Source organism: Labrus bergylta, chromosome 4, assembly GCF_963930695.1.
Source record: "Labrus bergylta chromosome 4, fLabBer1.1, whole genome shotgun sequence".
NCBI classification, from domain to species: Eukaryota; Metazoa; Chordata; class Actinopteri; order Labriformes; family Labridae; genus Labrus; species Labrus bergylta.
Window position 1 is genome coordinate 18,747,794 of NC_089198.1, and position 138,022 is coordinate 18,885,815.

The 138,022-nt window shown below is 40.6% G+C and overlaps 10 protein-coding genes across 15 annotated transcripts in view; 3 read left to right on the forward strand and 7 right to left on the reverse strand.

The window, feature by feature from the left end:
- The first annotated feature begins 6,585 nt into the window (after positions 1 to 6,585).
- LOC109984051 (elongation factor 2b) lies at positions 6,586 to 13,643 on the forward strand. Its single transcript, XM_020634053.3, has 14 exons — positions 6,586 to 6,743; positions 8,098 to 8,312; positions 9,286 to 9,467; positions 9,540 to 9,751; positions 9,867 to 10,042; positions 10,249 to 10,354; positions 10,656 to 10,908; positions 11,059 to 11,254; positions 11,403 to 11,526; positions 11,639 to 11,881; positions 11,969 to 12,322; positions 12,433 to 12,615; positions 12,830 to 12,962; positions 13,058 to 13,643. The coding sequence occupies exons 1-14, from the start codon at positions 6,741 to 6,743 to the stop codon at positions 13,249 to 13,251; spliced, it is 2,574 nt and encodes an 857-aa protein (XP_020489709.2). The 5' UTR covers positions 6,586 to 6,740; the 3' UTR covers positions 13,252 to 13,643.
- Positions 13,644 to 14,295: 652 nt separating this feature from the next.
- LOC109984103 (BTB/POZ domain-containing protein 2-like) lies at positions 14,296 to 20,999 on the reverse strand. The gene is made up of 9 exons (XM_029277394.2): positions 20,435 to 20,999; positions 20,198 to 20,317; positions 19,778 to 19,934; positions 19,065 to 19,170; positions 18,771 to 18,968; positions 18,460 to 18,652; positions 17,134 to 17,221; positions 16,113 to 16,259; positions 14,296 to 15,379 (listed from the first exon to the last, which is right to left on the reverse strand). The coding sequence occupies exons 1-9, from the start codon at positions 20,989 to 20,991 to the stop codon at positions 15,218 to 15,220; spliced, it is 1,728 nt and encodes a 575-aa protein (XP_029133227.2). The 5' UTR covers positions 20,992 to 20,999; the 3' UTR covers positions 14,296 to 15,217.
- Positions 21,000 to 22,712: 1,713 nt separating this feature from the next.
- On the forward strand, positions 22,713 to 55,335 carry LOC109984025 (protein unc-13 homolog A). The gene is made up of 42 exons (XM_020634004.3): positions 22,713 to 23,036; positions 27,233 to 27,262; positions 27,513 to 27,612; positions 29,850 to 29,967; positions 30,118 to 30,241; positions 30,883 to 30,953; positions 31,150 to 31,192; positions 31,634 to 31,663; positions 33,285 to 33,498; positions 35,290 to 36,408; positions 36,554 to 36,656; positions 37,919 to 37,962; positions 38,503 to 38,581; positions 39,064 to 39,069; positions 39,174 to 39,248; positions 39,337 to 39,556; positions 40,225 to 40,452; positions 40,640 to 40,781; positions 40,877 to 41,046; positions 41,222 to 41,337; positions 42,244 to 42,407; positions 42,620 to 42,773; positions 43,080 to 43,148; positions 43,381 to 43,470; positions 43,845 to 43,979; positions 44,098 to 44,225; positions 44,840 to 44,925; positions 45,088 to 45,214; positions 45,307 to 45,403; positions 46,789 to 46,932; positions 47,019 to 47,096; positions 47,572 to 47,649; positions 47,741 to 47,829; positions 47,923 to 48,066; positions 48,381 to 48,504; positions 49,136 to 49,192; positions 49,310 to 49,390; positions 50,063 to 50,210; positions 50,591 to 50,647; positions 51,476 to 51,562; positions 51,650 to 51,806; positions 52,350 to 55,335. Exons 1-42 carry the CDS (start codon positions 23,015 to 23,017, stop codon positions 52,636 to 52,638), a joined length of 5,637 nt encoding a protein of 1,878 aa, XP_020489660.1. The 5' UTR covers positions 22,713 to 23,014; the 3' UTR covers positions 52,639 to 55,335.
- Positions 55,336 to 55,928: 593 nt separating this feature from the next.
- LOC109984049 (RNA-binding protein MEX3B) lies at positions 55,929 to 65,526 on the reverse strand. Its single transcript, XM_020634050.3, has 4 exons — positions 64,495 to 65,526; positions 63,376 to 63,954; positions 61,471 to 61,718; positions 55,929 to 61,370 (listed from the first exon to the last, which is right to left on the reverse strand). Exons 2-4 carry the CDS (start codon positions 63,884 to 63,886, stop codon positions 60,141 to 60,143), a joined length of 1,989 nt encoding a protein of 662 aa, XP_020489706.1. The 5' UTR covers positions 63,887 to 63,954; positions 64,495 to 65,526; the 3' UTR covers positions 55,929 to 60,140.
- Positions 65,527 to 66,119: 593 nt separating this feature from the next.
- On the reverse strand, positions 66,120 to 70,345 carry mbd3a (methyl-CpG binding domain protein 3a). Its single transcript, XM_020634068.3, has 6 exons — positions 70,182 to 70,345; positions 69,297 to 69,462; positions 68,305 to 68,442; positions 67,938 to 68,028; positions 67,659 to 67,836; positions 66,120 to 67,161 (listed from the first exon to the last, which is right to left on the reverse strand). The coding sequence occupies exons 1-6, from the start codon at positions 70,193 to 70,195 to the stop codon at positions 67,011 to 67,013; spliced, it is 738 nt and encodes a 245-aa protein (XP_020489724.1). The 5' UTR covers positions 70,196 to 70,345; the 3' UTR covers positions 66,120 to 67,010.
- A 1,005-nt stretch (positions 70,346 to 71,350) lies between these two features.
- Positions 71,351 to 73,838, reverse strand: uqcr11 (ubiquinol-cytochrome c reductase, complex III subunit XI). Of its 2 annotated transcripts, none has more exons than XM_020634070.3 (3): positions 73,702 to 73,838; positions 73,062 to 73,225; positions 71,351 to 71,756 (listed from the first exon to the last, which is right to left on the reverse strand). In XM_020634070.3, the coding sequence occupies exons 1-2, from the start codon at positions 73,749 to 73,751 to the stop codon at positions 73,105 to 73,107; spliced, it is 171 nt and encodes a 56-aa protein (XP_020489726.1). In that variant the 5' UTR covers positions 73,752 to 73,838; the 3' UTR covers positions 71,351 to 71,756; positions 73,062 to 73,104. The 2 variants fall into 2 exon arrangements, with proteins under 2 accessions (XP_020489726.1, XP_020489727.1); XM_020634071.3 differs by having other exon boundaries at positions 73,095 to 73,225; positions 73,702 to 73,831.
- Positions 73,839 to 74,389: 551 nt separating this feature from the next.
- On the reverse strand, positions 74,390 to 100,285 carry tcf3a (transcription factor 3a). Of its 2 annotated transcripts, none has more exons than XM_020634051.3 (20): positions 99,718 to 100,285; positions 96,736 to 96,832; positions 96,247 to 96,319; positions 89,425 to 89,498; positions 87,909 to 87,984; positions 87,186 to 87,226; positions 86,837 to 86,972; positions 85,321 to 85,370; positions 83,826 to 83,925; positions 83,285 to 83,421; positions 83,001 to 83,148; positions 82,819 to 82,877; positions 82,616 to 82,688; positions 81,003 to 81,079; positions 80,688 to 80,861; positions 80,431 to 80,542; positions 80,144 to 80,276; positions 77,556 to 77,791; positions 77,041 to 77,169; positions 74,390 to 76,929 (listed from the first exon to the last, which is right to left on the reverse strand). In XM_020634051.3, exons 2-19 carry the CDS (start codon positions 96,787 to 96,789, stop codon positions 77,048 to 77,050), a joined length of 1,875 nt encoding a protein of 624 aa, XP_020489707.1. In that variant the 5' UTR covers positions 96,790 to 96,832; positions 99,718 to 100,285; the 3' UTR covers positions 74,390 to 76,929; positions 77,041 to 77,047. The 2 variants fall into 2 exon arrangements, with proteins under 2 accessions (XP_020489707.1, XP_020489708.1); XM_020634052.3 differs by lacking the exon at positions 77,556 to 77,791 and adding an exon at positions 79,267 to 79,505 and having other exon boundaries at positions 99,718 to 100,268.
- A 3,556-nt stretch (positions 100,286 to 103,841) lies between these two features.
- On the reverse strand, positions 103,842 to 110,573 carry map2k2b (mitogen-activated protein kinase kinase 2b). The gene is made up of 11 exons (XM_020634074.3): positions 109,471 to 110,573; positions 109,145 to 109,355; positions 108,847 to 108,993; positions 107,532 to 107,609; positions 106,531 to 106,582; positions 106,183 to 106,307; positions 105,777 to 105,990; positions 105,572 to 105,624; positions 105,043 to 105,104; positions 104,861 to 104,906; positions 103,842 to 104,728 (listed from the first exon to the last, which is right to left on the reverse strand). The coding sequence occupies exons 1-11, from the start codon at positions 109,557 to 109,559 to the stop codon at positions 104,621 to 104,623; spliced, it is 1,185 nt and encodes a 394-aa protein (XP_020489730.1). The 5' UTR covers positions 109,560 to 110,573; the 3' UTR covers positions 103,842 to 104,620.
- A 220-nt stretch (positions 110,574 to 110,793) lies between these two features.
- Positions 110,794 to 118,674, reverse strand: LOC109984062 (organic cation/carnitine transporter 2-like). 2 transcript variants are annotated; one of them, XM_020634072.3, is made up of 10 exons: positions 117,176 to 118,674; positions 116,666 to 116,769; positions 115,647 to 115,801; positions 115,250 to 115,421; positions 113,706 to 113,847; positions 113,480 to 113,574; positions 112,666 to 112,880; positions 112,226 to 112,408; positions 111,468 to 111,603; positions 110,794 to 111,133 (listed from the first exon to the last, which is right to left on the reverse strand). In XM_020634072.3, the coding sequence occupies exons 1-10, from the start codon at positions 117,524 to 117,526 to the stop codon at positions 111,118 to 111,120; spliced, it is 1,569 nt and encodes a 522-aa protein (XP_020489728.2). In that variant the 5' UTR covers positions 117,527 to 118,674; the 3' UTR covers positions 110,794 to 111,117. The 2 variants fall into 2 exon arrangements, 1 of the variants encoding a protein (XP_020489728.2); XR_010666328.1 differs by lacking the exon at positions 110,794 to 111,133 and having other exon boundaries at positions 112,226 to 112,388.
- A 14,293-nt stretch (positions 118,675 to 132,967) lies between these two features.
- onecut3b (one cut homeobox 3b) overlaps positions 132,968 to 138,022 on the forward strand; it is a 15,867-nt gene continuing 10,812 nt past the window's right edge. For all 3 annotated transcript variants that reach the window (XM_020634115.3, XM_065953950.1, XM_065953951.1), the window contains exon 1: positions 132,968 to 134,615. In XM_020634115.3, coding sequence (XP_020489771.1) covers positions 133,535 to 134,615 — 1,081 coding nt within the window. In that variant the 5' untranslated portion in view covers positions 132,968 to 133,534. The remainder of the gene's footprint in view (positions 134,616 to 138,022) is intronic.

Consider the following 138,022-nt stretch of genomic DNA (forward strand, 5'->3'; position numbering starts at 1 on the left):
ACAGACATGTTTATCACCAGAGGATGATCCACCGGCTTTTTCCTTTGCACACCAATATAGGTTGACGTTTGTGTTTTCAAGTGAACAGGTTTTGGATAGTTTGTGTATTTGATATTGCATGAATGTACAGCTCCCTCAGAGTGAACTGGAGATCCATCTTCTTCCATTCCAAATTTTGTGATCCATTAAAATCCAATCTCTGCCTCCCAGTAGCAGCTGTTTGGGGCTGATGTTTAAAAAGAAGAACCTGAAAATATCTAATTTGAATTTGGTGGCATGGTTTCATGCTCAACTAAGGAGGTAAACACGATCAAAAATATACAGAATAAGGGTCAGCTTTGTTGGTAATGCTTTTAAAAGAGTTAGCATTCAGCTCAACAAAATGCAGTGCCGAAGTAGCTCTCACATGCTAGCATGGTTGGAGCTATTCTTTTTTGTTTTGTTTTTTGCAAAAATTGTGTTGTCTTTAACACTCTACATCTATTCACTGTTAATTTTTAAAGGCTTTCTGAATTGCTCAAAGGCCACTGTTGTTGTTTTTCTTTTTTTTTTAATCACAATCTTAGGACCATATCACTGTCAGAGCATAATAAGGAGGGCTGGAAGACCAAAGAGCCATTTGGTACACCATTTTTTGAGGATGTGTGGTTGACCCTTCGAAAATTATATAATCTAAAGATTGTAGTTCAAAAGCAGAGTGAGGAGGCTCATCCTAGGTTGTCTAGTTTGTCCACTATATGAGGACGCTGAAGCAAATGAAATGGGTTAGGTTTGGTAATTGGTGGCTGTTCAGATCACTTTGGATGATGATCTTGATGTGAGATATTAAAAGCCTTTCAAATAATTTCATCATTTACAAAAAGTCCTAAAACCTGATTTCCTTGAAATTGGTCAAATCAGCCTTTTTTAAGTGCAACTCTTTCTCATATTCTTTGTGTTTATCAATGTTTGGCTTAGTGTCCAGCTACAGCTGTCCAAAAACAACAAGCTGTGCTTTCTATAAGAGAATAAATAATTGTTATCTTATTCTTTCTTATCTTTATTGCCATAATTAGGAGCATCAGTATCATGCTATTTCTAAGCATCATAAAAAAAGAAATTACATAATATGTCCTCTAAGCAATTGCACAAGAAAAACATGCACTTGCAAAGATATGTCTTACTTTTATTAAAGTGGGGAAGAGATTATTTTGCTAGCAGAGCAATTATATTCCTCTTTAGGCAAGCAAAGTCGACTTAAACGTCTGTCCTCATGTTTCCAGAACTAAAAATACTTCCATCACTGCCTCGATTTAAAATATTTTATATCTATGAGGAAAGAGCCTCATGTGGATCTTCAGGTTAAAATATTTTAAAGTAATTTTCTGTTCTCTACAAATGAATTCCTTTGACATTTTCTTACTTTCAACAGACAGTCCAGCGTAGACAGAGACATGATACATTTTCTTTTGAAGGAAGGTGTTGCAGTTAACCATGATTTAAAAAGATATAAAGGAGGGGCATGACACTGTAGAAAGAAACACAAGGTGGCTTTGCCTTCCAAAAATGTTTCATGTCAGAGTCAGACCTTAATCAAGAATTTAACACTATCTATATGCAGCTTTTTTTAGAGACCCTTTCTTTCTCAGAGTCTCTTATCTTCAAAAATATGAACATGTCAGGAAAAGGGTCAAAGTTTTTTAATGCATTCATGGTTTTCACTGATCACAAAGGAGCAAGCCTGCATGAATTCATTTCTATTTTATAAAAGCAAAATAATTTACACAGCCGGGTCCCTTAACATCCATGTCTGATCACCATCTCTCAGTCTTTCTATCAGATATCTTAGGTCTGTTTGTGGCATTAAAGTGCACTTTACCTTAGACAGAGAGCCTCATTTTATCAGTGCAGTAGTAATACGCCTTAATACATGGCAGCAGAGCTCCGTTATCTTTATCACTCTTTCTTCAGATTAAAAAGTTTAAAGGTACATATTATCTAACCAGGACATTTTTAGACACATCTCTGGATTCCAAGAATAGCTGAACAGCTTGCAGCTCAGTACAGATAAATGCTGTGTTATTTCGTATGATAGCATACTGTACTTGCATATACATTTTTCAAGTCAATTTCAATGCACATTACAGAGGGTCAAGAGTCACATCTCTAATAGTGTACAAGTAGGATCAAGTGAAGATATATATGTATTCCAATTTCCTAGAGGGGATTCAAATAACATTGTAGCATCACAGCCACTGCTTCTCCAGTGACTTCATTAGACCTGAACGTGTGAGATTGTGTTTTTCTTGGATTTAGCGTCACTTGAACAATTTCCAAGTGAAGCTAAATCCAAGAAAAACACAATCTCACACTTCTTACAGTCTTGTATCGTTGAGGAGGAGGTGTGAAAGTGAAAAGACACGTGTTAAAAAATGTACCAGGTTGAGCTGTTCTCATATCAGACATGATGAGTAAAGAAGGGTTCAAGCTGTTTTTCACATCCATACAGGTGAGGAGCAGAGAGCGTGCTGTAAGCATGCAGTGTTATCGCGTCACCACCCGTGACATGTTGTGCTCTTATCTATAGCTCAGTGATAACACCAAAGTGCATGAAATCATTTAATACCTACAGCCAATGGGAAATTCCCACAGTTTCACAAGCAGGAGAAATGAATCCAACTGTTAGATGTGTCAGGGGGAGTTGGTTGCTTTGGTTTGCAGCAGTCTTAGTTTTTATGGAAGTAACAGTCCAATGTTTTAGTTTCCCATCAGTCTGTATCTTCATAAACATGAGATAACAGCCTCCAATAGTACAGAAGCCTCTCTATCATAATAACTACAAGGGTCACATTAGCAGTTTCTAGACTGCAGAACTTGAACAGAATGTTAAAATATGTCTGTGAGCTTTTCAGTCCCTGGGTTTATGGTCAGCTCTTTTTCTGAAAGAGCTTGACATTTCCCCACTCTCCTTCTGATCTTAAGTTTAAATTCAGGACAGTTTCTGCATTGTTTTCCATGCAGGTCAGAGGTGCAAATCATCTCCCTGTCAGGAAAGAAACCAACATTCGATGTGCAATGTATCTAGTTTAAGAAGTATATCATATCAACATTTTCAGAGTTAAACTTTTCTCTGCTTTCTCCTTGTTGTTTTCAGTTAGGATACATTGCCACAGTCATCTTGGAAGCTTTACAGAAGACACCAGCTGTACAAATAAGAATTAATGTCTGCCAACATTACATTGCATTATTACTTCAGCCTTTTGGGGTATTTTAGCACTCGCACACTTGAATATCCTTCCTCCCTTGTGTCCATATAGATTGTAGACATGAAGAAACCTTTGACAGCCTTTCCATTTTTATCTTTAAATCTTTATTAAGTTTGTGTGTTTAAGCAGAGATGTGGACAGAGCAAAGACAGCAACACTTGGGGCTTGTCATTGTGAGAAAATATTAGTTGTTTTGTTTTTTACATCATTGACAATATCTGTGAATATCCTCTTAGTTTTATTCATTCTTTTTAATACTCTTTATTAGTTTTATTCATTCTTAATGTTTATTCTCGTGTTCTCTTCTCATCAACTAAGACACCCCTCCCAGCTCTTTTTTTTTTCAATTCCAGCAGTCTCAAAAGCAACAGCCAAGAAAACCTTAATGTTTAAAGCTCCCTCAGATTGGATTAGTTTACCAGTTAATATGCCTTGTCTTCTTATTTCAGAACCATTTGCAACTGTCCATGATAACACTGCCTCATCATCAAAATTGTATTATTAAGCTTGTGTTTATAGTTCACTGTCTTTGTTTATGACCTGTGAGTGGATAATCCACTCCATTTTATGTTCTGCCTTAAGTAGGTTTCTCGGATTATGTATGCCTTATCATCGTTTGACATTAATAGTTTTTTTTTGCACTCTCCTGGCTCAACTCAACAAGACAGTAAAAGGGCTCAAATCATACCTCTCTGACAGATACCAGTTCATCAGCATAAACCACTGCAAATCCCCCACTGCTCCTCTCTCCCAAGGTCTTCCCCAAGGTTCAGTACTAGGTCCCCTCCTCTTCATCATGTACATGCTCCCCCTTGGTCACAACATCCACCGCCATGGACTCCAGTTTCATTGCTTTGCAGACGACATCAAGCTCCACATTGCCACCAAAGCCATCACTCCTGCCACTCACTCAATCCTCATCACAGACATAAAATCCTGGCTTCAAACTCAACTGCGACAAATCAGAAGTCGTCATCGTCGGCCCCAAATCCATTATCAAATCCACCAACAACTTCTCCCTCACCATCGATGGCCCCACAGCGCTCCCTTCCCCCCACATTTGTCACCTTGGTGTCATCTTTGACCAAACCCTCTCCTTTAACAAACACATCAAACAAATCGCCAAAACAGCCTTTTTCCACCTCAGAAACATCGCTAGACTACTGCAACAGTCTCCTCTACGGTTCACCAAAACACTTTTTGAAATTTCAATACATCCAGAACTCCGCTGCTCGACTTCTCACACACTCCCTGCACCCGATACCACATCACTCCCGTCCTTCATAACCTCCACTGGCTCCCCATCCCCCCAGCGTATCCAGTTCAAACTCCTCATCCTCACCTGATATACCCTACATAATCTGGCTCCCACTACCTACCTGAGCCCCTCCACCAGCACACTCCCACCCACAGGAGATCTGCCGATGCAAACCTCCTGTCCCCCCCTTAGAGTACATTTCTGAATTGACATTTCTGTACTCTAAGACCCCCTTGAAAACAATATGACACATCTCAAGGAGTTATTCCTTATAAAGAATTTCAAATGAAAAGCACTGTCCACTGCTATCATCACAGATTATGCCTCCAGAGGGCCCATTATTGTTTGAGGCTTTTGTAATAGATCCATGAAAAATGCATGACTTATCTATTTTTCAGTGTATTTCTCCTCTGTGTGTAGAATTGAGTCCACGGTGGAAACATGGAACATCCTATTACCCTCACCATACACAAGTGTACTTGTGCAAGTGCACAATCATAAAAGCACAGACTGTAACACCTGAAGTACTCCGATTCTACTCTTTTCAAATCCCATTTCAGATTCTCCTACCCCTTGAAGTGTTTTGTGCCACTCTGCACTCTGCTGGTGGAGGACTGCTACAAGAGTTCAGTGTCTGCATTGTATTAAATTATAGAACAAACACAGCTGGAATAAGTACACTTATTGGTAGGCCGGTATCCTTTTCACAAGGAATATAAAGTGGCAAATACAAACAATTGACATCAAAAGTGTGTGCATTAGCAAAATTAAGATTTCTACTATTAAGAAAAGTACATCAATCTATTTTATAAAAATGCAATTTTATGAATATCTCCAAATTAAAGGATAACTAAAAAAACATAACTCTCAATTAGAGAGTAAATACTTACATTTTTTCTTTCTTTTGAAGGTTCTTCCTTCCTCCTGTAATATTATTTTTTATGTCTAATACCATTACCAAGAGCTTCGGGTTGTGAGGGGTGTGAGGGCAGAAAGGAAAGAGGAGAAGGCAGGAGAAAGGCTGGGGGAGGAAAGAGAGGTATAAGGCAGGAAGGTGCCAGGGAGCGAGGCTGGTTCCTTGATGCTGAGGAGGACGAGCCTCTGGGTGCCTTGCTGGTTTGGAGTCGGGATGAGGACTGATGTCCAAGTGTAGCATCGATCCATCTAAAGGTGGAAAATAACAGCCTCAGATCCCTACTCCACATCATGTTAACACTGTTATACTGAATTTATTATTAAAAGTGATTGTGTCACATATTCAATTTAGAGTTATATTACTTCTGTGAAGGAAAGTATTAATATTATGCTCGCAAAACAAGAAGAACGTGCTTTAAAAAACAGAACTGTCATAGGTCAATATTTCTCCCACAGTATAAATGCTCTGTGTTGCAATCACACATAGACATTGTAAGATATTTTCACTTTAAACTACAGCAATCCCATGAGCAGAGTCAACACACAAAGCTGAAGGGTTCAAAATGTCTTACAAAGTAACTTATCTTACTGCCCCTTATGCTAAACTCGGAAAAATGTTTCTATTGTTTTTATGTATTGATTCGAGTGGAAGCAGCTGAATGTCTGACAGTACTTTGAGTCCAAGACGAATTTCCCAAAGGGGACAATAAAGTATAAACTACAGCTTGAAACCGGATACGTACACTCATCAAAACGTATCCCTTGTGAAAAAACAACACTTGATAAATTGGTTCCCAAACTTTTCAGATTACGACCCCCAGGGGGGTCAGAGACTGGGAGACTGGGAGACTGAGACCCCCCCTCACCGTCCCTGGAGGTGCTTAAGGCTCATGACGTAGCGCATAGCCACGCACACGCACTAGAAGGCTTATTCAAACACTGACAACACAAAAGAAAATACATAAAAATCAGTGATAGTAAAGAACAACAGGCGGTCTTTATTCAGCGACCTAGCACGTGTGCAATGCCACAGGGGAAATTTTTTTCCCCCTCAACATACCTCCTAGAAGTTAAAGCATTGTTGTCATCTCAGTGTGTTTACAGTATTGGCTCACATCCACAGAAATGTGGCGTGACCTGACGCCTGGTTTTGGAGAGACAGAGCCCTCTGCTGGCTCCGCTTCTGTACTGCACCGCTACACAACAACAGCCGCAGCAGCAGCAGCAGCGTCTGTCTAGTTACCACCGGGACTGCCAGTCCTCAAAGGCAGTGTTTACAGCAATAAACTGTCACATACTAAGAGCGACAACCTGCTGACAAAATGGTGAGTCTGGCGATGCAAGTCCGGGTGTAATTGTGTTTTATCCATTTAGAGCAGGTACATAGTGATCTGTCACTCGCTCTACCTAATAACCTTTTATGTAAAACTGTATCGATGTAGGTGCAACAAGCTGCCATGGAGCCTGACAGGTGAGAGAAACAGGTTTCTTGGCGATGCTAGACGGATTTATATTTTCAGATAAAGACTCGGTATGTCATCAGCTTGATCATACGCAGCAGCATAAAGCTGAAGGGCTGTGGCCTTTACTGCGCGGTGCGCTCTACATCACTGTGACGTTCATAGCAAAACCTCTGATATGAACCTATTGCTGCCGCATGATTACAGAAGTATCAAGTTATTATACGGTGTTTAAGAGCCTGGCATGTTTCATACACATGCTGTGACGCAGCGCATTTGCAAACTGCGTCATAACCGTATTTTACGGTCGATAAAAAAAAAATATACTACCAGATATAAGCCTAACATTAAATCAATACGTCATTGACATAAAGTGCTGCTGTGAATTTTACCGGAATGATGACTTTTAGTTCATGCTGAAAATTGTTTTTTTTTTCTTTTCAAGTAATAGTTAGTCGCCCTACGCACCTACCTTTATGAGAACACCTCCTTAAAAAAAAAGTTCATTCTGACTTAAAATGACTAACGATTGTTTCTTTAGTCTTTTATTATTAGTCATTTAGTGGATGTCTCGACTTCCTTATTGTGTTATTTTACTTGTATATATTGTGAGCTGAATTAATTCAACATGCTAGTGCTTATAGTAAAGAATAAAACGTCCTTGTTTTTCTCCATGTTAACAACTTAATTTATCATGCAAAAGCCCACACCGGTCACAAGTAAGAATGACTAAATGTCTCTGTCAGACAGTAACACAAACTGCTCTAAAAGATGCCTTTTTATTTATTTATTTTGTGCTTATATGCCTTTTTAACACATAATTGTAGACTCTTTGTGTATTATATGGTCCTGGAGGATTTTTCCTACTTTACCCATGTACATTTGACCTTCATATTAATATTTTAGGATACATTTAGGGTATGAAATCAGTACATATTCTTAACATGGTATTGTGAAATGGTAAAGCATGGCTCACATTGCTGCAGTATGAGTTGTGACTCAGTACTTCCTGATCTGTTGCTTACTTAGACACCAGAAGGTAAAGTCTTAATGTGTTGACCTCACTCTTCCTGACAGATTCAGTTACCAACAAGTCTTTCTTTTTATAACGCTGCTTGGAATAAGATCTGGTAGTGGACATAAATAAATGTCCACAAATGATGAATAAAATGTGCCTCTCTGCTGGTTGTAAATTCATCTATGTGACCTCTCACCTCAGGTTAACTTCACTGTGGATCAGATCCGTGCCATCATGGACAAGAAGTCCAATATCAGGAACATGTCTGTGATTGCCCACGTGGATCATGGGAAATCCACACTGACGGACTCGCTGGTGTCCAAGGCAGGGATCATTGCTTCATCCAGGGCTGGAGAGACGCGTTTCACAGACACACGCAAAGACGAGCAGGAGCGCTGCATCACCATCAAGTCAACGTACGTTGTGTAGAGAAGTGGGTTTAGAAACAGCTCTGTCTGTTATGAGCAACCTGATAAAGGCGGCAGTTTGAAATCTTAAGTATTTCTCTGTTAAAAATAATGTTCAAGAGTAAAATAAGCAAAAAATAATAATAATTAGATGAAGACAGATTATATTCTATAAGGTTTAAAACCCAAACAATTCTGCCTCATTGGTACTGTGTGAGTGTTATTTGATTAGATTGATCAATAACACAAGATGATCATCCCCATCAGTGTGTGAATGGGTAGGTGTGACATGTGGTGTAAAAGAGCTTTGAGTAGTCAGAAGACCAGAAAAGCGCTATACAAGCTCAGTTCCATTTACCTTCTTTTATCAACACTGATTGGTGCTGTAGAATGACATCACAATTTTCCTTATGGAGCCCCGCCTACTTCCAACAAGTGAAAAGAAAACAGAAAACCGCGCAGACAAAAATAAATGAAAGTTGTCACTAAGGCAAAAATAAAAGTGTATATGTTGGAATAAACCATTCATAGTGAGATGCTGATTGGAAAAAAAGGTTTTCTGTGCCTTTAAATAACAATGGCCGACTTGTTCAGGATCCCTTAACTGAGTTTTCTCTGGAGAAAACTTCAGCAATAAATTATAAATGTTGGTTTTGGTTACAGTTACGCCATGGTCTGAGACCACAAGACACTGTTAGGTTCACATGAAGATGGTAAAAAATTGCATCAGTTAAAGCACTGGCACTGAAATTGATTTGAATCCTTAGTTATTTGCTGATACCGCTCCGGATGAGCCAGCATTTGAACAGGGACATCTCTCAGAAATTCCGCTCCATTTAAGAAGCATCTGACTCATCAGAGACCAGTATCATGATGACTCAGTTTAGGAATTCATTTGGTTGAACTTCATTTTACATATTCTTGACATGTTAATTTCATTAAAATGCACCTGTCCCCTTCCTGTCCCCTTTCTCTTATTCAGGGCCATCTCTCTGTACTATGAGCTTGAAGAGAGCGACTTGGCGTTTATCAAGCAGTGCAAAGACGGAAACGGCTTCCTTATCAACCTCATTGATTCTCCAGGTCATGTCGACTTCTCCTCTGAAGTCACTGCTGCCCTCAGGGTGACTGACGGAGCCCTGGTGGTGGTGGACTGTGTCTCAGGTAACTATTTAATGACCCCCTCCCCTTCCTTTTACTTTTCACAGTGACTCACCTATTTGTGTCCTCCGACAGGTGTGTGTGTGCAGACTGAGACGGTACTGCGGCAGGCCATCACTGAGCGCATCAAGCCGGTTCTGATGATGAATAAAATGGATCGGGCGCTTCTTGAGCTGCAGCTGGAGCCAGACTCGCTCTTCCAGACGTTTCAGCGAATTGTGGAGAATGTCAACGTCATTATCTCTACCTATGGAGAGGACGAAGGGGGACCCATGGGGAACATCATGGTGAGGCAGATGCATAAACACCACTCAAAGAAACAAACAAATGTTGTAGTACGTTTATTTCAAAGCATACCGAATAGAACTTGGGTGAAGCATACTTTACCATTTCCCCCCTCAGATCGACCCTGTTATTGGTACTGTTGGGTTTGGCTCTGGCCTCCATGGATGGGCTTTCACTTTGAAGCAGTTTGCTGAGATGTACGTGGCCAAGTTCACAAAAGGGGAATCGAAGCTTGGTTCAGCAGAGAGGTGTAAGAAGGTGGAGGACATGATGAAGAAACTGTGGGGAGAAAGGTAAACATTGCAGAAGTAAACTTTTATATCACTGTAGCTTAAACCAGAGGACAATAGAAAAAACAAGTTTTGTTTTTAGATTTTCTCACAAACATCTAAAAGTTTGCATCATTGTTTTACTTCAATCTTTCGCACAATTACACCACGATTTGAAGTTCAATGTCGACAAATTGATTGTCATGATCTTGTACTATATTCATACGCAGATACTTTGATCCAAATGCTGGCAAATTCAGTAAGTCTGCCACCGGTCCTGATGGCCAGAAACTTCCTCGCACCTTCTGCCAGCTTGTTTTGGACCCCATCTTTAAGGTAAATGGAGTATAAAAAAAAAGACATAAACCCAAAATACACGAGTCAGGACTTCATATTTCTAATTACCTGGGACATATTGCAATAAAAAAATGCTCCTCAATAGATTACAATTTCCTGGAAGACGCTAAGATTTGACTTCGGCCAGTATTGTTGAACTTCTCTACAAAAAAAAGGAAGCTACCAGAATAATACAAAAAGATCACACAGATTTGCACATAGAGGCTTTAAAAAGGTTGACTTAAAAAAAGAAAATAAATCAAACTCTTTTCACCGTGGTGTTTTCTTATTGCCCTCTTAGGTGTTTGATGCCATCATGAATTTCAAGAAGGACGAGACGGCAAAACTCATTGAAAAGCTGGATGTCAAACTGGACACGGAGGACAAGGAGAAAGAGGGGAAGCCCCTGCTGAAGGCCGTAATGCGTCGCTGGCTGCCTGCCGGAGAGGCTCTGCTCCAGATGATCACCATCCACCTGCCGTCCCCCGTCACTGCACAGAAATACCGCTGTGAGCTGCTTTATGAAGGGCCAGGAGACGACGAGGCCGCCATGGGTCAGTGGAACATTTTCACACAATCAACTTCTCCCACTGGAGAAAAAAATATGTAAAAAAAGGGTTTTTAAATTAAATAATCACAGCAACTTGTAAGATTTAATTTGTATATTTAATACCCAGGACTTACTGTGTCTGCTGTCTTCTCAGGTATCAAAAACTGCGATCCTAAAGCACCTTTGATGATGTACATTTCAAAGATGGTCCCAACTACTGACAAGGGACGTTTCTACGCTTTTGGCCGAGTATTCTCCGGCTGCGTGTCCACCGGCCTGAAGGTGCGCATCATGGGGCCAAACTACACCCCCGGAAAGAAGGAGGATCTTTACGTCAAACCCATCCAGAGGTGAGCAGGTTTCTGTTTAAAGCCACCAACAGAGAATTGAGAGGAAAGAAAAAGGAGTAGTCATTTCATGCATTTCTTGTGATCCTTTTGTTAAAATAAAAATGTCTGTAACTTCCTCATATACATGTCCTTCTTTTCCTCCATCCAGGACCATTCTGATGATGGGTCGGTATGTGGAGCCCATTGAAGATGTCCCATGTGGCAACATTGTTGGTCTTGTTGGAGTAGACCAGTACCTGATTAAGACAGGAACCATCACCACCTATGAACAAGTAGTGTATTGATTTTTTTACTCATGTATGGTTATTGATCAAATGCCTATTGATTGGTAGAAGCAAAAACACTAAAAGAAAAAGTCCTTTAGCTGGCTCTCTGTGTCCACAGGCCCACAACATGAGGGTGATGAAGTTCAGTGTGAGTCCTGTGGTCCGAGTCGCTGTGGAGGCCAAGAACCCTGCTGACCTACCCAAGCTGGTAGAGGGTCTGAAGCGTCTGGCCAAGTCTGACCCCATGGTGCAGTGCATCATCGAGGAGTCTGGGGAGCACATCGTCGCTGGAGCGGGAGAGCTCCACCTAGAGATCTGCCTCAAAGACCTGGAAGAGGACCACGCCTGCATTCCACTGAAGGTGAGACATGTAAAACATAGATTTTTTTTCATCTATAGGTGACATATAGTGTTTTTTATTCTGACCCTGACCTTCATCGCTTTCCAGAAATCAGACCCAGTCGTGTCTTACAGAGAGACAGTGATGGAAGAATCAGACCAGATGTGTCTTTCCAAGTCTCCCAACAAGCACAATCGTCTCTTCATGAAGTCCCGCCCTTTCCCCGACGGCCTGGCTGAAGACATTGAGAAGGGGGAAGTCACCGCTCGGCAGGAGCTAAAGGCCCGCGCTCGTTACCTTGCCGACAAATATGAGTGGGAGGTGACAGAAGCCAGGAAGATTTGGTGCTTTGGTCCAGACGGGTCAGGGGCTAACCTGCTGATTGACATGACGAAGGGGGTTCAGTACCTCAACGAGATCAAGGACAGTGTGGTTGCTGGTTTCCAGTGGGCGACCAAGGAGGTGGGTGGCAGTTAAAAATTGACAGAAAGTGCTGAGTTTTAATTAATTGTTGAAATGATACTTGTATTCTCCTGAGAATATTCTTATCAGTTCCTGTCTTCATCCTGCAGGGGGCTCTATGTGAGGAGAATTTGCGCGCCGTTCGCTTTGACATTCATGATGTTACACTGCACGCCGACGCCATCCACCGTGGTGGAGGACAGATCATCCCAACAGCCCGTAGAGTCCTGTACGCCTGCCAGCTCACTGCTCAACCTCGACTCATGGAGCCTGTTTACCTGGTGGAAATACAGGTGTGTAAGGAGGCCTTTGACCTCCAAAACAAAGTGTTAAATCTAAAGTGAAGCTATCTACAAAGGTTTTGGGGATTGACGTGAGAAAGTTCAGACTATCAAATTGACTGTTCTGTTTGAGGACTGAGAGCTACTTTACGCCTCGTCTACGTTATGTATGAAAGGTCTGATACCTCTTCATAATACATGTCTGTTGTGCCTCTTGTCGGCGCAGTGCCCAGAGCAGGTGGTCGGCGGGATCTATGGCGTGCTGAACAGGAAACGGGGTCACGTGTTTGAGGAGTCCCAAGTCATAGGCACTCCCATGTTTGTGGTGAAAGCCTACCTCCCTGTCAACGAGTCCTTTGGTGAGTTTGAGTTCTTTACATTTCCTCTGATTAAGAAAAGGAACAGGGTCAAACAGGTGTAGACATTAACTTATTTTATCTTTCCTTGCCTCTAGGGTTCACAGCTGACCTGCGTAGTAACACTGGAGGCCAGGCCTTCCCCCAGTGTGTGTTTGATCATTGGCAGATCCTCCCGGGAGACCCCAGCGACCCCACCAGCAGACCTTTCAGCGTTGTTGCTGAAATTAGGAAACGTAAAGGTCTGAAAGAGGGCATTCCTGCCCTTGACAACTATTTGGACAAACTCTAAAAACTGACCGGGGTTATTAAATACCAAATGAATCTCCAAACCCTACCCCATGGGCACTTTAATAAAGATACATTGCACAAATTGTTTTGACTTTGAGTCAGGAGCAGAAACAAAGCTGAACCCTTTGTTGTTAGCTAGTGGAAGCAACAATGCTTTTTCATTTCACAGCTACAGAACACCAAGTGCCTAGGGTGAGGGTTTTGGGGAGCAATTAAATCAAAAGTTTTCCTTGTTTCTTCTATTCCTCCACATCATCCCCCTCCCCTCCCACTCATCTACAAGGATGGGCCTGTTCAGTGCACTGTGATACTGCTGCTGCTGCAATAATGCATATGTAAAGGGATCATGGGCAGATTAAACCATGGAAATCACAATAAAGGTGTTAAGTCAAACTCCCTGGATTGGTCCCTTTTTTCAGTGGATATATTTTATAAAAGATGTTCAGCTTGTGATGACAACGCCTTGATTATTCACTTGTGAGTTAGAGTAGAACAGACTACGGCTACAACCAGGAGCCCATTAGCTTAGCTTCACACAGGATAGGGAAACAAAATCCATCTGCCCACAACTCTAAGACATACCAGACATTACCATATTCAGGTGCTTTACTGCACAAATGCAGTGCTAAATCAACAATTGGCAGTTTTAGAGGGATTTTTTTTCTGTAACAGGAAGGAAGTCAGAACAATTAGAAAACAAATAGTCCTGAATAAAATGTTTGGTTTGAGTTCTTTAGAGGGGAAAAAATTATTTATTTGTAGTTGGCTATAAAATAATTGATAAATCAAAATGTTCGTACAAAAAAATGATTTCTCATTATAAAAAAAAGCAGTAATGTAAGCTCTTATACTTCAAGCTTGATAATAATTAATATTCTAACATTTTTATTACCTTTTCATTTATTTCCCCATCATCTGCATTTTTTTTAAAGCCTCATACATCATTCATTCCATACATAATGACTGCTGCCCTGTTTTTAATTTTTATAAAACTAAACTAACCTTATTCCTGTTTTTTTCTCTCTCCAAAAAACAAGCACCATAGTACTTTTTCCTCACTCTTTAATCAATAGTTATTTCAAGTTACATATAATGTTAATAAATGCCACTTTAATATACAACCCTCTGACCAAGAGGGAAAGCCCCTCCGCCCACACTCTTAAAAACAAAGCTAGAATGAAACATATCTGAAGAGTTAGTGTGCATCCATAGAACAGCGAATGAACATATGCAAGGCCGAGAAGTGCAAGGTATCTTGAGTATAGGCAACTACCAAGCAAGGACACAAGATATCACAGATTGTACTGTATGTAGAAACCCCAACAAAATGTCTTACCATTATCAAGTTGTTAAGCTTAAAATGAAGAATGGTTCAAATTCACCAAGAGTTCGTAAAGCCGCTGGGGTTTATGGTACTTACAGCTGATGAAGAATTGTGAAATGCTGGTCACGACTCATTGGTGATGAGGAGCTTCGCTTGGCAAATCTGATAATCTGTACATTCATACATTTGCAGCTCTCTTTTGCATTGATGCTGTGGCGTACAGAAAGGGGAATTGTACAGCTTAATTAGAATTCAGTGTCAAGTCTTATGCTGCTATCCACAGCATCGATATTGATACTGTGAATTATCTGAGAGGCTCCTCCCTCCTTCTCTCCTTCCCTTGTGGAGTCACTTACAGTCATGTCTGATTCAGAGACTTGCATTATACGACACAAAGGGATAAAGGAAGCCAGTAGAAAGAGAGAGAGCATCTCAAATGACGAGCTACACCCCATGTAGTGACCTACATCGCTTAATGGCTACTTGACCTCCAGCGTGGTCAGCAGTTGTTCACTACATGGAGGGAGCAGTATAATGTCTGAGAGTTTTAGTCCCCAGTACGGCTGCTGAGGAGTGGCCCCCCCCGAGCTGGTGTCATGTTCTCGTCACATTTGATGGAAGATAGCTGGTATATGAGGGGCGACTATGTGTAGAAGATCACCTCAGGAATCTGTCCGTCCTCTACTGAAGTGCCGTTGTTGTTGCCCGCTGCGTAACAGAAGGTGAAACACGTCTTTGTGCCAGTGGATGATGACTCGTGCGTTACCTTACGCATTCCCTTCGTCCCATAATGAGAGTCTGGACCCTGCAGGACAGAGAGAGGGAAGTTTAATTAACTGCAGGAGCTTGTTGCAGAGTGACAGTTTAGATATTCTCAACGTAATGCAGTGAGAAAAGAAACCAGAGCTCAAGTTGTTCAGAAGCAATTCAATATTCAAGGGAGGCTTCTCAACTGTGAATATGTGTTTGTGTTCTTTGTCTTCAATTAAAAATCTAAGATAAACTTCGATTTTTTGACTGCTGTAATCATAAATAGGCATATTAGTGGCACAGGGCAAAAAGGCAGGAAAATATACACAGCTCAGAGTAGTGTGGGACTCATCAACATTTGTACTGCACAAATACAGAAAATAAAATGATGTTTAGGTGTAATGACGATGACCTCTTTATTTGTGCATCTGGTAACAATTCACATCAAGGATGTTAATCCTTCTTCATATATTTACAAACAATTTCGGCACAGTAACATTTATAGTGAAAATCTCTAGCTTTTGACAGTACAGTGAAAAAGCAGTTTTGTATCCCATTACTAGAATTATCAGTTTTAATATATGCATAAAAGCAAATTCAGCTGATTGCAGAATTGTTTTGTCTTTAAATCATACATAACGGCAGAGAAATGACAGAAAGTGACTCATTGACTGTCAGATGATAACTTGTAACACTGTTAATTTACAGTTTAAAACAAAACATTGAAAAAGTATCTGCAGGTTTATCCCCAAGATATAATCACAGATGTAAACTGAGGAGTCACATACCTTCAGTGTAGCGCAGGCAGTGTAGTTGACGTTGGGTAATATCTCCACTGGTTCTTTGAACATGACTCTGAAGGTGTTGGCTGACCCATCACAGCTGAAGCCTGTATCATTCTGACCAAGCACTGTGTTACTGTCTGTATGAATGATCTGCAGCGAGACAAAAAAAACACACACAAATCTAAAACACAGGGATGTGATTGACAAATTACAAAAAAGCAAGAAAAATATGTTTTACAAACGTGGAGTTCTTGTGTTCCTGCACTGTATTAGTCCTAAAGCAGTATACAAGTATACAACTGTATACAAGTAGCTAATGTAGTTCTGTGGGAGAGAACTGGATTATCTCTAGTTGTCTTTATGCACTTGTTAGAATGGCAAAAAATGAACATTCAAACATGAACCAGAATGTGATTCATCCCTGTGACAAGGTGACTTTAATTGAGTTTTACCTGAATGTTGACTTTGATTACTGTAGGGGTGAGGACAAAGTATGTTGCATAGAGTTTTAAAAAGTTCCACGACTTATTTATTTAGAGCAGATTAGCCTCGTGTAGGGATGCTTGTTATCGAACATGTGGTAAATTTAATGGAGTGCAGAGGAACCCCAGCAGCAACACATTGCACTAAAACAATTAAAACAACGCCTAAAAAGTTCAAATTTAACAAATGACATCGCACCTCAATCTTTAAATCTAAAGAAGGAACATTACAGTGGATGCTCTTTTTCTGATCACCTGCAGAGCAAACAAACACTTCCTGCAACATGAACTTGAGGGGTGGAGAGCAGGGGCAGATTGTTGTATTCAGTCAAGTATAAAGAATTAAAAAAAACAAAAAACAGTTGGCAGATATATTTAAGTGGCTGTATATCTGGGTGGTCTATCTTGTGGGCTTATATTTCAGGTCGGAAAATCAGGGATTCGTGACATATCCGAAAGAATCACATTCTTGAAAACATATTGTAACATTCCCTAAAACAGTGAAACAGGACACAAAACTTCCTAGCAGGTTGAGTCCACACCTGTATGTTAACTTGGTAGTCTGTGGGTCCGTGTATAGAGCCATAGAGACCGAAGCCAACCACAAATATCCTTCTGTTTACTGAGAACCTGAAAAGAAAAAAAGGAGTATGAATTCATCAACAACAGAGAAATTATGATGGTTAACTGTGTCAAATTTTAGGTTCAATTTGTTATTTGTCTTAGTGTGTTTCTTTAGTAGTTCTCTTCTCTCACTTGTCACAAGAGGAAAAGCAAATGTGAAAAAAAACACCAAAAAATGTGAATTCATTCAGCCATGCCAGCTTTTATTTGCTTAATGTTTCATATACTTTACTCCTGATTGGAGGTCTGCAGTCACCACAGGCTTGAGACATTTCCACTTTCGTTCTAAAACAGTAATTCCCAACTCATGAGCTGTGATCATGTGTCTTAATAGGAGGGATTGTTGTTAGCTGGCTGAGTGAGACTAACGTAGTTGTAGGGGACATTAAACATCATAACGTCAACAAAAACATGGGCATGTGAAGCTTTGAGTCGACAATGTGAAGGTCATGTGACCCTAGTGTTTTTTTGCTGCTAGCATAATGTAGATTTTTTTTTTTTCCAGGTGATTGAGTTCAAACTTCCAAAATCATAAAAGCGGTGTTGATTTGTGGGGATTATTTTGCCGAAATAATGTGTAGTATTACAAAGGTTTGCATGCCACAAAGCTTATTTTCTACATTAATCCAAATCCACAGTAAAAATCAGATTAGCTTTTTGTTAAGAATATCCCAGCAGTGCTTCGTTTTAGGACTACAAATAGAAGCACTCAATGACTACATAATCCATGTAGGCTTTTAACATATTGTAGCAAACCACATCTTTGATGCTCAGTATTCTCAGTATTTTGATGATAGGCCAACAGATTATTTTATCGGCCTCTTAAATGTGTGTTCTAATAAATACAAGCCGCTTGCTTATGTTAAAGAGTACAATACAGATATGGTCAAACTGAATAATGTATTATCTGTTCTTACAGCCTGACTTAATGCAAGTCTCATTTAACTCTCAGTTTAAGTTGGAGAGAAGAAGGGACATGTGTAAATGCAGCACATGTTTTTTTCACTAAAAGAACTGTTCTTGTTTTACTTTATCATACCAGGCTGGAACTCTGGAAGTGGACTTTAATTGACTTAATTGTACATTTTTTACTTTACTATAAGCAAATTACAATAAAACAACAAAAATGTAGCAAATGGCTAAATGTTTATTAAGAAACAGATTAAAATAAATGTGCTTTAAAGAAAGAAAAGAAAGATGAAGAGGTGCTAAATAGATCTTTAAAAGCTCTGCTCCTCACTCACCGTATGCGGTCGCTTGTCCCGCTGTAACCCCAGCGGCTCTCCACCTGCCCAAACCGGGTGATACTGCACTCCTTCCCGCGGAGGCAGCAGCGGGGCCGGTCAATGAATTCTACACGAGGCTTTGGGTTGACTGTGAAGTGGAGGAAGAGACTCACCACCTCTCTGTCAGTCAGAATACTGGACTGGGCTGGACCTGTGGGGACAAGGACAAGACACTGAGTCAGGGTCAAGGGTCTGAAGCACTGGATGTGTTTTTAAAAAAATGCTGTGGAAGTAAACTACAGAGATGGTTTAATTTGGATTCTTGTGACCTGCAGCAAACTCCTCAATGGTCATGAGAGGGAAGCGGATAAGTGTTAGAGCTTTGCCCAGGACTTTGCGCTTGTTTTCAGGCGTGGGCTGCAGCTGCTGCCTGTGGGCTTCTGCCTCCGCCCAACGCACCGCAGCAACAAACAAACGCACCTCCCTCACCCCAAGAGTATCTCTCTCCAACACTGCCACCAATGTATCTAAGAGAGGGGGAGACGAGAAAGCCATGTTTAGTTACTCCAATATCCTAAATTACAACATGAAGCAATATGACAACATTCAAAAGGCAACATTACCCGGATCTATGTCTGTAAAGCCTTCAGCAGCGAGAGCATCTCCAGTGTTCTTATCAATGTTTTCTAGACAGAGGCTGGCAAGCTGAGGCTCGTCAAACAAGCGGGCCTGAAACAAAAATACACCACATAGTTTTAAGAACACATTTATACTACACGGCCTTGTTAGAGAACAAAAAACAAGTTCACTCAAAAAGAATGACAGATCCAAAAGTACTATTTTGGAGAAACACACTTGTTCTATGTTGGTAGGGCAGGGTGTAAAACCTTAAAGCTCTCACTACTTTTTTTAAACACACCAAAAGCTGTTATTTTTGATTAAATAAGCGAACAGTATCAGAAGAAATAATAATTTTGCCCATTATAGACTCATTCAGAAAAGTTGTATTTGGCTGCTTGTGTGTAGAAAATTGTGAACATATAATTTGTAATTTCTCAAAATAAGCAATCCTATAATTATTGCTTTGGTAAACCAATAATCAGCTTTTGTATCAGCACCAGTCTCATGAAGTAAAAGGCGTAACCCTTTTGTTGGTTTAAAATTTCAACTCTTCTGTATACTGACATGTTTATTGGAAAAATAAATATATTGAATTTTAGGGCAAAAAAAAACAACTTAAAGCTGCAGTTTTTGACCATATGGATGGAGTTATTAAAATCAGCCTTTAAAAAACATTGAATGGCAAACAGGAACTCATAGTTGTTGGAAGACAGACCTGTGTGAGCAGCATAAAGGCATTGTCTGCTCTCAGGTTCTTCTTTAGGAACTCCACACAGTGAGCCTCCAGGGCCGGCACTGCGTACTTTTTGGCTGTGTATAGTGTAGTCATCACTGTCTCGGGACCAATCTGGACCTCATCAGAGTAGAGAAACCTGCAAGAGAACCACAAGTTATACAAGACTTTACCTTTTAACTGTGGCCCACAATTCACAAGGCTGTGCATGTACACAATAACGAAAAATAATAACACATTTTAAAATTGATGTTGCATTGTGTGGTCTTAATTTTAGCTGCTGATTGATGTTTTTTTTCTAATGAGGATGAACAGTTGAAAGAAAAAGAAAAATACAGGCCCAATTTCAGGACGTGCATCGGCGTAATTGACACGCTTTCTGTCCGGATGTCAGGAACTTACTTCAGTAGGGCCAGAAAAGCAGCTGGTTCAACATCAGGAAGCTCAATCTCAGTGGAGGTCGTCGCCATCCCTCCGTTAAACATGGCATCAAACACAGCGCTGCCCACCGCCAGAACAAACCTGACAATGTCAACAATGTCAACAATCAGCGACAGCAAGCCAGAGCTTCAGTGTTTTGCGCTTTACAGTCTGAGTGAGCTAAAGTTTTAAAAGGGCTGTTCTAGTTAATCCTCTTACCTGTGTGCAGGTATCCTCTGAACCCCCATTCCTTTGCCCACTAAAAAATGAACGTCACTGAGCACCTCGTTGTTAAACAGGAACGCGAACCTCTCCTTGACGGTGCTCTTCGTCGCCTGCCAATTGTACACCGGCTCTCGGTACACCAGCACGGACGCAGCTGCCGGAGTGGCGGTGGGTGCTGCCGCCTGGGGCGCGTTGGACGCTGCAGTGGTTGCCATGTTGGACGCCGGGGTGGCCATGGCTCCGGCTGCCGCAGCACCTGCCGCAGCGGACTGCTGCAGGGAGTTCTGCGCAGTCGGCGGAGCTCCGGCTGCGACGCCGTTGCTGTCTCCCCCGCCAGGCCCTAGCTGCGGGTTGGGGCGCCTCGCAGCCCCCTGTGCTCCCCCGGTCGCCCCAACCGCGCCGCCGTTGGTTGCCGGCATGGAGAAAACGCTGTTGCTGGGCTGGCTGTTTCCCAAAGGACCCGGACCGGAGAAATTAAGGCAGGGAGGCCTGCCGCTGTTGTCCCCAGCAGCCATCTTGAACCTAGCGTAGGCGTAAACAAGGAATTTCATTGCTTGGTGTATTTCTGGTAGTGTCACAGTCAGAGCTGCCTTTGCTGCCCTCTGGCGTTTATCAATGGTAGCACACTACAAGGTGCTCTCAATCAAACACTATGAATAACATAACACGTCTAGATATCTGTTTATAGTTGGTATTAACTCAAATTAATACTGGTTAGATAAAAAGCTAAATAGTATCTTGTTTTAGTACCAATATTGAGGAATGTGTAAAGCCTGTTAAGTTAAGGCCAAACTTGGTGGATTTAGTGCTCATCACAGATCTCTATCAGCAAATTTTAGGTCACATTTGAACCCAGGTCTTTATTATTTTAAAGACACTGTAGTAAAGACAGTGTTAACCTTTGACACAACATACCAAAGAGAATTAGCTGTCATTACTTAGGCTCCTATGTCGTATATTTGTTAGCTTAACTAAAATGAAATAGGATCTGATGACAAAAGTAAGTGTTTTAATGTCAAGCAAATACAAATAATTGTAATGACTATAGCAATCGTGTAAAATGTAGTGAAGCATTTAATATGCAAATTAGAAAAAAATTGGTTGTTTAAGTGTGCTTTGAATAACTAATGAGCAGCAAAACTATTTATATGCAACTTAACCTATTTTTCTCAGAGGCTAGCATGAAGGAAAACAAGATTTAAAAAAAAACATTTCTTGACTAAGTGTCACATTTTATTATATTAAACTTAACAAACTGTTGAAGTATACTGTCAGGTCTGTTCACTTTTTCACTGGAGTCAACAGACCTGAACAGAAAATCAATTTTGCTTGAGGCTTCCCAGTACTGTTAGTTCAAGAGTCAAAGGAAAAGCATTAAAACAATAAATGAAAAATAAAACCACTTGTACATTTGTCCTTTATGAAAGATTCATTAAATTGAAATGTATGAGGCAATATATGGGCATCATATGTATGGCCCTTTTTATCAGTAGGCTTTTGATATTGCTTAATGATCATTTGGTTTGCAAGGTTTTTTTTTTTTTTTTATTAAATTATTATTATTATGGCCATGGATGACCTGACACTAAGAACAACAAAATGATGCCCTTTTCTTTTTAGGCCAACCAGTAACGTAGGTATAAACAAATCTTAATTTCTACCCTTCTTGTTCACCAGAGCTATTTAATATACTTTTGAAACATGTCTGTTGAAATGCAGTGAAAAACATTGAAATAGTTAAGCAGAGTGTATAAGCTTTTCATGTGTAGTAAACTAGAACTATTGGAAACGCTCGATATCACACCAGGAGCCTGATAGAACTAATAGCCTTCATCTTTATTTTTTATTAATTTAATTATCAATATTTTTGTTTATTTATTTGGGACAGAGGAAGTTATTGAACATCTGTAGCCTATAAAACATACAGGGTGTTTATTTGCAAAGAGCTACCGCGTTAAGAACAGATACAAACATTGTCAGGTCCAAAATGAGCCTGCATGTTGCACAATGCAGGACAGCTACTTTCATGATGCGCAGTGTAATTGTCCTGTTGAAAATGTACAAGGCCACGTTTTGCTTTGTAACTTTCGAAACAATGAATGGGATTCCTCTTCGCCATCACTGAGTGCGTTTCAACCGGCATGATCAGGTTTAACACAGCTCCATCCCGTCTCCAGCCCTCATCATCATCATCCTCTCTCCTCTCTCTCCCTGCCTGCTTCTCATCAGCTGTGACGTCAGGGCGGCGCGGCGCGGAGGAGCTGCTGCTGAAACAAGATGGCTGTGCGCGCAGGAGGAGCAGCGGCGGCGGAGGAGAGCTGAGTCAATGCAGAGGAGGACGGAGAGAGAGAGAGAGAGAGAGTGGGGGGGGGGACGGACGAGGAATTCACTCCTATGTGTCCTGTCTGAGGAGCAACAGCTCAGCAAAGAAACAAACCCGCGCTGACAAGATGGTGTGTTTCCGGGGACATTCAGGGTAACAGTTTGACGGATTGACTAAAAAAGGGACTGACCGAAACAAATCACGGAGCACTCAGCAGAGGACAGCCGGGGAGGCTCACGCCGCTATCAGAGATGTCCCTGCTGTGTGTGGGAGGTAAGAAAAATGGATTTAAAAGGCAATGAAAGCCTCTGTGTTTGATGTTTTTTAAAGTGTGATTTGCTCATGTGTAAAACTGCACCAGTTGTGTGACAGAGGCTGCGGACTATCAGCGCTGGAGAAAAGTGTGTGCATCCCGTGCAGCGGACCTTTTGTGCTGATCAGTCATTAAATTACACAGCAAAGCCCCTCTGCTTGTCTGAAAGGAAACACAACTACTTTAAAGTGGGGGATACTTTAAACGTAATTGCTGCTGAATGACATGTTTGTTAAATCAACTTTTAAGCTTCATATAAAGATACATTAGTGTAAACAGCTTTAAAAAAATAAATAAATAAAAGATAGGCTCATTTGTTACAAGCTGGCCCCAGTCGTGACAGTGAACATTAGAAAACATGCTACGGTGCTCTCTTGAGTGTCTATAAATGTCTACATGGAGGAGGAGATCCAATGTTTCCTTTCTAGGTGGATGCTGTTGCGTTTCTGTGTGTCATCCACTCTGTTCATTCATGCGTGGGCAGCCAGAGGAGGAGGAGGAGGAGGAGGAGGACGGGGAAAAGCCCTGCCGCTGACGCCGCCTCGCCGCCTCGCCGCCCGACGCCTCCCTCTCTCTTGCCGCGTTGCTGTAGTCGTGAGGGAATACTCGTGTTCAGCTCGAGGTGCAGCTCGTCACTCATCATCGTTTTCCCTGAAGCGATGCGTCACCTCCTCCTCCTCCTCCTCCTCCTCCTCCTCCCAGACTCCCAGAAAAGCACCTGATGCTGTCGACACTGTTGCCTCCCAATGCGATGAATAAGCATCTGCTTTGATTTCTCATGAAGTTACACCACTTCCAGCGTCACATCCAAGACGCAGCTATAGGAGAGGGAATCCCTTTAAAACGCAATATGTGGTTTTTCGAGTATAGGCCTGCATGTGTTGTCTTTTGGTGAAAAGACAGATCTTAAATTGGCAATACAGCAAGGTTTTGATGAGCAGTGTGTCCTCACTTGACTATATGGGGGGCATCAGGAATCTAATTGGAGCTGCAAATGGTCTTTACTGTTCAATTTATTGATCATTGGCTATAAACTCTCAGGGAATGGTAAAGTGAAACATCCTCTTTCGCACTGAACCAGGGTTAATTGATCGATGAACCCAAGACACGAAAAAAAAATAGCCCACCTATTTCATATTCAGTGAGTCATTTCTACTGCGTTGTTGTGTTTTTCCATTTTGAGATTTGGCTGCCCCTCTGTTTCTGACATTACTGAATAACTTTGTGTTCTGAACTGTTGGTTGAACACATTTGCTGTTACATCCTTGGTCTTTGAGATTTCTGATGTCTGTTTTTCTCAACCATTTTCTGACATTTTATTTAAAAAAAACACTGCTTGATTCATAGGGAAACAACTGGCAGATTATCAATAATTATAAAAGTCCTTTGTTGCACCCTACAACTATGGTTGAGTTTATTGCTTGTGGGGCCCAAAACCAAAGATGATTTGTTTTTGATTAAACATCACAGCGACAAGACAACAAATACGTCATGTTAGAGTTGATAATATCTTAATCTGTAATTTTTTTGGAAAAATTAACATTCTATCTAAAACATTAGCAGATGTTTTTCTGTCGATAAACAAATCAATCGATCAATTATGTGATCAAAGACTAGTCAGTTAATTAGTATATCAAAGTTTGTCCAAACCCTAGATGTATGTAGTAGGTTGAATGATGTGGGTTTTAAAGGACAGTTAAGGGGGTGTCAAAGTCACCTTTCATGCATTAGGCCCATTATGGATGCTGCCTAACCTTGTCTGGTCCCTTCATGTCCATCACCTGACTGTCCCCCGCACTGAGTCAGTCCCTGGCGTCATTAAGACCCTGTGTGTTATTCATTCATAAACATTGGCTGCGTCTGTCAGTGTCGTAGACTACGAGACTTGGCAGAGAGCCCTCTTTCTGTTCCTGTTACATCATTCATGCTTACCTGACTGGGGCTATTTCTGGCCTCCACAGTACTTTGTGCCTCTTGAATAGGCAGCATTTCTTTGGAGCAACTGCAGACAAAGCAGAATCCAGACACAGATACCGCTTTAAAAGCTTGGCTTCTTTTCCTGCAGATGCTCCTCCTCATGCTTTCAAGACCAGTTTTAATCATCTTTATTGGGACATTAATCTGGAAGTGTGAAGTCTCTGTCAGCAGTTGCAAGGACTTTACTGCAGATCTGCATGTGATCCTTCAGGATAAGATACTGTCTGTCTCAATCATATCAGCCCCACAATGTTGTCACTTGATGGCAGAACTCAGCTCACCCACTGCCTCTTTTACATTTTCTGACAGTTCAAGTTGAAGGGTTTGCTTGATTCCCTGTCGAGTTTCTGTTTTCTTGGCAGTCCGCTTAATTCCCATAAGTCAGAGTCTGCTGTGTCAGTAGTCTTTGCAACCAAAAAAAAACAAAAACAAAGTTGCACAGAATTTACTCTTGGCCCTTACAGACTGTGCATCCCCTGATTAAGGAATGGAAAACCCCCTTTGATTTGATGTCCTTTAAAATAAGATTGCAGTAGATGTTTATAACTTTGACCTTGTTTTCTGAATCCAGGCTTCTAGTCACCTATAACCTACATTTCAGCTGCTTGGTCTAATGTTGCAGCCCCTCACAGGCTTAATGTGTGTGAGTTATGACACTTGCATGGACTGTATTTGTATGTGTGTGTTGTCCTGTCTGCTTAGATCCATGCAATTGTGACAAAAAATAGTGTTTGCAGGGCTTGTGAATTATAACTCACCCTGTCAGAGAGATTTATGATTGTGTGCTATTATTAAGCTTCAGCTTTCCACTGTCGAAAAATCCAATTCATTTTTTATTGATCCTCCTCCAGTGCTGATATATTTCCAGGGCTGTTTTTAGTGTTGGCACTAAAACACAGCAAAAAGCAGGCTCTGATGTGGTCTGCCTAAACTATTTGAAGTTCCCCTGAAAATATAATGCTGTTCCTTCTGCAGTGTGTTGAATTTTTTGATTGTCTTTTTGAAGCTACAGCTACTTTGAGCACATACAGGATGTCAGAAAAGATGCTATGCTGGAGCAGAAGTGTGTGTTAAGCGTGTGCTTTGTTTTCGTATGACATCAAGGCTGCTGAAGTGTTTTCTTATTGGTATATGTGCGCGTGCACTCCTTGCTTCTTTAAGATGCAGATTTAGCCTCAATTTGTATGTGTTGCTTCACAGATGTGGTCACTGTGGTTTGTTCTTGTGTGAAGGTAAGATAATAATCTGTGGTCTTTTCCTTTTTCCCCCGGGGGTAATAAAGGTGTCAGGTGGTTTACACAGCAATGTATTGAGCTCTTTATGAATACACGTTTGTCCTGTATGGTGTGGAAACAACTGCAGTGTGCTGTGGTTATGCTAGAGCATGTGGAGAGCAGCGGGTAGTAGAGCTTAAAAAATGTATGTGTGAGTTACGTCAAAACTGGTCTGAAAGTGCTGCAGAGAGAGAAAGAGCTCTAACTGCATACTGAAAAAAATTCAACAACACTACTCTCTGAATGCCTGCAAAATAAAGACAAAGTTAATAGATATGACTTGGATGTTGCATGTTGATGTGATTTCTGATGAAAGTCTTAAAAAATGAACAATCATTTCTTTTTATAAAAACATTTTAAGAAATAAAATGTTAGGACACAGGTTATCTTTTCAATATGTGCTCGCTTTTTTATTTTTATTTTTTTTAGTTGTCATCTACTTTCTGTTTCTGTGTCCCACACTGATGAAGCACAACGGGAGAGCTGCCCTTGTTTTTACAGCACTGTGTGTTTCTGTATTTTGCAACCCCACTCAGTGCCAACATGTCTGGACCTTATGGCCAAATATGCAGAGCAATAACTACAAATCTGCTTTATAGGTGTAATTTCAGTGATTTGTGAAAACTGCCATTTAGTATGTTTGATGTGCATTGCGTATAACGTGCCAGATGGTGGTTAAAAGAAACATATCTCTGATGTAATCAATTCTTAGTCAATGTTGGGGTTTTTCCAGGTATTACTTTTGTTTTTATTAAAAAACTCAGAGACAGTTTTAATGTTACACACACATATCCTTTTTTGGCCTATTAGATGTGTAAAAGGCAGAATAGAAGAATGCTTGAGCTTTCAGAAATGCAAACAGATGGTGTTCCAATGTGTGACTTTGTCCCTCTGTGTTTCCACAGTGAAGAAAGCCAAGCTGGATGGACCCCAAGGTAAGACCATGAATCCTGGAAATAATAAGAGGTGGATCACACAGGGAGGAGAGACTTGCTGTTATGTGACAAAAATGTATAAGCAGTGTGCGGACACATAACATGCTGCAGCCATGAATAGAAATAAATGGATGTGAAGTTAGTCGTCCTGCAGAATATCACTTCTATATGTCTCAGGGACTGCATTTCATTTGTTCTATGCAGAGGTGTTTTATTAACGCTTGTCTTCCTCCCCCCTCTTTTTTCACAGAGAAGTTCAACACTTATGTGACCCTCAAGGTACAAAATGTGAAGAGCACAACCATTGCTGTCAGGGGCAACTTGCCCAGCTGGGAGCAAGACTTCATGTTGTGAGTCCTTCATCATCTTCACACAAAACTCTCTGTCTCCACTACTTCTGTATCTCCTGCTCCCTTGCTCCTTCCTCTGCTTTCCATCATCTCTCCTACTCTCCACTTCAGCTGAGTACATCTTTGTTCTTCTCTTGTTTTTTTAATCAGCCTTTTTGCCTCCTTTCTTTTACACTGCTCCACCTCAAGTGCCCTTTATCCTGGCATTGTTTCACAGAGCTCTTCCTTTCCACATCCGCACCTCCAGTTCCAGTTAATGCTCTTTTTCATCTGCTCTCCCCTGACATTCCTACACTTCTCATCTTCCTTTTCAACCTCAGCACCCTCCCAGCCCCTCTTCCCTCTCCTCTGTCTCTTCCTCCAAACCCAGATCCTTGATCTTCATCTGCTCCACCCTCCCTTTTTCCTCTCATCCCATTTCAACCTTAATTTTTCCAACATACCCCACATACATGCCTCTTCTCCCATTTCAACTCTCTAGACACATTCAGCAGCATTTGCTATTTTTAAACTTGTTTAAGCTGATGTTTCTATAGAACATTCAATTAAACATTACACAACACTGGATATTTCTCATGCAGTGAGATCCAGTGTGGTATTGACAGTGTGGCAGCATTCGGGCGATTAATGCTGAGAATCGTTTTGCATGTGGGATGCAGCAGGCGAGCTGACTGCGGAGTCTTCTTCATCTGTATGATGTTCGGAGGCGTTGAGCATTGTACCGGGGTTGCATCAGTGAAGCCCTGTTATGTAATGTTTGGGCTGCAGAGAGAGCCTCATCCCCTCCTTCAAACAGCCTTTAAATGACTGCGCCCCTCAGTCATGAATCAAACATCACGTTTCCTAAAAGGAGTCACCACTGAGACGGGAAATCCAGTCCCCCTATTTCTTAATTAAAGTTCCCACTTTGTCCCTCCAGGCATGCGATACAATCACCTCCTCCACTGCCTTCATCACACTCTTCACCTCGCTCTACCTCCCACTCCCTCTCTTTCTTTCCTCCGTGTCCTGCTCCCTGTAAATGTTTTATGTGACATTCTCTCAGGCTCACTCCCACAGAGAGGTGTTTTATATTTGTCACAGTGAAGCCCACCAGTAGTTACTGTGCATCTTGTGTGTGTTTGAGTGTCAGTGTGTGTTTAGCACTTATCTTTAAACAGCAGAAGTACTCGGGTGCTTCACTTGACTTAAATAAATAAACTAAACTAAAATTAACAAACACGGACGGCTCTTGTGAATGAAAGATAATATACGACATTATTGGTGTGTTATTAAGTGTCATTTAACTGCTGTGGCTGACAGAAGTAGACGTACTTTGAACTACTTTATAAATGTAGTTTATTGGTTCTAAACATAGCAGGCCATCCAAAGGTTCACAAGATACATTTGAATTAGAGAAACGATTGGATAATTTAACTCTATTTTTAATATTATTATTCAAATAAACCATCATTTTGAGGGCCCCTTCTTTGTGGTGTGACTGTCAGACATCTGACAAGTCAATGAAAAACTCATTAAATCTTTGTTCTAGTACAGTCCACAGTGCTGAAATATATGGATATTTAGAGTCTTCTTGTCAATATAAATGTTGACTCCAATTCGAGGGCTGCACAGTGGTGCAGTGGTTAGCGCTGTTGCCTCACAGCGAGGAGGTTCCCTGGTTCGAATCCTCAACGGAACAGGTTTCTCTGTGCGGAGTCTGCATGTTCTCCCCGTGCATGTGTGGGCTCTCTCCCACAGTCCAAAGATATGCTCGTTAGGTGAATTAGATCAATTGGTGACTCTATATTGCCCCGTGAATGTGAGTGTGTCTCTATATGTCAGTTGTGAGATTGACTGGCATACAGTCCAGGGTGTACCCAGCCCAATGACAGCTGGGATTGGCTCCAGCACCCTCCCGAATGGGAAAAGCAGTACAGATAATGGATGGACTCCAATTCGTAATTAGCATGAACATTTCTATTACAGTAAACATGCTAAAACAGATTTATCTGTGATAATCCCCTATTTGTCTGATGATATCAGATGATATATATATATCAGGCAGGCTCCAGTAAATTAAGAAAACATTAATGGAAATAGGCAAGAAAGTAAAGTACTTCAATAATGTACTTATAGTATAGTAGTATAGTAGTTGTGTCAGTGTCCACAGCAGTGTTTGAATGTATTTTTCACTTTTAAGTCACCTAATGTGTGTCCTGATTTGTAACCTTGTCTCTTTGTCTCTCTCTATCCAGCGAAATTAACCGCTTGGACCTGGGTCTGACAGTAGAGGTGTGGAACAAAGGGTTAATCTGGGACACCATGGTCGGCACGGTGTGGATCCCCCTCCGGAGCATTCGACAGTCTAATGAGGTTTGCCACTAACCACCACTGCCACTTGAGACATACTGTGGCAGAACACGCTGTACTCAGTTAGATTCAAGGGACTAACTCACTCAGAGTTGACCTTGTTCTCCTTTTGTTGATGAGTAAACTGCCAAATGATTGTTTTTTTGAACATAGGAAGGTCCAGGCGAGTGGCTCACACTGGACTCTCAGGTCATCATGACCGATAATGAGATATGTGGCACCAAAGAACCCACTCTTCACCTGGTGCTGCTCGACACACGCTTCGAACTGCCTCTTGGTGAGAAATCAATATTCACAGTGGAATCAGAAACTGATAAAAAATGAGACAGATTTTCAGATTAAAACAAATGAAATATAGAGCATCATCAACCCTCAGGGGAAGGAGCAGATGACTTAAACAAATAATGTCCGTCTGTGTGTTTTCACAGCAAACAGTGATATATGAACACCAATAATCTCTCTGGCTGATCAGTCAACCTGACCTATTTTCTGTGATATGTACTTCAGGCTCGATGTGTGCCAGGGAGAACCTTTGTGTCCTTTCCTTCTCAGTGATCAAGCTTTTTCTTAGAATTGATTGGGTGTTAATTTCATACTGTTTCCCCTTCCTCTAGTCGATACTGCCACCTGACTCCTCAGTTTGTGGAGCAGACCTATTTATAGGTTTTTAGCTTTAGGGCTTTAAGTGAAAAAGCAGGTTTTCAAAGTCAATGTCTTTGAGCAGGTCAAAAAGTAACTGTAAGTCTCTGGATGTTGTTAAAAACAGATCTGGGTCAAATATAGGAAAATTGGTTGGGGCTTACTTATCAGTTCTTGGGAATAGTTTGTAACCAAATATTTTAACAGACTACATACGTAGTAGAAGGTGCTCCATTAGGATGGTATTTTTCACCTGAGTTTGTCTACCTCATGTATCAGATATCCCTGAGGATGAGGCACGGTACTGGGCCAAAAAACTGGAGCAGCTCAACGCCATGAGGGACCAAGATGTAAGTTATCACCATGTTTGATTTATACCCCATCACATTTTCACATTTTAAGAACATGCCAACATGATTAATTGGTGGAGACATATGTTCAATTCAAAGCTGAACTTTATAGTTTGTCTGCTTCCTGCATACAATCATGAGATTTGTAAGTGTCATTTCTGATTTTTTATTTGTTTGATTCCTGTATTCATACCAGGAGGAGCAAGAACGCCCCCTCCGCGCACCAGGAACCCAGTGCTGTAAGTGACTGAGCCGTTTGTACATTTGATTTTGCTGAACAAGAGAATTATAATGCTGTTGAAATGTAATTAGATTGCTGTAGCTCAGCATGTGCATAATGTGTTTAACCACACATGGGTTGTGTCGGAGAGGTAAAGGGATCTGAATCACTCCACTGTAAAGGATCAATAGAGGTATTAGATGTCGGGAGGTTTAGCGCCTCCAGGATGCTGATGCTCTTCAACTATTGGTCCAGTCTGCCGAGCCTGCTGAGCCAGCTCTCTGAGGCCGCTTGAAGGACCTTGAGTCTCACCAGTGTCACCACTCTCTGTGCTCTCTTTCCATTCATTAGCTCCATGTGGGAACTTTGAAGCATTGAAGGCACAAATACCGGTACATGTTTATGTTTGGACTTCAGTAGGATTAGTTATCAATACTGACACATTTCTGTTTTATTGCAGGTAACTGGAGTCTTTGGGGAGACCAACAAAGTAAGTGTATATACAGTACACACTGTACAAAAGTTTCTGGATGGTCACATTTTTGTGTGATCTGCAGTCCACCGCAAAAAAGTTTGAAGGGAAAGTGCTGACTCTCAGATACACTGTGAGAATGTTTACATGCATATTGCATGAACAGTACAGTTCCACAGACATTTCTATTTATTGTAATGCTGTGTTCTTCATTAATTGAGAATATGAGAGTCTTCACTTTGTCCTTTAAGCACCCTTAAATCAGAACCAGATTCAAAATCAGTTTTTATTGCCACGTAAATTTACACATACAAGCCTGGAATTTGATTTGGTGTTTGAGTGCAAAACAATTATCAGAGGATTTAAGATGAGATAGTAAGAAGCTAGTCTGAATGACAAAAGTTTAATTAACATTTCCTTAAAAAGTTTATCCCCCTATTAGATTGAAGTGTTTTGTGTCTAGCAGTTAGTTTGGTCTTACTGTCAAATGTTTTTACATACTTTTCACATAAGTAGAAATAAATATGTCCAAATAATTAAAGATTTCACTTTAATATTTATATTGAAAAAGAAAATAATTTTAAACATAAAAATGACATTTTTGGGTCTTGTTATACCGTTACAAAAAGGCATACTTGTCACAATGACTTTGAATCCCAACTGATGTGAAATAAGTGAGAGGTACTCACTAAAGGTTCTTGGCTGAATATTATTATTAATGTGCAGTCACATTTGCACCTAATCACTCCTTAAAGTGGGCCAATTATTTTCATGTTAATTTGTGATTTTTATATAACAGATATATATGTAAAGGAACAAGTAACTAAAAATAATGTTTTCTTTCTATCTCTCTCCCTCTCAGTCTCTCTTTCTCTCCTGCTGTGATTAGCAGATGGTCTTATATAAGTGTCTGTCAGACTCACCCACACAAGTGCAGCAATTCATCTCACCCCCGATCACAGAGAAAAGGAAAGAGTCAGGGGGTAAAGATAGATTTGGGAGAGAGAGACGGAGGGGGGGGGGGGGAGACTGGACACAGTTGAAAGGAGAAAAAAAGTTTGATACCTTTAATTAGTGTTTTCACGCCTAGACGGATGAAGATGGAGGTGTAAGCGGTGCAGTCGCTGCCTTCGTCAGAGTGCGAGGGCCGGCGATGGATGGAGATAAATGATTAATACATGCTGGTTTCAATTTTGACTGATTCAGCAGTGTTAAAGTCTCTCTTCACTTCCCTCTTGGATGTTAATCTCTGATCTATGGACACCACAAAAAATTAAGAATCAGCTTTAATGAGCAGGAACAAATTTATGTTCAGTTATAATGATAAGACAGAGGAAGAAGCTGTCGATAATGTGCACTATGTGCTTCATGTATGGATGCACTCTAAATGACCTACAGGGCTATGATGGGGTTCAGAAGTTGAATACTGCCATCTCACTTATATTATCTGCAATTACCCTGGTACTAACAGATTGGTTCAATGCTGATTAAGCCTTATATCTGTGTGCAACATGACAAGTTTCCAATTGGGACGAATACTTTCATTATGCTCTTTTTCTTGCCTTTATTTGCTAAAAAATTAAGAACTTTTTTCCTTTTCTCCCTCAACTGATGCATTCCTTCTCTTGCCTCTGTGCAGATGAAGATCCTGACAGCGCAGTGGATGACAGAGACAGCGACTACCGAAGCGAAACCAGTAACAGCATCCCCCCTCCCTTCTACAGCACATCCCAGCCCAACGCCTCTGTCCACCAGTATCCAATCAGCCAGCAGCATCGCAACTCCAGAAGTTACTCTTACCCACGCTCTGGCAACAGCCAGGACCTCGAATACAACCAACAGAGGACTGTCAGGTGTGTGTCTGCTAAATGTTATCGGGACTGAAGTTATGATTATATTCATCATTGATTATTCTGTCAAATTTAAGGATTCATTGTTTGGTATTACAATTACAGTGCACAAGGGGAATTCAGATTACTCGTTGTTTTTTTTAACCAACAGTTGAATTCCCATTCTGCATAAAGAGATGAAACAGAAACACACAGAAGATCCTCACATTTGAACTGGAAGCAGTTCAATTTAAGACAAGAGGGTCTGCACAACTAATAACAGAGAGATTAACACATGTAACATTTACAACTAAAAGAAATAAAAAATCATATAAATGCACCATTTACTAGCATAGTCTGATATGGTGGCAGGTTTATGGAATGATCTAGATTATGGTTGCTAATGTGAGAGTGTCAGTTTTGGGTCTATTTGTGATACTGTTGTGTGGCACTGGCAATGATTTGCCATCTGGCTGCTGCAATGCCACTTTTAGCCCCAGTGGCTGTTGTTATGCATTACATGCACATTGTGTTGATATAATTTTGGATGTCATTTCATTTTCTCTGAACTGACGAATACATTAATTAATGAAATAACTGTTGTTTCATTAAATTAAACAGGGATGATGTCTTTTGGGGCTGTAAGGATGTTAAGATCAGTGCAAATTTAGAAAGAAGTTAATAACTGACGTCTGTTCGTCTTAGGAGTGAGAATTGGTTTAATAATGGTATTTTCTCTCTTGGCAGACCTTTTCTCTTGCCATAGTGAGAATAGCTAAAGTTTTACAAATTAAATTAATATTTTCTCTCTACTGTTCACATATCCTAGGAAATGATTGTGGTGTAACTGTTGGCAATACCAGGATCCTAAATGGAATTCAGCTGTTTGTTTTATTTTACACATGTGCTCTTCCTACGTTGATATGTCAAAAAATGCCATAAGTGAAGAAAGCCTATGAGTGAACGAGAGCAGTCAGTGAAAGTCTGTCATGCATTGTGTCCTTCATGGGATGTTCAGACCAAACACTTTTTCTCTTTCAGAGTTGTTTACAATGCAGCTACATTTCTCAGCTGTTATTGACATATCTCTCACAGACTGGGAATGCAACCATGCATCCCTTACCTCCCGCTTTATGAATAATTCAACTGGCAATCTAATGGTCAATACTGCACATAAGATTAGCTGCTTTTGTGAGTGTATTGGACAGCCACCCCCCCTTCCCATTCTTCTTCATCTCCTCCTCTCAGCTCTCTAGACTCTCTTCATCCCTGCTCTCTTCTATTTGTCTCTGCGCTTTACCACTCCCTTCCTTCCTGTCTTCACTATCTTCTTCTCCTACCATCCATCCTCCTTCCTCTCTGTGCCTCTTGTTGTTTTTAATAGTCCCATTCATCAAGGAGTATAAATACTTTTTCCCTGTTTGCTACATTTCTGGATGCTTGTGCTTTTTTCTTTTGTCAGCTTTTTGGAGGCCTCTCACCTTTCTCTTCTGCTCTATTTCTCTCTGCTTGTCTGGTACTCTTGTATCCCTGGTGCTTTTCGTCGATTAGCCATCGGCATGGTTCCTGGCCACTCCAAGACATATAGCAGAGGTTTTTTGTAGGGCTTCCCAATAGAGTACAATGTGCACAGATTGTAAGGTGGTACTTGAGATTACTAGTCATCATTTTATATATGTACATATATGTGCAATACTAACCTGAATTAAAGTGACTCTGTGTTCACTGCAAAGTTACATCCTTCTTAGACTTTAGTAATAGACTTTAGTAATAACTCTCTGGTTACTGTTTCCTCCTCTCCTTTCCTCCCTTCAGCCCCTCAGGGAGCTACGCCTCATCTGCAGAGCTAAGTCGTTGCAGCAGTCAACTGAGCGAGGAGGACTACGGAGGCGAGTATGGAGAAAGGGACCCTTACGACGAGAATGACTCCTACCACTCCTGCCACTCATCTGTGAGCTACAGCAAAGGCTCTCCAGACTGGGACCCTGATGAGACCCAGGGGCAGTACAGTGACGAGGGCGGCTACAGCAAAGATGGAGGAGAGGAGGCAGCTCTCTATGAGGAGGAAGATGGAGGACTGTATGAGGGAGAAGAAGGAGGACTCTATGAGGATGAGGAGATGATGTATGATGATGAGGATTTGTACAATTTGGATGGGACCCTCAGTGAGGACTTGGAGCCTCCTTTCACCCCCACCCCAACATCAACAGCTCCCACAACTTTGGATGTACCTGGCTCCAGACCTCCTCTCGAAAAACAACCGTCTTTACATCAACAGCAGCCCACTTCTCAACCCCCTAACCAAACACCCAACCAGTCTAATCCTCCTGGCATGCCCCCATCAGCACAGCCCACTTCTGGTCAACCGACAGCCCAACCTCTTAAACAGCCCCTTCCCCAAACACAGCCTCAGCCTCAGCCTCAGCCTCAGCCTCAGGCAGCCCCCTCCGCCACTTCCTTCTTCTCAATGGCCAAACCGTTAACTGCTGCGGTCACAGGTTTGGCCTCTACTTTCCTGTCTTCTGTTCCCGCAGCTCAGCCCGCCCAGTCTCACCCTCCAGCCTCAGCCATTTCTCAGCAACAGCAGCCTCCTGCAACTAGCTCTGTCCCTCCATCTCACCCAGCCACCATGGCTAACTCAGCCTCCCAGCCCCCCAACGCTTCTCTGGGCCCTCCCTCCCAACAGACCCCTGCCTCTGGGCAGCCTCAATCCCAACCCAATGGTCCTGCTACCACCCAGTCAGAACTACCCGAGGAACAGGATCTCTACCTGGAGGAAGAACCATGGCTAGAAGAGGAAATGGAATTGGAGAAGGAGGCCCCAACGCCTCCTGCTCAACTAGAGGAGGAGCTCCCAGAGGAGGATACAGATGAGCGTTTTGATGACAGCAGGCCGCCGACGCCAGTAGAGGAAAAAGAGATGCCTCCTGAGAGGTAGGAGAGAAGGATGAAGGGGAATCAGATCAATGAATTAACTAAAATAGACAACAAGAGAAAAAACACATTAAGTACAAATTCTGTAAATGTATAAAATGAAGATATTTTTACTTAAAATTAGAAACTGTTTTTCTATTTGTAGTCCTCCAGTCATAGAGGAGCCAAAAGAGCCAGTGGATCCAGCAGTCAGAGCCAAAGAGAACTGGCTCAGAATCTACAACAAAGTCTTAGAACAGCTTCGGGAGGTAAGACCACAAGTGTTTCCTAACTCTAGGTTTGAACCCCACCCTCACTCCAAATTCCAGTCCAGTCCATCCCAGAGCTGCAAGCCTGATTTAGCTCTATCCTGTCATATTAAAGATATTCCTGAGTTCAATAGACTCTAAAAGTGTCCACCAAGTAATTGAAATATGGATGTGTTGTGCATTATTTATTTGCAAAGGCTTGGTGCACACACTAAGCTCTTGAGTTCTATATACAGTAGATGGTGATTTTTGCTAGATACCAGAAACAAGGCTCAAGGTTTTCACATTGAAGAATTGCTTCTATTTTTGTTTTTTGTAAAAAAAACAAAAAACACTAAAAGCTTGAATGACAACAACCTTTTTGTTTTGGCTTTGTTAAAGCACCAAACCACCAAAACTGCTTGTTTTTATTGCACATTAAGTTTTGCTTGATCAGTTTTCACTTGCATATTTTATTCACATATTATGTTGCTGTTCATTATGTTGGAATTCAGTTGAACAAATAATTAATCACTTGCTTTGATGTTTATGTTGATGTATGTCGCGTTTTGTTATTTTACATTTTGCTTATTTTTCGTTTGTCCTTTTTTTGTTTGTTTCTTTGTTTGTGCCGACCCACTTTGTTTTCTTTCCAGTTTCATGTCATTGCCATAGTGACACTCGCATGCACTTTGCTCGGCCATCAATGGAGCATGCTGACAGGTAGGTATCCCAATTGGTTGCTTGAGAGAAAGAGGGGTATGCGTGAAACAGTTGACTTGTGGAACTTTTGACTGTCTGTAAACAGGCATCTTCACGCAATCATTCATCTTCATAAGAGCTTGATAGTGTCTTTTCTTCAGCAGATGTCACTCAGTCTGATTTAAGCGAGACATAATAAGACATGTCTGATTTTAAAATGAAGGGAAAATGGTTTGTGAATTGTGTTCATATTTACTTTGCTATAATTTTATGAAAAATTGTAATATTTATTTAAAATTTTGGTTATTATAGTTGAACATTAGTTTTATTACCAGTTGTATAAATTGTTCAAAGCATTCAACGGATGTTTGAGCAACAGCTCTGTGCAGGAGTTTTATCCAACCCAGCACCCTTTTAATGACTGATGTAGTAATACAATAATGGGATGTGTTTTAGATAGTGGAGGGACTGATAAACCACTTTCAAAATCGGTTAATTAAGGTCTAGTGATGCAGCCTCGTAAATAAACACCAGAAAAGACTGCAGGGATGATCTTATTATTCCTTTTTTATTTGTCTCAGGCCCGCGGGGAGACTTCCAACTCTCTGTGGTTTGGTAAAGGAGGGTGAGTATGCTCTGTCGATTGCTCAAATAATTTACTTCCTCTTACATTGAACACATTATAAATCACACAATGAATCAGTCAAGATAATCCAATAAATCAAGTAAAAGTATCCTCAGATTATCATGGAAACCTGCCACCCCGCCCTGCCTCAGATTGAAGATGCCCTTCTCTTGTCCGGGAATCCTCTGTTCTATTTCACTCTGATCCGCAGGCTCATCCAGCTTGTGGCATTTGGCCAGGCAGTATTGAACAGCGATGGGCTGCCCTGATTTAGCTGGCAGGTCATTTGTAGATGAGGAAAACCTCAGTGTGGAACTGAGGCTGCATACTAAAGAAGTGCAAAGTTGCCCAAATAGAAACCTAGCAATTTATAGCCAGTTGTGTGGAGTGTCATGTCACCTCTAAAAATAGAGGGAAATTTCATCTTCCCCATTGTAACAAAACACAATTTCATTGAAAAGTATATTGATGATATACTTTTCAAAATCTGCCATTCATACTGATTAATGTATTATGACTGATACTCTTTCTCCTCTTTAGAATGGGAGGTGCACTTTACAGTATTGACAGCATGCCTGACCTTCGCAAGAGGAAAGCCATTCCTCTAGTCAGAGATCTGGTGAGAAACGAACATAGACACACAAATCTGCAAATTATACACGGGTCTTGCCCTGGGTGACCTGGAGATCATTGGTTTCTCTTCATCTCAACTTTGTTTAAAAAAACAAGCATTCTCTTTTCCTGCCTTCAAGGTTTTATACATACTGTAGTTAGATATCCTCCTCTGGGAGCAATGTGTTTTTAGCCTACTCATGTGGATTTCAGATGGTAGCTCATTCCACAGCTGTGTCATACACTCGTACCATTGAATAATTATATGCTTGCATTGTATCTGTGGTGTTAATTTAATTGCAGTCATTAATCAATGTAGTGCCACTGGTCTCCTGGATGGCATACAGAGTGTTACATACATCAGATATTAGAGGCTGACACATACCGATATTGCATCATAACACTTGTACAGTTTTGAATATTTTTGTATCCATTTCTTTATCATTTTTGTCTCTCAATCCTCTTTTCATCGCTGCCTGGCGTCATCAGGCTATGGTGAGTACATGTTTACAGAAATCTAAACATGAAATAGTTTTTCAAAAGTGCCAGCACGGTTTAGATACAAACATAAACATTTTTCTCTGCTCTCTTGTTCCAAGTCTCTAGTGCAGAGCTCTCGTAAGGCTGGAATCACCTCGGCCATGGCTTCCACCACTCTCGGCAACGAAGAGCTGGTGAGTTTCCCTCAGTCCCATTCCCTTTTTCACAACCAACTTAGAATTTACAATGATATCAAACTTCTCTTCTCCACGCTCTTTGCAGAAAAGTCATGTTTATAAGAAGACCCTGCAGGCTCTCATCTACCCCATCTCCTCCACCACACCCCATAACTTTGAGGTGTGGACAGCCACCACCCCCACCTACTGCTACGAATGTGAGGGGCTGCTATGGGGTATCGCCCGACAAGGCATGCGCTGCTCTGAGTGTGGCGTCAAATGCCATGATAAGTGCCAGGATCTGCTGAATGCTGACTGTCTGCAAAGTAAGAGCTTTTGCACAAAAGCAGTCTTTCAAACATATTCATCTATTTTTACTCAGTTACAAAGACACACACACATACACACACACATAGGGTTTGCACACAAACTCTAAACTTGTTTTAGCTCCTCCTCTGTATCCTTCTGCCAGATTGACATCCCATTATTCTTGTCCTCTATCCTCTCTCACTTTCTCCTCCCTCTTCCTTGCCAATTTATCTCCTGAGTAATGTGCTGTCATACCTCTACCTCACTCCTCTCTCTATTCCACTCATAGCCTTTGCATCCATACTGCTCTGTGTAATTCAGCTCCACAAGGGTGACTTATTCCCATACTGTTTTTAGACTCAATCTACACAATGTATAATTCATTGCTCTGCTGTCTCCAAAGAGTCTCATAAGATCTTGTTGCCAAAAGCATCTGTTAGTCTTTTACTCTCCTACCAGCTCATTGTTCCTGACCAGATATGTGGTAACATGGATGATGTTTCCCTTTATATAGTGGAAGGTTTGGGGTTTGATTTCAGGCCAGGGATTGTCAAAGACAATAAAATTGATCTGATCCTTTCTTAACTTAGCTGTCAGCTTTAAAAAGAAGGAGGAGATAAGCCACTAGTCTGACATTTCTTACTATTGACCCATTGTCTCTGTCTTCATGCATCCATCTCATCAGGAGCAGCAGAAAAGTGCTCCAAGCATGGTGCAGAGGACAGAACCCAGAACATCATCATGGTTCTGAAGGACCGCATGAAGATCAGAGAGAGGAACAAGCCGGAAATCTTTGAGCTCATTCTGGAAGTGTTTGCCCTCGACAAAACAACGCACGGCACTCAAATGAAACAAATCAAGCAAAGCGTGCTTGATGGGACCTCTAAGTGGTCAGCCAAGATCAGCATCACAGGTAAGTGATGCTATTTTATCCTGACGGTGGGGTTAAAGGTTTGAGGCTCAAACATTGTACAGAATGTGAAGTCCATGTTTGCTGTTTTGGGTTTTCTTTTCTACCACTGAAAATGTTTTCTGAGGCTAATATTACAGCTGCCAAAGACTTTGTTTAAATGGACACACGTCTTTTCCTTCGCCCTCAGTTGTATGTGCTCAGGGTCTGCAGGCTAAAGACAAAACGGGTTCTAGTGATCCTTATGTGACTGTTCAAGTTGGAAAGACCAAAAAGAGAACCAAGACCATCTACGGCAACCTCAACCCCGTCTGGGAAGAAAATTTCCATTTGTGAGTACCAAGAAAAAAGTCTCCATAGCAGTTTTAATGCAGATATTTTATTCTGTGTTTTAGTAATGACTCACCTCTGTCTCTGCTTCATCCAGCGAATGCCACAACTCATCTGACCGCATAAAGGTTCGTGTGTGGGATGAGGATGATGACATTAAGTCACGTGTGAAACAAAGGTTTAAACGTGAAAGCGATGACTTCCTGGGTCAAACCATCATTGAAGTCCGGACTCTGAGTGGGGAGATGGACGTTTGGTACAACCTAGGTATGTTATTTTAAGACAGAAAAAAAGGAAATGCATAATTAGAGATGGATGAGCAGAGCAGGAAGTCACTCAGAGATAAAAGAACAAGAAACAGAAAATTTAACTGCTAGTCTCTTGTAGATTGAACAAGATTAGCCAACTAAACAGGCATGTGTATCTTCCTTGTATTTGACAGACAAGAGAACTGATAAGTCTGCTGTGTCAGGAGCCATCCGGATGCACATCAGTGTGGAGATCAAAGGAGAGGAGACAGTTGCCCCATACCATGTTCAGTACACCTGTCTACATGAGGTCAGTCGGAGAGTAAATGCTGCTGTGATTATTTGAACTTGAAATAAAACATAAAATATGCAAGAGCTGCCAGCTAATTAGTTACAGGCAATGCAATTCTGTGTTTCACAGTAACAAAATCAATCACCTTGTAAACTCTGTTTCTGCCACTGCATGCTGGGAATTTGCTTTCCTTCATATAAGGAATGAAATAACCAACATTAGGTCTCTTGCAGTTGACATAATTAGTTAGTGTCTGTAATTATTGAGCCCATATCATCAATATGATGGGATATAGACTTACTGGAAATGGGGCAGACATAGAGTCCTACAGGCTATTTCAAAGTTTCATACATAATTCTGTTAAACTGCAGGATTGTAAACAGAAGCTGAGTCACCCTCCTGTAAAAATTAAAGCACTGGGGAAGAGCTTGGGCAACGTTAAACTAATGTGTTTAGTTTGAAAATGTAGACAAAGGTAGTGAATGTGTGTGGGTTTTTTTTTACATCGTGTTCATATTAAATAGGCTTTAATAAGTACAAATGTAAGACATGTCCATTATTAGGAGACAAGAATAGACATCTGCTGCATTCTTGTCTTCAAAAACCAGCTTGATGAGCAGTTTGTATTAGATAAAGAGATTTTTCTCACATATTTCTTATTATTAATGCTATTTTTGTTAATGCTATCTGAAACATTGAATGACGCTTTTTGTGACCCCAATGTTTCTCTGTAATTTAAGGCTTGTGGCTTTCCAACAGTACATCTTAGGCCTTTGACATTGATTTATGGATCCTTGTCTTGATGACTGACTGATTAGATGTTTATGTGATTTGTTCTACAATCAAACACTTCAGGTCAATACACAGGTGATAATAGTTTCATCAGACGCTCAGATCTCATACCTGTTTGCTGTCATTGTTCAGCATTTGTTCCAGTACACCACTGAGGAGCAGAACGGCGGTGTTGTAAAGATCCCGGATGCCAAAGGGGACGATGCCTGGAAGGTTTATTTTGAAGAGACGGCCCAGGAGATAGTGGACGAGTTTGCCATGAGATATGGAGTAGAATCAATCTACCAGGCCATGACGTAAGTCCCTCAACCATCACTCTCAATGTGTGAATGTGGAAGTTAAATAGGAAACAACAAATCCTTAAATTTAAGTCTTGGATTAATTCCGTTTAGAACCTAAAGTTTTCTTTTTTCAATGTGTACTGTCCAGCTATGAGTATACCAAGATCTTTTCTAATACATGATTATCAGGAGCACATAAAAACCTTTTTGCCTCTTCTCTCCCAAAGGCACTTTGCCTGCTTGTCATCTAAATACATGTGCCCAGGAGTGCCAGCTGTGATGAGTACCCTGCTTGCCAACATCAACGCTTACTACGCCCACACCACCCAGTCCTCCAACAACGTTTCTGCATCTGACAGATTTGCTGCATCAAACTTTGGTGTGAGTCTCTCAGAAAGAAACATGTCATGTCTTTGTATATGGAAATATATACGACAATGCACCTTACTGTAAATGCTGTTGTTAAGAATACTGCTTTTGAAAAGGTCTTTAAAATCAACTTGTTCTTGGCTCCTCTGTGGTTGTGGATGAAATTCAGTTGAGTGTGACCCTGCCTACTTTCTCAACATCCAATCAGCTGAAGGTGTCAGACTGGACAAAAGTTTGTGTAGTCAAATGTTACTGATTGGTGGGATGCTGTTCTAATTCTGAGAGGTTTGTTCTGTTTTCTTGTCATTTTCTGTTTAGAAGGAGAGGTTTGTCAAACTGCTGGATCAGCTGCACAACTCTCTGAGGATTGACCTGTCCATGTACCGGGTACTAACTCTTTTAATCTATTTAAATCAACTCAAAATGTTATGATTCCAAGTTACTAACTACCGCAGTCACTTTATTACGTCGACTATATGTGTATTCATGTATGGGTTGGTATGCTTTTGTCTTATTTTTGTCGGAAATTAAAATGATTTCTCAATATGGTTACTACATATATTTCTTTTCTTTACCTTATACTTGGCCCTTTTTGCCTTTGTGTGTGTCCACATTTCAGAATAACTTCCCTGCCAGCAGTCCTGAAAGACTACAAGACTTAAAGTCTACAGTTGATCTCTTGACCAGCATCACTTTCTTCAGGATGAAGGTAAGGGTGAAAAAAAATGTTGAAATTAATATTTTGTTCTCCTTTCGTTCTTTTCATTACGCATTAGCACATGACTCTGAAATAAACACTGTGAAAACCTCCTGTACTTTCTGGAAATTAGCCTGAGGTGTGAACTGAGAATCAGCATAATCATTACCCTATCCAAACTGAACCTATTATCAGAAAACTGTGTGTTTGTGTGCGCACATCAGGGTGTTAATGTATGTTGGTGCTATTTATACAGCTCAGTGAGTTTATTGTTGAATTCCCACTGAGATAACTTCCTGCTTAGACAGTGACTCAGACTGTGTGTGTCAGACAGTTCTTTGAGGTGAATTGAATATAACCATATGTTGTGTAACGTTTGTGTTCAGGTCCAGGAGCTGCAGAGTCCCCCCAGGGCGAGCCAGGTGGTGAAAGACTGTGTGAAAGCCTGTCTCAACTCCACCTACGAGTACATTTTCAACAACTGCCATGACCTCTATAACAGGGAATATCAGACAGACCCTGTAAGTCTGTGTGTGTTTGCACATGATACCATTGATACCATAACAGTATTTCTTTCCCTGTTAAAAAAAAAAGTGTGATGGATGCATTTTTTTATCCTTAACCTCTTTTTGTCTCCAGTCAAAGGCTGTCCCTCCAGATGAACAAGGTCCCAGCATCAAAAACCTAGACTTCTGGTCCAAACTCATCACACTTATCGTCTCTATCATAGAGGAAGACAAAAACTCCTACACTCCTTGTCTCAATCAGTGAGTCTCTGCACATTACATCTGGCCATTTGCTCTTTTATTACATCTTATATAGCATTACAAATTTAGATTGCAAGGTTGGTTGAAAAAAAAAATTGCTATTTTTTTTTTAGAGCAAAAGCTGTTGGAAACCACAATGTTTATCCTGACAGTTCTGACAGAGAAGCTAGACGTGTACACACAATATCTAATAATACCCAACTGAAAAAAGAAAAGAAGCATGCAACTTCAGAAAAACATCTTTCTGTCCTAATTCTGTATATTTTTGTACCTGAAATGTGGGTTGTAGGCAAACCTTTAGCCTGTGTGTACACAGACCTGTCATTCCAGTACAACAGCTGTTTTGGTTGCTGGGTGTAGTTAACAGTAAGATCCCAATGGGACCCTTACATAGCTGTTAGTTTAGTATTGTTTAGTTCTATAGTTTTATACTAGTGATTCAATGAAGTGAGACAATGAAAATGTTAGTGTCTTTTATTTTCTTATCTCTACTGGTTGCCTTCCTCTGTCTGTGGCAGTTTAAAATAACACAGAAAACACAGATGGAGTGAGAACCGTAGAGAACTATTACTGGGGAACGAGCTGCATTTAAGCTTAAAAACTGCATCTTACAGGTTTCCCCAGGAACTGAATGTTGGCAAGATCAGTGCAGAGGTCATGTGGAATATGTTTGCTCAAGACATGAAGTACGCCATGGAGGGTAGGTTTCTGTTTGTGTTGTTGGTATTGTTAAGGTCATAGGCCAGACAAAGAGAGGGGTGGTTTGTCTCTTAGTTTGTCTTAAATATTTGTGCTTTTAAAAGATTCATAAAAAGAGGTGAAGTGGGACTTTCCTCATTCTTTCCCTCTAATTTATATTCAGAGCATGAGAAGAACCGCCTGTGTAAAAGTGCAGATTATATGAATTTACACTTCAAGGTGAAGTGGCTCTATAACGAGTACTGCAAGGAGCTTACCACTTTCCAGAAGCACGTACCTGAATATCCCGCGTGAGTACCACATAACAGCATGTACACCTTTCCTCCTCCATTTACCATGGTGGCAGAAATACTTAGTCTATGCTCATTTCTTTTTTTTTCAGCTGGTTCGAACCATTTGTCGTCATGTGGTTGGATGAGAATGAAGAAGTGTCGAGAGATTTTCTACATGGAGCCTTGGAGAGGGATAAAAAAGACGGGGTAACTGCTTTAATCTTTATTCCTCCTATGTCAAATGTTTTACTGGCAAACTAACAGAAACCCTACTTTGTTTGTTGCATCTAAGAGGGCTATAAAACAACATAAAACCAAACACCTCCAAATCTTTGATCATAGGTCTCTGATGCAAGATAAGTCTGTTCTGTAAATATGGAGCTACAACCAAAAGCATGATAACTTAGTTCAGCATAAAGACACCGAAAAGGGAACAGCTCACCTGTCTCTGTCTAAGCTTACACAATCCATCTCCCTGCCCCTCAAAAGCTCACTAATTAAAACTAAAACAGGAGTATAGACATGACCTTTTGTGGTTGTACAAGGGACCATGTGGCAGACTATTTACTGTGCGGTGCAGTGACTTCCTGAAGTCTCTGTGTCTATTCCTTTTGCTAATCTAAGCTAACAGACAGACGGTGGTAGCCTTAAATGTATTTACATATAGTTAAGGTGATCTAAATGTTGTATTAAAGAAATCAGTATATATCCAATCAATGTCTAATTCATTCCTTTAAAAAGGCTATGCTAGTTTCTTTTCTTCTTTTTTTTAATCCGGAAAATGTTGAGAAAGGAGTTCTGAAAAAGAAAGCAAGAGGCACTCATGTGAAACCAAAGTTTTTACTTCAAAATCTGATGACACAGTAAGAAAATACCAGTGGAAAGCTTAAAGTTTACGTCCTACCTGCAGCATTTCTTCCCTCTAAAATATATCTATGCATTACTCATGTAAATTCAGGCATTATCTCTCCTGACTCGGCACATTCTAGGCTGAGAAGACCAGGTTGAAAGCCTCAAGGCAATCAATAAAGACTCCATACCAAACAAGGAAAAAAAAACTTCACTGCAGTAAAGAGTCGATGCTAAACACACACACACACACACCACACAGCGACCCATACTTTCTCTGTCTCTCACACCTACATGTCCACACACAGAGTGGGTTGATATAGAGCAGCTGAAGATTCTCTCAGCTCATACGTCAGGAGTCCTTTGGGTCCAATTATCGTGACCAGAGGCAGCTTCTGCATCCCTGTGTCAGCGAAACAGCAGTCTCCACTCCAAGTCACATAACACTGTTCTCTAATGGCCGGGCTGTTAATCAGGGACTTGCTCCCATTCATAACCCTCTGCTCGCCTCCATTGCTCCCGTCCAGGGGAATTACTCACAAATCTTTACTCTGATGCAGCTGAAGAAGGGGCAGTTTTGTCAGCCACAATGTATAACAGTACTGTGAACTTCTCCCATGGGTGGCTCTCAGGGGGGAATCTGACTTCTCTCTGTCATGTTAATCGTGCTCAGATCTCTGCGCTGCTTCTTATACTTTTCCCTCTGGTCCCGTTCTTTTTTTCTTCTTCTTTCTATTCTACAGTTCCAGGTCACGTCAGAGCATGCTTTGTTCTCCTGCTCCGTGGTGGACGTGTTCTCTCAGCTCAATCAGAGCTTTGAAATCATCCGCAAACTCGAGTGCCCAGATCCTCAGATCGTTGGAAACTACATGAAGAGATTCGCCAAGGTGACTCACCCTTTAAGGTTCTCACAGAATGTCCCCACCTGAATACTTACTGTGTTTGTTACTGTATACTCTTTTTTTGCTTGCAGACAATCGGCAACGTCCTGCTGTCTTATGCTGACATCATTGCAAAAGAGTTTCCAAATCACGTGAAGAAGGAGAAAGTGGTAGGTGTATGAGGTGGTGGGCACGACACCAGATGGAAACTTGAGTCGGTGGAATAAACTGTGACGACTGTTTTGAACGCATTTTAGCTTAATCAAGACTTGGTTTTGAGGTGTACGTTATCAAGTTGATTAATTTCACCACAATAAACCACTCTTCAGTGTAATAGCTGTCGCTCAGGTCAGAGTGTCTCAAAGTGAATTAGGGCTTTGTAATTAGCTGAATGTGGTGTAAGTGGGCTGCACTCCCAGAGAGACCCGGAGTCCCCAGAGGAGCAGTAATTACAAAAACTCTTGCTTCTCCTGCCCTGCATCACCCAGAGGGTTTTCACAGAAGAGGCAATAAAAAATGTTAGAGGGACTAACCTTGATTGATTGCAATGAAAAGCTAGGAGCAGACAGAGGAAAGAGACAGAGAAAATGAGTGTGTGTGTGTGTGTGTCTGTGTGTGTAATGACTCGTCTCGATCTCCCCTCAGCCATGTATCATCATCAACAACATCCAGCAGCTCAGAGTTCAGTTGGAGAAGATGTTTGAGGCCATGGGTGGAAAAGATGTGAGTTCCATACATGCAGTCATTATTCTTGTAACTGAGCTACTATGACACGGCTCTTTTATTCATCAAATTCGTCTTCTTCTTCATACAGCTCAACCTGGAGGCAAGCGACTTCCTCAAAGAGCTGCAGAACAAACTCAATAGCGTCATGGATGACCTCAGCCGCATTTTTGCCGTCAGGTGGGTGTGTCTTTGAGATTCACCTGTTGGAGTAAAAAGGTGCGTGTGTGTGTGTGTGTGCTGTAATGTTGTTTTTGCTGTGTGGTGATTCAGTTTCCAGCCCCAGATTGAGGACAACGTGAGGCAAATGGGAGACATCCTGGCACAGGTTAAAGGTCAAACCGTCCCAGCAAATGGTAGTGTGGTTCAGGAGGCCGACAACGTCCTGCAGCCTATCATGGACTTCCTGGACAGCAAGTCAGTGCAACTTGATATCACACTAAAATACTACTTAAAAGCTTTCTGAAACGTGATTGAGAAGTTGGTTAATCTGGGTGTGTTTATCTAATACATCTGAATTGAACTAAGCACATCAGTTAACTTTAACTGCTTTTGTGTCTGCTTTTGCTAAAACAGAATTAAATTATATTTCCATTTTTGGATACTGTTGGATACAGTTTTCAACATGTTGAAAACCACAAAAAAGTACCTACTTCCCCCGGAAATGTTGAGCTTTTATTAGTGAATAAAAGATGAATTCGATTTCTCACCAATGAAACTTCATCTTTCAGCCTGTCGCTGTTTGCTAAGATCTGTGAGAAGACTGTCCTGAAGAGAGTGCTGAAGGAGCTGTGGAAACTAGTCATGAACACAATGGAGAAAACAATCGTACTTCCAACACTTACTGACCAGACGGTATGTGATAAATAAAGACTATTGCTCCTTTTAGCTTCCTCTTCTTTCGTCTGTGCTTCTAAAGTGATTTTCTTTGCTGTTTCATTGTTTTTGGACATTAAGCCATCTATTTTACCAGTACCCCATTCTCTCTGCCTTTCTTTCTTTCTTTCTTTCTTTTCTCAGGTTATTGTAAGTATGTGTGTGTGGGTACAGTCTTTGTAAGCATGATGAAACACTTTTTTTAACAGGAGAGTTAACAACACCTTCTGTTGCATCTGTCACCTGTTTATTTCTTTGTGGGTTTTAATGGTAGCACACTGCATCAGATACAATTAAAGTCTCCCTGCAATACTGACTGACTGTACACCAAAGCACTAAAACATTCTTCCTCTCACAAGATGAAGCCTGTGCTCCAAATGTCTCTTCTGAATCTGTAATTCTAATCGTAACAAATCTGTAGGTTGACTCCTTTACCCTCACTCTTTAAACTGATTTCTAGTATCTTCAGCCGTCTGTCCTCACTTAAACTTCTGAACTCAACTCTCACTCTCCAATTCTTCCTCAGCTGCATCTTTCTCTTACAAACCACTGTTTTCTTTCTGTCTCTCCTAACTACACTCACTTGTCTGTCTGTCTCTCTCCTTGACAGGGCACTCAGATGATCTTCAACGCTGCTAAGGAGTTGGGCCAGCTGTCAAAGTTCAAGGTGATCAAAATAGACCAAAAAACAACAACAGCCTGGCAGAACAAGAAGTGTCTTACAAAATGACTAAACTGTATCAGTAGCTGTGGTGAAGATTGACACGTTTTATTTGTCGTGCAGGAGCACATGGGGCGAGAGGAGGCCAAAGCTCTGTCTCCTAAACAATGTGCAGTCATAGAGCTAGCACTGGACACTATTAAGGTAAAGTATGACTCGTCATAGATAGAGAACCTGCTGACATGCTGAAATGTGCGCTCTTGTTTCTCACTCTTAACAATATTTAACTTTTGTCTGCACTTTCATTTTCTCTGAATAAAAGCACTGACAGACTGATCAACTCATCAGATGAAGCCCTTGGCTTTTAGTGTTGTTTTTCCACAGTCCACTTACCTCAGTCATGATGGAGATGGAATCATACTTAATAAAGCAACAAAGTTTAAGGGAAGGTGAAATCATAAAAACAGACGATCACTAAATAAGAAAAGCTTTGGCAGCAACATTTTGGATCTGTGTGATTTAAATCAGGTCAAATATGATTCCATTCAACCATACAATGAGGTTTAGCCTATTAAAAAAACGCGTATTTGCTGCTTTATCTGGAGGCATGGATAAACGAAGAGCTATGAAAACATTCAACATGAAAAATATTCTAAGCATTTTTACCTTTAATAGGAACTGAATGTAATAGTTACGTTGAGAGTAGACTATTGCAGGTATATGGATGTTAGCATTACCAAAGTATCTTTATGGCTGACAAGATTATTGAACCATTTTGTCACATACATTTTAACACTCTGAGCTTTCTGTGTCCTACTCTATGTCTGTGTTTCTGCCAGTCTGACATAAGTGTGTCATGTCTCTTCTGTTACACAGCAATATTTCCACGCTGGTGGTGTGGGCCTGAAGAAAACATTTTTGGAAAAGAGTCCAGACCTGCAGTCTCTACGCTATGCCTTGTCCCTGTACACGCAGGCCACGGACAAGTTGATCAGGAAGTTTGTCCTCTCGCAGAACGCTCAGGGTACAGCTTCACACACATACTGCCACACACTCTTACACACATTGTTTCACAGCAGGTTCAAACAATTCACCACAAAACGGCTTTCAGTTTCTCTCAAACAAGCTCTCCTGCTTATTCTTACTGTGACTGAAGCTTATGGAATTAAATGGGATTATGGGATTAAATAGAATAACTTGCTCACAGTGTAGGAAGAAAATGTTTAATTCATCGCTTCAGTGAGTTACAGTAGCAATGACAGCAAATGCAAAACTATTATTTGCATTGCAGTTTAAGTCAGAGTACAAATGAAAAAGAGTTGTTTCATGTCATCATTCCAAAGCACCCTCTTTTCTTTTTAGTTTTACTAATGTACGCTATCCTGATGCTCTTCTGTCTCTCAGTCCACGGAGGGAAAGGGATCAGGTACTCTGCCAATGAAGACACGCCTCCAGAGAAAGGTGGGTTACTTCAACCTGCATGTCCCTCAGTGCGCTTCAGACAGCTGTGGGATCAAACTGTTATGAACCGTGACTCTCTTAGCTTTGTATTTCCATCTCACTTCATTTGAACCCTTGTTTTATTGGAAATATAGCAGGAAATATGTCTTATACATGAGACTGCTTATGGTAGAAGAAGTTTGTTGTACATGTAGATTGCACACAGAAAGACAGCTGATGTCTGATTACGAGAGAGTATAAATGTACAAACAGCAGGGATCTGATAAGAATCGAAGCATGGGATGTGTTTTTTTCCTGGATGTTTTCCAGAAACCTTGGTTGCATTTGGAAATGTGTCCACTTTTATCTTCCTTTAGTGTCAGTAGAGGGTTAAGAATAAATTGCAAGCTATTACTGCATTACAGTTTTGCCATTTTTTAGCATGAGAGTTGGCACAGAAGATGATTTACCCAGCCAAGTCCTGCTCATCTGATCATCAGAAAGTGTGTGTGTGTGTGTGTGTGTGTGTGTGTGTGTGTGTGTGTGTGTGTGTGTGTGTGTGTGTGTGTGTGTGTGTGTGTGTGTGTGTGTGTGTGTGTGTGTGTGTGTGTGTGTGTGTGTGTGTGTGTGTGTGTGTGTGTGTGTGTGTGTGTGTGTGTGTGTCTAGTCTTTTTCCATATTTAAATTTAGTCACAGTCTGCTGATGCATCACATTTCCTCTAGTCTTATGTATCAGCTCTACACTACAACACACACACACACACACACACACACACACACACACACACACACACACACACACACACACACACACACACAATTGATCTTCTTCACTGTGTGTCTTTACAGCTTCTGGAGTCGATGCAGTTGGCGAGGTGGTTATGTGTGTGGACATTTTACCTCAGCCTAATGGAGAACACAAGATCAATGTGAAAGGTAAAAAAAAAAAAAGCAGATCAGAGTAAAATCTTTCCTTACTACAATGAATTTTATTTTTTAACTCCCCTTGCTTCCTCCCTCCAGTGGTGGCTGCTAATGACCTGAAGTGGAAGGCTCAGGGCTTTAGGCCATTTGTTGAGGTCTACATCATCGGCCCCCACCTCAGTGACAAGAAGAGGAAATTTGCCACTAAATCCAAAAACAACAGCTGGTCTCCGAAATTTAGTGAGAGCTTCCAGTAGTGAGTATCTGCTATTATCTGGGATCTGATTGTGTAAAGGCTATATTTTACCTTAGTGCAAGCAGCACGGTATACTTACAAAACTAAAAATCACATCATTACATAGCAGTTCACTTCACAAGGTATTTCATTTTCCAGTCTCAAATCAAATATATTACCAAGGTAGCTTCTTTAACATTGAGAAAGACTGTGGCGCCTGTAACCTGTGTGTTGTAAGGAGGCTGTCTTCTTCCAAGAAGGCAACCCCTAAAACCTCTAAAATGTACATGTTTGTACTGGTGTATAATAAAACTTTCTGCTAATTAGTATTAAAAATGCCCCCCCCCCACCTTATAAAAGGACAAGTTAAAATATACAAACTATTGTGAATAAATAGAAAAACTATAGTAAACATTTGTGATGGATTACTTCAGACAATGATCTTCTTCTGTATAGTCGAGACAGCTTTTAGCCGGTAATGATGAGTAGAAAGTTGAATTCTATACTGGTTTGTTTTTGAAGTATCTGAAGTAAAACACAGATATGAACTGTCTTGTGTTGCAGCTCGTTGGGCACTGAGGTTGGTCCGGAGAGCTATGAGCTGCAGGTGTGCGTGAAGGACTACTGCTTCGCCAGAGAGGACCGCACCGTGGGAATTGCCTTGCTGCAGGTGAAAGAAATCGCCAGCAAGAGCAGTGTCACCTGCTGGATGCCGCTGGGCGCACGCGTCCACATGGACGAAACGGGCCTGACGGTGCTGCGCATCCTCTCCCAGCGCAACAATGACGACGTTGCCAAAGAGTTTGTCAAGCTCAAGTCAGACCAGCGCTCAGCTGAGGAGGGCCGTAGCTGAGGCGGGGTGGGGATGGGGGTGGGGGGGGGTGGGGGGGATGGGGGGGTGGCAGGGAGAGAGGACACACACATGTGCACAAAACCCCAATAGATATAGTATTATGCACACATAAAACACACACACCTAAAGAAATGTGCAATACACAAGCACACACAAGAAATGCTCTATTGTACATATGTCTGCATACATTATGCAACATTTACATTAAAATGTTATCGATGCAAACACAGAGGAACATGTTTATAAAATCTCACGTTTCATTTTAGATATTCACACTCAGTATAGGGTTAGCGTCATGTTAGCAGCACTTCTCAGTCCCTCACTTTACCTTTCCTAAAAACACATCACACCTTTTATACGCCGTACATGTAGGTATGATAGAATTCAGTGTTGAAAATCAAACCATGTGAATAGATCGAGAACGACCACTTTGCACTTTGGCTTCTCTGTGTCTTTGCGGGAGCAGCCCTCGCCTAGCTGTTCTCCTTTCGTCGTCCGTCCGTTTGTCCGCTTGCCTGCCTGATTGTCGTTCTTCTATTTTGTCATCCTTTATCCCCTTCTTCTCTCGCCCCTGTCGTTTGCTCTGCGTGGTCTTCCTGAGGTGTGAAGTAAAAGATCTAAGATCAGCTTTTAGCCCAAAAATCCATATAGAAAAAAAACAAACACACAAACAGACATATATACATCAAGAATGACCTTAGATCAGCGTCCAGGGGCAACATCACTGCTAATGTGTCCTATAATGTACAAACATCCTGCATGTTGACCCCAGGAACACTGTGAAAACTCTACTGTCCCTCCTCCCCACAGAAAAGATGGATGCCTCTGTTATTTTACCTGTGTGAGCATGGTGCATATGTTACCCTGGCACAACCAGATGTTATCGTTTCATCCTAACCAAACTTCATCGTCATGGAGAAAACCCCCGATGATGTTGTAATGTGGTAGCCTGTAATGCGTTGATAAAGGCAAAAGTCGAGGCGTCCCCCCCCCCACACACCCCCTACATCCCGTCAAACAGAGCAATATCCCAGTGTTACACATCCCCACCCCTATAGTGCACACAACTCCAAAAAGGGCTAAAGGATGAGTGGACTGGGACGTTAGTTTACGCACTCATACACACTGTCCTCGCTTCTGTTGGCAAAATGGCCACAAGGATTCCACCATGTGCCCCCATCACACTGCACAAGTGACACTGTGGAGGAACTTGAAATAAATCCACATGAAAGACACAACACTGAACGATGCATTCAAACACATCTCTTAAAGGCAATAGTGGTTTGTCTGTATGTTCACTGAACCTCCTGGTTTGTATGATGTGTCTTTGTTATGGTGTGCGTGCATGTATGTGAGGGTGCATGTGAGAGTATGTGCGTGTGTGTGCTGAATGTCACACCTGCACAATGGGCTGAGTTGGAGAGCAATATATTGTACCTACATACCTAAAACACACTTTTCTGTCAATTTAACCACAGCAGCAGCAACTGCAATATGCAGATCCTGGAATGGAATCATGTTATTTTTTTGTGTGTATGAAAATGTAAGATATTTATTTATTGACTCCTAATTCCTGCATGACGTGTGTAAGCTTTTTTTCACATGCTTTGGATAAGAGAGAAATTTGTTCATTGATATCCTATACGCCTTTTTAGTAGGACCAAATTTGCACGGACCAGATCTCAAGTTGTTGTTTTTTTTCTTCAAGAGAGAAGCCATCAGAGTCGCCGCCAAGCTTTTATTTTCATGTTTGGGTCTTGTCACGTGCGTAAAATGAATCCTTTCGTATTCGTAGTCTTGAAGTTTGTTGGTGCAACTCGACATCAGTGACAGTGAGTTAAAGCTGCAGTAGGTTTTTTCTCTCACTGTGTGGAGCTACACTGGACGTCCCTGCTGGCCTGTCACATGTTGTCTTTACTAAACACTGTTGAATCCTGCCAAAAACAAAGCTTTGAATGTCACTCATCCCCCTGCAGAGCCTTCTTTCCTCAAAGGGATTGTAAAATACAAATCATAACCATGACTTATTAATTTTTGTAAACTAGCCCTTTAAAAGGAGCTTGTTTCATTGTCTGTATTTGCTGTCTTAGGTGAAACATGACCTGTCAGGTTGTAGCTCAAAGAGCAACAACAACAAAAAAATCACATAATGCAGAATGTAGTCAGGGGCTCTATTGGTTGCCTGCTTTGCATTTGTACACACACACACACACACACACACACACACACACACACACACACACCTACACCTACACCTACACACAGATCTCTGCTCAAGCACAAAAGGGCACATGTAAGGAGACACACATGCATGCATGCACGCCAACACAACTCTGTGGAGACCAATGGCGCACACCCCTGTGAATAGAATCAACTTACAATTGCATGAAGGGAAACTTAATTGTGCCAGCACGTGTCTCTTTGATGTTACTCGGCTTTTTATTTTACTTGTTCTTTACTTCCAAAGCAATGTGATGAGTCATCAATGTTTTTTTAAGGCTTGTGAATACGTCATCTGTAACCAATATGAATGTAATGTGAACACAGAACTCGCATGAGAGAATTATTTTCTACAGGGGATGTTTCTAATTTGTTTCTTATCATTATCGATTGTTCTTTAATGAGGATGAAGAGGGACTGGAATGCAGCCTGATTGTGATCTGCTTCCTATTAAAGGGACATTTGTGTCACACTCTAGATTTCTGCTTTATTATTCCTCCTGTGGTACTCAGAACGAGTCATAATGGAACAAATTTCATTCTATGGACCAAAAAAAAAATCGATATCAGTCAAGTGATTCACCAGATGCTGTTCCCTCTTAAAGAAAGAGGGGTTTTTTTTTATTGTCTTGAATCTTAAGCTGGAACAATGGGCTTCAGCTTCATTGAGCACTCACTCCGCTCATGCTGTGAGCTTTGACCCCTCTGTGGAGGGGGGAGGGGTGGATCACACACCACCACTTTACTCAAGTTGAACCAGATGTTTTTGCTCCTTGTCCACACCCCAGAGTAGAGTGGAAACAAAAGGCTGATTCAGTTAAAAATAGTCAGTAGAACTTTTCCTTTTGACATCAGCATTCCCACAGAACATAAAATAACAATCACACAGCTTTTATTCCTCCTAAAATCTTCAAACCTGTTTAAGACTTAAGAGGCCAAACTTATATATGCTGCTTTTAAATTTAGCTCTAGACCTTTTTCACATATTGTTGATGATCCTGGCGATAGTTTTCCTTTCCAACATAAAATGGGCTGTAACAAGAAAAACAAAAAAACGGACAGAACAGATCCCCACTTTAAACTTTTTATTTTAAACAAACCCCAGAATTAACACTTTACCCCCAAGACAATATTAGAAGTAAATCTAATTTGAGAACTTGGGCCTTTCTATTCTGCCTTTTATTTTCTTTTGCCAATTACTAGAATATTTACAATTACTTTGCATCCGACTGACACTTTGTTTGGTCCAAGATTTTTGTTTGTTGAACAAAACCCAAATTTATCAATAAACCAATATTAATTTTTGTTTTGTTAGAGTAGCAGTGTGACCTGAAGATGCTTTGTACACCTGAAAAAAAAAAGCAGCAAATTCTCACACAACAGCATCTTTTGTTTAATAGGGCAGTCAATGCTTGTTGACAGTTACAAAAACCCTGCATTTCTTCTAAAAGCAAACCAGATCTTTTGAAATGTCAGATTCAGGCCCCTTGCAGTGTTGTCTGAATTTTCTGCACCATTAATGAATGTCTAGTCTCAGTTATACAAACATGTCTGAACTGCAGATTCCCTGCTGCAGCTGTGTCTGTACTGCCACCGTGTGGCTAACAGACAGCTGCTGTACATTTCAATAAAGACACAACACACTTGTTCTCATTTTACAGTAAAAAATGAAACCAAAAACAAGACTTTATTAAAGAAGCATAAAAAATAAAACTCTTGATACATTTCTCATAACCGTCAAGTCAGCTGAAATTATATGATTATACAATTTTCCCGGCTCACGGTTAAAAGGTCCATAAACTTTCAAATAAAATATATTTCAATTTTAAAATTTCTTCAATAATTTTCTCATTTTGTTATAAATTGCCTATATGTAGTACACAGGAAATAAGGAAAATAAAAAATGGAAAATAAAAATAAATTTGAAGTAATAAAAAGGGTCACATTATTGTCTGGGATATTTAGATAAGCAAATAAATTGTAAAAAATAAAATGTGTAAAAAGTTTTTTTTTTTATCTTAAAATTATTATCTAATGCCAGGAGGCTTGAAGACATGCAGATGGTTAACTTACAAATAATGATACATGTTTTTTAGAAACTACACTTATCTTCAATTAAGTCATTTTGCTTTGAAAACAAGATTCCAATGATTGTATTCAGGGTATTTACACACGGCTCAGGCCTGAAACCTACTTTGATGACATTTTACATTTTGGTTCTGCATACAAAAAGAATTAAAGCAAAAAAATATGAGAGCGGAGGCTTGAGGGGTGTCGGTAACCCCTTACTGGCGAGGCTCTCTTTGCATCCCCCCCCTCCCTTGAATCACAAAAAAGGTCAGAGGTCACTGGCTAGCATGCCTCAGAAAACCCTGTTTTCAAACCTTTAGGAAGGAAATGGGGGAGGGGAGAAGTTTGGCCAAAAAAATTAAAAATTCAGCAGTCAATCTGAAAAATTGTACCTTTTTAACAATGAAACTACTGTACAATAAACCCTAACATTCTCTCATTGGCCAGAAATGTCCCAGTGCAACACGGGGGTCAATTTAAGACCCAATCTGGAAAATACAACACAAATTATAACTCTAACACTTGGACAGTCCGACGAAGGCTTTTTTAAGATTGGCCTCAACACACTCACACAACAGTCACCACTGATCTGTTCATTCCGACACATTCGCAGCCCTGCATCTGTTCCTGGGAGTGCACGAGTACGAGATGCAAAATGCAACATTAAACAGATCGATGAGGGGACGGCCGCCGTGTTTGGACCAGAATGAGAAAGGAGTTGTCAGGTCTGTAGTGTGAGAACTAACAAAAAGCCCCCTCAACACTGCCCACTGGGTTTGTTCAGCAACCGTGTATAAGCAGGGTGTTGCACCAAAGCACCATGGGGATAGTCTTTACAAAGACTACCAGTTCAGTTCCCGGGCAGATTTTTTTTTTTTTCCTACACGTTTGGACACATGAACTAGTGCACTGCTGTGCTCAACCAGGACAGCGGATTATCAGATTCCTCTGTGGCACTGCTGTCACATAAGAAGCAAACCAACAGTCAGACAGCAAATAAACGTAAAACTGGCTGGAGCACCAAAGCACAGCAGCAACTGCCCATTTTCAACTATTTACTCAAGTAGAATTACCCTTTTTTCCTTGATATTAAAACCCTACAACCTGTCCTGACACACTGCAAAACAACTGACAGGATCTGAGGGATGACTGTAGGGACAATAAGAAAAAAAAAAAAACACTAAAAACAACAAGCAAAAACATTCTGCAGCTGCTGGGATTTGAACACAAAGAGTGTCTGGAAGCCCTGGATGACCTAGCTACTAGCTGCCATAAAGGACAAGTTGATTCTACCTACATGTGTGAGCCTGAAAAATGTGATCTTGTGTTTGTGCAGTCAGAGGAAGCCCTTTGAGAATTACATGTGTTGGTTTTAATTCTGTCTTCATGGCTTGTCTCATTCTATGAGCTTATTTCCATGGTCATGTTTCCACGTTCAAAAGGGCCGCTAACGGCATCTGTGTACCACCACATCGACACTGCCTGTACCATACGTACAGTCCAAACACTACTGGAGGCAGTTACTGCAAACTCACAATGAATTTAAAAACACAAACACAAAACAGGATGGAACCGCCTCACTTAAGAGTAACTCAGTAATTCTAGGAATTATAGAACGAATCTCAAACAACTAACCATATAGTGAACTACATTTAGCCAGGAGTGCAGCAGTGTGTGTGTCATCTGAGAGAGTGCCAAACAGCTTTGCTGTGAGAGCGGGGTGGAAGACCAAAACTACCAAAACAAGAACAGTAAGAGCTGTTTCTTTACTTTTTTTTTTTCTTTTTTTAGAGGGGCTTGGAGTGACAGTGCATGAAAAATGAAAGGTCAAATTGAATCGAGCCCCTTGCTTATTGTTGGATTGGAGAAGCCGTCTCGCCTTTAACCTTATTAGACAAAAACATTCATGTGACATCAGAAAACCTTATCTTAGCCTAGAGTTCAAAATGTGTCTTCCTGCCACGCAAGGACAGTTGAAAAGTCAAAAAATGAATACAAAACTCTAAACAAGCTGATCTGAGTTTAACAGACGGCAGATGTTTAAGGTGAACATCCTGGCGTTAGATGAATCAGAGCATTGACTTCCTGTAAGACTGTGAGAGTAAAGTGAGGGAGAGGAAACCAGACCTTTATGATGCTGATGTAACACACAGCATGAGTGGGCATAATTCACACACATACACATGAGTCACACACAAGAGGGGGGGGGAGAGAGGGAGAGAGAGAGAGAGAGAGAGAGGATGTAAAGGGATTGTCAGGCAGCCCAAAAGTACAGAGAACTGCCCTCAGACACATTCCTACAGTATCACTCCTCACATTTCTCACTTATTAAAGGAGAATTAATGTGAATCAATGCAGCAGCCACATTTGAAATGTGGGGCAGACTCATCAACATGTTATTGAGCTCGATCAAGAATTAATACATGCCTATTACTAGCATTCATTTGGCATTACTGATGGCTAATTTTATTGTGGCAAAGAGAAACAGGAGTTGATCTTAAAGGAGGTCCCCCTGTGTGTATTGTTCTGCTAGGTGCCCAACTACGTGCCCAACTTTTGATAAAAAGTTCCAAGATTACAGAAAAAAATAGCCGCCCCCCCCTGCCGCTTCATGTCACAAACAACAGCATAGGTGAGAGGCGGATGGGGGAGAGAGCAAAGGATTTGTCGGAACAGTTTTGAGTCCAGTTCAGAACATTAAAATAAGGGAGTAGAAAAGTGCAGGCCTCACTGACAGCTTCATCAAAAAATATCTGTTAAGTACAAAAGTGTCAAAAGGAAAGGCTGTGAGAGAAAGCAGGCAAAGATCTGAAGAAGCCAGAATGAAGAAATGTAGAGACAGACTGGTCAGCAGCGAGGGCTGCTGCTGGTCTAAATGAAGGCCTGAAAAGAGATAAGACACTAGTTTCCTTCCGACACCGAGACCGTCTGAGCTGCAACTGTCTGCAGATGCTTTCTATTACTTCTGGAAATAAGTCATTGTACTTATTATTATTGTTATTATTAACTTTGACAGTTATCAGTAATAAATCAACATCCGTATAGTATCATCAGCTCTATTAATGCATTTATTATGATCCGTCATATGTGTTTATGTGTGAAAGTTATTAGTGTGAATCCTTCTTTAGCCTTGGCTACAACTGGTCCCCCCTTTCAGTCTTCTTCCTGCCACTCCCTTCCCCCATATTTACCCACTCCACTCCTGGTTTGGCATTAGGAGAAGATACGGATGCACTGTGTGGTAGGGGTGTGGCAGACAGGGCACTCAGGCTCAGCCGACTGGCAGATTTGCCCAGCGCACTCCATGCAGAACAGGTTGTGGCCGCAGGGCACCAGAGCCGCCGTCACCTCACTCTCAAAACACACAAAGCAGTCCCTGTTGATCCCGGGGCTGATGCCCACCAGACCGGCCACCCCGAGACCTCCGGAGCCACTTTTGAGCCGGCTTAGCATCCCTGAGCTAGGGCCCACACTGCTGCCGCCACCCTCGGAGTCGGTTGGTGAGCCTCCGGGCAGAGAGGACGCAGAGCAGGAAGAGTAACCTGTGGACGAGCCACCAGAGCTCGAGCTGGACGCTCCAGAGAAGGAACCACTCCCTGCGCTGCCGGACTGAAGCCAGGACAGAGTGCTAAGGGGGTCGCTCTGGGCACGGCGGGCTAACGGGTGATCCATGGGCCCAACACCCACATCCTGAGGCAGAGTTGGAGACAATCGAGGAGTGATGGCACCACCACTGAGGCCGCTGCTGTTGCGACGTAGAGGCTGCTGCTGCTGCTGCTGGGATGAGCTAGTCGCCTTACTGCCTGTTCCACCATTGACGAAAGGCGCCCAGATGTTGGAGGCAGTGAACTCAAAGCCAAGTTCATCTGAAGAGGGCAGTCCTGGGGTGGAGTCGCCCCCAAAAGTGAATCCTCCTCCTGCACTGCTGGAGCCTGTGCTGAATGGGCTAGTGGGACTGCCTCCCTCGTTGGACTTGCGGGTGGTGCTATAGCTGTCTGAGCTCATCCCGCCGTTGTGCGTGTGGTAGCCAACTGATGAGGACATCTTCCTGTTGGAGGAGTGATGCATGGACATCGAAACAGCAGGAGGTGGAGAGGGTGGAGGAGGAGGTGGGGCAGAGTGATGGCCAGAGGCTCTTGACCAAAGGGACGCTCCCAGCCCTCCACTCAGGGCGCCTAGGCCTTCCAGACTGACGTCAGTGCCGTTGGTGTGGAAGTCATTGTCTCCCTGCAGGTCCACAAAGGTTCCAGTTCTCAGGGTGATGTGGGTCTCAATCTCCTCCCTTGCTCGATCCACGTTCTCTGGCATGCCAGTCACCTCAAAAACTGGGTCCTTCTCTCGACTGGGTGTCACGATGTAGGTGTGAGTCTGCTGCTGGATGCGTTTAATAGTTGCTCCCTTTGGTCCAACAACTAAACCCACCACTCTGTAGGGCACCCGCACCTTGATTTGAGAGAACAGAATATTTTAGTGTCTGAAATAAACTTGGTCATGCGTGTCACAACATTGTAATACAAGGACACCAAATAGAGATTTTCTGTACCTGTATGGTGGTCTGCCCAGGTAGGTGTGGGGGTCCAGGAAGAGAGCCTCCTCCTCCTCCTCCAGGTGCTCCAGCTTTGCAGCGGGAAGCCCGTATCATAGAGAAGTGCTCAGCCGCAGACACAATTTCACGTTTGGCCATCTCCACGTCCTCCCTGCGTCCCGTCACGATGAACACCGGCTCCTCACCTCTGACAGGAGTCTTTATGTACGTGTTTGTTTTGGCACGCAGGGCCTTGATCTTACAACCTGGAAGATGCAAGGAACATAAACATCAATCCTTTAGCAGAGCATACAATAGAAACAAACAGCTAACAACGTTTGTATTGCGGGGGTAATTAGGATTAGTTTTTTTTTTGATAAATACACATATCAGTAGCCTTAAGGCAATGAAGAAATATGAAACAAGTGTCGGACGATGAATCCTACCAGCATTAGTTTTTTACTTTCAGTTTGCATTTAAATTCAGCCACAGTTAGCCATCTGACTTTTTTTATTATTATTATAATTATTATTAGGGCAGTAAGGACTTTGTTCTGGGTAATGATGTCGTTTATTGAGTTTGGTTGATCTCATTCACATAGATGAGGACGACAAAGTATTAATACAAAACAATAAAGCAGCACCACAAACTGCCTTCCAAACAATTTTGAAGTTGAGCACTGCCATACAAAAGATGTTAGAGCAAATACTGAAAATGATGACCTTCAAAGGGGTTTTATATGAACACATTTAGACTATTGTTTATGTACGACTCATTTATTTGGCAGCACCAACACAAATACATCTCTTAATATTGAGATAACAGGGATATAACTAGGAAATATATTTTCATAATTCATAAACAGTTTAAATTTCCAACTACTATTTTGTGCTTTGTTACTATCTGTTAGCATAGTAACTAACCCTTTTTTACATTTTGATTACATATGAGCAGAAGCAGTAGATGCCGGAAGAGCCTGTTTGTCTAAACATTGAGTCAATATCTGCTGCACTGTCTGCTTGTGTCAACTCATGCTCCCCCCAGCATCTTATGTGCGCTGTTTCTTTAAATATGGACGCGTCGTTCCCGGCGACCAATAGGACGCACAGAGTGTGATGTCATTCTGGGAAGCAGAAAGCATGGCTTTTTCAAACAAAGAGAACAATGCCGTAACGCTACCGCGGCTGCGGCGGCCAAACCGACACCCACAACAGCAGTAGAAATAAGATGCGATGTACATGTAGAGGAAAATAATACAAGTGGAATCAACGAGTGAAACGGAGCGACTGCAGCGCGACCAGCGGCATCGACAGACAGGGTTGGGTGCAGGGCGTAACACCGCCCAGTCCCGTGTTTGTGCGCCTGCTGCCCTGTTTCACCTTAGAATCTGCCCCAAAAGCGCCATTTAATCCACGCACAGCATATAGATGAGTTAGGTTAGCAAGTGGAAGGTTCAAAGCAGCCACTGATTATCTGTGTTTTGAAAAAGCGGCAAAATTTGATGTATTTCCTTTGTTTGGTGCAGGCTGCTAGACATGTCCAGACTCCCGACAATCTGCCGCTTTGTCTGACCCTCTCCCACCCCTCCCCCCCCTCCCTCCTACTCATCAACCACCCTTCCTCACTCACTATGTCAAGGCATTGTCTGAATACTCCTAAAAAAAAAAGAAGAGCGTGTAAATATAGAAGGTAGAGCATTTAAAGGAGTATCCGCATTATATACTGGCGTTGAAGAACCAGACAGTGAATACAGCCCGACCAAAACACCAGGCTCAGGCTATAAAAGTTAAGACCCTCCTCTCACCAGACAGCCACCCAAACAAAGAACCAGCAGGCTGCATGCTGCCTGTACAAGCTGTTCACTAACATCCAAACAATCACAATATTCCTCATTGAATGCATTATAAACAGGCATGCTCTTACCTTGTCTTCCCACTATTTCTGCCACATGTTCAGAGCTGGGCACAGGTACACATTCAGTCATGTTGACACTTCTTTTCCGGCTGCAGAGGACGGAGCTTTGTTCCCCGTGCAGCATGGCGTGCGAGCCGGCCATGTGGTACCCGCCCGAGCCGTAGTACTCCGGGGACGGAGAGCAGGACGTCGGCGAGTCCCGGGACCCGTTGGGATGCTCCAACATCTGTAGATCCACGTAGCCCCCTCCGCCCACGCCATTGCATCCCTCGGAGCCCGGACCCTGGGTCCCATCCAGAGGGTCTACCAGCCCGCTGCCTCCGCTACCAACACCGCCCACACAGTCCACTTTTTCCAGGGCCATGAGTGACAGCTGGTCCAGGGCGAAACGGAGCGCCTCTTGGTGGTCCTCTTCCCGGGGTTCTTGGTCCGTCTCTCGGGACAGGCTGACCCCGTTGTGCTGGCTGCTGATCACCACGTCGTGGTCAATAATCTCCGGGTGGAATAAAGGGCTCGGCATAGTCTCTCCGTAGATCTCACATTAGATCACGGATGCCTGTTTATGTTGGGAGTGAGCTCACCCTCTTCCTGAAAAAAATTAATAAAAAAAAAATAAAGATTAAAAAATAAATCAGAGTTTGTTTACCTTTGAACAAACAAAAACAATGCGGGAGAGGATCAGCCCATCAGTCACACACAAGCAGCTCACATTAACAGTGTTGATTTCGGCGCCTTGCTTTGTCTGTTGTTGCTTCTTGTCTGACAACTGAATCCATCTGGGAGGCTGCTTGTTGTGTCAGGAGAAATCACATCTCAGCACCAGAGAGCAGGGTTGTTGTAACCATTAAAACAAAAACACGGCCATTCAGGCACTCGCTAAAGACACTTTAATGTGTCTCTATCGTTTAAATAACAACAGATAAAAACAAGCTGTTGTTAGCTTCAAGAGCCGAGCTAACAGGCTAGTCCCACACAGTCGGCACTCAGTCACGTTGCCGACCCCTTTGTTTGGGAGCAGCGCGGCTAGCTGGGTTAGCTCTTCTGACAGTCCCAACTTGTGTTTCATTCTCACAGACTGTCGCGTTGTTGTTTTTAAAATAAACGAGGGATTAAAACACACAAACTTACTTTATTCTGACTTTGTCGATGAGCTCCCTCTCTTCGCTGGTCGCCCACTTCTTCTTCTCCTTCTTCTTCTTCTTCTTCTTCTTGAGGGAGAGATGAGAGACAAGCCTGCAGGAGCAGCAGCAAGCAAGCAGGAGGAGGAGGAGGAGACCTGTGTTGTGCGGCGCCAGGGAGCAGCTAGCGAGGTAAGCTAACTAGCACGCTAAATGGGGGCGTAGGAGGAAAAACCTTAAAAACCGAAAAGAGGGCTCTGTTGTTTTTTTTTGTTTTTTTCCTTTCTGTGTGGAGTCAAAGCATATTCCTGGAAGGGTCGGTGGGTCTTCACTGCGCGTTCAGACAGGGAAACTGCAGCTGAAATCAAAGATTAATAGATACCTTTTTTTTTTATAGTATAAAAACAGTGATTCTCTGCTCTCTGCTGCTGCTGCCTGACCCCGGTCGGTCCGCCGCCTTTGTCTCGCCAAGCGCACGCCGCTCCGTCTCCCGCACACGGCACTGACGTCACCCGCGACACAACAAAGGGTTCAAAGGCCACATGCAGCAAGGGGGGAGAGAGCATCAACGCAAAGCCACTGCTGCTGTCACTGCTATTGTGTCTGTCCGTCTACAGGGCACTTATTTATGTGTTCTCCGTCATGAGAGTGTTTTTGAATCCGTACTGTTAAAGCCATATTTATGTATTCAAAAATAAGTGCCCATGGCTGGGTGTGTTCTTCATGGCTACCAGTGAGATGTTTTTGGTGGTCCAACAACAGCATTGACTGGTGCTCATGTTTTTTTAAGTTTTTTTTTTTAGCTTCTTCTCAAAGAAAATGAACAAATAATGAAAGACAAAAATAATTATCTAACATTTAAATGCTATTATTAAGCCTTCTTTATGTTTTTTTTGTTTTTTTCTCTTAATGGTTTGAACACGTGTCGCTCTTTCTTTGTCACTCTTTGGTTAGCTGTTTTCCTTAACGTTGTTCAATGAGATTCCTTTCTGCTGGTCTTTATGACTCAATATTTATTCATAATGTTTTTTTAATTACATGTATTTTTTTTTTTTGTCTGTTTTAAAAGTGTCAGTGATTCTTGGGTTTTCCTCATAGTATTTGTGATGTCATGTAGCCTTTTGTTCCCCTGCTTGTCTGCTTGATTATTACACACCATGTTTGCTTGTGGACAAAAGAAGTAAATAAGATAGGTTAACTTCTTCAATGTGTGATGAAGTGAACACTGAGAGAGATGACTGCTGCTACTGCTCCTTCTCTACATACTGTTCATAAAAACACAACCCCCCCCCCCCCCCCCCACACACAAAAAAAAAAGGTCACAATTTCCTTCTTTTGTTCATTGCAGAGTAGTAGTGATCAAGTGGAGGTAGAAGATAGAGTATTTTGTACCAAAAATATTCTATTTCTAACCAGAAAATACCCTCATATCAGCATTGGCTCTAGGAGTACAGGGGATTGTTGAAAGAAGGAATCCCTACAATGATCAATGGCTCTTTCAATTGGTTTGTAATTGTGCAGCTTTTAAAATGACTTGACAAATGTAAATGAACACAAACTTAATCCGATACATCTGAAACCACATCCCCCTTCCACAACTGCCAAAATATTAGATCATATAAATGACAACACAAGTGATTTACAAGCTGCATTTATTTGACAGTGACAAAAATTCTGATTCTTGTTATGAGGTACAGTACATTTTGTTATGAGGTACATCAGCATTGTAAATGTTTTTGTATCTTCTGCTACAGTCCAAACTCAAATGTAGTTTGCAAAACAACACTGATTATTCTTTTCTGAATACAAATACCATGACTTAAACTTTGATACTACGAATGTAAACTGAGGTTATTGTGAGAAATAACACTTTTTTTGAACTGTTAAACATTTAAACAAAACAAGTTAACATTTTCAATATTCACAGCCACAAGAGTTGTGTGTGAATGTAAACATACTGCAAAATTTCTATGCTTCCAAATCTTAAAAACACTGTCTACAGTGCAAGAGGAAAATATAAAAGAGCAAAATGTTCTAGTAGAACAGTTTAAAACAATACACTTCAACATGAACAGATACATTCAGACACAATGGCACATACAACAGGTTTGTATGTGAACAGCTTTGAAGTAAATTAACACTGGATTGTATAAAGCACCATCCACAACTGCCATTCACAAGTAGAGGTAAACATGAACTGAAACTCAAAGCACCTTTTCAGGATTTCGCCTTCAAAAAAATAATGATAAAGAATTGAGTTTTTGTTTAGGTAAAAAAAAAAAAAACTGCATAACATCTGCATTTAGGGTATATTTTAATCAAAAGTGTATAAAAGTCTTAATGGAGTTCATTCTTTAAAAAAAAAGGTAGAGTTAACGAGCAAACTTTAGGTCAAACTAGCCTGTTGGAGAGATGACAGAGGGTTACATGTTAGTGTGTACCGCAGGTCTTTACAGTGGATGTCAAAGGAGCAGAAAAGGCTTCAGCAACACTTAAAAACCAGTGCTGCTGTTGTGTGTACATTTGCTATAACTTCTCCTTGTTGACCTGCTCATCCTTTTCCTCTACTTTGTTGGCAGCTTCTTCTGTAGCGCTGTCCTCTATATGAGCCAACATGTCAGCTGTAAGGGCTTCCTCCAGCCGCCTCCTCACACTCTGCACCAGGTCCTCCTGCTTCCTGATGGACACAAGTGAGAAAAAAATAAGTGGGCAGTAATAAAACCAAGCCTTTCATGGTTTCAAGATGCAATGATGATGAAAAAAAAATATGATTAAACTAACAGAAATAGTGAAACATCTACACCAATTTCATATGTAATGGTCTGCAAAAAGCACCATGCAGTGCAATTCAAGCCTGTACATTTTGCGTTTTATGAGTAAGGGGATGCTCTCCTAAAGTTGGGTGATTAGAGTGATCCTGCTTCATCTCTTGAATCCAGCTCCTTATGTGTTTTGGGAAGGAGATTGAAGTACAGAGCAGGAGGAGTCCTTCTTTTTCAGTACAAGACTAACACAGTTTACCAAGGACTCCTGATTTTGTCTTAGCAGGAGTAACTTCCATAGCACAGGATGAATAAGATTCAGTGTTCAAAGCACAACCCAACAGAGAAATTCAATTAAAAACAAAGAAAATAGCTTAAAAAAAAAGTGTACTAGTGATAGTGATCATCCTACCTGATGTCATCATCAGTCACCACAAAGGCCTTGCAGAGAGGCTGTCCTGTGTTGAGCCAGACTCCGGGGTTTTTCTCCACAGCAGCAGTGAGCTGTCCAGTGACGGGCGCAGGACTGGTGTGCAGGGCGCTAGCAATGGCAGAGAGGAGCGTCTTATCTGGACACGCAGGGCCAACACCTGGCCAGGGGATTACAGGGAGACACACATCAAGCCTCAACATACAACAATCCAGCTCATAATAATACATGGTTGTCATATTTTATTTTGTTTACCCTCACCTTGTAAGCCTTTGGGGAGATCCATGGTTTTCACCAGCTCCTCTGCAATGTCAAACGCATTTAACCCACTCAACTTCCTCTCCCAGAACAGCTGAAGAATAAAGTTTAACAAAAATGTATTTTGCTGTTAAGTTTTGAGCATACTTTATCCAATATGAACACAAGTATTTCAGCAAAAAAGGACGCAATTACAAAATTTAGACACATTTAATCAATAAAAAACTAACTATGTTAAAGTACATTTATTTGTTTTTATGCTTTCAGTTGTAATATTTTTTTTTAAAATCACTCTTTCCCAGAAAATGATTTAAATTACAAGTGTCTGTCAAAATATTGAAAAGTACAAGTTTTCCTCTGTCTAACTCACTTGTTTGGGCTGGTCCACAGCCTTCTGTGGGTCTGTCTTCACCTTGTTGTTGGGATGATTTGTCACCTTGGTGACAGGTTGTTTGAAGATGGATGCCGTCTGTCGGACTGGTAGTGTTGTGTTTAAATCAGGTTTTGTCTTGAAAAAAAAAACAACAAGACTTTTTTTTTAAACTTTCAATCACAATAAAAAAATACATTTTAAACTAATCTTCACTGAGAACTGACTTCAAGGTTGCACAGCTGAGTTACTACTCAGTGGAGTAAATACAGAACAGGGGTTTCAGCTGCATCCTTTATTTAACTCTTGAGTGTGTAGAAAAAATGAAACATTACTGGAATAAATCTTATTATCCAAATAATACTGACTAATAGTGTCACTGGTAAAACGGCTTGTGACTTATTCACTAGTGTTTGCCTGAGGGAACTTGGGAAACTGAGCAGAGCATTTTGTCTGTACTAAGTATACTTAAAATATTGTTGTTGTTGTTGTTGTTTTAGGATAGAACAACAACATGATCAAACTCCCCATGCAGAGCCTCAATCAAGACATTCAATAAACTATGCCATAACTGTAAGGCTGTAAACAGACATAAAGCTACAGCAATACATTTTGAATTGGTCAACAGATAAATGGACAATTCATTGTTAGTAACAGAACTTAAAAAAAAAAAAAAATACACAAACCTATATAATAAAATGTATGACTGTAATTATTTGCAAATGTGCCTTCAAGGATCAATTTAGTTCAAATGACTTTTTTAAACTTTGCTTTGTCAGGCCATTCTCAAAAACCCTGATTTAAAGAGTCAAGGATGCAAAACATCCAACACAAGAAGTCCAAGGGGACTGAATACATTCTGTGGAGACTGTATGTATACATTATCAGGGTCCAGCCATCAACGAAAGAGCAATGTGTACATTCTGGTTTTTTTAAGTTGCTGTACAAAGTAAAAAAATGCCTCAATTCAAACATTATCAAGCAAGTCTCACCCTGATCTGATGGTTGATGTCATAGAGGTGCTTGTGTCTGCTGCGTTGCACTTTGGTCAGGAGCGAGCGTCCAGCCATGGAGGAGCCTGTGTTCACATTTGAATGAAGGTTGTTGCCAAGACTGCGCACTATCTGCGGCTTGTTGAGAATGCGCTGAACAGGAACACTGCAAGAAAAACAGACGCACTCATCATTACAGGAGGATCTTTCAGCGACTACAGGAGGTCTCCCATTAATGGCAAATCCGTGTTTAAGGATGATCGGAAAGGGTAGAGACAGGGAGGCGAGAGGTGTCAATCACTTCCATCTGTTCAGGCTCATAAAACGTGTAGTCAGCCGGCGTGAGTCGAAACACCTGTGTGTATGTTTGGGTGTGTACCAGCTTTGTACTGTAACAGACTGACCGCCTTGTCAATGTGCTGACATGGAAGTAGCTTCTCATTTAATGGATTTGTAAACGAGTAAAGGAGTGGTGGGCGACACGAGGCAGTACATTTTTCATATACAAGTTTTAACAGGATCAATGTGTTGCAGCTGACATTTTTATAGCTACTGACGTGATCGTGCTGGGGGACCGACGCACCGCAAGTCAAGCGTGTGTAAACAATGAAACTTAGCTAGCTAATCAAGCTAGCAGCGTCGGGGACGTCAACGTAACCGAAACAAGAGTATCAATTACTGTTGTTCAAAGTTGCCCGAACGTAGTAAATTCAAAGTGTTGTTAGGGCAGCGTTTAACTCAAGCCATAAATGTGTACGTGATAAAGGATACGTCCCTTTGCTAAGTGTAATAGTAAACTGCTTAACGCTCCTTTGCATGCGTGCATTTCCTGCAGAGAAACTTTCGTTTATACAACTCCGAAAACAAAACATTTAAAAGTCCCACCTTTTCCTTTCCATGGTCTTCGTTGTCTTAATTTGCTTGTCACAGATTGCGGCGTTCAAAAGATTACAAGTGAGCTAGCTGCATATTACTACAGTCATAATAATTCACCGAATCTGGTTTGTTATCGACCCCCGCTGCTGTCTGTCTCCCGTCAGGATCTATACAACTATAGATCACTCCGCCGGGGTCGTATCAAGCATTATGAGCGGAACACATCCGAGACAATGCTGCAAATAGTCCGACAGTCCGTCCGTAGGCGGAATACATTAAGAACTGGAAATAAACTTTTCTTAAGTATTTTTTTTTTTAAATATCACACTAACTTATTTTATAGGTACTTTGTTGTTCTTTACTTAAGTTGTACTACTTTGTGCAGATTTGTACTGTTAGCAGCCCCCATACAGTTGTTTTCGATACTACTTGGGAGTCATTCAGTAAGCCAGGCACGATAGCTGAATAATTAACTTAGTTAATGCCGAAGCTATGTACAAACTACAACATTAGTGCTGCATGGAAGTTAGGCAGAGACTTATAACAATGGCCTTTCACTTTGCATTGTTCATTTGTTTTGATTCTAAAAGTATTGTTTGTCAATATATTTCTAATTTACTTTATTACAGGACTAATGCTGTTAAAGCAATCGTTTAACATTTAATTATTATAAATTTACATTCAAGGGATTCTTATAAAACTGAACCAAGTATGAGATTTTATAACTCTTATTTGAATTATATAACTTACTGGCAAACTTTAGTTACACTTGAACAGTCTAAGACTTGTAAACACAAACATATTTTATACACATAGCTACACACTTAAAAAGCAAAAACATTTTTGAGTCAAAAGTTAGTTCTCTCTCTCTCTCTCTCTCTCACGCTTCTTTTTCATGAACAGACTGTTTTGATGCTTTAAAGGGTCTGATTACAACACTTAACATGTGTTAGCACCGAAGACTGTCAGGTCTACTCTGAAACAAGACTGTAGATATGTTTTATATATAATCCGTTGTAGACTTAAAGGATAGTGATGGTCATTCATAATCTTTAATCACAATATCCTCTGAATTTACTACAAGCAAACTGTTGCAAAACTTCACTGATTTCATTCCGGTCTGATATTTAGAGCAGGTATTATCAAAGTGAAATAATTACACTCAACAAAAAATGAGATAGATTTCACATACTTTACTTCTTCTCTTCAAAACAATTACAGCATGACATGGAAGGCAGACTTTTCCATGAATAAATCAGGTTCCACCTACAATTCACATGAGCGTGATGATTAAAAATAAATATCTGAACACAAACTAAGAGGGATAAGAAAACAAAAGTTCATTTTTTCATCCTGTTTTCATCTTCCTTCCACTTGGTTCTCAGTTGTTGAGGACAGCTGAAATGCCACACACCAGAGCAGTAAACGGGATGTTGATGTTTCACAGTTGAATGTTGGTTGAGCTGCAGGATGAAGATGACCGCTTCCAGTGGCGTTGGCATGCAGATGGAGCAGAGTGCACGGTGCCGGCTGCAACAGCTTCTGTTCAATATTTGAGTCTTTGTGTAAAAAAACAGCACTGACCTGATGGGGGAAAGGATGGGCATTAGGCTGGATGGAGGATCAATAAGTTCAGTTGAAAAAAATGTCACTTCACAAAAAAAACAATCTTTCTTAATAAGTTAGAGACTTTGTTCTCTCCTGAAATTGAAAATCATCACTGAAGCAAAACTCAATACCCTACACTGCCTTACTTAAATTGTAAACGATATAAATAAAATAGAAATTCCCTCGGTTCTCCTCCGAACAAATCTAAACTAAACTCATACTGTCTTCAAATATTACTCCGTTCCTAAATACCTTGTGTTTCCACCACCACCATCATTATCAGGGACTCCCCAAACCAATTTTGTTATACACATTACACACTTGACATGAACCAATTTTCTTACCATAAGCAGCATTTCTTATCTTTTGTGTCTAACCAGAGATATTTTAATTGTGCAAATTTGTGAATCCATACCTGCTAGATTTAAAAAAAAAAAAAAAAAAAAATGACAATAAAGAAGCTGTATGGTCCCAAAATCAAAATACCAAGCAGGATGTTAGGGGATTTTTTTTTTTTTTAATATAGCATCAGGTATTGTCTCACCCTGCTGCGTTCAATTCCTCAATAACAACCTAAACATCTGTTACTTAGCAAACAGGTGCAAGATCATACGGAAACCCCTGGTGTTGGTGAGCCAGGAAGAAGGGGAAAACGTCACACGTTACGTTTACAAATGGCATCTCTACTCGTAGAGATTTTGTTTACAAGTTTAGTGCCTTTACATTCACGCAGAGAAACCGAGTGCAAGATTGTGTAACAGTTTCAGAAAAACAATGTATTTAAATCAAAAGGAACATCAGCTAACTTTGGGCTGCGGCTGAACAGGTGATTCTTGTTTAAAAAAAAAAAAAAAGATTTAGTGAAACAGGGGAAACCCTCCACCCAGTGCTGGATGCAGGTCTGACCATTATTTACAGGATCTTAAAAGACAAGATTTTAACTCTTCACTTGCAGTTCTGTCAAAGTAAATGGGGAGGGTGTTTCTTAGTATGTATCAGATTTTTTTTTTTTAAATCTAGCTCAGTTAAAAGTAGTAGTTACAGGGCATTTTGAGACAAGAAAATGACAACATGTGCGGGATCGGAGTCTTAACTATTTTATATGTCAAGTCAGATCAAATGAAAAGTGAGTGAGTGAATCGTGTTCCTACATTTAAAAGACAGTGGTGCATAAAGGACGCATATATTACTTTGACTGAGATTACTGTGCCAGAAGCCAAATGTTTTTAAATGCTCCAACAGTGAGAACTAAAATGTCCGTCTTTCACACCCACAAGTTACCTTCGTCATCTCGTTGCTGTTCATGGCACTAACCTGAAAGCCACTACTCGTCTTTCTTAAATTTGCCATTGACGTAGGGGACAAAATCCAAAAACAACCGCCAGTCTGTGAAGTGGACCAAAGCTACTCCTCCAGCTGTGCCCCACACAGCCAGGGTCGGGATCCTGAGAAACACAGAGCAGTGTCAACACATTAGAAGGTAAAATAAAAGGTGATATATCTTTAATGAGACAGTCATCAGGCGAAAACAACAATCATAAATGTCCCTGACTCTTACAAAGCTATACTGACTGATGAATCATTATTAAAAAACAGATTCAGCCCTGAAGAGACTTTTAAGTTCCCCAGTTAGTTGGTTCTATGGAGCACTTTTTATTTCTTCCTTTTTCTCGGCAATCGCATAATGAAACAAATGCGACTCAGTGTAACTCACGTCTTCCTTTGTCTAGCACTTCAAACATTTTAATTTGATCCATTTAAAGTCTAAATTAAGCTGACAAGTGGCTAAAGTCATCACGTCCCTACAGCAATGACCTCAGCTAAGCTAACAGCTAAAGTTAGCTAAGGACACACTGAGACTCTGCTTAAAGACTTCTACTCTGATTTAACCACTCGTGAGAGATAACAGAGAACATCTTACCATGATTTGGCAATTGCCACATACTTCTGTCCAATCATTTTACTGATCATTTTGGCTGAAATTCACCTTCCAACGACACGACGCGCCGCTGCTTGAAAGCGAAGGAGTTCCGACTTCAGTTTCCTGTGCGCATGTGCGGAAAGTACTTCCGGTAACTCATAGAAAGGGGTCCGCGTCAACAAAAGGATAAATTGTGCTCACAGCAACTGCGGGCATCGTAGCAAGATGAGAAGGTCCTCTCTGAAAGGTCGTAAAATTGGGAGCATTAGTTTATTCACTCGGTTTAAATTGCGCTTACAGCTACGGATCACGTCGTTTATGGATGCGCGCGCATTCAAGATGCTTCAAACTAATTCATTAAACAAACCTAGTGCACGGAAATATTCCAGCACAATTGTACCACTCTCCTTTAGATCTTACAAAAAAAAAAAATGAAGTTGCAATGTATAATGTATGTGCAGTTGATTATAGTTTCTATGGAGATGAGGTAACAGCTCGTTTCTGCCCTCCAGCGGACAAATCAAGGTATTGTAACTTACTCAGTGTTTCTGCTTTGGCCGTCTCGACTCGACTATTAACCTCACAAGTTAGAACAGAATATTGAATAAATTAGACATTCTGCAGAGGATCTGCAATTTTGTGCTTTTTCACGTATGGGCTCAAATAAGTAATTGGATAAACGTTGGTATTTTGTTATTAAAAATGGCACATTTATTGCTACATTACTGTTATATACACAACAGTTCTCAATATCTACTTTATATATAAAAAATAGGAAACTGGAGGCACTTTGAGGACATAGCCTACATAGATGCTGTCCTCAAACATGAGTGAAGACAAAGTTTTGAAGCAGGTCATCTGTTGTTGAGGACAGGAAGAGTCTGTTAACAAAGAACATCAAGTGCATGTTGATACTTTGATACTGCAGACACTTCTTTCAATAAAAGAAATAAAAAATACAAGTTTTTAGTGGCCACTTTCCATATCACGCTACATTATTCCTTGCTGAAAATCTGACGTAGTTTAAAAAGAAAATAATGTTAAGGGCCAGTTCATAGGGCAACATTTGTGACAAAATGTAGAGGTAAACCAAACACTATTACATATCAACACCAGCTTACAAAGATAAAGCTGATGAAGACTCATTTTTACAGCTGTGCATATTTCTTTAATGCACATACCAGTCAAGGACAAAAACAAATTTTAACAAATCAGTTCATCAAAGATGAGAAATTATAAGTGAGTTTGCCTCTCAAAAATTGTACATCAGGTTATAAGTCACCTTACATTTAATGACACAGACTCCGAAAAACCAGCCTCAACGAGTGTCACCCTTCATATAGATGTTCTGAGTCGGATGTCACATAAGTATATATGGTTTTATACATCTGTATTTAAAAAAAAAAAAGGGTACAACCCAAAAGTCCTTGAATGCAACATTATCCAACACGTAGCAGAGAACTATTCAGGCACTGGTGAGTAACCATTATCAAAACTCCCAAAGTCAGTAAAATGGCCAAGGCCCCCCTTTTTGATTCTTCTTATGCTTCGGTTCAAAACAAAACAGTGACTTCTGTTGCAGGTTGAACATGTCCCCTTTTTCCCTTTCCGCAAACTAATCAACAAGCTCATCAGTAAGCTCGACATCAGGGCAAGGAGATGGGGCGTGCTTTAGAAAAACATTAACTTTAGGAGAAAACTTTCTCCAACAGAAGAAAAATCTAATTACAACTGGCCTGACAGTTTTGTGTTGAAACAGGCATTTAAAAACAACAAATGAGCAATATCAAAACAGGTGATGTTACAGCCAGATGTTTGTTTTGTCATTGCTAACATTTCTAAGCACCTGGCACAAAAGAAAAAAAAAAAAACTCACTTTGTTCCTGAAATCTAAATTGAGACTTGTTACAATAAAACAACGTAAACACAAAAAGCATTCAAAATGAGAAAAACAAAACTCATTTAACTATCTTACAAAGTAAAAAAAAAACACACACAAAATAAAGATAAATCAATTCTACAAAAAGAAGATTCTTATAATTCTTATACGGGTTTGCAATTGTTCAAAAGGGGGGGGAAAAAAACACAAAGCACTGCCAAACATAGAGCAAAAAAACCACGAGTCAGTCGATGGCGATTGAGTCAATTCTTCAGCAGGTAGCAGTAACACTCATGATCCCTTTCAATACTTAATTATTTCTGTCTTAGCAAAATGTCATCCACCACAACAAAGATTGTGGTGAGTCGAGTGAGTTCACAACAACGTAACAGTGTCTTTGGGTGTGATTCAACAGGCACAGGCTGATGTGACACTAGCTGTATTGGGTCGGAGGGTTCAAACTGACCACATGGCTGAACAGTGAGGATGCCACCTGTTTCCGCACAAGTCCAACGGCAGCCTCACAGAGGGAAGGTATTGAGTCTTTGCATCGGTGGTTGGTCTCTCGCCACCATTCTTTCATTCCACTTGCATGGCCACAAAAAAAGAACAGATGTACAGGACTCAGAGATAAGACTCAGGGATCCAAAAAAAAAAAAAAAAATCTAAAATAATTGTGAAATGCGAGTCTGTCACTGTGGCACCTTTACAGCCAAAAACAATAAATTTTCACCACAGCCAGAGTTACCATATCATATCAAAGAGAGAAGACTCTCTCTAATGGGCCGTCAGTGGCTGGATGTCTCCAATTTAATTCAGTCATCAAATGAGATGATAATAAAGTTGGCTATTTATAACCAAACACTATTTGTTTTGTTCTATCATTAGATATAAACCCATGTGTGCCTCCTTGCTTGTAAAGAATGTAAGACCTCCTTTTCAGATGGGAATGCCAATAATTATCCTATGATAAAAAATCCTAACTCTGCTCATGTGAGCAATTGATCCAAAAGTTTTATTTGATCCAAACAAGTTTTGCTCCCAACAGGTAAAGCAAGTCTTCAAAATGTCTTAAAAAACACGCTCAGAAGAATGTCCTTATGTCCAATTTTCATGTTCTCCAAACCAATGTCCTCAATTCATAGTTTTGTCAAGACCAGTAAATGTTTTCCTCTTTCAAGAAGACTGTGCTTGTTTCTTTTGTCATCGTTAGGAATGTGGCCAACTGCCTTGTAAGTAATGAGGTGTGTGGGCGCGTGTGCTTTCCAAAAGTTGATTAACACACACTGAGATGTATGACAATTCAAGATTAAGGCCACGTGTTCTTGGGGCTGTACAATCAACAGGAACTGAAAGACAAAAGGAAGGGAAATAAAGTCAATGTCTTTCCAAAATGAAGATTGTTATACAAACATAATATTCATTATTTCATCTTGCAGGCTTCTGTTCTGCAGACTGACCTGAGAATTACATATGTCCATCTCCAAGACCAGGGTGACCCCCACCAAGCTGCATCTGGGGGTCCACACCTGAAACTTTTTCCTCCTCTCTCCTCTTGAGGCAGGCAGCCTTTGGGTTCAAATTACGCTCTGGAAAAGGACACAACAAATTAATAACAGTCCGAAAGAAAGGAAGCAAATCTCATAAAGCTTCGTCCTTAGTCATCTTTTAAGCAATTAGATAAAGTCCTGAAAGCAAAATAAAAGATGGATGGGAGACAGAAAAGGCAGGAAAATGAAGGTAGGATTAGAAGTGAGGTGTTTGGCAGAAAGCAGAGATGTTTCGTCCTCTAAGATTCTCCCTTTTCTTCTTCTTCTTTAGTAAAGCAAAGGGATACCCAAAATTGATGCTACACAGCAAGTGAGAGCAAAATTAAGGAAGAGTTTTTATTCTGAAGGGTGGACTGTTGTCTGGTTATGACTGGAGATGGTTGGTTGTCTCTGTGGATCAGACCTTCTTTTATTGGCTGACCTACCTCGCACCTGCTTCTCCAGGCCCAGTATGACCTGGACAGCCTGCTGCAGGATGATCAGCTTGGTCTGGGCCTTGTCGCTCTGCAGGTGGACCTGACACATCCTGCCCAGCTCTCTGAAGGCTTCGTTAATGTCTCGCACACGCACCCTTTCTCTAGCATTGTTGGCTTGGCGGCGCCCTCGCTCCCTCTGCTCCTTCTCCTCGGCAGTGAGGTTCTCATCAGTCACCGTGACGATGCTGCAGCCAGGAGGAGAGGGGGCGTTTGAGGGGCTGGTTAACAAACCCAAATCACAACCCTTCCTGAGCATAGGCTATATGTACACAAAAACTGCAGGTCATCTGCTTTAAACCTGTTATACTGCTTTAACTTCTATTTCTGTGATTAGAAATCATTCATCTTTTATGTGTACCTCAGAATAGTACTAACTTCAATCTCTTAGCTCAAGGTAAGACCAGTGGAATTGCATAAGAAGATCACAGTGGAGCGAGGCTGCAGGAGAGTGAGCGGAGGGGCAGAGTTTTCTTCTTTTTTTTTTAATATGTACTAAAAACTAAAATAAATTGACATATTGTCATCAATCAAACAATTACGTTTTGTCAGTTGAAAAATCACTAAGTGATTTCAAGCCAAGAATAAAGATACTGTAGATCAGAATATAATAGATGACAAGGTGTTCTAAAATCTGCTCTAAAGTTTAACCAACCAACAAAGATTAACTTTTTTGGTCACTAGGGTCCAGGGTGGAAGTGGAGGGGGATATGTTGTTTGTCCAGCAGAATAAGAGAAGTAATGAGGAGGGAGAGAAAGGAGGAAACACCCTCTGCTGTTACAGAAAAAGCCACAGAGACAAAGCTGAGAAGAAGGACTGAGGATATTGTATTAAATACATCAGCAGTAGGAGACTGATGTATTTATCTGAATGTGGGGGAGAAGAGGTCGCTTTTGCCATCTGTAAAAAGAAAATGATAGAGGAAGGGGAGAAAGAATGGAGAGATGGAAAGGTCTCTCACGGAAAAAAAGGTGGCAAAATGAAAGGGTTAATGGCTGAGAGACAGGGGCATGCAGTACACAGACACTGCAACAACGCTGAAGACGGGTTAGGACAAGCTGCTTTCATGCTATCAGGGCTGTCAGTGAACAGACTATGAGTAGATGGCATCATAACACTGAATAAACGTATCTGATGTTAAAAGAACTTTGTAAATTAATTTAGCACAATGAGGCAACAGTGGAAAAAGAAAATGTGCAGAAAAAAAAAGATGTGTTAATCCAATAAACGGCGAAGAAGAGACACATGTAAAGATTTACACAGTGGAAACAGACAGCCAGTTTAAGACAAAGCAACACATACACTGCATCAGAACACACAGCAGACCTGTATGTGTTACCAGGGGATGAAAACCTCAGAGGATGAACTGAAGAATGGGCATGTCTTAAAAACACTCACAGCTTCATTTCCTCGTCTCATGTCCTTACATTTCATCCCTTTTAGGGTGCACTCGAAAAAGTACGATATCACTTGGATTACAAGTATTAATAAAAATCAGGTAGAATTGATTTACCAGCATGAGTGGAGTAAAATCAACTACTATGAGGTCTTAAAGGACATATTCAATGACATAAAAGGAGCTTGGAAGTGAAGATGTGTGTGTTTTATTTTGCAAAATAAGCATTTCCCCTCCTCTTCTTTCCTCCCTGGACACCCACTGACCTCTGACTTGCTGCTCCAGGTTGAGAATAACGTTAACGGCCTGTTGCAGTACGATCAATTTGGTCTGTGGTTTCTCATAGCTCATATGGAGCTGACACATGCGGCCCAGCTCCTTAAAAGCCTCGTTGATGTCCCGCACACGAAGCCGCTCACGGGTGTTGTTTTGCAACCTCCGTACTTTCTCCCGCTCAACCTTAATCTCCACTGGCAGATCTTCATCGTCTTCCTCATCATCCAGACTGGCAGATGAGGAGGGAGGGAAACAACAGTATGGGTACAGTTCACTTAAAATTGCTTCCCAAGAAAATGCAGTACATTTTTCTAGCAGTTTCAACACCTCATTGAAAAGTTTGAGAAAAAAATCCAGAGTAACATATTGGCTATAGAAAAGTCTGTTGTAAAGGTTGCTTACATTTCAGTTTGCAACTTAAGCTTCATACAAGTCCTTTCTCATCAAGTGTTGCTCTTGTTCTTTCAGGCATTGTTAATGAAATTGTTTTTTAACCTGTACCTTTCAAATTGGGTATTGAGGACCAAATATTCAGAAATGGATTCAGACTTTTCTAATCTAAGGTTTAAAAGAAAGAAATATAACAGAGTACCCTCTAGACCTGTATACAGACTTGTACAAAAGTAATGCTGCTCAATTATCACTTATGGGCCTCCATACATGTGGTTGTGACTGTGTCTGTAGAGACCCTGTCCTCTTTTTGATTTTGATGTTTTGGGTGACACAGGATGTTTCTCATTCCAGTTTGAATGTTGCATTTGCAAGCTGCAACGAACAATGCTACTGACTCTACCTTTACGCCTTTAAACATTATGCACTGATAAGAGAGCGTACATTATGTGTGAAAATAGAAAACATTCTGGAAACCTTGTTCCGAGGAGGCCCTTGATGTCTTTCCTTTCATCCTCAGACTTGTCAGTGATGGAGCAGTTTTCATCATCCTCCTTCTCCTCTCGTTTCAAATCAGACCCAATGGAACGTTGAATACTTGCTATCAGGCCTGCACAATGAGTTAATAAACACACATACTGAATAAGATGCATAAAGAACCAAACATATTTATTTAACTGTTATAAAGTGTTTATGTATTACTATCATTTCTGATAGACAGGTAATTAAATTAACACAGAGTACAGATCAACAGAAAGTCTCACCAGCAAAACCATCAGGCTGAGAGCCATGCTGAACAGATGCAGGGCCATGGTTGCTATGCATAAGACCTCCACTAGAGGGCAGACCAACAGAGTCCTCATGGTGACTGGACAGCTTCAGGAGAACAATTTAACATGTTAGATTTATCTTTCAAAAAGATTTTAGTGCTAGAGTAAGAGCAATGAAACATCCTTGATTATTACATCAAACTTAATTCAGTCATTTGGGGACTTCTTATACTGCTTTTCATTTATCTCACCAGTCCAGGCAGGCGACTGGCCATTCCCAGGGCTGCGCTGGTGAAGGCTGCAGGTAACCCTAAACTAGATGAGAGCAGACTGTGCATTTCAGCCAGGCCAGTCCCGCCCTGTCCACTGGCGTGACGCTGAAGAACATTGATAGCTTCGTCCAGACGGTCTTCCATTTTACTCGGCTAAAGGGAACAAAAAACAGTGGTGGATGAGACTGCAGCAGGAATGACTGTTGGTGTCATGTCTTTACCTCTGTCATTTGCTTTAACAATCTGAAGTTGCAACTTCAAAATGGAAAAATAAAAAAAGAACTGTTGACTCACCATGGACTGAATTCCCTCCTCAAAGTTGGGTGAAGGTGTGACCTGACCCGAAGACCGAGTCCACTGCGATGCAGAGCCTGAAGAAAGGATGATGTGTTAGTGTTATTACTCCATTTCTTTCTCAAATATGATATGCATGTCTTTTTGTTCACAAGAAACAGTTTGTGCTGGGTTCTTAAATGCTCAATCAGAGACACTAGGAAAAGTGTGATTTGAACCATATGCTGAAGGTATATCTGTTCTCTGACACATTGGAAGCACTTATTGCGTCTAAAAAATGAGGCTCATTATATTACTTGTTTAAGAACAAAAGATAAGCAGAGTAGGGTTTACTGGCACAGGGTCACCAACTACCGAGGTGCACCGAGAGTGAAAGCCTTGAAGAGGTCAAAAAGCTCACTTGTAGTATGCAGATCAACTTTATAAGAACAGCGCTTTTCGTCTTGTGGCAGATCCTGATCGAGTATATTTTTATATACGTGAAATATGAAGATATAATAGGTACAAATTCTTCATCTATACTTTTGGAGTACCAGTATATGTATAAAATCACTTATTTCAAAGTAGAACATTTCATATTTCAGTTTATATTGGGTTCACGATTAACACCCTCAGCCCCTTTTTACTGCCCTCACTATGAACCAGCAGCAGTATTTGATGTAAGACACGTTTGTGATGAGCTCACTCAAAACCTCAGAGCAGAGACAAATGGGGAAGTGAGCTCACCTCTTTATATTTTTACTATATTTTCCCTTCCTCTCTCATAAGCTATATATGGATGGTGTGTGTGTGGGTGTGTGTGTGTGTGTGTGTGTGTGTGTGCGTGCATGTTTGCATGTGTCTGAAAGATCAAGTAAAGGTTAAGCTGTATATGGGGAAAAACCAGTTCATAATTGTTGACAGGCTTATTAAAATTGATGATGTGGAAATTTTACCATCATAAGTAGAGTTCAAATCTCAGACACATGTATTGAAAAGACGAGACATTCTGAGAAGAAGCATTTGCTGAATCAGATTACTTCCATGTCAGTATAGTGTTGAGTGTCATTCTATGTTTGTTCAGAGCGAGCATGAGAAAATGTCTGACTGAACTCAGTGACACAGTCCAAATCTGGGTTATTTTGATTCTGTGAAATCATTTGATTTAACCTTTTGGCAATGCAGTTTTTTGACTGACCTTTCCACCAATTACATATGATGTAAATGTTTTTTCCCTGAATGGTATGTGGCTTCTCATGTAATATGAATGTATTTCATCAATTACTACTTGAAAAGGTCAAATAGATACACCAGTCCAACTGATGGCAAATGCCAGTAAACACTCATCGATGTAATGCATTTAACTAAATATATCACTTAAAAGCTAACAACACAGAGCATTAAGATTCCTCAAAACACAAGATTAATTCATTTTAAAAACATTAAATACCACTTCTAACCCAATAGATGGAGCTACATTGTCATGAATAACCATTCAAGTAAGAACAAACAACAAAACAGATTCAAGAATATATCTCTTCCTTCACAACATGAAAGCCCCGAACGGTGACCAAACAAAACAACAACAGAGGCCAGCTGACCTTAGGAAATAATGACTGGAGCTATTCTCTCACCTGACACAGCCTGGGGAGAGCCAGAGGGCGTCGATGGAGATGGAGGGAAGGCAGAACTGTCTGAAGGATAGATCTGGACAAAAGAGTATTTGATCAACTTACATACACCTATTGGCTTCACTTCTCTTGCTATTGCTATAGAAAGATGATATGTAATGTTTAAAGTCTGACTGATTCGTCTATATTGATCTCATACTACTTACAGATGCCAGGGCTTTTCCGATCTCATCACCTGAACTTCCAGGCACTGTTCCTCGATTGGCTTTAGGGGAAGAAAAATACTGTTTAATTGGATCCCATGAACAAAACCATTGTGCTTAAAGACTTGTACACGTAAAAAGCCAAAAAGAAAAAGCTCAAAGAAAGAGAACACTTAAGGATTTACCCAAAGTGTCAGTGCCGGCAATAGGGGGTGTGTGGCTGGGGACTACGAAGCTGCTGGAGCTGGAGTGGAAGCCAGCGGGATGAGCCCCGTTCACCTCACTGCCATGCAGGGGGTAGTTTTGGGGTGAGAGGGGCAGTGGCTGTCGTTTCTTGGAAGTAAAGATAACCAGTAATTTAATTGCAGGAGCAGACAGAAACTCTCAATAATGTATTAGTCAAAAAGTGCCAAAGACCTCACTGTGCTCTCTGAGAAACAAAAGTCCAACTTATTAAGACAGAACTCACCAGTCTGTCTTGGGGGTTAATGGCAGTGAAAGGGCCATGCTGGCTCAGATGGGGGGGGTTGCCCAGCATGGCAGAATACCCGGGCTGAACCATCGACCGGGCAGAGCCCCACGGATCAGAGGGCGGGTGGTGGCCTTCTGTTAGGAAGCATCCAGAGAGGAGGAAGAAGGGGGAAGTGATGGGTGAGGATAAAAAACAGCGACAGGAGACGAGGAGACAATGAGGGCCACGTATGAGACATGTCACATTACTGTGATGACTTCATTCAACTGTGATGCACTATTCAGCACCCGGGCACCACAGGGTGTTTATTGACATACCGCTAAAGCTGATAGGTTCATCTGCTCTTCATAAGGGTATCATAGGCAACTAGTTACACAACCACAGAGGCTATGGAGGAAAAAATCCAGTTTGCTATAAACAGTTTAGGTGTGTGATACATGTAACGTGATTTAACAACAAAAACTGTCCTGGTCAGACTGAATTTTCAAACCTAACACAATGGACCAGAGGTTTTGAAGGAGGGTTTGCCTTTACTGACCTTGCATGTAGAATGGTGGTGGGTAGACGTTTCCTGCCTTGGAGGCCGGGTAGCCAGCATTGTCCCTGTTGAAATCCTCTCCTGAAGCCGGTGCATAAACCTAAAGAAGACAAACAGATGACCAAGGGCAAAACTGTTCAGCTTAGTGCTTGACAACTTGATTACAAAGCACCTTATAACTGTCAAAAGCTTATATGGTCTGTCTAATGTGAATGTCATGCATGCAGTACATGCTAATTTTGTTATTTTTCTTTGAAGAGAGCTAATATGGTATAATGGTAAAATGGTAATAAGCTAAGATGGGAACTACAAACTAGTTTTCTATCATTTTTAATTTTCTTACAGACTTTAAACAAAAAAGACATTTGGATTAAAAACAGCTATTTAAAGTATGTGTGCCTTCCAAGGCTGGAGTCGATTTTTACTATCTGGTTTTACTACTTAATTCAGTGTACAGGCTGTTGCAACATGTCTGCAGACTGAAGCACTCAGCATTATGTACTGGATGTGCAGTGTCAGTGATTACATTGAGTACTATCTTCTGTCTCTGTAGGGCCTTTACATAGTATCCTTATGAACAGAAACACAGTGTGAATGGTTTACAGATACATCATTTGTACGCTTTAACACTGTGCGATGTTGCCACACAATAAGAGATGCAGTTGGATTTGGAGCATAGTATAATGGTTATAAAAGAACCAATGTTCTGAACCACCACAGCTTTCTGAATCAAGACTATTCAAGGCAAAAAGCAAGTATCAAACTGTGTCTACAAAACTCAAACCCAAATGGACTGAAGTTTTCCTCTGTAATTTGATTAAACACAGAGAAAAAGGAGAAGGAAATGGGGGAGAGGAGAAGAGGGAATGGAGAGATGCACTCCTAATTACTGAACCATCTGCCGAATCCTGGACAGCAGCCAACTCCACTGGCAGCTGGGATAGAGGGATGGGGGAGGGAGAGAGAGAGAGAAGGAGAAAGGGGAGGGAGGAGGCAGAAAGGAGAAGAAGGCGGAGGGAGTGGGGGCTGTGGGGTATAGAAGAGGAGGAGGAGGGGGAGGGGGACAGAAAAGAGGAGGAAATGGGTGTCCACAGAGCAAGAGTAGGAGGGAAAAGATGAGGTGGAGTAAGGAACATCAAACCGCAGAATGGATTCCCTTCAGCAGTCTGAAGAGTACACTTGGCAGGGGCGAGAAATGTGGCCATAAAGTAAAGGACCTACAAATACGACATTCTATAAATACAAGCTGCAAATGAGTGACTTGGTAAATGAGTGGCTTCCCCCTACTTTCTTTTTTTACTTTGCAGTCTAGATAAACAGCTGTAAGAGCTGGATGTCCTGTTTAGCAGAGATTCAACCGCTATGCAAGCCAAGGAGAGGCTCAAGATGCCAAATGGAATGTGAAAACAGGCGTGAAACATGAAAACATGGATTCCCGTGGACTGACAGAGGTGTACAGTTTAGTGCTCCAATGTTTGTAGCTGTTAGTACTCACCGAGGAAGGCAGGCCAGGGGGCACCTTCCTGATCTTTTTTGGCTGCGATTCTGAGGGGAGGAAGACAGACCAAGATCACATAAGCGTGCTAACAAACACAAAGACGTTCACCTATTGGAAAAAAAAAAGTACATCCACGATGAGGGATTTCATTAATGCAGACCCCTTTCTTCTGAAGTCCTGCTGAACCAATCCATCCATCTGTCCTGTTTTGTGACTACTCATTAATGCCTTATCAAAAGATATTTTAATCTGATGTTGTTAAGTGACTCGCATCTTTCAGAACCCACTGATTTCGCTCCCTTCAACTTAGCAGAAGTGAATTTCTCAAACACTTTATTAAAACTCCAGCAGAAATGATTTTACACACTGACTCAAAGGTGGAGTCAGTAGAAATGTGTGTTGCAGCCTGTAAAAACAACATTCAAACTGGGCCCCCTCCTCCTGGGCTCACCGCCACCAGAAGCGCACACTCACTGCAAGATTTTAGCGTAAACATTTACTGCCTGTAGCTACACTGCAAACTATCTGAGAATAGGCCTATTACATTTGTTTAATTGAAAAGCTGAAAATTTAGCACGCTAGCACAAGCTTACACCGCCAGTGTTTGGCACCTGCCTGTCCAATAGAGTACAGACCAACTCTGTGTCCTCGCTTTGGAATGAGATTCATCCGCTTCGTGTTTCACCTCACTAATATTATATTTTATCGTTTTTGCCGCTACATCCACGTCCGTTATATTCACCGGTTTGAATCCTGTCCAATTGCTGAATTGTATCCACTCCTAAATGTACCTGTGCACTAGAGCTGGGTATTGTCCACAACCTCACAATTCTATTCGATTTCAATTATTTGGGTCACGTATGATTAGTCATCGATTCGGTTTTATCGATGCTTCGATATTGATTAAATATATAATAAATCATACAGATGACAGGAATACCCAGATAACTCATCACAGTACCTTCTGATATTTGTTAAATAATTATGTGTGTATTATTTGTATAGGTTTAGAACAAACTGACTAAAAAATGAATTTTATCGTTGCATTATTCTTTAAGAAACAAATAATAAAACATTAAAGTACAGTATGATCTTAAGTGCACATTTGTGCCCGAGCTGCATTGCAGTAATAAAAATAACAGTTCTGTAATGGCATGGACAAAAACTGTAAAGTGACCAGTTGTGCCTGACCTGAATTCACAGTGCCCCCAGTGGAGAGGGGCGTCGATTTCAAGATATCCCTGAATCGATATTGAATTGGGAAAATTACAATTGCAATGCATTGATGAATCGATATTTTTAACCAGCCCTACTGCGCACTGTCATTGGCTGAGGGAAATAAACCAACTCCCCACACAGAAATGTCCTTAGTCATCCAAAACAACATAAACCATGAAAATAATGGCAGAGGAAAAATGCTACTGACTCTGCATTTAAAAAATAATCAGAAGATAGTAAAATGTCTCTGAAATCAAATCTGTCATTTTGTCCAATATTTTGTTCTTAATCTTACCAATAGGTTCCTGTGCCGGTCTCCGACGAGGGTTGTTTCCGTCATGAGAGGAATAAAACTGGGAGTTAGACTTCAGGCCAGGCGGGGAGAGGGCATTAGGACTTGCCATGGGTATCTCACTAGGCATAAAGCCCGGCTAAAAATGGGGAAAATAAAGCACAAGCTCATTTAGTGTCAGATTTTAGTTTGAAATAAATGTAGGAGTAAATGAAGAATTAAACAGGAATAGAAAATAATTGACATAATGTGTCAATTGACACATTACATGACATAATTGACATAATTTTTCAAATAAGGGCATGAGAAGAGAATACAGCAGCACAATAACCTGTCGCTGTAAAAGTTTCACCTGTGCAGGAAATGACGAGTATGGTCCTCGCTCAGCTTTTCCTGTTTGGAAAAGAAATACTTAATCAGGTCATGATTTTGAAAATAGGGCCTTTATGTCAGTTTTAAATCACAATCTGGCTATTCTCCATCCTCCATGTGGGTGCCTCCCATCTGCCATGTGAGTCTATAAGATGATTTGTGGTATTTATGATTGCGAACAAAACAACAATAAATTGGCCCATTATAAATGGTTCAGGGGCAATTGTGCCCAACCTCAGTTCCCTCCCCTGACAGTTAAACAGAGTAGAGCTATAGTCCACAGTAGTCCCAGGGGAAAGCCTTGTTTGTGCATGGGTACCCTTTACACCCGCCCCCGTCCCTACTGAAACCCCCCCTGCACTGAACACACAAACAAACCCATCCTCCACATCCTCCCTGATTACCATGCTCCCTTCATCCACTGCCACCTAAGCATAAATATGGTTTGCCCTAAAGTGGTACATTAGTGTCTAACCGGTGAACGGCTTCTCTCTCAAACAAACAACCCATTGTTCTGGCTCAGTCACACAGTCCTCTGAAATAAACTTGTGTATTTGAATAAGCACATTTGTCCTTCATCTGGTACTATAATTAGTACAAACTAACCCTGAATATCCCTGATTCTCTTTAGGTTTTAAAAAAGACGATATGAAAGTTGTGGTCACTATATTTCAACAGCTTAGCTCAATTTAAGCTTTCTTACCAACAATCCCTGATCCAAATATAGGGGCAGAGGCAATGCCCTCTTGCTCACCATAAAGGCCTTCTTCTCCATAACCCTGACGGGGGGAAAAAACATGAATTAATTCTCAATTTACTTTGCTTATTTTCAGAACATTCAGTTAAATTTGTACATCAGCTGTGATACATCTGTGCTTGTGCATGTGTGTAGTGGTAAACCAGATCACTTGATCTGTGATCTGATCAGATCACCCCCCACAATGTGGCCCTTATCACACAAAGAAGATATGTTGAGGTATAAAGCATGAAGTCTAGACTTTGAATCATGAAGCCTATGGACTACTTTGAGTTGTATAAAAGCATGTATGGAATTTTAGAACCATGGTGTATGTAATTAAAGATGGCTTCCCATACATCTTCAGAGATTTCTGTACGGAGTTTTTGTTCTTAGTCATTTCTTTTCTTTAGCCCTGGATATCACTATATGAGTGCCATAGAAAAAAAAAAGGTACTGACCCCTTAGTGCCAGAGACATGACGAAGAAAGCAATCCGTATGTTATGTTTGGGCTTATGTTCAGAGTTGAGTATATGCATCCTAATGAAATTCCTAACCTGGAGATGTCGATAGAAATGTGCTGATGGTAAGCCTTGGGATGGCTGTAATTGTTGGAATGACCCAAGGTTTCCCTCAGCATGTAAATCTATTATTGTGACAATATCACTGTCTTTCCAGATAGAGAAGACTAAGTCTGCTAAGGCTGGAGGAAATGCATGGTTGTGGCTGTTTGGACTGTCTTTGTAAACTTTAGGCAGGTTAAGGTAAGACAGGACTTGTTGCCATACTTTGAGGGAGTGAAGTACGACTGGGTTGTTTATAACGGTTATTATTAAGTATTGTGTGATTATTGTAAGCCACAAACCCAGGTAGATCAGTCCAAATTCATAATGTGTGTGATCCATCCAAGTTAACATAGTTTGATTTGGCCTGGTTGGTGGAACTTACACTGGGTACATCTGGTCATTTCAGTGGTTAAAATCTTGAACATTCTGAAATATTTGGTTGTTTATCTTTAAAACTGCAGACCTAATCTGGATTTAAAACAGGGTGGTCTGAGGTTTAATGGATTCTCTGAGTCTGAGTGAAATAAACCAACCAACTGTATTTCTAGGAGATACACAAAAATGAATGAGACTGCCTAATGCTTGTGACGGGGCTTGTGCATAGCTACATCATGAAAGATGATTTTTATAATATTGTTAAGCTTGATGTAACATATTTTATTGCTCAGCTTGAATGTTTGATATACTTCACATGTGTAAAATACCTTTTTGTGTGCGCAATCTATCTTAATTTCTAGTAATGAAACTGGTGCAGAGTCAGTTTTGAAACAAGGGTCAAAAAATGGATCTTAATAAATGTGTTTGTGTGAGTAAGGGGTATAGATAAAACCATTACTCAAATCTATGTTGCATTTCTCTCAAGCTCTGTGGCATGACATCTACATAGCCCCATTACATGTATGAAATGGGAACATACCCTTCCCTGGTTGAATGATGGATTGTTCTGTTGTCCTTGCACCCAGGGACTGGACCCACTCCTCTCATCCATTCCTGGAACACAAGAAGCTGAGTTAGATGGATTAACCAATGGGAGGCAGACACATTTGTTCTAGACATTTACATTTACTCTTTGCAAAACTAAGTCTAACTTCGAAAGTTGACCTGCTTTGATACAGGTTTTTCAAGCTGCTCAAAGTAACCCCCACTAAAGAGCTTCACTTCACAGCTCAAATAGTGACAGCACAGTGACAGCACTGTCACATAGCGTAGATATGAGCTGTAGGAAGTTTGAATAATTAACACCCAGTATGAGACTCCCAGAATCATTGTAGACATTCTTCATTCTCCCACTCTCCTATACATTTTCCTAGGCAACAGTCTTTCATTTCCCATCAATTTTCTCACATTTTGCCTACACCTTCGCCTAAATGCAGACAAAAGGGCTCGAGCTTACATAGCTGACACACGTTATCCATTGGCAGAGTGCTACAGCTTTCAGTGATTTTAAAGATTGGCGAAGCAGAAATTTCTGCCCGTTCCCTTTCTCTCTCAATCTCCTCTCGTGCTGCAACACAGCATCTCTTGGGGAAAGCTGAGGCTTAATTGTGTACTGATTTGCATAATTGTGCATATTAATGAAGCTCAGCTCTATGAATATTCATATTTTTGTTTTGTTGTCTAATTAAAAAACAGAAAGGGGAGAGAGAGGGGGGTAGAGGCAGGCTAGAATCATGACAGGCTCAGCAGTAGAACAGAATGATGGGTCCACAGCGCTGAGAGCTGCTAGATTGCCGTGACAACTGTGATCTATACGCACGACACCAGCAGAATAAGAGATGAAGGAGACAATGTCTTGTCCCCTCTCAATGGCTGTCTGTCACTCTGCATGTCAATCAAAGACGATAAAGAAAATGCATGAACCACTGGTTTACGCTGAGAGCCATCAGTCCCAAAGCAGGAAAGGCTCCAATTCAACCTTTTTTCGATTGCATTACAGTCCTGTTGAAATGTAGATTAGTAGTAGTAACTGACAAAATCGGTTATTTTAAGTTTACAGACATAGGGAGTTTATGTATCAAAGTGGTCCACTGGATTCAATGGATTGTGAGGAGGGAATAAGGGAAGAATTATTCACACCTGAGGGGAGGAATAATTGGATAACTTTTCAAGAACTGGGAAAGTAAACTAGTGTTGACCCTACCATTCATTTGGAGTGGTGTCCTCCCGCCCTTCCCAACGAAAGGCACAGAATGCTTTATTAATGGTATTTAATTCATTTATATGAATCCTTTTTTTAGCAGAGCAAGGGCATATCTTGATGCATTTTACTGTCCTGAACAATGTCTCTGCTCTACTTGCATGTTCCTACTGAGTGTGGAGTTTATCCATGTTTCCAGTATTAAGCCTGAATGTGAACGGTGAACTGAACAAATCAATTTTCAACCCATGAACGAGAATGTAAGCATAGGAGACTGGTACCTTCTGAGGTACCAAGAGTTATCGAGCACTGTGTACCGAAGTCTGATATGCGGCACTAGGTAAGCATATGACACGGTTCCACTCTGCTTTTCAAAATAAAGCCCCATCCGTATTTTCTGTGAGGAGATTACCCAAGTTTTCACACAATGCTTTTATTCTGAATTGTTTTCTAGGACAGTTATTTAGTGAATGAAGTCACTGCTAAAAATTCTTTATAAAAGATATCACCTTTGCTGTATGTAAGCTAAGTTAATAATTTAAACACATCAGGTTATCGGCAGTATTTATTCTTTTATCTCCCACTCTGCTTCGCTCAGCATAATGGTTTATGTGCCTGTATGTTTATTAAGCACTGATTTTTAATGGTATTTCAAATGCTGAAACCTGTAAAGCAACTGAAACCAACACGTATAGGTATGACAAACCAGCCTGTTAAGTGAAGAGTAATTAAAATACATACCTTATTGATATGTATTTATTACAGTTTACAGTTGAGCGCACGTCTTTTTGCTCATTCCGGTATAGAATTGATCCTTATGATATTTATGAAAGCAAGAAACTTTGGGTAAACCTTGTGAATGAATGATTTTAAGAAGAGATGGGAGTATAGGAGGCTCTACTGAAAAAAGAAGCTTGGTGCAGTAAAAAAAGGATGAAAGAAGCAATGAACATGCACTAGTTCACTTTTTGGACTGTGAACTTAGTTCAGAATTAAAAATTGTGAACAATGAATGTGAACTAGTTCATTTAAATATGATTGACAGAACTTTGAGCTAGCTCATTTGAAGTGTGAACTTGCACAACACTACATATTTCACACACAGAGCTAAGTCTAGACAGGTTCACTCACTATAGGAGATAAGAAAAAGTCAATAGCTTAAGGGTTAGAAGAACAAAATCCCCAAAACAAAGATTTGACCAGACGTATACTGTACATGGTGAACTTCACAGACCTGGATCACCAACACATGCTAATGGTAAACATACTGCTGTGTAAAAATGTGGGTCAATGTGTAACATGCCACCACAGCATTGTTATTCTGTGTGAGTGCCTGACTCACACTGTTTGAATGAACAATACTTAATTTTAATGAAACACCATTTCACTTTGATGTCTTTATTTCAAAAGCTCAGCTGCATCCGTTGATTGGTAGAGAGGGGGAGCTTTTAAGTGACAACAAACAGCTAGGGTGAAACAGGTACCTGCCATAAAAAATTATCCTGTGAGGAAACTGGCATTGTTAACTTGCTCTGGACATTGTATATAAGGTCAATATAGTTCAGAAAAAATAGAACCCTCTGAATTGCAGAATATCAGACCTCCTTGTAGTTGTTTTCTTGAGACTTGCTTTCATGTGGTTGTGTAATGATGTCTCCTTACTCAAATACATTTAACATTCAGCATCTTCAAAAAAATATAAAACAGATGACAGAATGGGTGTTTCAATTACCTTCTTTGTTTGATGCAGAACCCATACCATCAGACAAATGAATTCACTTCAAATAGAACAATAGAGCCCTGCATCAAGATCACCATCTTTGTATATATAATGTGGAAAGCAAAACAAAAGTATCAACAAGTCAGGAACACATGTTTGATTTGGTGTTCTCATTAAGCCTATTGTCAGACTAACAACTGGGTTTAGAAAATTGTGTTACCTCTTCCTCCCTGTCCTGTAAGATGTATTTGTTTGAGGCTCATGATGTCCTAGTTACTGTTTTTATTTTATACATGTTATAAAGTGTTGACATCTTATAATTTGGTGAAATTAAGAAGTGCTTCAACAATAACAACAGATCACACTGCTGTTGGGACAATATTCATTTTAGTTTTTTAATTAGATTTCATTAGTGGTAAGAAATTAAATCAGATTTTGACCAACAAACTTCTTTAGAATGCTGTAATTTTTACAAATGGATTTCCATTAGTGAAACAAGTCCCAAAATAAATAGGAAACAATGAGTAGTGCTCTACTCAGACAGACTAACAGGACCATAAAGAGAAAAATGAAGAAAAGGGTGAGTAACATCAGACAAATTCTATGGTGAACCCCAATGCACTTCTCCTCCCAGCATGCAACGCCCCTTTAAGCATGGCTAGTCTATAATTACACAGGAAGAGATACTGGGAACAGACAGTTGGCCTGAGTCATAAGCTTCATGAGCAAAACTCTGGCACATACATTGACCAAATTTGTAGACAAGCCTTCGTTTTTACAGGAACATTGCCCCAGGCACCTATAACTGTGTGTGCCTCTTTGTCTACACACCTTCTTCCTTCCCTTGGCAAGTGAGTCATACAGACACAAAGCATGATGTCAGACCAAAATCTCAAGAGAGTAAACAATGTTAATGAAATACTGAACAATGTAAAATAACACAGGCCTGGCTGTTTTAACCTGTGAGTCACCAGAGACTTCTCAAACACAACTGTGCTCTCATCCACTAACAAATACAGATTACACTTCATAAACCCAACTCTGATCCTGTATTAAATAACATTAATTTCAACAGTACTACCTGCCGGGAATTCACAATTTGAAAAGGCAAAACTACTTGTTTGTTCACAGATCTGTTTTAAATATTGATCATTTTATGCAAATTTGAAACTTCCCCCCTCCTGCATGCCAACCCGTATGAAACTTAAAAAATACATTTTTGGATTCTCAGTTTCAAGAAACCAAAAAATGAAAGTGCAAATTACTTGTTTGAGTGACTTAACAGACACAGAGATATTATCATTACTAAATCTGTAAAAGGAAGGCTCCCCATAGTCTCATCAGGGGTTGACATTAAGCTAAATTTGCCAATGGCCCTCCGGACCACTGGTTTTCAAAGATCACTGGCCTGACCACTGTAACCGCTGGCCCAGGAATGTTTCTTTTGATTCGAAGAATAACAGTCACCAACTTAGGCTACTCTTGAACCATTCTTGAAGTAAATTCTAACTTCCATTTAATTAACTGAGCTCTAGGTATTAAAATATTTAGTATTTTCTTATATTCATGTGCTCTTGTTCACCATGCTGGTAACTTTAAGAGTCTACTTAATCTGATTGATATTAATATGAGGATGTGATAGAGCTGGTATTGTTATGATCACCTTTCTCTCCTTCTTTCTTCTCTGTGAGAAACTCTTCATCCTTAGATCTTTACTTTAGGAGCTCTCTTAAGGGCTAAGATGCTTTGTGAATAACTTTTACCTTTAACAGGATCTAGTCTTTAACTTTAAGGGGAAATTTAGCTGCAGCGTGTTCCAGCTTCAGCTGTCTGTCACTGTGGCTGAAACTTTTCTCCCGTCATGTCCTGCTGTCACTCTCGACTCTTCCGGTGATTTTTTTCCTTTGAATGCTGATTCAAGCTCGGCTTTTGTCGGGATCTGATGGTTTTAAAACCGTTTTATCAAACATGTTTTTTATTAGAGAAAACCTGTTCTAAAACCTGTGTGCGAGTGTACAATTCGAGAGTAGTGATGAACGCTCGAGGGCGGGACAGCAGTGAAGCAGTCGACTGCCTTTCAACTGTGACACACAAGCGCGCGCACGAGCGTTTTAGATACGCAACGTTTAAAAATATTTACTGACAAAACACTGGTATGACAGGAAAGCACTGTGAAATTGAAAACGTGTTACAGTCTATGGTTTTTTTTTCAGGCAATATTTTAACTGGCCCGTACTCTGTCAATCATTCATCTGGGCCAGCGGGCCATTTATAATGTTGAGCCCTGCTCATGTTAAACCTCCACATATCCAAAACCTTTAAATTACATGGCAACTGTTTCATAAACAGTGGAACGAATAATAACAAAAGTTATCTAAAGTCTGAAGTAAATCCAAACCGTGTAACCTTGTATATTTAACTCTGTCTATTTTACAATGATGTAAAAATAATAAAAGCTAGTTCGTCATCGGCTTTGGAGATGTTGGGAGGCATATTTTATAACTTTGAAAGCAGTCAGACTAGATATTCCCCCCTGCTTCAAGTTGTCATGCTAATCTAGGACAACAACTAAGGAAACACTAAGTATTCCACTCCTGCATTATAATCTACTTTAACTACTACTTCGACATTAACCACTGTTAATCTCTATGTGATTGTTTGATCCTTTGGAGTTTGAAAAACTTGTAGCATAATATATTTAACGTCTTTAAATAACGTCTCTAAAGCCAAACACAAGTAGTGCAGTTTATCATTAAAACAGGTTTGTGCTCACTATTTTTAAACCAACAGCATTGTGTTATGACATGAAATGGAATCATCAAGGCTTATAATGTTCAAGTAACAAGCTATTCTATGAATGGATATGTTTCAACTATTAAAGCTGCAACTAAAGTTTTATAAGTCACAGTGTTTACCTCTTAGCAGGCTACATTGTAGCTTCTAACTGAATCCGTGTGGTTCGAAGTTTTTTTTCTCAGACATCTGAGATGTGTTAAGTTGCTACAGCTAAAAACACTCAATTTGCTTATGCAGCTGCTTCAAAATAAAAGCATCTTAAAGAAATGGTAAAAGGTAAAAGGGACTTTTGTTGTGAAGAAAATACAGGAAATTAAATGTGTTCATCAATGAGATTTAGCAGAGCTACAATTATCCGTGATCCTCTATAACGCAGGAGTAACAGCGCTCACAGCCACTACTTTGCCCACGGGTCAGAGCCACAGCCTGCTTCTCTTAATTATGTTGGACTTAATACAGCGAGACATCAGTTTAAACACACCTTCAGCAGGTAGACCTGCAGTAATGAAGGTGCTAATCCGTGCTGCACTTGCTTTAGTGGCACTGAGCCAAACCATTTGAGCACATTGGCCATCAGGGGATTCAATTTACATTGTTTGTTGTCACAAATCAATATGTTATGTTTCTTTTATTCACTCAGTCTCACTCTCTCTCTCTCCCAAAACAAAATGGTCTCTTTTGCCATTGGTGTGATGAGGTAAAATAATTTGCAGCACAGACCAATTTTCCTGTAGCACATTTACAACACATACATGTGTTGCACAGCCTTTCTTTTACTATTCGAAACACCATGAATGATTAGGAGTTGAAATAATGAGATGTCAAATTCACTGCTGTTATTTATTATTAAAATAGGTACTAAGGTGATTTATGAAGAGCAGTTCAACACCAGCTTTAGATATGAGCAAAAGAGTTTAGGTAAAATGTCAAATTCTTTGTTGTTTCATTTTATGAAAATATATTTTTTATAGTCAGATCCAAATGAATGGTGCATTTATTTCAATAGGGGTAAAACAAACAGAAAGCCCGAAAATCCAAACAAATGAAAGAAAAAGCAAACCACAGGTTAATTTTTTTAATCTTACCTGAACCTCCAAACTGACTGCTGGCAAGAGTAGTTGGTCGGTTCTTGCCATTTGAAACTGGAAGCTCAAACATCTGAAATGACAGAAATGAAAACAAACTGATGCTGAGTTTTTTTGCTTCCCTTTAGGAAGTGATTATTAGTTCAATTCATCAAATTCTATTTACTGTCAAATCCACCACCGACAAGGGGAATGAAGAAACCTACACAAAACAGTTCTAACTGCAGTGACAGCTAGAATTTAAATCATGCACCACCACAAAAGAGTGTTGCAAAACTTTAATTGATGCAATAGCACTACAGTCCTTTAAACCCTGACCGACTGACCCAGTCAGAGACGGTCTGAAATTCATTCATTTTTCAACCTACAGAACCCTTGTACTGTTCAGAAAACATTATATAAGCAAAATTTGTATGTTATTATGTGAGCATAGAATAAACTGCTAAAGATGCATACCAAAAATTCAAGCAATCTTTGGAGATATCTTACCGCGCTAAAATCCAGCAAGTCGTTGAGCTCCTTGTCTGATTCCACTGCAGCCATTCTCTGCTGCTGTTCACTTGGGTCTTTCAGTCTCAGCAATTGGCTACAGGTGGAGGTGAAGACAGTGTGAGTATATTTGAAACATGGTTAGATACTGTTACCAACAAAAGTTCATAACACAAAGACTAAATATAGCCAATCAGGAATTACTGTTTTTTTCAACAGAGCAGGTATAGGAGCTTTCAACAAAATATTAAACATAACAAACGGAGGGTTACATCGGGTGAAAAACAGGATATATAAAGAAGGTGGTTTGATGCATTTGAATTTTTTTCACTAAGCTGAAAGTGTCAAACAAAGGTTAAAGAAATTGCATAACTGGTATGATAGAGGTACAGGTTATATAACCCCATTAAATGATCTGTCTTTTCACTTAAACACATATTATGGTTGAACAGGAGACATGGTTAAACCTGTCTAAGTGCTGGAGTTGATGCATCCGCTAAAAGTAATGTCTACTTTAGTTGTTGTGTCCTCCTTTCTCAACAATGAGGCTGGTAAGTATAACATCAAATAAAAGAATCTTGGGACAATAAAAATACACACAAAACAGACAATGTTCAGACTTGCATCACAATGTCAGTCTAATATCTATTGCTCATTTACACATGAGATATGGATTCAGGTAGATGCCTTGAAAGCAGTTACTGCAATCACAATGACAAGCATGAAATACAAAACCACCACATCAGCTTGTCATAAAGCAACACTTACATTTGTGTTATCTATCTTGAAAGATCGAATCAACCATGAATAGCTGATGCCTACCTGCTAATCTGAAATATCAGTCTAGTATCATACTCTTGCAAGACCATCAGAGTATAACCCAGTTTTAAGTTCTCAACCAATTCTAAGAATTTCGCTGCTAGCCCACATCTACCATGATTCAGCCACAGGCCCATGTACACTCGTTGTTACTCGAGCTCAGGCAGCTTCCACTAAACTAAACTAAAAAAAGGATTAAACATCTTAATAGGCTATTAAATAGTGACTGTGTAGTTCAGCCAGTCTATATCAAAGCAAATTTAAGCGTTAAACATATGAATAAGTATTAGTTGTATCATTTGCTTGGCAAACCAACACAGACACTCTGCAACACAAAAAAACATGCTAAGGGAAATCTTAATGTTGTGATTTTGTTCGTATTCTTCGTATGTATTGATTAAATCTATTGATTAAATGGCCTTCAGTTTGTGATCAGCAGACATTAATTTGATGAGGGTTTACTTATTGCAACTGTTGGAAGGATATGTTTTTTTTCCCTAGACATCATATGCATTGTCATTATTTACAAACTTGTGCAGTGGACATTAATTAAGTGGACACTTTCAACTGTGCCCTGAAAATGGCTCACCAACTATGTACAAGATGATCTTGTACATAGATACCTTGTATCTGTTGATACAAGGTATCTAATTCATTTAAAATACCAGCATTATTCTCTAAATTGCTAAAATTGCTTGACACTAAAGAGACCACTGACTTGAGTGCTGATTTGTGAAAGACACTGACATAAAGTCATTTAAATTGACTTTTAATCAACAATAATACAAACTGGGGCAATGGATGGCCTAGTGGTTTTGTCCAATTTGTATGCTAATGATTTTTGTAAATGTATTACTGATCCTTAATTATCCTGGTGCTGTATGTAATCTGACAACTTTAACAGAACAATAATGAAATCCACGTTGATAACACTAACTCAAAAAAGGAAACAGCTCCGACATGAAAGAATGCAAACATTACAATCTGATACAACAGGTAATAATAACACAATTAACGACTTACACAGAAAAGTGTAATTCCCAAGAAGAAAGCCTAAATATTTTGGCACATCTTAAGAAATGTCAGGCTCTCATTTAGCTGAGGTCAAAATGGGGGAGAAGTGTTTGGCCCCTCCTAACAAATGGAAGTTGCATACGCTCGTCTTGAGCACCCCCACGTTCCGCCTGCCCATTTGGGAAAGTTTAAGGTACAAAATGCCAGGAAAGAGCTCATCCCTGAGGTCAAACAAAAGTTACTGTGTGTTTTGATGCTTCGTCTGTGGGTTAAAATCCTAAGGGACGATTTAAATGACTTAAAAACCTGTTGCCTTCCCCTCACGTCGAGCAAGAGGACGGGGGGGGGGGCACCAATGAACACAAAGACCCGGGCCACCAAAGTTTAGTTTGAGTGGCCAAAACGCAATTAACGAGAATTAGTATCTTTCCCCCTCAAAGCCTCGTTAAAAGTTGGAAAAAGTGTAATTGGATACTAGCCTACATGATGCAGTTAATTGAGATTTAGCTGCAGTCTTGCTGCTAGTTAAAGTGGTGGGTTGTTGGTAGAGGGGTCGAGTCTGTGTGTGTGTGTGTGTGTGTGTGTGGGGGGGGGGGGGTGCAGATCCCGAAGTTATACATTTAATAAATATGAATGTACCATTGCATCTTATTTGGGTTATAATTTGGACTAAAGCAACAAAGGCGTCGATAGTAAAACTATCAAATATCGCTAACAGGTGGAAGAAACAGCAAAGCCAAAAGCAGGATCGTTACAGTTAGCTTAAAACAAACCATTAAGAGCTAACGTTTCAATTCTTTACTGAAAACATACTTACTCAAACCACAGATAGCCTACCAGGATTCCGGGGAAACCAACTCAGACTGTATACATATATATATAATATATATATATATGCTAATGTGCTGTAACGTTAAAGCCAATTGAAGTGAACAAAGAAGTATTTTCCATCACACATAAGCTGGTAATAGTTCGCTCAGGCCGAAGGGACAAAAATCCGAGACCCCGCTTTTCCCGGCTGAGGCACTCGGTTTACAACTTGAACAATACGCTTAAAACTTAATCATTTGTTCGGTCGCAATGTGGTCGGCGTCTTCTATTTCACATGCATATGCTTGTAATGAATGTGTAGTAAAATCTTCCATTTACCTGAATTCAAGTCTGTAGCATCCAACTGGGGGAAAATGAACGGCTGGAGTAGAGAGAAAAACAAAGTTAGGGATAGGATCCTTCCCCCCGTGGTCCGGACTGAGGGCTTGATGAAAAAAAGAGGAAAGGCAATATGAAGCACTCCTCCGCCACCTCGCCTTGTCGTCGTCTTTTTTTATCACGAAACTAAAAACACGTCTCTAACACAAACCATAACTCCTTTGTTGACCGTTTCCGTATTGTTAAAGAAATTGTAACCATTTCATTTTCCAAGTAGACATTTTAAGAGCCTCAACATTGTCGGTTCCAAAGGAGTATCACTCCGCGGGACTGCCAAACGGGAGGACATGGACGCTGAAACATCAGACGGTGGTTCAACGTCAACATAAACGAAGGAAACCGAATGAGGCGAGTTTTAGAACAGCCTTTATTTTTGACGCCTCTGACATCTTTAATACCGCGAAAAAAACACTGTTTTGTGGCTTGTGCGTGATCAATATAAGCAAAGTACCGCCGATTCTCTGGGATCTATGTCAACCGGCGGATGAAGACAGCGGAAAGCCCAACCGAGCAGAGCAATAGATGGGATGATAATATCAGAGGGAGGGCCAATTGGATACGACAAAACATTGATGGGCACGTAGAAAGGCCAATGTTTCATCATAGACGGTTAGGGCAGTCTCATTTTGCCGACGGGCGTCGTGCGCACATATTGCTCTAAGCTACAAAAAAAAAAAAAGTGTGTGTGTGTGTGTGTGTGTGTGTGTGTGTGTGTGTGTGTGTGTGTGTGTGTGTGTGTGTGTGTGTGTGTGTGTGTGTGTGTGTGTGTGTGTGTGTGTGTGTGTGAGAAAGAAGGATAGATGGGGGAATGCTCTTCTAACCATAAGCCTTACGTAGTGAGATTGTCCATAAAGCTGCTTACAAAGATGGATAAAAATTGGGCGTGTTGTCTTAATGAATGCCAAGTCAACACGATAACTGGTCGACGTTGTTGTTAATAATTCCTCTAAACAGTTACAGCGAACCAAAGAACAAATCTCGACGACTAATGTGAAGATAGCCTGTAAAGACAAGTTTGCTGAAGCCTATAAAACGTCATCAGAATTTATTCACTACGCACTTTTTGTCCACAGGTATTTATTTGGTTTTATCATAATTGAGAAAAAAAAACTATTTTTTGTCAGTCTATAGTCATATTGTAGGCCTAATCACAATATCGATTGTGTCAAATAGTTTAAGTTTAGTAGGCTATAGGTCGGAGTAATTGTTAGTTTTGGATTAAAGTGTAAAATGGAGCAAGAAAATGTTAAAGAAAATCTACTTACCTTTGTGAGGTACTATAGAGCTAAATTCACAGCATGAACCAGCATTCAACTCACAAAAATTGCCTGGCTGCTGAGTTGTACCTTGGTGATTATGTAAACATGACTGTTATGTTTTGAGAATTTCTAAAGAAAACCTCAACTGGTTTAAGCGAAACAACCCAAATAACATCTGTTGCTGGCCTTTTTTCGAAAAAACTCAGCCATCCACTTTGTGGTTCACACACATGTTCACACACACAGGCATGCATTGCACACATGCGTCTCAAGCTAAAATCTGTATGCTATTAACCAACTTGGTTTTCAAACCATCACAGCTTCAGTCACAAATCCACAAAACCAGACTATAGCCTACATAGTTAAATCTGAATTTGAAAAGACTGTTTAAGAAGTAAGTCAATACGAATGCAGCCCGATTTTATATTTTTGCAACAGGGTAAGGAGCATTCAGTGAATATCAGATGATCAACCTCATTGTGCCAAAACTGCAGTCATGTCACAGATTCACTGCGTACACCTGAGGAAAGATGGTGCATAATTGCCATGGAAGTGATCATATCGCAGCTCTACACCAAACATCAAACAGTGTTTGCTTTGTGCCCTTTTAAAAAGTAGGACATACAGCATAGAGGTAAAACAACATCAAGGTTTTAGGGTTAGGCATGAAAAAAAGCTATATTTAGAGTGAAACTCCATTTTCCTAACCCCCAAGTGCATACCTCTCCACCCACTCTCTTCTTCAAGTCAAGCCCCATAGTTTTTTAAATGGGTTACCCCAAAGCAGCCACCCACGCATCAGGTACAGTAAAGAAACCTGGGGCATCCTGTTATGACTTCTGGTTTCCTGTTTCCTGTAAAAAAAAAAAACAGCCCCCTCTCTCTGAAACACACCACTTGTCACACAACAGAGCAGGCTTGGGATCAGCTGCTAACACACAATTTGAAATAGATGAGTGCCAGTGTTTGTGCTTTAAAGTGTCTGAATGTAGTTAATAAAAACATCATGACACTTGAATTTAATGAACAAACCTGAAGCCTAAAAGGCCTAAATTATTTATTTTTTAAGATACATCACAACCAAACTTAATTTTAAACTACAATGTTTTTTTTTTTTATCTAGGGAATCAAGGTGACATTGTTGTGGTCAGTGTTTAAGGCCCATGAAATATGCAAAGCTGCAGCATTGTGAGAAAGTCATTACACAGTAAGGTGATAAGAGCAGCTGTTGTCCCCCATTTTCACAACATTAAATGTGTTTTCATTCCTTGTATACATATACTCATTTCACATGCCAATGGAGGAAGATGTACAAGTGTCAAGGGACCACTGAAACAGCAATAACAGTAGTGTTTGCTTGTGTGTAAACTGTAGGCCCCCCCGTGTTTGACAAATACATGTGAAATATGAAAATAACACTGTTTGTGACACACAGCATGCTCCTGCTGCACACACACCCCCTGCCAAGACACCTGAGCAAGTCTCTCTACAGGGGTCAGCCACATCACTCTTAATGAGCAGAAATCTCTCCACCTCCCTGCGGTGGCTGTAGCCTGCCATGCTGAAAGCTTGGTTGACTGTGTACACGGTTAATTGTCTCAGCACAAATGCATAGCCCCCCCTTCCCCCCCTATGCTGCGGCTTCTGTTGGTGCTAAAAAATAGTTTTAACGCAACCATTTTGTGCATTTTGTGTGTGATACCCTATTTTTTCATCCTCTGGGTGGGTGTTCACCCTTGGTTTTTATCTATGAAAGGAATGTAAAAGCAGCAATGTTCAATTTCTTCTATACAATAGGACCTATATATTCTATAGAGCCCTAATACAGTTTTGTGTGTGTGTGTGTGTGTGTGTTGGGGGGGAACATTGTTTTTTCCTCATTTATAGCTCATCATCCCTTCCCCCTTTCTTGCAGATTTGAATTAATTTGCAATCAAAGAGCCACCGACAAACGCCCAATCTTAATTACCCTCTCATTTACATATTTGCATATTAATGACTGCAGACTTCACTGTTTTATGCTGCAGTAGTCCCCCCTCCCCAAATACTACAACACAACATTTTTCTCTGACTCAAGGCTTCACACTTTTAGCTCGAAGTTGACAGACATATAAGTAAAAGACATGTCATAATCACCCCACACATCAGCCAAACAGATGAACTGTTGTGAACTGTGGGGCTTTTCATATAAATGAAGGACTCACATATTTCAGCAGGGCGTTTATACATTCTCATGCTCTGGCTGACCATTAGTATAAGCATGAGTTAACTTGGTGGCAGCAGTGTATAAAAAAATAAGTGTTTTTTGATGTTTTCTGTTTGGTAGCATTCTTAAGTATTAGTCATGTGCATTGCAACTGTTATGTTTCCCCCCTCTGGTGAAACGAGTGTATTACAAACAACCCCCCCCCCCAAGAAAACATTGTTTCTGAGTTATAATACATAGCATTTATATCTAATTTTACCTTTTTTATAAGTCAAAGCTTTCAATGTTTTAAACCTCAAAGAACATCTTTATAATTAAACCATTTCTTAAAGGAGAAATTACACATATGGAACAAAACATAAGGAGCAAATTGACTAATCCTGAAACAATACAGGGAGCATTTAAATAACAAAGCAAAGAGATAAAAGAAGTCTTGAAACACATATTTTTGTATTCCAGCAGCATCTGCCTTTGGAATAACTAGAAATGGCACCGTTTCTTGTAATAGCACCACTAAAGTAGCTTATGGTACGAATACAAGCTGAGGATGATATTTGAAATGAACAACCTCCACATAAAGAGGGAGCAGAGAGCACATACAAGGTTGAAACTTTTTTATTTTTGGCTTTGAAATGAGGGTCATGCCTAAATGTTTTTTTTTTTAACATTGTGGTTCACCTCAAGACATCTTAAATAGTAACAAATGCAAAGACAGACATTGAACCCAGTCATGCTTACAAGGACACATATAGCCAACCTGCTTAATAAAATAAACGTATTCTAACATTTTTGATCCTGTTTGCACTAACAGTGTCAAACTTAATCTGCCTGCTCACATTTACAGATGCTGAACCGTGATAGCAAGAAGTGGCTGTTGTAAGCCTGACAACAAATTCTCAGGAGAAAACTGAGAGGCAGAAGAATTACGCAGCTATATTGTGCATGTTACTTTTCCTTTTTTTCTCCCAGTTGTCAATAGTTTGGGCAGCCACTGTAAACTAAAGAAAATCCTAATATCTGTCAGCAAAACACATTTAACATCACATGGTATGGTTGTAATAACAGGGACAAAATTAGACTGAGCTAAATTGACACAGGATTTTAATCTAGTAGCTATAGGTTTTCATTATCTATAACATATTGAATGACTGAAAAAATCATGAACTTAACACAATCAGTAATAACCAATGAAAAAAGACACAAAAGTGTACAGTACCTTTCCAAAAAAGTGATCAGAGTTCATTCGACAGATAGAGACTCCCCAGGCTCACCTGAGGGAGGGTTATTGCAAACAAAGTGTGTATGTGGGTTCAAGGTTTTGTGTCACAGAATCTCAAGATTGTTTACACACATTCATCGTTTGTTCAGATGTGTGTAATTAGTCTGAAGTGCGTGTGGGACTAGGTTGGTTCAGTCCCATAGTTTTACACAGCCAGCCAGCAAAGTCTACCTCCTCCACCTCAGAGCGCTTGATGAATGTGTGGTTCTGCAACATGACAAACACAATCACATTCAATTAATATACCAGACATCGATAAATAAATCTCTTAAACAACATGACTCCATCTTTAGTGTGAACAAATGCTTGTGCAACTGAAGTCTAACAAAGGACACTCACCATCAACATTTTCAAGTCTGCCCTGTCTGCAGGATTTTTGATGAGACTGACAATAAAGAAAAGAAGGATATTTTACATCCATTTATTAATTTCATCCTTCAAGTTGTTCACTAAACACTGGAGAAAATGTTTTGTGATAACTTCTGATCGCCAAGTGCTCTCAGGCTAACATGTTGCCTCACCACTTTGTCACAAAGTCATGGAAATCAGATGTGAAGACTCCATGTGGTAGTTTTGGAGGAGGCTGAAAGACAGAGGGATATGAAATGAATTTAAAAGAAAACACAAGCTACTTGTGCCCTAATAAAAATTAGCAGTAAACTTAGACAAACAAAAGCCTTTACACAATGTTTTGTTCGGTCCAAAAACTGAAGAAATAGTCCCTTAATGCACCACCCATCTGTTGCACAATCCGTCTGACTCACGTTGCAATCGAGCCACACACATCCACTAAATGAACAGTGTGTGTATATTATCTGTTCGACTCCAGCAAAGCTCATACGAGTCTGGTCGATTTGCCCTGTATAACATCAAAGAGATCATACCTTTCCGAGCAGAAGATACAACACAGCTCTTGGTACAGGCTCTTGTTATATCATGCATTAGCTACTTCAACTGTTTATTGGGAGGTCACTCCACTGCTCATAAAAGGACACATGATCATGTTTCCAAAAAATGCAGAAGGTCCCCTAAAGATTCATGGATTCTTACCTCATTTACAATGTAGTCTAGTAGTTCAAAGATGGCCATTACAGGACCGTGACCTGGAAAGGAAGAACCACAGTATAAAAGATTAGGCATGTTAGAATACCAAAGTGTACTTTTTTATGTAAACTATTTCTGGTGCTTTAACCTTAAGTTGCCTACAAATACAAATGTATCTTTTCTACTGTCAAACAGCTTAAAATGCTCTCACCACTGACAGGTCTACCAGGTGCTCTTGGTCTTGGTGAAGTGCTCAACATATCCCCCTTACTACCATCCAGAATGGAACGACCAAATATGGCCTCCAGTTCTTTAGCATCTGGAGGAGGGATGGGGAAGCGTCCGATGGACAGCTCTACAAGGGACAGTCCCATACTCCACACATCTGACTGCACTGAATAGTTGGTCCCCTGCAATCTCTCAGGCTACACGTCAAACGTAACAAGAAAAAGCAAAGTCAAGGATTAACATCACATCAAAAATAGTTACCACTGCTCAAGCATTAAATCATAATTTGAATAGCTATAACAAACAATTAAAGTTAGACACAAAGACAAGAGAGTGGAGGAATGCCAACGATTTATTTACAAGCTATAATGCAGAAAGTACCAACATACCGACATGTACGATCTTGTCCCAACAAAGGAATTGGCCATAGAGTCTATGAGCTGCCCGCTAACACCAAAATCACACAACTTGATCTCCCCACGCGAGTTCACCAGCATGTTTGAAGGCTTCACATCTGGGGGTTAAAGAAATATTTTCTTAGACAAAATGCATATAGGGTGGTTTATGAATTTCAATTTACTGACTGCAACCCAAATGCTAACAGAATAGCTGGAATGTTATACTTACATTTTCCAGCCCTAACCCCTTACACACAGCTAGATTTGACTTTTCCTTACAGATAAAGCGCCATGTTATGGAATATATGAATCACTAATTAACTGAGAAAAAAACACTACCTCTATGCATGATTTGGTGTTTTTCTCTCAGGTAGGCAAGGCCTCTCAAAACCTGTTGAAAGGAGAAATTACACAAGTCAATAATCCTCACATACTGTACGTATGAAACCGATTGAGACTGCTGATGTGTGTGTTTGTGTCTTGAGTCCAGGGTCCGAAATTAACTTTTTGACTCACCGGCCAAACATATTTTTTTTTACCGGCCAAAATAACAAATTTTGTTTTTGTGTCCCATACACATCTGTTACAGTACATTTAATTGAGAAGGCATTATGTTTTGTTTGATCAATCACAAATTTAAGTCACAGATTCGATCATGTCATCAGATCAGGAAATTGAGAAATTGTAAAAAAAAAAATATTTGTTGGCCTTTATTTTTTTCTGAATGTATTATTTGTAGGCAGTAGTTCCTAGAGTGTGTGTGTGTGTGTGTGTGTGTGTGTGTGTGTGTGTGTGTGTGTGTGTGTGTGTGTGTGTGTGTGTGTGTGTGTGTGTGTGTGTGTGTGTGTGTGTGTGTGTGTGTGTGTGTGTGTGTGTGTGTGTGTGTGTGTGTGTACGTTTGCACTGCAATGTATGTTGGTGTGTCTCAGCGTGCCCCGCGATGCTCACAGACAGTCATAACAGCAGAGAGAGGAGCAGGGAAAAGTAGCTGCAGCTAGGCTACATCAAACGCGCTGAATACTTATAGCATAGTTTTTATGACTTTTTGATAAAACATTTACCCGCACTGTGGCGGAGAGCCCTCTGAAAAGTACTCGCCAAACGGAAAATCTACCCGCATTTGGCGCTTGGCGGGTGTTAATTTCGGACCCTACTTGAGTCCATGGAACACTTTTAGCTTGATAGATTAAACTGACAGAGACGGGTGATGTGAGGACAAAGAGTCTTAGTTTTCAAAATATTTAATAATACAAATAAATTCACACTACCCACTGTGTTGTCAGTGCCAGTTACACTACATACAATGAAAATATAAAAGAGGATAAGAATACACTACTTACAGCAATGCTGACTTTGCCCAGAATCTCTTCAGGGATCCTCTTAGCTTCTTTGAGCACCTGGTCCAGAGATCCACCATCCTGCATAAAAACAGGTAATAAAAACACAATATGTCATGATAGAGATTTCTAAATGCACATTTTGTATAAAATTACAGTTCAAAGGATGACATATTTTCAAATATTTCCCTATACATATAATACATTTACAGGTTCATTACTTCTAATATGTACAACATGCATATCCTTTTCAAGAAAATGTATGTTACAGTGCTGCAGAGTTTCAAGTTAAATATCATCACAATGAAACTGCTTTACATTTTTACTTCAAATCATACCGAAGACAAGTTAAATGTACTCATTTTTAATCTGACAGCTGCTTTTGGCAAGAAGGAATCATTTGAGTCACGTGAAATGGATTTGCATTTGAATAGCTAATTGATTGCTGTTTAACAATAACCTTACTTACAGAATGAAAAATAAACAGGTCACTGAGGATCTTCTATTTTCCCCTGATTCAATGTTACAATACGTAAAATAGGTACAAAAGGAAACTAAGCTTTTTGAACCTGACCTCATGAGATAACATGTGCCTAAGGTGAAAAGAACAACATTTTCAGTCTGGGGATAATAAAAATGATAACAAAGATTATAATAACTACATTTAAAGAGCACTTTTCAAAAACAAGTCATAAAGTGCTTTACAATTAAAACAAGAAAAAGCAGTAAACGCAAATACACTCATCAGCAAACACTAAAACAAATAAATACAATCAAATAAACATCAATAAAATTTATACATCAAAAAAAACATGTGGGGTGTAAACCACAAAGCCAATGGTTAACAAAGAAACACCCAACAAAAGTGAGTCTTAAGAAGTGTTTAAAAAGAGGACACTGCACTCAGTGCCTGCCTGACATCACCAGGTCAGGAGTTCCACAGCTGTGTAGCCAGAACTCAAAAGGCTTAGTCACTTTTTAACATCAGTCAAGTTTTAGGAACCACTAGTGGGGCCCCGATAGAGCTTCTCATAGGGTGGGTCACAGGAAGTTAGGAAATCACGGATTTAGAGTGGGGTCTGACCATTTAAGGCTTTAATAAGATTCTTAAAAAATGACTTCTCAAGCTCAAATGTAGCCAGTGAAAAGCGAGGACAGGTGTAAAGTGGTCACTGACTCACTTTTCTTGCTACATGTTAAAAGCCAATCAGCAGCATTTTGCAGTCTATGGATGTTATGCTAATGCCGTGATGACCTGCTCTATGCAGAAATACTGATCATACCTTTTTGTCCAGTAACCCTGTATCATTTCTCTTACCATGTTCTCCATGCAGATGCTGATCTCTCCATCGTTGTAAAACGCTCCATAGAAGCCCACAATGTAGGGAGAGTTACACTCATGCAGAACCTGAAGCTCACGGATGATTTGGTTTCTAATGGCAGGTTTGATTTCAAGATGAATGAGCTGAACAGAAAAGACAATAAGAACAACCAAGGTTTTTCAGTGTGATCACTTTGTGAAGGTTAGCAGCAGTCAGTATAACTTTTTTTTTTATTAAAGCAGAAACACAATAAGATCATATTCTTATCAATAATGTTATGTCTTAATAAGTAACCTTTCGGGCCATGATTATTCCAGAGGGTTTGTGGCATTCCTTATTGACGACTCCTCCATTGCCGGCACCAAGCTCACAAATACGTTGGAAGTCATCATCTCTCAATTCGCCCACCTTGGCCTTCTGGGTAAGGAAAGCTTCTAACCTTTTCTTCTGTTGTTCATCCAGGTCCAGCTCTTGCAATATCTTTTTAAGTGCTTCTAAATTGGCCCTGAGAAAATGGGAAAAGAATAGGAATTTTAAAAAAAATAAAAAATAAGATGACAAAGTGACTGAAATATTAACTTAACATAAGAGGATGTTAATTAGATGGAAAACAAACTTACTCAGATGCAACTTCAGTGTTGATGGAGGAAGAGAATCCTCCCCCAGTTGGAGCAATGTTTAGAGGCACTGGTCTTTTCTTAGGAGCCATGCTTACTTGAGGATTAACTATAAGCCTTAAGTGACTACAAATTATAATTTACTTCGCTTACTGGTTGGGAAATAACGTTATTCTTGTGCGAACGCCTGCAGGATAAATAGCAAATGTAGTTTTTAAGACATTTGGTAGAAGCTATTTTCATTAACCACTGATAACCTTTGAGTTTCCTGTCTATGTTAAAAGGTAGGACATTTAACACAGCTAAACATAACCCAAATCAGCTAAACGTGTCCGTAATATACACAGACTTGGCCTCAGAATCTGCTCGTGTGAGTCTTTTATGATTCACCATCAAAAAAAACTTAAGTGCACGCAATTTACGAGAGTTGCTAACCTTAGCTCGTTTGCTAACTAGCTGGAGGAGTTAAAGAATGAGACGCGAAGGCAAGCACGACAACCAGTGCTAGGGTCACGACACTAATGGGAAATGTGTGAATTGTAAATTAACTTAGACTAAACTAGCTACAACGTAACGGCAAACAAAATATCTTCAAAACAAGAGCCATCACCGGTAGCTAGCTAACTTCATCTGCTAGTTCGCGGCATCCCCACTGATAGTGAAAGTACGTGTACCGCTGATAACAACAACTGTTTCAATATACAAGCGCTTCCTCTGCTGTCTGCAATCCAGATGTTCAGTTAAGAAAGCCCAGCTTAATTTACTTTTCGTGTCACTCAGTGTATCCTGGTCCCTTCACTGTCAGGTGAGGTGTCACTCTGCAGGTTCACACCGGGGTCCGTAGCAGAAGCTACTGATGCACACGATATCTCGTCTCATCTCGCGATATTTCGGTGATGTGGCTAGTCAGCTGGGTAGTAAGCTTAATATTTACTGTCTATGGTAGTAACGAAATGTTTTGGTATCACATACAAGTAGAATTATAACATTTGTCATTTAACACAGGTTCCCAGTGTTACAATTATATTTACAGTCCATGATCATAACGCGAATTGTAATCTTAACATTGACTGCCTATTAGTGTCAATTAAGATTGATATTTTTGGTCGCGATCCACCTGGTACAAGAAGCTTTTGATTCTGAACACCTGCTCTAATGGAAACTGCTCTGTTTTCCTGGTTTGTAGAAAAAAAAAAATCACAGTAAATTATGTCTGTGTCCAGTTTTGGTGTGCCTATGACATTTGCAATCATTATCTTAATCTTACAGATGATTATGTGTAAACATTGAACATTTAAAGCTTAACTGAACTGTTCTATACAAATGTTTACAGACAGACACGTGTTGCTATTTATTTTCATTTTCATTCAAGCAAGTTCAGAGAAACAACAAACAATTTTAGTTTTTCAACAAGAAACCATAGCCAAGTTGTAAAAGCTAGGTGCCTATTTTTTTGTATGAAAATTTGTTGCAAATATTTTTTATGATGACATGCTTTCCATGCTGGTCAAAGGAAATTTCTCTCTAACATTTGTGATGGGTGATTGAGTGATTGCTCGTCTCTTGCCATGGACTTTTCTTTCAGCAGAGGGCGCTCTTGTTCATCTATTGACAGCCCTTGGTTGTATCTGACTGGGCTGAGGCTGTTTTCTATTGACAGCTGAAGCTTAACGATACAAAAAGGAAAGAGAGACAGATATACAGAGAAAAAGTGTTAGCTTTTTTCAAATATTATTCAGTTGGCTCTAAAACACTTTTTCCCTTTGCTTACTGGTTTCTGATTTAACCCCCCCCCCCCAAAAAAAAAAAAACCCAAAACAAACAAACAAAGCAAATATGTGGTAAATGCAGTTAAAGTATCGTAAATATTACGTAAGAGTAAGACCGTATGTAGGTCACCACATTTGATTGCTCAAGTTTCATAGAACTGCCATCTACCACATAACAAGCTTTACGTCTGGTTATTATTCACACATTTACACCCAGTAAAAGATACATACTTTCTGATGGGTTTGGCCTGGCTGATAAGATCTGGAAGTTTGTTGTTTCTGGTGTCTGGTAGCAGCATACTAACAGCAGCAGCCATGATGCTAATTGTGCCAAAAATAATGTACGGCAAGATCTTGCTGTAGACACCTACAAAACAAATTAAAAGAATGTGCGTTAAATATATATGTCTTGTGTTTTTTTCCATTGGTTGCAATCAAAGGACTTGTACAGAGAGACTTTGTCATGTAAGAGTAGGAAATGACGGTTGTAATGAGGCCTCAGTTCCATTGAGCTGCTTCAGTTTCAGTTTCCTGTCATGCGTGCGAGCTTGCTGTCATTATTTACCAGGACACTTGAATTTAACAGAGCTGTGGTAAAAGTTCAAAGTAACACCTGCACTTGTCCAACTATGGAGAGTGAAAATGTTTGTGAAAAGGAGCTATGAATGGGTTAGAGATTGTCTACATCTCTCTTTTTCGGTTTAGCATTTATAAATTAAAGGGGCGCTCCACAGTAATTATTTACCAAGAAATATTATGTTGCAAACTACCATAGGAATTTTCAAAATCTTTTGCAAGGGATTTACATTGAAATTCTGAACATTGTATTTTCAAACTGTTCACTCAAGTGTACTGTCATAGGGAAGTGAGTAGTTGTAGAGTTTTAATACTGATCCTTCTCTTTCATGCAGATGATTTTTGTTTCAATAGTGAACACAGATAAAGAATCAAAACAAACAAACAAACAAAAAAATGAATTTACCACTTACCCACATATACCACAAAAGGACAAATGACGGTGCCTATGCGTGCCGCTGTGGATACCATCCCTAAGCCCATGTTCCTGACCACGGTTGGGATCAGTTCAGTGAAAATCACATAAATGAAGCTGTACGCACCAGACACGCCCATCTTTCCCACCAAGACCAACACCTGGAACATGACAGGCATGTCTAAGAAAAAGAACAGGTTTACTAAACAAGCCTGGTATAATTTTACGAACCGAATTAAAGTTAATTTACTCATTTATTTAATTTATTGAATTAGGACAGTGCACATCAATCAACATATCAGCAATATGCATCTATGTAAATATTACGGAATTAGCACAATAGCTCAATTTCATCCGTAGTCCTATGAAATGGTACTAACAAGAAACATAAAACAAAACAGTGTGATTCAGTCAATATTCTACATAGACTCTGCAGACCTTCAGGAACCAGCTGGAGGAGCAGAAGCAGGATGCCACAGAACATCAGAGCAGTGAAGAGGAGGGTGGGTCGAGGCACACGTTTCAGCAGCACCCACATGGCTATGTACGCCCCGATGTCAATGACTGCTGAGAGGAAGCAGTTGAGGTAGACATTTCCATGCAGGCTGCTTGTATTGAGAGAGAGACCATAGAAGACCATGGAGACAGAGAGCCTGCAGAAATACAGAATCAAGACTGGATAAAGATAGAGGGCAGTGTTTTAAAAACGTATTTAATCAAACTTCAGTAGATATTTGATTTGGTTTTATTTATCGAAGGTCAAATTTTTTTGAATTAGTGTCAAAAATTAAAAAGCCAGTATGTGAGTTGAACTTGCTTTTCTAAAATGCAGAAAATTGATTTTGGACCTGACATTATAAATCTATAAATATTTAATATATATCAAAAATATCAAAAAAAAATTAACAAATGTTTTCTAAACAATATAACATTTATTTTATATTAAAAAAAAAAAGAAGGGTTAAGAATATACAAGTATGAATGTATTACACACTAATATTATCAAAGAGATAATGCCTGATGTAACAAATGTAGTCAGAGGTACATTTTCACAAAAACTCTCAAGTCGATCACACCATAAACATTACTGATCTTTTTTGCATCCTTTCCAAAACTGCACTTAATATTTATCACATTCTTTACAACAGGCTGTAGTAAAACATGACTCTATGTAGAATAACTTAATGGCTCTGGTGTCATAAACATATTCACAGTCAAATTTAGAAAGAAAACAGAAAATAAATTACATTACCAAATGAGATTTCCTAGAATTGTAATATTCCTCATGTTAGGGGTGCGTATCAGGTCCACATAAGTGTATGTGTGCACCTCTTCACCATTGTTTTGCTGTTTCAACATAAAGAAAAAGAAACAGAACAGTCCCATTGTGTACAGTGTAATGGTTGCCTCAGCTTGAGTCTCATTTAAAATGGAAAGAAACAAGCTTCAACATCATGAGCGAATATGAAATTAAATACCATTGACTCCAAGCAGTCTCCGGCTCTGAATATGATCTCAGGGGCGGGGACTCTGTTCCTTTTGGCTGCATTACGTATGACACGCTCAGCCTCCTCTAACCGACCTTTCTGCAAAAGCCAACGTGGAGACTCAGGAATCACCCTGAAGAGACAGAGAGGGGTAGAGAGAGACACGAAGTTAAGGTTGAGCTTATGCATCCATTTCAAAATAGGAGGCATTTAAGGAGATACATTTGCATAGATAACAGATGGATTTTAATCACTTAATACAATAACAAATCAGAACATGCAAATATTAAAGAAACATACGTGCACACAGTGTTGCATCAGTATCTAGTTTTGGGCTAAATCATAAAAAAAAAATAAAAAAACTCAAGAAAAGACAGAAGAAAGCAGAAATAGTAGGAAAGAGATAGAGGCATTTCAGCGTCTGATTGCATAAAGACTGACACTAGCCCCGTCTGGTATGTCATAACCCAGGCACAGAGTTGCATCCTTTTGATTTATTATCCAGCCCTGTTTACAACTATCTGCTGTCAGCCAACACATTTCCATACACAGCTGAGTGAAAGCATAAGCTCCAGTATCTAGCACAAAGTTCACTTAAATGTTGGTTTATGTAGAATGTATCTAACTGAGCTGTACAGTGTTCACAGATTGAAATTCATAATCGTTTTTGCAAGACATGGTGCAGGTGGACAAGGCTCTAGAGAACATAAACAAACAATCTGCAAACTCTACACACCACCTTATTCCATTTAAGATCATTCACAGATTTTCCAGCTGTATCCCCACTATAGTATATGACAAATGTCATAGTGAAGAAGTACGTTTTCGTTACAGTTACGTCACTGATCCAAATTGTTTCTTTTTTTTGCATTTTCCAAACTATTTCAGAAATTTTGCACACAACACTGAAACCTGTCCCCCTTTTGTTGCTATTTTAGAGCCTCTAATCAGTTTTCCAAGCTTAATGAATGACAACAACAATTTCTATCCTACACACTCATTATAGCAAAAAAAACCCACATCTTAATGTTTTGAGAAAAACATTAAGATAAACAACAGCTACATCTGTTAAATTATGGCTGGAAGATGTAGTAAAATTCAATAGCTAATAACTTAACCACATAAATAATCCTCTTTTGAGTTTCATGAAGTAAAGTCACGGTGGGGACTCAAATAATCCTCTTTTGAGTTTCATGAAGTAAAGTCACGGTGGGGACTCAATAAAAAAAAAACATTTAAACCTTAATCATTTACTTTTCAATATGTTTTTTTTTTTGTGTGGAAATATGTATTATATTGTTTAATGACAAAAACAGCAATAAAATCAATAGACTAGATTCTGATAAATGCATACATTTCTTGGAAAATCAATAAAGTCCCAATGGTGCTGGGATCACTCATATACACATATAGAAAGAGCACAAAACAGTAAATATGAATTTAAATAGTTAGAAAGTATATATATTAAAAAACCCTCATGTGAGACATGGGATCAACAACTGATCAATAATAGCATTCAGCAGTCATTGACTCACCACCATGATGGAATAAATAAGAAGCTGGGGATGGCACTCGCAACCAGCAGCATCCTCCAGCCTCGTATGAAATAGGCAACAAGCGGCAACAAGGCATACCCGAGGCCAAATCCTACACTGTGACCCAGCAGAGTGAAGCGGACCCGGGCAGACTGGCCAAGCATCTCACAGCCTGAACATGAAGAAGATCGAGAGAATGAAAACTACACACAGAAAATAGTGAAGACTGACTGCAGCCATATTGAATTCATGCATCCTTCAACAGCCTGAGCACAATTCATGACTTTGCCTGAGGGGAACCACAGCACTGCCACACTGCAGACACTAAGCTGCACGGTGTCAAAGGAAGCTGTAGAGACTCTTTCAATACAAACAAAATGCATCAGCTGTCTCTCACCCAGTACAAGTGATGTGACATAATTGGATATCTGGCTGAGTCCTCGCAAACAGTTAAGGATACAGAACATCACCCAGCTAACGGAGGTGGCCTGGATCAACGCTGTGACGGTTTGTAAGACCATGGTGAAAAAAAACACCGGCTTTCTGCCAAACCTGTAAGACAATAGACAAAAACATGACATGAACAGAGCATTTAGATCCAGTAACACTGAATATTTGAGTGTTGTATAGTGCTGTATATCCATTATGTATATATTGTGATAAAATAAATAAAACCTGAGACAACAAAAAAGTGTAATATTGTAAAATAATTTCAAAAAAGATTTATAGGAGATATTAATTAACAGGTTGCATTGTGAAGTTAGTTAACCTTTCAATGTTTCCTTTGATTTTCATGCAAACTTTGTTTTAGTGTCTTATAGTTCCTTTCAGAGCTTTTTTTTCTCTTACTAAGCACCAAACATGCTCAAGGTTGAAGCTGGATTTCAAGTCATTTCTCCCCAGCGTTTCTTTTCAAGAAAAAGTGGGCAAAATAAACTATCCTTAAATAATAATCCCCTAGTTAGAACTGTTTAAAAATGCAATGATATATGTCTGCAATTTAATAACTAGGTTGAAAAAGGAAATTTGAAAATAGATTAATCCAACTCTTTTTTTTTAATCTATGGATGAAGCAAATTTGATCTTATATTGCAAGGAATTGTGTAACACATTTCACTTCTTTTTCCTGGGACTCACATAATTTGTCATAAACTGCTCTTTGGACTCTGTAACCATCAAATCCTAATTATGCTGTCTGTCAGGAGAGCAGCTCTGATTACAGGGGTGAATGTTAAAAATGTTCTCCTGGTATCTCACCCTAAAAAAGGAGCAGTAGCAGCTAAGATGTAATTAGCATTTTTGTATTTATGTAGGCCTAAATGTAATTCAGTTATTTTACACGTCTTTTGTCATAGATTATTTAAAGATCTTTCCTTGAATACAATATTTTATTTTTCTCCAACACTGCTGTCCCACCTGTCTGATAGATGACCACTTATAAAGGATCCAATCAGGACACCTACAAAGAATAGGGAGGTGGAAAATGGGACCTTCCATGCATTTTCACACACCAGATCCCACTGTAGTTCACAAACAATAAGATTAGAATCGTTCGGATTAAAATCAAATGAAATCCAAACTAATCTAAAGAAATAACTGAACAGACAGATAAATTGTGTTAAACTTGTAAACTTCAAATCACCAGTGCATATTACATATCCTAAGAATAATTAAGCAATGTAAATAAGGGCTATACATCACATCATTGTGTGCTTCATGATTTTGAGCACACAGGAATACAAATACAAGGCGCATAAAGAAAAACATAAAAGCATGTGTGTGGGTGCAATATAAGCCTACAAACGGCTCATATGAAAACAACACTCAGACGACATTTAAATGGAAGCTAAAGTCTATAAAAGCACCAAACTAACCAGATATCAGACATCACATATGAAGTAAAGACATTTAGTATTTCCGCATTACCTCAGACACAATAGTAGAGCTGTATCTCTCCGTGCTAAACACCCATCCGTCCACACATCGCTCATTGCTGATCGCTGACTCTGTCCCGTTGTCGGTCAACTTGTACCGTGAACAGCTGTCAGGTCCGATCCAGCTGCTCGTGCTCTCAACATCTGTGCCGTTGCGCGTGGAGTTGACTGACACTTTGCAGTGGTGCTCGGGCGTATCCGAGACGAAAACGACGATCAACCCCATGTACCCGCACGGAATTGCACTTAAACTGAGCAGAACTATGATCAGAACTTGAAAGAGGCCATAGTCTCCCAAAAAAGCCGTGCTCTCATCGAAGTCTCGGATTTTCTCCGCCGACATGACTGAGAGAAAAATGAACTGTGATGTCTTAGAATGAGAATGACGGTCTTGCAAAAAACAAACAAAAAAAAACAACAACCAAACAAACCAAAAAACACGGGTAACACAAACGTGTTAACCCGGTTTAAGACATTATCCGAAGGCGTTTCGCATTCTTACTCCAAAAGGTCTCTGCAGACTGAAGTCGATTAAAGTTCTTTTTGAGACACACCAAAGTGAGACTAGATGACGAGTCCCGATTGACAGGATTGTGTCAGGTTGTCCTTAGAAGAGTTCAGAGTCAGAGCACAGCGCACAGAAGTCTTCATTGTGTTCTGGGAGTTTTGAAGGAGGCAACAGTTCAGTTTTATTAGTATGAAAAAATGACCGTAGCCATGCCAGGACACTACAGAGCAGATTAATGGCAAACAAGTAGTACATGTGCATGTAGTCTTAAAAATACTAAATCCAATCATATCAGAATCACTGTGTACTTATGGAAGAATTTGTTTTTACAAGACATCAAAGTCAGAATAAAGGCATATTATAGTGATTTATAAGGGGCTTTGACATTGGATTTCTCAAAAAGTACACAGTAAAAGTACTTCATAGTACATGTGCAGGTTGTCTAAGAAGTATTAAATCCAACCATATCAAAATCATTATGTACTTTTGGAAGAATTTGTTTTTACAAGACGTCAAAGTCCGAAAAAAAGACTCTGTAATATGACATATAAGGGACTTCGATGGTGGATTTCTCAAAAAGTACTAAGTAAAAGTACTTCATAGTACCTCTGCATGTAGTCTAAGAAGTACTTAGTCCAACCATATCAGAATCATTGTGTACTTATGGAAGAACATATATTTTTACATTTTTTTCCCAGGAAAACTGGGAAAAAAGCACCTTATTTTGAAAAACGGAAGTTACAGCAGACTCGCAGTATTATTCTCAAACTAATTTCACCGACCTCCGAAGCTATTCCCCGAACAGTATTTAGTTTGGTCCCGTTTTATACACGTGTATCTCATAGCCAGTTTTATGGTAAGACTTCAGCATTTATCACTTTTGACCAGACCTGATACACTTAAGAAGAAAACAATAAACGGCACATAGGCGGGGAGCTTCTTTATCCACGGCTTCCACTTTATTCCACACACACCTGTGTACTGCGAACAGGATAACAACAACAACAACAACAACAACAACAACAACAACAACTGCTTTTCGGCAGCTACGGTAACTCTCTAGGGACACCTCACTCTAAAAGCGAATGAGATATACAGTATGAGTACATATAACAAACACAACAATCTGTTACAGTAGGAACCTTTGATCCTGTGACTGTTGAGATCGGATCATTACAGGTGCGCAACAAGGTTGGAAGGCGATGAAAAGCGGGCATTTCAAAAGTTAGTTCGCCCGACTTTATTGCTCGCTGCAGAAAAAGGAGACAGAGGCTCAAGTGAAGTTACATAAAGTATGTCATGTGGACAGTTAAATAATGGGTTGCAAGAGAGAGGTTAGTGTGACTGACAAACTTCTCTCTGGGAGACAGTTTGCCTTTACAGCAGGTGAGTGACGATAAAATCCAGGGTTTCAAAGAGTTCACGTCAATTCACCCATGTCCCTTACATGAACTGTGTCTATGATTCATTGGAGAAAAAACTGGCCACCTTTTTCTAACTCTGCCAACGCTATGCCTGATTTCTACAAGATTATTTGTAGAGGTGAAATCTGTTAATGCATGATGTTCAACACAGCCAGAATAACATGTAGGCCCTACGCCAAGATAATATGCATACAGCAGATTTTTAGCTGCGGTGTTTGTTCACATGGCGAAGTAACTAACATAGTATCTACATTAATATTTCTTGAGAGGTGGACAGAAGTCAAACGGGGACCGAGAAGTATAATTCCACAAAATGTCCCGACATATTGAGACTTTCTTCTCGAGAAGAAAAATAAAGAAGCTAAGTTACAGGAAGCAGATATGAATAGCAGGGGTGGTTCCAAAGGGTAGCAGGGGTGGCCTAGGCACTACTATCATGAAAAAATAAAATAAAGGCAAGCAGATATATATATATTGAAAAAAAAAATCTATCTATTTTATCTATCTGATAAAATGATCCTTGTATAATCCAATGAAACACATAGTAAAACACTGATTTCAGATTAAAATGAAAAAAATGGATGAGATAAATGACTTGTTTAGGACTCAAAATTCATATTGCTGTATCCAGCAGCCGGGCCAATAACAATCACATTTGGTGGTATTTCCTCAAACACTGCAGGGTGACAAGAAAAGGACCTTTAACTCCTCAGTGTGTCTTGTGTAAATATTATTGCTTCAAAGCTTAAAAGAATATTCTTTTCAGTGATGTAAGGTGTGTGAAGGTTTTACTTTGTCATATGCAAAATATACAGCCCTGCTGTACAATGTAAGACAGTTATGAAACTGATGTCTCATATCCAATGAAATATTTAAAAACATGTAATGTGTCACCGTTTCAAATCAGACTTTTTCAAACAGTAAAAATGTATGCGGTGTTCATATCAAGTTAAATCAAACAAAAATGGCTATAAACAAATGAAAAGGTTAAATTATGTGTTATTGATGTTACATTTGAAAGCCCAGATTGAAATGGTAAGACCTGCCACTCAAACATCTGGTGGATCGTCTCGCCTCAAATCTCAGAAGTGGTCTGTCTTCAGGAAGGAGCCTGACCTGATGAAACATGCCCATAATATCCCCACTGATGGCCACTGCATACTGTCTGAAGCGCAGCAGGACACCGAGGAGGGATGCACCAAGGGTAGGACCTGGCAGAAGGGCATCGTTCAGGTTGAGGCCACAAAACTGATAAGAACAGCTGAACACGATACGGTTCTTCCCATTGTGGCAGACTAAATCATGGGGAATGAACCATGATTCATTGCTTGTGTCTGTGGGAAGGTCTGGGCTCAGCTTCTTAACTGATCCTGCTTTGACCAACTTGTTCATCTCCTCACAGTATGCTTCTGCTAGCTGTGGAGTCTTCGCCAGCCTCTTCTCCGTGCTCCTTAGACTTGGCATGACTGCCTCCTTGGTTGCTTGGAAGACAGGGGTCTGACGTTTCCGTAGCAAGGGAGTAGCATACCTTAAGATGCCTTAAACTTCCACATGGGTTGTCTTTTCCTCCAGCAGCTCAATAGCTTCGTGATCCTCTCTGGAGCGCACAACCTGCTTGTCATTTCTGAAAGGCAGCACATCCATCTGCCAGAGCCTCTCCACATTATTCATCAGTTCAGTGGTTTGCGGAGATGTTGTGGCGAAGAGGCACTGCTGATGAGACAGCGTCTGCTGAACCAGTCTGGTGGGGCCCTGCAGAGTCCATCCAAGCTGAGTACGAATCGCTGCTGTACCTCCTGGTGGACCCAACCTAACAGGCTCAACTGGGGCTAACAAGTGTGGGTGATCCACCCCTATGAGTAGAAGAGGCTTGGCTCGATCAAACTGTTGAAGGGGAAGACCTACAAGATGGGGATACTTCTTCTGTAGCGAAGTGATGGGGTAAGGGTGTTCAGCTAGACTGAGACACTTTGCTGTGAAGGCGTCCTTAATGCTGAAACTTTTTTTTGGTCGAGCAGCTGAAGATAGGTGGAATGACACACATGCCCCTCTCAGTGTCTGCACATCCTGTCTTATGGTGCGCAGGTTCAGGTCCTCAGGGGTGCCTTGTATCCCTAGGAGCTCTGCAGCCTTGGGAAGGAGCATGGTCTGTTCGGATCCATCATCCAATACAGCATAGGTTTCTAGTGTTTGATGTTGATGGCTGAGCAGAACCTTGATGACCTTCAGAAGTACTCTGCTGGAATCTGATGGGCGGTCCAGGTAGCGAACCTCAGTATTAGTACTGACTAAGCAGGTCTCCTCTTTGGGTGGCTCAGCTGAGCCTCTTTTGTTGACTTCGTGGAGGACCTTCAGGTGCTTACCTTGGCACACATCACACAGCTTCTTAAGATCGTACTGAGCTGCTTGGTGGGTTCTCGCACAGGGCCAGCATCGTCTATTTGTTCTGATCCACTCTACCACCTGTTCCCTGGTGAGTTTCTGTATGGCTGGACACCTGTTCAGGAAGTGAGCTCTCACAGTAGGGGCAATACTGCTTGGCCTTAGTCCTCTTCTGTGACGGCACAGGAGGTTGGCTTGATGGGTTTGTGTGCCTTGGGTCTTCTGAACCATGTAACACTGTAGCTGCCTGTCTACTCTGCCGCTTGTCACCCTTGTAGCTGTGTAGCTGTCCTTTGCTTTTTGGCTGGACTTCGTAACCTTGGCACTAGGACTCGTATCTTAGCCACTTTGCCAGGTCTGTCAGGGTGTATGTTGCCCGTGGTCTCTGAAGCATTGTACGGCGAAAGTCAGCTTTAAGCTCGGGTGGGAGTTACCTACATGCTAGGTAGCATACCTACAAGAGACTGTACCTGCAAGGCGAACCTCTCGAAGCCTGAAATGTCTCCGCGCTTGACCTCTGGTGAGTCCATAACAGTAGCTATTCTATTCAGAGCTGACCAAATTTCTCATTCAATGCTGCCATTGTGTCGGAGTAAGGTGTGGGCGAGTTAAGGTAGGAGTCAGCTACCATACAAGCCTCTTCGAGTCTCAAATGATCAGTCAGGACTTGATATTTAAAGAGCTCGGTGCTATCTGATGGCAGAAGATTCTCTAAAGCTATCTTTAGCCGGGCAAACTCCATTGGGTCCCTGTGACAGAATAAGGGAATCTTAGGCTTTGGCCCTCTGTATACTTTCTCTTCTGAAGTGAAGGCAGCGTAAGAGTGGCGATCACTTGGGAAAGAAGACCTAAAGCCTTCTTGAGGACTGGGTGAATACCTAAAGTGTGGCTCAGGCTCGTACTGAGTCTTATGGCTTGAGTCACTGAAGGGGTGAGACCTGCTGAATGGTGGCAGAGGTCTTGGTAGGTAGGCTGCTCTAGGGGTAGAGCACAGGTTACCCTTGGTGGCTAAACTTGAAGTAGCACTCTGCTTTAGCAGCTGTAGCTCGCCCATCATCCTCTCGATGGCTGAAAGCATTTCGGGTTTCTCTCCCTCACTGGCTGAGGGCCATTGTGGAGGTGGTGGCCAGTCACTTTCATCACTCTCTTGATCTGTAACTGGCAGATGAATAGGTGGTGGAGGAGGAGGTAATACGTGGAGATACGTGGAGGAGGAGATACGTTGCCTGGGCCCTACTTTGTGCCTTTACTCTGTCTGTAAGTGACTTAATGTCTTTCTGCATGTCTCTTAGCTGACTGATATTGTCGAATATGTGCCCATAAGACTCACAAAGTTTCCTATTCTCAATAAGAATATCCTGTAGCTCAGCCTTACACTTAGCTGTCAAGTCTCCTCTCCAAGTGGGCTCAGAAGAAGGTGGGAAGATCTCTCTCAATGCCTCACGACTCCTGTCATATCCTGTGGCGTGCCTAGGAAAGTACTCGTCCTCTTGTTCATCGAGGGCTGGGTCCCACTGCACTTGGTGCTGAGGATACGTGCTGTGTGAGTATGTGGTGGGTGTCATCTCGACCTCTCCCTCCATAGGAGATCTCCACTCTTTCCTGCTCATACATGGCAGAAGCTTCAGGAGAACAATGGTGGCTGTAACTCACTGTGTCAACTTCGTAGTCATCCAGGTAACGTAGTGGGCGTGTTTGCCGCTTTGGACGAACTGCTTGCAACTTGATCCCAAATCAACACTGCATCCGGCTCGAAGTACCAAAATGTAGGTGAGGACCTGGTTAGGACTGTATCACTGGGTATGGATGGTTAGTGTTGTTCAGCTTATGTCGGTAAGAACACCAGTGAAGCAGTTTTCCTTCTTGAGTTTCTCCTTTATTCCAATATGTTGAAATACAGCCAAGTTGGTCCAGTAGATGGGCATAGGTAGCTGTTTGTCTGTTAGGATGTGTGTAAGAATATCCGTGTGTGTGTGTATGTGTGTGTGTGTGCTATGTGGGTATTAGTGTGTGGTAAGGTTCTCATGGACACACACAATAAAGCACTCAACACAACTGGTGATTCAGGCAGAGCAGTTAACAAGGAACAGTTAACTCTCACACTCTAACTGCTTAACTGAACTACATGAGGTGAGTAGAGCTGCACATTGTCAAAGGGGCGGGGCTATGACGTGATCACCCAGAGAGCCTTTCGAACACAGATCCTGTAAGGTGAGATAAGTACATTTTTTAGGCTGCTTCTAATCATGTGAAATTTCTTATACTGTAAACAAGTATGTCAGTAATAGTTTATAGTTTATTATTGCCCAACATATTAGCTGAAATGTTTGATCTTTTACTTCATATTTTGAATTTAAATGTTGCATCTCTAGGCCACAAAAAAAAAAAAAACGGCACATAGTGTTATTAAAAGTTGAGAATGAATCAATTAAATAATTTTATTTTGGATTTTTCCCATATCAATGGAAACTGGAGAACCTGGTGAAACAACAACCACAAGATGGTCCAACATAGTACGACACCCTTCTAGAAATATAAGCAGTAGAGCATGTTAAGAAGTCGGGTGTGTCTTATATTTAACGGTTGTCATAACAGCTGTGGTGGCTTAGTATAAATATAGTGGGGTATACCTGCGACAATACAAGTGTTAGGTGGGGGTTGTTTCTATAGTAGATGAACAATGATGGAATCGTGAAACAGAATGTGGATCATCTTAGATTTATCAGCCATGGTCAGACAACATAGAAACATAACACATATGGCTGACAAAGTGCAGACCATCACTGACCCATGCTGACCAAGATCTCACAATCATTTGCAATCATGGCCACCATGGGCAAAGTCTTCATCACACAGTGTTGCTTATATTCTGCTAGAAGGTACAGCCCACACATTCCTGGCTGCTTCGGTTCATCTCTAAAAGGCTAGAAAGAAGACATCACCTTGACTCGTAAATATCAGACATAGACATTTCTTCAGTCTTGGAGTCACATTTCCTTTTCAGCACAAAACACACTTGGCTCCAATCCAAATATAACTGCTGCTATGAGGTCTCTTACACATATGTATTACAGCTTCACAAACCTAAAAGGAGAATTACTCTTAGATGCTTGACACAATTTAAAGATATATCCACAAAATTATCAAGATGAATGAATTCATGAAAATACGTACTAACAACAGGCACACTCCTTTACATAAAAAAACACCTTTAAAATAATAACTGTGTTGAAAATGCAAAATCTACCTTAAGTATGTAACAGTAAAAGTGCTGGATCTGCAGAACATTGACTCCTGTAACTGCTGTTATTTGTACAATATCATAAGGCTCTAAATGATATTCATCAACGTGTAAGTAGCTTTTTACTGTTTTAGCTGCTCTACCGCTAATCTCCCTCTATGAAAAGCATCTTTGTCTTTAATAAACTAACACATTTAACCTTATAACAGACAATTCAAGTGACAAGTCATTTAAATTCAAAAGGAACATTACTTAAACACTTTACTTAAAGGAAGAATATGTGACTTATTGATCTAGTAGATGTCGCCCTTGGACACCAGCATGAAACCAAACCAACGCGCGCTGCATTGTTGTGTTAGCATGCTAATGCTAGCGATCTTTAGTTTGCCTGTAGCTTCTTCACACTGCATGTAAATTTACACAAAATGGCCGTGATCCAAAACGCTTACGTGGCAGTAACAGGGGTCAATGTTCTGCATTCAAATAAGCAGTGAGTACAGTATCTTATTCTTCTTTTCTCTAGTCCCTCAATTGAACAACTTTTATTCCCAAGGGGATGAGCCGGCCAGCCATCCCGTCCAAGTAAACACGGTGTAGATACAGCTCGGACAACATCACAGACAGTGGGTCTCGGGTGTTACACTCATTGTAGACAGTCATGACTCAGAGTTATTTTCAGAGGATATACTTGATTTCTGCTAACCCTATGTTCATGTGTAAAATGTTGCATATTCAGCTTTTAACTGTAAATCTTTTTAAAATCTGCAATTGAAGAAGAAAAAGTGGTCTATATAATTATTTGTTAAACTAGTAACTACGTGGTTTTCATGAATGGACTATAGCATTCTTCATTTGTCTGAAGCCTTCTCATTTATTTGGAAAGTTGGTCTGTAACTGGTGACACTCAACACGTTGAAACATTTTAACCAGCCGCCTCTGAATGCAGCTTAAACAGCTCAAGTGACATCACATCATCGCTCAGTACATCCTTAATGAATCTTTGTCCTCCCCAACACCACACCTTACCATTCTTTTGGTCAGTGCAGTTACTATAGCAACACCTCTCTGGTCATTTGCATTGCAATGCCCTTTGACCCCAGGAGAGGTGACCTGTGGTCTGAGGGTCATCAAACGGGGGTCAGTGGGTCAGATCCTGCTGGTGGACAGTAAGAGCACTTCACTGATTGGCTATCATTTGCCCTTTCCTTTTCCTCATCTATGTAATTGGCGTATTGACCAACTGGCCGTCGTCACATTGTTAGCACTACCTTCTCTTTAGGATAAAGAATAAAGTGAAGTGTGGAAGCCGGTGTTGGAATAATTTGTGTATGTGGTTTTTCTTTGTCATGTATTTTTGATGAAAATTTACCACACTTCCTGTAATATTTATAGTCATAGAAGACAGGAATGTACTGATAAAGGAGTTTTGAAATTCTGTTGACATTCTCGCTGGATATCTTGCTGGACAGCCCTAAGTATCTGTATTGCGGCTGAGGGGAAACCCCTCGACCCAATCAGGCTGGCCTCATCCCAGTCCACTTCTCCTTCTCCCTCCCGATGATCTATGCCTCCCAGCCCCATCACTTGTCAATATCTCTACATTAATTTGAGAGACTGCATGGAAAGTGTGGGTTGGGGGAGGGGCTCTCTAAGCAGGTAGAGGAAGCGAGGCATGGAAGGGGGAGGGGGGAGGGGGTGTTGTGGCACACACAGGAGACAAGGACAGAAGAAGGAGAGAACCAGGCCGAGGAGGAGGAGAAAATGAGGAAATGGTAGCAGGATGAAGGATGAGAGAGCCGAGTGTGTAGGTGAGAAAGAAAGGGTAAGACAAAGAGGCTTTGTTTGGTCAGTTAACCCTTCTTAAACATGGCTTCATTCAAATATCAAAAGCCCTCTCCATTTGTCCAAATGAAGCCTGTAGTCAGCAGTATCTCTAATGATAATGGCTGTTTAAAAGCTGAGCCGCAATGTGTAAATAGTCCATCATCCTCAACCATCAAACCTAAAGCCCACAGCCATGATTCATGACAAAGAAAGTGTATTTTCCCTCGATATCAAGACCTGCACCAAATACTGACTCCACCTGTGATGATTTAACCCAACCTGCTCTAGTAAAAGACTTCAGGTGTACATGTGTAAGCTGACAATAAAAATGACGGCTTGCTCAATAACCCCCTTCTCTGCCGTTGCGCTCACGTCCGTCCTCTGGGCTCTGAGGTATTTTGATGTGACCTTTCAACCCTCAACTCTGACCCCTACAAACCCTGCATGGTCCCGATAACACCAGGGAGCAACAAACCTCGTAACACCACGACCTCTTTCCAGCTGTTGGCACACGCTCAAATACACCTTCAAACAAATATTTACAAAGTATCCCAATGCAGTGGTTGTTTTAAAAAATAAAAACTTTTTCAGACTTCAATACCTAGTTTATGATGGACTAGATTATTAAAAGCCATGTTCATCAGCATAGTATTTCCACAAGATCTTGTATCATTTTTAATGCCCCAAAAGGAGAATTCTCACAGATAACACACCTGCTTTTGTATGCAGCGTAATTGTCTTTTTGCAGCCCCAAAACAAAAGTGACGGACACCTTTGTTTCCTTTCTGCTTTAGTCTGCATGCAAACGTGTCACCTGTTTCTGATAAACTTATTGCAGAACATTTAAAACGGCTTCAGGCTGAGTATCGAGTGCGACCTGCTTCACTGAATATTTCAGCCTTGAGGAATTCTTTGAAGTAATGGTCTGCTAAGTAACTTCACCGCAATGAGCTCAATAGTTCCTCCACACTACTTGCAGAAATGATTTTTTTTCGTTTGAAAAATCACCTCTACTATACTTATTTGAAAGAAAAATATTTGCAGCATTCAGAAAACGCACTGGTGTGAATCTGTGTGTGTGTGTGTGTGTGTGTGTGTGTGTGTGTGTGTGTGTGTGTGTGTGTGTGTGTGTGTGTGTGTGTGTGTGTGTGTGTGTGTGTGTGTGTGTGTGTGTGTGTGTGTGTGTGTGTGTGTGTGTGTGGGCAGCAGGAAGGATTTCCACATTTTCCAGCTCTCCCCCCAATCTAATGGGTTATTTGTCATCTGCAGAGTAAAGGATTTTTAAAAGTCAAGCCAGGACTGACTCCCTCCCTATCCTTTCTCTCACCCTCCCTCTCTTTCCCACTACCCCCCTGACACTCGCAATGGGAGATCGATAGGTTATTGATCAACTCTCTCTATCGCCAACCCACCAGACTAATCACCTTAACACCAGCCCAACTCTCCCTCCAACTCTGCCTCTCTCTCCTTTCCTCTTACTTTCCCTCTCCTCCTCTTCTTCCCTGTTGCTCTCTGTTTGTGTCTCTCACTCTGTTGCTTACTGTCGCACTCAATGTAGAGTAATCGGGCGCGTTTTTATTCCTATTTGGTGTTGAAGACAGCTTGATGAGCGTTTTCCTGTCTGAAGCAAACTTGCGCTATCTTCAAACTAATCTAACATTAAAGGCTCACCTTTGTACCTCCTCTTTCCAATTGACAGAAATTAACCAAACAGAATCTTTCTGGCTGTATGTTAAATAAATAAAGAACAATTTTTTACCATTTTTGCAAGTGCTCTTCATCTTTCTCTCATTTCTCTCCTCCTCCTCTCTCCGCTCCCTGCCTCCATCCCTCTCCGTCTGTCTTTGTTCGAGGGCAAAATCGATGGAGTCTATGAAACCAGCATATTTCTCAGCCTCCTGCTGTAGTAGACCTGAGGGTAACGAACATAGAAAAGATGGTTTAAAGTAAATCTGTACATATATACTTGTCTTTTGAATGCTGCCTTTTAGTTGTTGTCATTTTTTAAGGATTGTAAGCTCAGTTGGAATATTAAAGCTCCTAGTTTTCACATACAGAAAACATCTATCTTGATATTTTGTCTTTCCCTTTTAAACAATGATTAACTGTAAGGCCTTCAGGAACATTGGTTAACTAAAGATGACGCATTTCCTTTCTATTTGCAGATCCTCTCAAGACAATTTTACATAGGGACCCGACTTCCTTTATTCCTATAGGCCATCACAATCTGCACATGTAATGCTCTTTTCCTTAAATTTAATTTGCACAAGAAAGTGAACCCTATTTGTCCATTGGATAAATGCTCATCTTGAGTGAATAATTGCTTCCCAAATCACCATCTTAGTTTTCCACAGTTAGTGTACAACATTTCCACAATTCAATATTTTTACACTCAGAGAAGAAAACTATGTCTGTCTGTTTGTGATCTAGAAAGACAGAAGAGTTGAGAGTTGTTTTCTGTTTCTGATTTTGAATTGTTGGGCCAAGTGAATGATGTCCGATGCATCCCTTTTGGGTGCAGGCAGTAAAAAGTCCTCTGGTGGTTCACTAAGCTAATAATCTGATTCTCTGCTCTCTGTATGGTGGAGATAAGAGTTTCCCTTATACGCCTCAAACTGCACTGAACGATGAGTGAAAAGCAAATAATCCCTGCAGGAGTAGTGAGGTGACTTATGATCTTTGAACTTGAAATGGTTAGAAGATGATGTGCTTATTGTTATAGAGCTGAAATGACTAATGTGGGAAACAATCTAAGAATTTGTGATCCATTTATATCAAGATCTACTTTTTGACAAGATGTCAGTGCTTAAGATAAAGGGTCATTTCAAATATTTAAGTTGTCTTCTATGCTTTGAAAACACACACATATAAATTATTTCAGCCTTTACTTTACTTACAGACTCAACAGCAGAAACAATAAGGCTGTACGATACACACACACACACACACACGCAACACCTCACAGGAGAATTGATTGACTACTCTGTCTCAATACATCTCTCCTTCTGTTACTTAGCAACCGGTGCCTGAGAGGATATGGATGCTGGAGAAGTTGTACTCCTGTGCATTTTCTATATGACAAAACAATACTAAAATGAATGTGTCATGATTTAAATATGTGATCATCATGACTCAGAAAAAAAAGGAAAAGTTTGGATGTCTCTGTCATATTGTTGTAAAAGTAAGTCCAAGTTCTTGATATTAAATACTGCACAGCTGTATGAGTTTTTATAATTAAAGACACTGTTGATACCAGAGGAGCTTTTTTTCTATGCATAACATGGTGTTGTTTATTCCTGTCCTCTCATGTATTAGATTTTAAATAAATGTGACCTATTTTCTGTCGTCGAAAAAAAAAAGCTGGAAAAAGACTCACTGTTATTTCGCCAACAAAAATGAGCTCAATACAGTTAACGATTTGTGAAACAGAATATATTGAGAAAACATCCAGACAATTGAAACATATCATTATAACACTAAAGTGCTGCTTTTTTATCCTGTAGCATCTCATGTATCTGGTGTTTTCTGAATTTCCCCCTGGGATTAATTAAGTATCTCTGATCCTGATTCTGATTTACACTCCAGATGATTTTTTTCTTCAATAAAGCATTCCTCTGTTGTATTTGAACATAAACTGCACATGGGCCGTTAGGACTCGAGAGCCTTCAAAGGGCAGAATTTTACTTGAATTAATTTAAGCTAAAGAGGTCTTTATATTTTATAATGTTGTATTGACTGACAGTATACAATCCACTATGAAGGGCACAATTTAAAATATAAAAACAAAATGAAATGTAACATCTCAGATTAGATAGAGCTAATAAAAGACAAATCAATGAAACAATTTGGATGGTTTCAAAAAAGTATTGTTTCTCAATTATTATTTTTATTAATTGTTATACCATTGTAAAAAGTTGAGTATAAATTAAATGTTCAGGTAAGTTATAATACTACTGTTCTTAGTCTCTAATTCTGTAAACTCCTACTTGGTTCTTTTTTATCAAATGAAAAAAAAAAAAACATTAACTGCATTGTATGAATTTAATCAAGATATATGTTGTTTTCTTTTACAATATGTAACCAATTCAACATGTCATCTTACCTGGACAGCAGATGAAACTTTAGTGGGTTAAACCCCCACTTCACTTCTAAAACACAGTTAAATGTTTGTCCAGAAAACCCGCTGTATTGATTCATGCATGTGGTGCACCTTTTTGACGACAAACATCTCAATTGTTATTAAATGTAAGATTTATTTTGCTGTTACAGTAGTCTTTCACTCAACTGTAGATTACAATTTATAGTTTGTCATTTACACGAGGATATTATCTACAATTAGGCTACAAAACAAACCGAGTAAACGTGCGTGCGCATTTCTGACGCCCTGTGATGGCCTTTAAAGTGGTGGAAATCTCCCATAAATTACGAGCTCAAAGAAATGTGTTAAAACCATAATAACCGAATTATAGCCTGCAGTAAAAACTTCGTATTTTGTTTCATTACAACAAAAAAAATCAGGAGGCTATTTCTCATTTCTCTCATTATATCATCATATTAAAACATTTAACACGTCTGTGTCCCCCATTAATCGACACATAGCTTCTTACTGTGAACCGCTTCAGTGCACGTAGCTGAATTACGGGCCCACGCTGATATCATTATTAACCTTATTGAAAGGAGGAGGAAGCTCACGTTTTTAATGGCTCTGCTCAATAGATAACCTATAAAACAACACGACTGACATTTATTTTTCAAACCCATTCCAGTTTCATGTGCTACAGGTCAAACTCCACCACCACTGAAGCGATCTCACACAAATGCCTCATGTTTAGCAAACAGAGCAGATCGAGATCGAAGTGATCGATGATAAATATATTGAACGCTGCGATCAATTTCTGAACTTTGGGGGTGAACAACTTCACCACGGAGCTTTATGAAAATCAGAAATAACAGCCTGCATGCATAGGCGTTTCCGGTTTCATTAACGGGCCTTTTTGAATTATTGTTGACCCCGTGCCCTTACAAATAGGCTGTGTGATTAAAGTCGAGCAAACAAAACAAAACAAAATCTGCAGCGACAACCATAAAATGAGAGTAATAAACAGTGAGGCTTGTTTTGTGTTTGAGGACAGGAGCAGGCCTGCAGAATTATTTTACTCAGAGAATGTGTGTGTCTGTGTGTTATGTGAGTCCATGTCTTGTCAAAAAGATTCTTTATTTCGTTAAAATAAGAATCCTTAAATATTAACCTATAGCCTACTCTTGAAAAATATATATTTTTACAGGCCATAGGCTATTTTTATTTGGGTTTTTTAAAGCACCAAAGCCACTACCCCCTAAAAATATACATTTTATTAATCCCTCTAAACTTATAATTCATTCAATTTAATGAGTTAAAAATATATTTTTTTAAATGCTCATTATATTTAATTTAGCAAAGTACTTTGGCTATCCATTTACCTGGAGCAGCATAAAACGTTTTATTATTTTTTTTATGAAAAAACTTTACTAGGATGAATTAAATATCTTTCTTTTCCGTTCTTAGTTCCTCCTGTACAGTGTACCAAATCCCAGCAGACAACATAAAACATCAATTGACAAGAGGCTATTGGCTTCAACAAATGTTCAAAGTTTTTCAAATGAATAACCTAAACTCGGTTTACACACACACACACACACACACACACACACACACACACACACACACACACACACACACACACACACACACACACACACACAGTTGAAGTATAGTAGCCTATAATTTACAATGACAATGCTTAACGTATCTTTGGTTATTGGCTATCTTAGACTTAACCTGACTTACATGACACTAGTTTTATTATTTAGGACTATAGGCTAATAACAAGTGACCGAACTATTGCTATTTAATGTGAAAATAAATTAAACAATGTTATACATTTGATCTAATATTAACTGAATGCCCTTGGCCTGTTATAGCTACTGTAGCCTACCTTTTTGTTCTCCAGACTACAACGTGTGTCTTACAAAAACGTAAATAAAACATTATTTAGGTTGGGGCAAACACAAATTGGACTTTATGTCCAGGCTTTGTGAACTTCCTCCGATCAAACCAGCGTTCTAGTCTCTCATTGGTCTGCCACGCTGGTATCCTAACTTACTTTGTGACCTGCACCCCCCCCCCCCCCCCCCCCCCACCCACCCACCCTAACGCCCCTTCACTGGCCTGCGCCACGTCATTAATCTCTGTCAATCAATACTTCGATCAGGTTTATCACTAAGCGCATAAATGCAAAACCATACAGTCCGTGGGAAAACAAAGTTTATCTGTAAGGAACTCCTGTGTCCAGAAACTGATACTGACCGTATTCATACATATAACTCCATGTCAGGCCATCACCTGTCTAACTGTCACCTGTTTGCGGCTGCACGAGAGCAATTCACGCACACACAAAACGTAAAAAAACAAAAAAAACATTAGCCGAATATATAATATAAGCACATCCTTATATCTAAGTATGCAGGTTTATTCAAAACCATGACAGATACGGCGAGTGACGTGTTTTGGTTATCCGCGCTTTCCTCCCATGTGTGGAAATATATTAAGAACAATCTGATCGAGCCCGCCCCACATTTTAAATACGCGCGCGCCTCTCTCCAAGCACGCGGCTCAGCCTGCTCTTAGTGTGAGCGCTGTTGGACCACAGATGAGATATCACCCTGGAGAGCACCCGTCCATGAACGCATAAAGCGCCAAGGCGCCGCAAAGACTCTGTTCTGAAGCTTTATCGGAACATCAGAATTTATCTGAACCTCACTGGATTGATCGGAAAATCTTAATCAATGGAGTGGCATTCAAACGGTTTGGTCATTTCGTCTCTCCAGGAGGGCTAGGGGGTAAGACAGAGCGCGAGTGAGAGACAGGAGCGAAAGGGAGAGACAGGGGGTGAGGGTGGGGAGGGTGGGACAGGGAAACATATCGTTTCAGCAATGGAGCTCACCATGGAGAGCCTGCACAGCATCTCCTCGCACTCCCAGGCGGGAGACCTCATGAGCTCTCCGCACGCGCGGCCGTCCCCTTCTCCGAGCTCGACTCCCCGGAATCTGGTCTCGCACGCTCCCGGCGCGCGGTCAGCCATGGTTTCCGGCATGGCCTCGCTCCTGGAGGGCTCTGGCGGAGACTACCGGACGGACCCGTCTGCACTGTCCGGACACCTGCACCCTTCCATCAGCATGTGCGAGAACGGGATGAGCCTAAGCAACACGTACACCACTCTGACCCCTCTACAGCATCTACCTCCCATATCCACCGTCTCAGATAAGTTTCACCACCCGCACTCGCACCACCACGCTGCCGCCCATCAGCGCCTTTCTGCTGGGAACGTCAGCGGCAGCTTTACGCTGATGAGGGATGACCATCGGGGACTCGCCTCCATGGGCAACCTGTACAGCCACTATCCCAAGGAGATGTCCGTGTCCGGGATGGGTCACGGCTCGCTCTCGCCGCTGTCCAGCGGGCTGGGTTCTTTGCACAACTCCCAGCAGCCGCTCTCAGCCTACGGCCCGAGCGCGCACCTCTCCACCGACGCGAAGATGCTCTCTCCAGTGTCCGGGTTTGAGTCCCACGCCTCCATGCTGTCCCGAAGTGACCAAGAGCACCTGGCCAGGAGTTTAGGGGGGCATGGCCACGGTATGATCTCCAACCTTAACGGAATGCACCATCACCCGCACAGTCACCTCCACTCGCAGGCGAACGGCGCGGTGATGCTGGGGGACCGGGAGAGGCATGGCCACGGAGCCGGACAGGGAGGAACAGGGTCAGGCATCCAGGCGGAGGAAATCAACACAAAGGAGGTGGCTCAGCGGATAACGGCCGAGTTAAAGCGGTACTCCATCCCTCAGGCCATATTCGCCCAAAGGATCTTGAGTCGGTCCCAGGGAACCCTCTCAGACCTGCTCCGCAACCCCAAACCCTGGAGTAAACTCAAGTCAGGCCGCGAGACCTTCAGGAGGATGTGGAAGTGGCTGCAGGAGCCCGAGTTTCAGCGGATGTCTGCTCTGCGGCTGGCCGGTAAGATACTGTCCATCTAGAACAATTATTGCACATTAACACTGATCAAAATGAAGTACAAACCATGTCAAATGTTATTTTACAATTAATAAACAGACACACTAAACTTCGCGGGCCTAAAAAGATTCAGCACCATGGACAGTTCAACCAGATAAAACTAAGCGCTAGGGACACTAACATAAGCCGTATCCTTATTTCCTGTATCCTGGAACTAATATAGATTACTTATAGAGAGAGACAGTCAAATCCCAGTCCTACTGAATATGTTGCTGTAGAAAAACGAAAAAATGTCGTGCGCGTACATGTGTGTTTACGTGCGTTTACGTGCGTTGTTGTCGACTAAATTCGCAGTTCTATATTTTTGATTGGCACACAGCAATTCGCCATTGACTGACAATAAAACCTGGGAATAACCCCCCCCCCACCCCATACTATTTTATTTTTCAACGCCTCTCTGTGTGCGAACATAAACCCACACATCAGTGGATGGAGGTGGTGGTGGGGCTACTGGGCCAACTAGTTGCGCGCTAGAAGCGGGGTGACCCTAGGCTGCCTGATCAATACGCCAGTTCCCACTCTCGCTTTTAAATGTGGCACATGGATCGATACTCGTATCACAGCTGAAAGACGCAATAACCGCACTCGCTCAGGCTTTTCATTTAATACCCTGTAAGTACAAGGTCCAGATGTGGAGACATACGCAGGTGTGATTGCTGGAAGTTATGACAGGTGTAACAGTCAAACGCTTGGGCAAAGTAAGACGACAATTTAAAAAATTCAAATTAAAATAAATGATTTAATCCTCTGCTCCATCATCTTATAAATCCAGCTGTGGAAAAAAAAACATAGTTTATATTGAAAAAAGTCTTCCTCCAAGCTGGCCGGTATATCATCCCCAGATCAATTTCAAGGCAAGCTATAAGCTGCATGTACTGTTCTGATGAAATATTGATTGAAACTGGGATGGGAATTGACAGGGACCAGTATACAGGAGAAACAACACAATATAGAGTTTTGATTAATACTGGAAATCACAGGGGATAAAAACAAAGAAAAAATAAATTGTACTACATGAAAACTACAACTATAGATTGTGTTTCTGTAACTCGGAAGAAGCCTAATTTAAAGGATTTTTGCAACAACTTTGATGCCATGCCTTTCAATATGGCAGCCACATCTTTGTTGTGTTACACTTTTTTACACTAACTCATCATTAACTTGGCTATTATCTAGATAGATAGACAGATAGATAGATAGATAGATAGACAGACAGGCAGACAGATAGATAGACAGACAGATAGATAGATAGATAGATAGATAGATAGATAGATGAGGATTAGAGTCTGAGGCTGTGACTGTCATTAATAGTGTAGCTCTGTCCTCTCAGTGTTTGCCTGGCTTTGCACATAGGAGATCAATAAGGCCGTTTCCCCTTCCCAACCCCCTTCTCTCCCACTCCCTGGTGCTCTCCCTCTCTCTTTCTCTCTCTCTCTCTCTCTCTGTTTCTCTCTCTCTATATATGGCAATAATATCACTAAGCTTTTACTTGTTAACCTGGCAACAGAAGGGCAGGATGTTTGGCTTCAGGAGATCGGCGCTGCAGAACAAAACAAAACAAAAATCACTGAGTGGAGGACGATGAGGAGAGAGTGGCTGTGAACAATACATACAGCCATTTTCCACTCTCACTGTTCTCCATACCAGATCTATCTTTTAATGCCCATCAAAACTCCCGTCTAGCAATGAAAGATTAATACCAGTTTGCTGCTTCTCATATTTTTTAAAGAATCCAAAATGAACAAATTGGAATGTACAAAAATCCAGCTTAAGTGCAAAGGCAAGAAAAGCAAAACTGGCATGTGAATAAAGAAAAAAAAGAGCTGGAGGAGCCAGGAGATGCCATTGATTGAGCGAGGGGCAGGCAGGTTTGGGCTTTGTGTGAACAGCCAGATAGAGGCAGGGTAGTGAAAGGATCAATACACACCTTAATAATTGATAAGTATATGGGAGACAGAGGGGAAGAAAGAGAGAGGCAGAGAGTGGTGGTGGTGTAAGCGCTTGTAACAGCATCTTCTGTAGGTAAGCAAAGTCCAATCTGTGGTTAACAGCCAAGGACCACACACACACACACACACACACACACACACACACACACACACACACACACACACACACACACACACACACACACACACACACACACACACACACACAGAGACTGACCTAACACCACAGCAGAGGAGGTGTAAGTGGGTTTTAAAGAACGCTGTTTACACCCAAAAACATCCTGTGAAATAACAACATCACAAGAAAGGATGGTGTAGACTTCCAGAGGTGAAAACCCACATCTGAACATGTTTATAAAGGGAGAAAAGCAGCCAATCTCACGTTTTCAACAAGAGAAATACAATATTTGTCAGTGAAATCAGGGCAGGGAGGCTGGTGTTTACAAACAAACATAAAAGATGAGAGCTTAAGGCATCACAGTCAGACAAAGAGCATCAGAGCTTCTATTGAATCGTAGTAATGAGTGCTTTCTGCTCATGTCAGCGAATCCTCAAAGCAATCCAAGGTTGTGATGTCATTTGATTTTAAAGGTTGCAATGCTTTATGGGGTTGGTAATGTGCCTTTATAGAGGCATGCAAGCACAGTGTATGTGTGTGCACATGTGTGCAAGTGTTTTAACATGCACATGTGTGTGTGTGTGTGTGTGTGTGACTGGGTTATAGAGTGTGTCTGCACTATACATTGTTCAGGCTTATCTGACTCACTCTGAATCGGTATTGATTTCCTCTCTTCTGCTCTCCTCGGCTCTCCCTCCCTCCATCCTCCCCCCTTCTCTCTCTCCTGGCTCTGTACCAGCATCAGCAACGCAGATCCACTGCCTTTCTACCCCTATTTCATATCTGCTCCTTGGTCATCGCTCTGCGTGTATCAGGCATAGCTCATTTTCGTAACGCTGGCACACTAGTTGAAAATATTTTGACAATCTTATTTTGATGAATGAGAGTGAGTGTGTCCTGACTTAGGAAAACACATGATTGATAGAACAGCAGAGCATAAAAAGGGTTTATAAGTAAGAATAGATATTTGAAATTACCTTTCATGATATATATAATATTTGGGGCACTTTTGGGGGCCACTAATATATCTACATTTTCAAACATAACAAAAGTAAAAACAAATATTAATATGCATACATGATGTAGGTTAGAGTTTAAAGTGGTTGTCTGTATGGCTATAGGTTATAAAACTATTAGATTGAATCCTTCCACTTTCCCTTATAACTGCCTGACTCATTATACATTTCCCATAAACATGTTTTACAGATACACAATATATGTCGATGATTTGATGCATCTCTGAATCCAATCCGTAACAGTAATTTGTTTTATGATGCAGAGCC

Bases quoted from the DNA above. Each gene is read 5' to 3' on its own strand.
- LOC109984051 (XM_020634053.3), top strand. The intron at 10,355-10,655 runs GTAAATGGAGTA...TTGCCCTCTTAG, and splicing joins TTTTGGACCCCATCTTTAAG to GTGTTTGATGCCATCATGAA. The intron at 11,255-11,402 runs GTGAGCAGGTTT...TCCTCCATCCAG, and splicing joins TACGTCAAACCCATCCAGAG to GACCATTCTGATGATGGGTC.
- LOC109984103 (XM_029277394.2), bottom strand. From the start codon at position 20,991: ATGAAATTCCTTGTTTACGCCTACGCTAGGTTCAAGATGGCTGCTGGG. The intron at 20,318-20,434 runs GTAAGAGGATTA...TGACATTGTCAG, and splicing joins CAGAGGATACCTGCACACAG to GTTTGTTCTGGCGGTGGGCA. The intron at 19,935-20,197 runs GTAAGTTCCTGA...GTTCTCTTGCAG, and splicing joins GCTTTTCTGGCCCTACTGAA to GTTTCTCTACTCTGATGAGG.
- map2k2b (XM_020634074.3), bottom strand. From the start codon at position 109,559: ATGGCTCCTAAGAAAAGACCAGTGCCTCTAAACATTGCTCCAACTGGG. The intron at 109,356-109,470 runs GTAAGTTTGTTT...CCATTTTCTCAG, and splicing joins AACACTGAAGTTGCATCTGA to GGCCAATTTAGAAGCACTTA. The intron at 104,907-105,042 runs GTGAGGCAACAT...CTTTATTGTCAG, and splicing joins CATGACTTTGTGACAAAGTG to TCTCATCAAAAATCCTGCAG.
- tcf3a (XM_020634052.3), bottom strand. From the start codon at position 96,789: ATGGCTGCAGTGGAATCAGACAAGGAGCTCAACGACTTGCTGGATTTT. The intron at 82,878-83,000 runs GTAAATCCTTAA...CTTCCCCTAAAG, and splicing joins TGCCGGCACTGACACTTTGG to CCAATCGAGGAACAGTGCCT. The intron at 79,506-80,143 runs GTTTCCAGAATG...CTCATCTGCCAG, and splicing joins AAGGGCCTCCTCGGAACAAG to TCTGGATGATGAGGAAGACG.
- LOC109984049 (XM_020634050.3), bottom strand. From the start codon at position 63,886: ATGCCGAGCCCTTTATTCCACCCGGAGATTATTGACCACGACGTGGTG. The intron at 61,719-63,375 runs GTAAGAGCATGC...TGCATCTTCCAG, and splicing joins AGAAATAGTGGGAAGACAAG to GTTGTAAGATCAAGGCCCTG. The intron at 61,371-61,470 runs GTACAGAAAATC...TCTCAAATCAAG, and splicing joins CTGGGCAGACCACCATACAG to GTGCGGGTGCCCTACAGAGT.
- LOC109984062 (XM_020634072.3), bottom strand. From the start codon at position 117,526: ATGTCGGCGGAGAAAATCCGAGACTTCGATGAGAGCACGGCTTTTTTG. The intron at 116,770-117,175 runs GTAATGCGGAAA...TGTGAACTACAG, and splicing joins GCTCTACTATTGTGTCTGAG to TGGGATCTGGTGTGTGAAAA. The intron at 115,422-115,646 runs GTGAGAGACAGC...CTTCATGTTCAG, and splicing joins TGTCACATCACTTGTACTGG to GCTGTGAGATGCTTGGCCAG.
- uqcr11 (XM_020634070.3), bottom strand. From the start codon at position 73,751: ATGATCAGTAAAATGATTGGACAGAAGTATGTGGCAATTGCCAAATCA. The intron at 73,226-73,701 runs GTAAGATGTTCT...TGTGTTTCTCAG, and splicing joins GTGGCAATTGCCAAATCATG to GATCCCGACCCTGGCTGTGT.
- LOC109984025 (XM_020634004.3), top strand. From the start codon at position 23,015: ATGTCCCTGCTGTGTGTGGGAG. The intron at 27,613-29,849 runs GTGAGTCCTTCA...CTCTCTATCCAG, and splicing joins TGGGAGCAAGACTTCATGTT to CGAAATTAACCGCTTGGACC. The intron at 45,215-45,306 runs GTGAGTACCACA...TTTTTTTTTCAG, and splicing joins CACGTACCTGAATATCCCGC to CTGGTTCGAACCATTTGTCG.
- mbd3a (XM_020634068.3), bottom strand. The intron at 68,443-69,296 runs GTGAGACTTGCT...TTTTTTTTCAAG, and splicing joins ACATCAACCATCAGATCAGG to ACAAAACCTGATTTAAACAC. The intron at 67,162-67,658 runs GTAGGATGATCA...TGTGTCCATCAG, and splicing joins GTGACTGATGATGACATCAG to GAAGCAGGAGGACCTGGTGC.